Genomic DNA, 144,179 nt, shown 5'->3' with positions numbered 1-144,179 from the left:
ATGAAGCTGTAAGGTAAATATTTTTATTTATTTTGTTAACTTATTTGCTAGATAATGATGGATTATGTAAAATTTTTTATGATATTTTTTTATTTCTTTATGTAATAGATGCATTAAGCTTTACAGTGAGAATACAATTCCAGCTCCATTTTATAATACTGCTCTTTGCTACTTCAAATATTTGTTGCATTGAAGTCCTTATTTTCACACCTTTTCACATTTATCAGATGATGCAAAGTTAGCCTAGAGTTGATCAAGTGAAAGGTTGAGTTATCCCAGATGACTTTCCGGATGCAATTGATCATATTTTAAAGAGCAGAGTAAAGGGTAGTTTTTTTTTCAAACGTGACTAACCTGGTTACTTGTGGTGAAGGCCTCAGCATTGACTCACCGCTGTGCTGTGCTGTGCTGTGCAGACGTGGACGACTCCGTGCTGGAAGCAGCGTCTGCCGCGCTGCGGGCCGTGCTACAGAGGCTGGGTGAGCTGGGGGCCGCCTCCTACTTCTCCCAGCTGGCAGAGTCCGACCTCACGGTAACCCTACTGCACACTACGTCTTCGTGTTTGCTGATCTCACTCCACACGTCTGCCTTCAGCATTCAGTCGGTTACCTCGTCTCCTTCTTGTCTTGTGTCTTACAACTTACAAGCATGAAGTTCATTGTCATCAGTTTTGAATTTCATCAGGGTTTGAACAACTCTTTCATTTCCTCAAAAAGTCCTGAATTTGATTTTTTTTGCTTAAGGGCTCTTAAATTTTCTTGAATTTTACTATAAACCCCTATAAAACTACTTGGTATGCATCGTTTTCCAATTGCGTAAAAACTGTGTTCTGAAACTTGAATTCCGGGATATTTGCTGGATCACAGATGTTTTTTTTGGTGGAATTTTGGTGAATTTTAGGGGTTCTTTATATGGAGTGTTTTTGTATTTTCCTTTATCTGGCAGTGTAAATTTAGAGCAGACTTGTTGACAGCTAGCCACACATTTGAAACAGTATGCTGGGCATAAATGCAATTATTACTCAATTCGGACATTATATAAAGGCTTAGATGCTCTACTGTGTTTGTAAACACATGACCTTCTCACAGACAAATAAGAAGACTCAATCCTTTAACATTGTTTTCTTTTAATTTCATAATTCCTGCCAATTTAATTTATTCAGGTACATGTATTATCACAAGCAAATATAACCAATCAGGTGAAGACACCAAACCCTTTATATAAGAAAATTACTATAATCTGTCAAATGGTTTGTATGTGCTAAATAATGGTAATCTAAGCTCAAACTTGGGCTCTATAATATCTCCAATACTATAAGAAGTATGGTTACATTAAAGTATCACTACATAGATATGTGATTACTAGAGACATGCAGTTTTGGGGTTTATTTTATAGCAAAATTCGTTGTTATTTACCCTTAAAAGTGGTGTTATCATACATCAAAAGCGGTGTTATTTTTTAAATAGTTTTAGCACTATAAATTTAAAAAATTAAGCTAAGCATACCTTGAAATTTTGGACACATTCTTGCATTGTACAGTTGCACTAGCAGCAGTAATTTACAATCGAATTTACACATCACTTTTTACATACAGTAATTGAAAATATTTTAGTACCTAAACCAGCAAGAATAAATATGAAGTCTCTAAAATAGTGACATAAACACATGGAACAAAATCCTCAAACTTTAGCTCTCGAAAGCAAAAGTAGCCATGATACACAAATTAGCCTCACTTAAATTTGTCCTGCGGTCTGTTAAGACTGTGTTATATGAGGACAAAAATCGTTCACAGTCAACGTTTGCAGAAGGCATCCAGATGGCTTCAAGGCAGCTGGAAGCAAACAATGGCTGTGACAGCTTTACTACATTCAATGACTTCACTACGTCCACTGAATTGTCTGTTTCCATTTGTTTTGTAACAATGTCCTGAAGCTGACCAAAACCAGCTGTTAATTCTTCAGTGCTTATGGAGTAGAGACTATGGACAGTTTTCAGTTTCTGCACCATTTCTGGGTTTAATTTAGCAAGCAACAAACTTTCCTGACTAAAAATTTGAATTGCTTCAAATCTCTTTCTACTTGGGTCAGTTGTCATGAGAGAGTTCAGTTTGGAAAGGGCTTGTGTTGCTGTTCTTGTGATGGACACTTTAGCTTCAGCAGCTTTAGCGGGGGGCATGTTAGACAAAGCTCTACTGGTTGCCTCAAAATAAATGCCACGAGTGATGTTTTCAAATTTTTTTTTTATACCTTGCAAGTCCCCATATAGTGAATGGGCAGTTGGATACAAAGAACCTTCAAGTTTCTGTATTAGCTCTACAAGGCTCTTGGCATGCTCTTTCACAAAGACAGCTTGACAAAGAATGAGAGAAATGTCATTTTCTGTGAGTGAACACAGAAACTCAACCCCTGAATTTTGTGTTGCCTTTAGTTCATCTGTTTTGCAGAAATCAACAATGTCATGTATGTAGTCTGCTACATAAAAAACGCTGTTGAACCAGGAATTCCATCTAGTAACAACAGGAAGTGGGAACAATGGACGTTTCTCTCCATGCTTTTCTTCAAGAAAGCTAGCATACAGGTGCCTTCTTTTCCTGGTGTTGTTGAACACATTTTTTATTTTGCTCATAGCATTGTTCAACTCAGGCAACTCTTTCACCCAGACATTGCCAACTAGATTTAACTTATGTGCCCAGCACTGGACATGCGTTAACTGGTCTCCAAGGATTACTTCGAGAGTACTAACAGCCTTGGTCATATAACGAGCAGCATCGGTTACTACTGAGAGCACATCACCATACTGTACATTGTACATTTTGAGTGAATCTAAAATTGCCCTCACACAGTTTGTGGCATTAGCAGCTTCAAGAAAGTGAACTCCTGCAACAAATATTTCTGGTTTATCCTGTTGAAGATTCAGAATTCTAAATAAAACAACAAATACACACCTACCCATTTTATCTGTTGTTTCGTCGCACAGTATGTCAATTTTTTTGTCCTTTAATGCAGTTTTGGCATCTTCAATTCTGCATTTGGCTATGTCCCCTACATATTTCTCACGGACTGTTCTCGCAAGTGGCATGTCTCCAGCACCTTCGATGTATTTGTTCAGCCATGCCCTGATATTAGGATCATCAAGCTTTTCAAGGGGTATATTTGCCTTTATAAAGGTCTCTGCTGTTTCCTTTATAAATTCCAACTTTTTGTCTTTTTGGACATTATTTTTTGCTGTCTGAAACGCTGAAGATATTGACGACTGGCGTTCAGACGCACTAGATGAGCCTTGCAATGAAGAGAGACGCTTCTTGTGTTTTTCACTGCCTACATGTTTTTCACATGAGTCTTTCCTATCCCAAGAGACGGTGACATTACAGTGACGACAAAAAAGTGTGGTTGAATCACTAGCATAAAGTCCGTGTTGAGAAAATTCAGAGGCTCGCTGTTTTGCAGTTACCGGCACTTTAGGCATTTTAATAGGCCTAATGTTTTAGCCGACCTTTAAATTGTACACCTTTAATTTATTTCACAGACGTTGAAAACTATCTGTAACAAAATTCGACCCGTTAAACTTTAACTTGCGCACAACAGAATGTTACGAATCGTCACCGTGTTTGCATTTTAAATTTGGTATTTGGTTAATAAAAATGGACGCAATGGACAAACAACGCTAAAGACTATATAAGAGAACAACGCTTCGAGAAACAACCTGCTGTAAACACCGTGATAATCGACTGTCCAGGCGAGCCGAATATCAAAATACAGCAAAACCCCTTATTTGCACTTTTCATGGGGACAAAGTAAAAAAGTGTAAAAAGCGGGAAAGTGTAAATAAAGGGAAAAGTAAGAAATACGTTAAAGTTAATTAAAATACAGTCGCATCCTGCCGCGTTCAGAACGGGCTACATTACACAGTAAAAATAAATAAAAAAGGGGCGCAAATTGATGAAAATTTACCGTCAATTGCGCGCCTTGCGCGGAGAAAGGTCATTGTACTCGATCATCTGTTGTTACAGTGCGGCCCAGTGCGGCGTCTGTTCTCTGAGCTGCGCATGCGCAGTATAACTCATTCAATGCTCCGCCCAGACTCGTGACCTTCCATCAGCAGCCAGCCAATAGAAGCGAGCCTAGCGGAAAAAAATATAAGCTCCACCTCCCGTGTACCAGTTTTGTCCAGTTCTAATACCAGTTTATTGGTATACGCACCCGCTTACTCGCTGCCGTGACATGTTCAAGTTTACGTTCATCTTGATGTCTTGATACCAATAATTAATAATTTACGATCCCCACAAATAAATGGTTAGTTTAAAAAATATGCGTCAACAGTATAATACTTCCGAAATTATATAATACGTATAAAACAGTTACCAAGATTCCACTCATTTTATCTTGTGAAGTTCATGTCTCGTACCAGTATTTCGGCTAAGTTGTGACATAAATACAGTATCAGCACTTACAATGTTACGATAATATTTCCGACATTTCCGTTACGTTTCTATATTCGTGAGTTTACGTTTTTCCCTAGTACATTTTAGATTGTCTCCTGCTGTAATTACTCGGACTTTTACACGCCTAGGCTTAAATTGTTACATGTTTAGAAATAAAAGCAACTTTTCATGTTATAAAATACACTGTGTGGGTAGTTATCTTTGGTTTTTTGTTGTTTCACGTTTGTTACTGTATTTACAAATTGAATTGCCGTGTTCGAATGAGGAAAATGTTCTGACTGTTCGCCGAAAATTCAAGGATTTCGCGTTATTATCCAAAATGTGAGAAATTCGCGTTATTCTTAAAAATGTACTCAAATTCGCGTAAAAATTCGTTTTATCGCAATCGCGAAATATGCATGTCTCTAGTGATTACATTATTAAGCATAATTCTTGCTTAAAGAGGATGCATTCTTATTATTTGTTATATTTAAGAAGTTGCGCACATCATAAAACGTAATGTTCAAGCGCATTCAAGCAGGTTGTGAAAAAGAGTTGGTAGATTTTACATGTTTTTTAATCATATCACATAAAAATCAACTGACTTTTCACCTCTTTTGCAGTCGAATATAAAAAAATTCTAAAGTTTAAAACATGATATTAAATCATAATTTTATATGTTATTTTGGCTCAGTTTTTTACTTTCATCTTAATTAGCTTGGAAATATTATTTATTACTATAAAAACTGCCTTTGGAGTCGAATATCAAAAAAATATAAAAATACTCAATGAAATTAATTATTTACGTTATTCATGCTAATTTTCTTACATCCAGCTATATGCTGTGGATATAAGGATTGTTTAAGAAAAAACAAACCTTACTCCCTTTTCATAGCGTTATAAGACAAAATTCTGAAAACTGAAAAATACTATTCGTAACTCTATATGATTTTTGTTCATTCTTATTTATTCACCCTTAGACTAGGAGATTCTGAAATATGCATTTTTTTTTTTTTACCAAACTTAACCCCTTTATACCCTTTAGGGGAATAATCTTGAAAATAAGTAAAATAATAGTATTTGGTTTATTATTTTTTCCATTTAATTTACGCCTTACTTGATTAGTTTTGAATATACAATTATTTAAAATAATGAAAACGTACCCCATTTTCACCCCATTAAAATACAAATTTTAATAAACTCAAAAAATAAGCAATATGTACCTTTGGATGCAAGTTTTTTTATCATACTTCTATTTCTAATTGAATTGGAAGTGTTAGTTTTTTGTTTTAATAACACGCCTACCCCTTTTACCAACCTTAGGTATTGAATTTCACAAAATGGTAAAATTGTGGTTGGTAGAGTTTGTTTGTTTATTATTGGTCCATAGTACTTATCTTTCGAGATATTATCTTCAAATCATGTTAACCTCTTTTTCACCCCTTAGTGGTTGAATTTCGCAAAATGCTAAAATTGTGTCCATATTTTTAATATGTTTATTATTGGTACCTAAAATAATATTTTAAGCTTGATTGAATTCAGAGATATAATTATTAACCTTTAAAACATACTGAACCCTTTTTCACCCTTTAGAGGTTAAATTTGGCAAAATATAAATTTTGTGGTGGGTAGTTTTCATATGTTAATTATTGATACAGAATATCTTTTCTTGTAGGGTGCAGAATTTATTTAATTGATTTAATTATTTAATTTTCATTTTGTATTTATAACTTTGTCAAAATTATTCGTTATTTTTAGTTATAAGAGTAATACTATGTAATCAATGTTGATAGTTATAACATGAGAAAGTGCTGCTAAATTTTGTTTATGGATTTTAGTAAAATTACTCAAACTAAAAAGGAATGTTAAAAGACTTGAAGCACAACAAATTTAAGTCTCTGTATTATTTATAATATTTTAATTCTGGCAATAAGCAGCAATACCTAATAACTCAAGAACAATTTATTAATCATTAGAAGATTATACAGTTCAATGAACTGTATTACAAACGATCTTGTAAATGTTGTGTGTAATGAGTGTACTGGTTGTTCAAGATGCTACAAACCATGTTAAGAAGAAGTCATTGGTATCTTATAAAACTCTTTATTAAGATATAAGGTTTGTGTGAATGCAATTGCTACACCGGAACTATTCTAGTGGAACTTCAAGAATCCAGTTTGCTTAGAGAGAAGATACCGTACATCCTGATTCTTCGAACGATGGTATTTGTAAGTTGAGGATGGTAGTTAAGGTACAAATGTGTAATACATTTCAACATTTGTAATTTTTTAATTGTAGGTATGTGACTGCCAATTGTAATTTTTGCTGACTTTTTAAATTAGCTGATATTTACCAATGTATTTACCTAATTTTGAATACCTTAATTCAGTTATATGATTGACTAGCTAACTTGAAGTCCGGTTTAGTAACTTTGTGTTATTATAAGAAATTCTCATCTGTTTTCCTGAACTACCTAGTAGTTTTATGATAATATTTTAGTTTTATGTTTTGAGTCAATAAGTAAATAATGACATTCAAGATCTTTATTACTAATGCCAGGACTACAAACAAATGGATCAGCTACTAAGTAAGAACTATAATTAATGTTGAAAATATATAACTTTTCACTGATGAGTTTTTTTGGCAAAAATGTGGATGTTTTTCGCGAATGTTTATCGCAAAATATTATAGTTAGCCTGAGTAAAATATTGAGACATTTACCAGTATTTATGTGACTAGTCTAGTATTCAAATACGATACATATTGCTAGAGATCTTTGAATACATACATAATAAATTTGTTTTGGGTGGTACCATCCAAATCACAAAATTCCCAAAAAGACATGATGATAAGTTGCTAAGACTCGGTTATAGACAACCCACATTACTGCTCCAGTGAGAGCCAGTCAGTGAATACGTTAGAGTGTCAGGAACTATAGTCCAGGACTGCATCAATGATTTCTTTCTGAGGTTGCAGTTCACATGTTTCTCTGTTTCTCTCTGCGAAGACACGAGACGTGACTGACGCTGTGTATGCTTGTGTCAGATGCTGTTTGAGCGCCAGCAGCACTGCAAAGACGCGAACGTGCGCGCTAACCTCATCCGAAGCGTGGGTATCCTCGGCTCAATCCTGGTGTCTGCACAGACCCCAGCCAGTCACCAGCTCGTTAAGGTGAGGGCAGCTTCGCCTCTGGGCTGAATTGGTACATCCTTCAAGCGATGTGGGAATCTGTAGAAAGATCTAAATAGTATGATATTTACACTCAGCAGAGAAACTGCTGAATGTACATCTAGTTTAATGATGTAGTTCTTAAAGAATTTCTTGTGGTCTATATTTTAAATGCCACCGAATATTCTTGTGAGAGAAGAGGTTGCTGGTGAGAATTTATTTCAAGAAATGGAGAATTTAAACAGATATGATTGAGGCTTTCTGGTGTGCTCTGTATGTATTCATATGATAGGAAAGTTGAACTTTTGCAATTCCCACAGCATTTATCATTTGACTGGAAAGAGAGAGACAGTATAGCTTGCATGGGCTTCTGGAAGATTTTCTGTAGTGAAATGTGTTGTGAGTGGTTGCTTTTTGAGAACTGTGTTGTGATTGGTCGGGAAGATGGTGCACCTGCCTCGCCCCCCTGCGTGTAGGCTGTGGCATCATCTTGCCGTTCTCTGCTCAATGTCGCCTGAATAAGTCGTGTTTGGCGTGGCTCAGTTTTACAGCTGTGGTCCGGACTGTGCCGGACATTTATTTTTAATTTTCTTCGACCACAGTTGTCTGCTCTCGGCCCACGAGGGAGCTGAAGTGATATTTGGCCGCCATGTCAAGGACACTTGTCCTTGGCTTGTACCGTCCGTGCCAAGCGACTTCGGGACTTGTTTACGAGATGTAAAATGTGGAAGTGAGTATTAAGAACTTTTTGGCATCAAAATTAATATTCACGGGTTCTAGCAGGAAAATTCCGTTTGTGTAGTTATGAAAACTGTGTGGTCTTGTAAGTATAGTACGTATAATGGTGGGCAGTGTTTTGTTTTTGTGCAGATCTGACAAAAATAAATCTACATAAAATTTCCACAAACTCTTTTTTCTTCAGTAAAAACTGCCAAACTAAATTCAGTTTTAACCTCTAATTTAAAAACATCAACAAACGTTTCTTGATGAACATTATTTTTATTTATTATTTTTTGGAAGGGTTTCAATAATGTTAAAGTCAGGTCGTCTCTTAGCCGAGCCAATCTGAGTTGTGATGAGGTAAGTATGTACAATATATGTACATACCTAGTTTCCTACTTTAATTAGCAATTCATATTAACATCAGACATTTACGGGTTAAGAATATAAATAAAAAGGCAGTACTTTATCACCACACTGAGCTTATTTCCTTCAACAATTTTGTGATTTTCCATCTCGATCAAATACGTACAGATAAAAATTAAGTTAATTACTCACAGTAAAAGTGAAATATTATGCTTATTGATATTTAAATTTGTTACCAATCATGTAATTTTTGACTGACTTCACAAAGATGAATACCATAAATATAAACTATGTTATACATTATATATAAAGTACTGATTGACAGTCTGAATTTATATAAACTGCAGCTTAGCATCGCGTGCTAAATTTTCTAAAAGTCTGCCATTATTAGGCCAGTTTTGGCAGCCTGTGAATACTGAAATTAATGGAAGAGCACATCGAAAAATTCAGGAGCTACATTGCTAGTTTTTCCAACAGCATTTTGGATTTGGTATTTCACATGAAAGTGTTATCTTCATATGTGTGATGTATGTGACAAAAATGGGAATAATGAATTTACCTATGTAGGTACATATAGCATAAACACACAGCATAAACAGTGGGAATCAAATTGTAGACGCATTGTGTCAGATGAGGTTAAAACAGGACCAAAATCAAATTGTGCTAATAATGGAGAAAAGTAAAAAAGCGGTAAGGTAAAATCAGGGTTCTACTGTATTAGCATAAATCTATGCTGTAAATTATTCCAAGGACTTGATATTAGATTGTTTCCAGGCAAAGTTTTTGTCTATGGTTGAACAATTGATACTTGGTTTGTGCAATAACCAATAAGTTGCTCACATTTTCAACAGATAGCATCCGGTCATTTATGGCATGTTCAAATTCTGTCTCGGCATAATATATAATCACAAAAGGTATATCAAAAAGGTTAATTAAAAATTGGTGCTAAAGGATTACCAGCTTGATAATACATATATTGAAATTATTATTTCAAATTTCTCAGGTTGTTAATATTATTTTAACACACATTTAGCAAGTGTAGTATGATCTAATAACGTCATAAGTCATTCTTTATGATGTGACTGAGCTTTGTTGAGAATGGAAATGAACAGATTGCAGCCTACACAGTCGGTGCAAAGTGTGTACCGCAAGCATGCTAACTGAAACTTCCTGGCGTAGAGTGTGTGCGTGCGTGCGTGCGTGCGTGCGTGTCGGTCTGTCTGTCTGTCTGTCTCTCTATGGTAGCGTCGTTAGCTGTTTGAGCCCAGGCTGGCGAGTGCATTGATCTTTTCCTTCTTGACTCATCTCCACTAGTTTTTATGTATACCTCATTCATGTTTCCCTTTTAAATTAACAAATCTTGTTATAACTTATTTTCTGTATGACTCATTATTCTTGTCGGGATTCTGAAATTGTGAATTTTAATTTATATTATTTTATTAATCTCATTAACAATTAATAATGGCACAATTATTTAGTTAATTGTAATAAAAATAAAATATAACTGGAAAACGTGTCAATACACCTAATAGCAGTGAAATACAAATTAATACCCCAAATGGCCATATAACATCAAAATAAAATAAATCATAAAATTAGGCAGCATTAAAACAAAACTTCATCCTAATCACAAAAATGTAATCATTTAAAGTTGAAATATTCATGAATGTTTATATTTTAGGGCAAAGTTTGTTAGAAAGTGGAAAAATTTATTTATTTTGTTTGTTTGTGCATCTCTTGTCAAAACAATTTTTAACTGACATATGTTTGTACAGTTTTCAAATACAAAAAATATTCTTGATTTGTTGTTATTGTTCTGAATGAATCTTTCTTAGACAACAGACAATTTTATTGCAAACAGAGAGTACAGTGTCTTGAAAGGCAGGGAAAAGTCAAGGATGTTGGACTTGCTCAAAGAAAGTTAGGAATTTACTTTAAGTCCAGGAAAAGTATTGGAAATTTCCCAGTGATAGTAATTTGAGGGAAAAATGTTACATCTGCCATCACTCAGACTATGTTTCTGTGCTTAGTCATACAAGCTCTAAAATAGTAAATGCAAGTTTCTGTATGCATAGTCAATTTTGTTAAATGCTTATTTTTTTTAATTATCTATAATTGTTGTAATAATATGGACGTCTGTGTAATATCTGTTAACATGCATTGCAAGATTTTTGAACACCTTAAGTTAAGATAATGTTTATAGGTGATTCAGTTTTATGTATACAGATATATGGTTAGAAGTTTGATTTTGCAAACAATGTAAATTATTTTTATAAATTAGTTAAGAGATTTAAAATTTTGAACAGTGAATGTTGGGCAAATTTAATTTCAGATTTGTATGGACATACTGTATGTATTATTTAGCAAAAACAGTTAGTGCAAAAATTAAAAACTTGTTCTGTCATATTTGTTCAAAAGTAATGAAAAGCGATGTGAGCTGTGAGGTAGAGCCGTGCGGCTTGCAGGCGGTGGGCACACTCCTGCTGGAGGCAGCGGCGGGCGAGGCGGAGCTGTGGGTGGGGGCGGAGGCCCTGGACACGCTCATGGACGTGTTCGCGGAGGACGAGACGGACCGGGCGGCCGCCGACATAGACCTGGTGCAGCGCCTCAGAGCCCTGCTGCCCGCCGTCCGGCACAAGGTAGCTGCTCCTCACCTTTCACTTCACATGTATCTACTGTCTGTGACTGATGGGGAGATCCCTGGCACGGGTATGGGCAGGTAGGGGTGGTGGCGGTCGGGTTTCCCGGAACACAGGGGGGGGGGGGGGGGGGGACAGCAGTTGTTTGCTTGTCGCCTGAGAAGTGTGAAGTCTTGCGCGCAAACATCGGTCCTCTTCTCTGGAAGCCGAGTTTGATTCGAAATGTGCTGTCAGTTTAACACGTGAATGCCAATGTTTGTATAGACAAGTAGACCTAAACGTTTGTTTCAGTTACAATTATAATTGCTATTACTTGTATTTGTAACCGTGTGAATGTGGCCACTGTAAATTGCAATCTTTATTTCGGCAATGGCTTCTAGCGGAACTAAAAAGAGGAAAGTGATACACAGTGAAGGACGCGGAATTGTAAGTATGGTTATTGAGAAGTATGACAATGAAGCTCAAGAAGGTGTCCTAGCGTTTCCTTTGATTCAAGCAACACGTCAAGCCGCTCATTACGTAGGTGTAAGCGAACCAACGGTGAAACGAATAAGAAAGGAGAACAAAGTACACAGTGCAACTAATACTAACAATTCTTTATCAACACCTGGTAAAATCCGAATTGACTGTCGAAAACACACTACCATGGTTGTGGATGATTTCGATAGATGCGTTATCATTAGAAATACAATACATGGAGTTTTTGTTCGCGAGAAGAAAATTACAGATGTTCCGAAATTGGTGCTTATAATCAAGAACAAAATAGAGTTTCCATGGGGACCAAGATCGCTACATCGCTTGATCAGAAGTGGATTAAGTGCAGTTCCAAGAGTAAAGTACTCGAAAGAGTGGACATAGTGACATGGCGTAATGACTACCTTCGCAAAATACGACACTACCGCGAAGTTGGCAGAGATATTGTCTATCTAGATGAAAGTTAGAAAGATACTGTAATTAAACTGTTTCTAAATACTGGCATAATGAAGATGAATTCAGAGTTCACACAAATGCTAGCGCAGGTAGAAGGCTTATTTTGTTGCATGCAGGTACTGCGAATGGATTCATTCCTAATGCACTGCTTATTTAGAAAGCAGGAACTGCAACGGGAGATTACCACAGCCAAATGAATAATGTGAATTTTTAAAAGTGGATAAATGAAATATTATTGCCTAATCTTCCACCAATTGCTGTAGTTGTGATGGATAATGCTCCATATCATAGTATGGAGATTAATAAAGTTGTGCCGTAAATTAGGGATTTAGGCACGTTTCATTTAAAATTTTATTAACTTAAATATTTTTGGAAATTTATTTTTTTTACTCCTCTTATTTTCTTTACGGCCAGGCCCTCAGCCTCTGTTCTCAGAGGCGAGCTGATTTTCTTTCCCAGCCTAATGCTAGCTTAGCGTTCTGGCTAATATTTCTCCCGCCTCCAGGCACGTCAGGGGCCGGTAACTTTATTTCTCCGCGTGACTACTTTTGCCTACAGCAGCTCGTGGAGCAGTGCTGAGCCCTGCTACCTCTGTCACGAATCGGTATAAGGTTCACTAGCAGCAAGACACGACAGGAGGATCCCGTGGGCCTTGCGTCCCACAGACCATGCGTTTTTTGAAGCCATCCCCCCCCTGCTCCCCACCCTTTCTTCTCAGAAGAGAAGCCAGGAGCGACGACCGCACGGGGACGTTAACCGAATTCAAGGCCATCTCAGGCTTGACAACCGCAGAGATGATTCTGGACTTTAACTACATCTAGCGACGGCTGTGGTCACTAACGCCACTTGTGGGCGTCGGCAGCGCCGACACCAGCGCTCGCGCGGAGGTAACGACAACCTCTCTCCCCCTTATGTCTCAGGCCGCTAGGTGGCACCTCTGGTTACTCCATTACCCCCTAGCTTGACACACTCGTCGGTCACTAGTCGATTTATTAGTACTTCTTCTCACCACCAAAAGATAGCGCCTCAGTCGCGCAGTCACACCAGTAAGATCTAATTTTTTTATGCCAGACACCTTCGGGTGGGCTCGGTAATTTTCGGCTCAGAGCCTACCCCCCTCCCATTCTCTAGAGACCCCGCGCCCTTGATATACTGATGATATCCCGCTCTGAAGGGACTTCGGTGCTCGCCTCCTGACTGACTGGTACCGTTTGTAACTGTGATCTTTGGCGAATCATCGACATCGCATCGTATATTATGTAGTCTTCTCAGACTAGAGGGATGAAGTCCCTATCTAAAATTAAGAGTAACCAGTCAGTAGTTTAGTTAAAAGTAGAGAAACTTAGTATTTTATATATATTTTTTTTTAATTAATCATGATGACTTCCGTGTCTACCGCGCATCGTGGTTCGGGTTTTCGGAGACGAGACGCCCTCTCCTGAGCGCCAGGACCAACACCCTGTTTTGTTAAGTCTTGACGTCATCCCCCCTTTAATTTCCCTCTATTGGCCTTTTGCGCCATTTAAGTATACTGTCTGGAAACAGGTCTAATTCTTTGGAATTTGGACTTCTGTTTCAGACAGGGTTCCAAGTTTGGGTTAACCAAAATCCTCTGCCAGAACATCTAGAGTCGGATCCTGAGCAGAATCCACCATCTTTAGGCCTACTACCTCGATCACCGTCTACCTACAGCCCCGGGTGATACCCGCAACATTCTATCATTTTATTCACGAACTCAAAAATAGTGTAACCCAGTTAAGACAGCGGACAGTTAAAGCAGTTCGAGAAGAGGAAATTTATATAATGTTTTGCAAGGACTATATGTACAACCTTTAAAGTTACCGATATTAATTTCATTCATGTTTTTAAATATTGTAATTTTTGTTATATATTCAGGGCCGGCCCTCTCATAAATAACGTTAAAGAATATAATATAATATAATAAGTGTAATTGTGAGGAATTTAAGTAAGGTCACTTATCCATGAAAAACAGATTTTACAAACAAAAATTTAATCTATAAAAAAAGAAAGAACAATGATTAATAAAATAAGGAAGTCTATAGACGTAACTGTTGTTTTTATTTAGTTAATCTATAATAACGATCCTTTTTCTCCCTAGTGGTCGTAGGGAGTCTCTAAATTTTCTTTGTTTACTCCTAGTGTCGCCTCTGTTGTTGACTTTTATAGTTATTTAATTGTGGGCTCCAGTATTCAGAGTTTCCAAATCTTTTTAACTACTTATTTAATTATTCTTTAAGACACTTAGAGTATTACAAATTCCCGTCCAAAAATGCAGTAAAAAACGACATTATGCTGTGGCTGAAGAACAACGGGGTTGAATACAATGAGAGCATGCGCAAAGCGATTTGTACAAGCTTGTAGAACTGCATAAGCCCAAAGAAAAAGCATACAGAATAGACTGTAAAATTAATCAGTTTGGTCACACAGTACTCAGACTGCCTCCTTACATGTGTGGTCTAAATGCAATCGAGTTAGCATGGGGAAAAATCAAGAGACTAGTTAGAGAGAAGAATGTCACTGGCGATTTATCACTTACGAAACTTAAAAGACTTGACAGAAACTTCAATTTCATCACTGACGAAAGATGACTTGGCGGGATTTTGTAGACACGTGCAGCACGTCGAGGAAGAATATTGGAAGAAGATGGAATTATTACGGACATGATAGGCATTATTATTGTCAACTTGGATAGTAACGCAGCGACTGTGAAACTGATATTGACGAGTCATCATGTGCTGCAGTGCCCAGTGATAATACTGATTCTGAGTCAGAACTGGCACGGCTGTTGGAAAAATATTTATTTATGTCTGAAAAACCATAATTATGTAAACACCGGTATACAATAACAAATATTACAATATAGACATTTCGTCAACAACTGCATATATGATATTCATACTTGCGGCCCTCGACACACGACTTCTACATACTTCTGTCTGTGAAACTGGAATTGAGTATTAATGGTGAGTTCATGTCGTACTATAACTTTCGTAACTGTACTTTCAAGCATGTGAAAAGTATCGAAGCATGCCTTATTTTGTGTTATCGCTTTGTAGAATTGCTTAGGAATTATTTGTTAAGTAAACACACGTAGTGAATACCTTTTCGGATGCTTCTATACATCCATTTCGTGGTGCTAAGCAACACCATTCTATTGTATTCGTTGAGTCGAGTGAATGTTTTCCCTTTGCACAGTATCACACAGTCCGTTGTCTCAGTGTCCCTCGTGACGTCAGTGCTCCGCTTCGCGGCCGCATTCCTGGCAGGGATCTTCCCATCAGTCACGGACAGTAATAACACCAAATATGTATAAGTAAAATAAGTGCAAATGTTGTTAATATCTAATTGTATCTTACTTAAGCTCTAAATTTACCACCATGTGTATAAGAAATGAGAAATGTTTATATTTCATGTGGATATGCAAGGTTGAGATTCTTCTATGCCTGTGACCAAGTTGTTTCATGTCATATATAAAGGAACAGATTTACTGTCCAATGTTCATTTCTAAGATATTTACCTATTTTATATGCTACACTGAGTTATATTATATGAAGCTGTTAGTTAAGTTAAGTTAAGTTAAGTTAAGAAAAAGATTATTTGCTGGAATCGACTTCAATAAATTGTGCTGGCAGGAAACTGTATATTGTTTTATAATATTGGTTTGTAAAATACAAGTAAAAGATGTAGGTACATGTGCAGGACATACTCTGATTTCTCGCATAATCGTTGCACATTTTATACTAAAATCAAGTTTGAAAAGTAGGGGTGTGACAATTATGCGTAAAAAAAAAATTTTTGTTAGGTAAAATGGAAAGTACGTTTATTTAAAAAAAGGTGGAGTATAAAAGAGCGCGCCAAACAATTTATATTAATAATTCATGCAACAAAAACCTTTCTTCAACTTTCAATAGAAAAACAAAATCTGTGACCTGAACGCAAGACACTAACGCGTAACCTATCATTGTAGTACACACCGCGAAAGAGTGCGGGCTATCAAATGCATTTAACTCTGTAAACAACAGAAAGCGCATGTTGTATGCAATTGGCAAGATATCGATATTTGACTACGTGTACGCGCTCTATACGGGAAGCAACATAACCAAACATGAATGATGCCAACTAGCGCTGGCTACATTTTATAAGTGGCGACGCAGACGAACAGATAAAGGTTATAACGTTTAAAAACGTCTTTAAAAGAAAATTTACATGTCGGACAACGTCGTACTTCCGTTAATTAAATAAGTAAGTGGTAATGTCCGAAAAAATATTAGATTTCTACTTTAAAATACATTGTTTTATACGGAACAGATACCTACACAAAGCACTCGGAATCTAATAGCAGGACTAAACACATCATGCCATTCATGCGACATTTACATGAGTTTTTTTTTTTAATCCAAATTTTGACACCCTAAAATATGAGTGTGACGATTATGCGCGTGCGACGATTATGCGATAAAACAGGGTAGTAGGAGGCCGAAATGTCAATTGATATAGTTCTGGTAATGCTTCTGTTTATATTTGTAACCATTACTAGTACAAAAATGCACAAGAGCCGTGCTGTGTGGAAAGTTGTCTTGATAATGTACACAACTAACAGTTCCGAAACCTTTCGTGTGCAAACAGTTTGTTGTCCACACTTCTCACATTACATTAATACTTTATTTTTTCAACAGTGAAGTGGATAAAGTGATTCTCATTAAATTTAAAAAATGTAACATTAGTTAAATTACTAAACACATTTACTAGCTTTCTCACCAATGCTGGTTTGTATTTTTGTTTAGGCTTTAGTAGCAGTTGGTTAGTGTTCTAGTTCAGCGTAACAAGGCTGCGATGACTACATGTTTGTAATGATGGTAGGTGAAGGCTAGAAGGAAGCTGTGTGTACGCGTGCACACAGGTCCGTCAGCAGCGGAAGTGTCTGGGCGACCACCACCTGGTGGTCACGACGGTGAACGCCAACCTGAAGCGCTTCATCGCCTACAAGGGCCGGCGCCTCGCGGCTCGTGCCCCGTCCAACGGCTGCCCTCGCTAGAGCTCCAAGTCTCCTCCACTTGCTCGCGAATATTACACTTTCTGTAGGGATATGTGGTTATTCATTTTTCAGTTTAGTTCACTCCCTGTGGAATTCCTGTCAACTATCTTAAATTGGATTCAATCATGGTTTTCAATCTTCACACTCTGTTGTACAATGAAGAAGATAGAGCAACCTGAATGTTAGGTTTCGTCGCACTATCTGCTAACTATAAACGTGTAGGCAAATATTTGTTATCAAACTTTTTCTTGTCATATAACATTGATTTTGCTGACTATAATTTCATTTTGTGTGTTTCTTTAGCTGGGTAAGGTATACTGCTTGGCTTCTTTTATCCCTTTTTTTTTAAATATTTATTCATAAAATGTGAAATTTTTTAAGAAAAATCCCAAAATCCTACTACATAGACTGTTTTGAATTACCATAAAGCCCTAGCAGGATAGTAGCCTATGTTTTTTTAAGTTGCTAGAACTGTTTAAATCATTGCTGTTAATTAAAGATTTTTGCATGGATCAACATCACTGAATATTTGTTTGGCCAAAAGTAAATACAGTAATATACTCATTTATTTCATTTTTACACGTCATATTCATGTGTTCTGTGATTTTACTATTAATTTGCTGTAAAATACAGTGAATAATTTTATTACGAACAAATAATAAGCTTACATCAAATTTGAATTAGTCTCCAAAATACTCTCGTTGGCTAGCGATGCACTTATCCGAAGGTTGATTCCGTGATTGGAAACATTTCCTGGAGGCCTTCAGCTGCTCCGTCGAGGGCCTCTCTGTGTCAAACATTTTTCTTTTAACACTGTTTTCATTTTTGGGAAGAACCAGAAGTATCATGTTGCTAAATCCAAAGAGTAAGGTCGATAAGGACGGACAGGAACAGATTATTCTGCCCAAAACTCGCAAATCAGAGGTGAGGTGTGACACGGCATGTTGTTGTGATGGAGGAAGCCATTGGCCCATATTTCAGGTATCTTTCTCTGTAAATTGTTATCGCACTATGCCCTCACCAACGAAAAAAACGAGCATGACCTTGACATTTGTCTTTGACTGACGTGACTTCTTAGGACAAGGAGAGCTATTCATTTTCCATTGGGAACACTGAGTTTTCGTCTCAGTGTCATAGCCATACACATAAATTTCATTTCCAATTATAATTTTAGCCATGAAGTCCAGAACTACAAGAAGATTCTTGCAAACTGACTCACGATTTTTCCCTTGTTCATTGCCCAAAAGTCGGGGGACAGAATTTGCACTCACCCATCTCATTTGCAAATTATGTGTTAAAATGCTTCACATAGATTCGTGAGAGATGGAAAGTTCTTCGTTAAGCTCTCAAATAGTTAATTGTTTTGAATTAACCATATTTGCCACTGTTTGCAGGTTTTTGTTTTGTTTTTGAGGTTAAAGGGTGTTCTTACCATTGATTGTATTCAACTGACTCATTTCCACTTTCAAATCGCTCATACCACTAGTAAATTAGCAGTGTTCAAAGTTCACTTTTCTAGGGTGTAAGTCAAAGTCGAATTGTGAATCTTCAAACTTCCGAAGGTTGAAGTCGAAGTTATAACTTTTCAACAGAATAATTGCAGTTTTTTCACAGTCTGATATCTGTATTTTAATTTGAATATATATATATATATATATATATATATATATATTTTTTTCAAATAATATTTAAAAAAAAAAAATTTTTACAAACATCTCTATATTAGTAATACACTGGTTTTGTAAAAATGTATATAACTGGATTATTTTCATTCAAATGTTAACCAAATATATATAATAAATCAAACACACGAGTGTGATATTACTAATTGGAAGGTACTGATTATTTACAGTTTAGCTTAATATGTAGCCATACTTCAGGAGTCATTCCTAGCATATCAGAAATTACTTATATTAATTAATTAATATGCACATCATTGTGTCTGAGTTAATAGTTACCTAATTAAAATAGTACATATTAAAATTAAATCATTTTAAAGAATAAGCATAACTCACGTGAGGGTGTTTTCAGATGCTTTCTGCAAGTTTTGCAGATACAAGTTTTTTATCTTCATTCTTGTCAAAAAATAAATATATTACATTCACCGATGTGCTTTGCGACAGTTTGCTTGTACTGGGGATATGATCATCTTCCTCATGATCACACTTGCAAGCAACCTAGATCGCTCCATTATATCTAGTTAGTTATTCACAGGAACATAATCAGAATAATACTGCGGAACCTGCGGCTTGATATTTTACCTATCAGATACAAAACTATCAATGCCGTGTCTCGTGTACTATGTACATGCTGGAAAAAACTCCTGCCACCCCGTGAGTTTGATATATTGGAACGGTTCATTAGCGCAAACAAATTTGGTGACATTGTATATTTGCCAATTTCAACATCCGCAGCAGAAATCCATACGTTAATCTTAATATGCTGGAAACTACATTTTAAGCTACGGTAAATAATGAAATATTGCCAGCTGCATCTCAGGTGTCACTGGCTGCACCGAGCTGTGTTCGCTTTGTTGGCGACATCGCCAGGTGTTTGGTTCTCGGATATTATTATAAAACATCACTGACTTCGTTCATACACAGAGAAACAAAAACATGTTTTCGTGTGATATTGTGCTGTACTTTTGTGTTTGCTTTCTATGAAGTTTCATTTCTCTCCGTATTGTGTAATTTAATATTGAGGTGCAAATTTGGACACACACACACACACACAATATTATGTTGTTGCTACCAAGATAGCCAATCACTGTTATTAGAAATTCTTAAGATGTAAAATTGTTAAACTGTATATAGACAATAAATAAAGACAGTAAAACCCTGTTAAGATCTTTTTCAAGGGACTGGATGCTAAAAACTTCTTAAAAGGGAAATAAATTTGCTACTGCTACCACAATGGGGGTTGACGAGTCCGTCGATGTTTAGGGTGCCACTACATGTATAACAGGCATGTGGACCCGGCTACTCTGTTTTCAGGACCGTGACGTAGCCCGTGTATCACTAAAATGCTCCGAAAAATGATAACTGCGTGAAGCTCCTTTCTCTAGCAGCAATCGTGACTGACTGCCCGGTTCGTCCTTGCTCGGCTACTCTCGGGAACGGAGCACTGACGTCACACTGGTGGGCGCGGGCGCGGGCCGGCCGGCACGCACGCACACACGCGCGCACACACACACACACACTCCGGCGGGCGGTGGTGGAAGGAGGGGGCTCGCAGCTTGTAAGGGGGAAGGTGGTGGCACCTCGGGCTCAGAAGGATGCAGCTCGGGATGATGTCAGTACATAAAAACAAATTTTACTCAAATTACATATGTACCACTTATCATCGGGAAGCTGGAAAAGTTATACAATTATATCAGTAGATTGAATTACAGTAAACTCCCGGTAATTCGCGCCCCGATTGATCGCGGAATCGGGTATTTCGCGGGTCAAACCATGTCCCCCAGTCAGAAATGAATAATAATGGAATAAATGGTTGATAGCCGATTAGGATAAATTTGCATTGTAACTAACAAACTAAGCATCGGGCAGAAAAAAGCCTAGGCGTAGAAAATGTCCGCAGTGAAATTCTAAACAAGATATCTCCGTACATTATTCCTCTATCTTGTAGGGTTTTCAAATTATGGTCCAATCCAGCCCAGTCATATTTTCTGAAACACTAGTTCTTAACATCGCTTTATCTCACAAATCAAGCATCGGACAGGGGACCTGATAAAGCCCACCATCCAGTGACATTATCCAGCGTGACTCGGCTGGGGATTGATGTTGGATAGGCTTGGTTGTCGGCAAGCGCTGGGTAGGGAGAGGCTAGCCGAGAACATGGAGAGAGGTAGAGATTAGAGCGGGCAGAAACACCAGGGGGAGTGGGGGAGGGAATGTGTTCACGCAGCACACAGGCAGAGCATGAGTCACTTGACTGAGCAGCGTCGCTGCGTACAAGGCAAAATCAGGTAGTCCGGTGTTTAAAATTCCACTCCAGAATCTTAATTGGTACTTTACTGGACATCTGTATATAAATGTTTTGTTACAACTTAAACCTACAGACGTAATATTATTGGGTAATTCATTGTATTATACACGTTCATCTTTTTACTTTGGTATAATGTTTTAACATTAAATAGTAAAGTAAATCAGCTAGCGTTTTTTTAATCTTTCCCCAGGAATTCCCAGTGGTCCAATACTTACGTGAACCATACTGTACCACTTTTGCCGTGAGGTAGTAAACAAGTCTCGGAAATGTTTATGTGTAACGGTCTCCCGACCTTTAACCAGAAGCTAGGGAATATAACACTTGCCGATCCGAGCCACACACACTCAGCAACTCGACACAGCGTTTGGTGAAAGACATAGTTTAACACGGTTTTTAATACGGCGTCACTGATTGCACTAAAATTAAATTGGCACAATTTTTGTTTCCCACACGTGACCATTTATAATTTACTGTAAGCATGGATAATAAAGTTTAACCACTTGACACGATAGACGATTCTTTATTTTTTATTGTACGAATGTTAGAATCGTTTTTTCCTGTATCTGCGGCCTACTTCTGCAAAAGACAAGCTATCTGTAAGTAAATATAGAATTTTTATTTTGTCAATCAAACTCGGTACTTTGCGATTCATATTCGGTTTGAAGTATCACTATGGCCTTTCTTTTTAGAAGACTTCGACCACAGAATCGTGTGTAACCGCACACACTGCACTTACTTTGTTACGGACACTGACGAAGCAGATACTACTGTGGCTGACACCACGAGACTGGCAGCAGCTTGTGTGCCGCACGTGTGTATGGCGGCGTGTGGCACGCTCGTAGGCCGTGCGACAAACTGTGCGCGGCACGCGGACAAATAAAAACAATTCAACGTTTAATATTTATCTTTAAAATTTATTATTTTTATTTTTTCACCCGCGTTTAGTGAAAACTGCGGATGCAAAGTCCGCACAACGGCGGGCCGTCTATACTGTGCGTGCTTGCCGACCTATTAGAACACAGGCGGTGTTTTATGCCTTTTGACCTTGGTCACATCGAAACATCGCGGTTATGAAACAACGCGGGTAAAAGTTATGTCCCCCGACAACCGCGTTAAATAGGGAGTGTACTGTATTTAAAATGAATTTTTTTAATAAACAATAAAAAACAATTATCAATTAGCAAAAAAAGGTTAAACATCCACATTATAATTGTTGCATGTATTTAAGTCATTTAAAGCCTAGGAAAGTATATAAGGTCTAGGTCAACACCACAAGGAGTTGTAACATAGGAGGGTGCAAGATATGCAAGTTCACAGTAAGTGTTGAAAAACTTTCAGGCAGTATCTACTGTAAAGCCCTAGGTTTTAAATACGCCAAGTGCGTCAAAGCAAATTTACTGCATGAAATGTATTGTTAACATTTTTACTGTGTGTAAATAACTGGTTCCTACTGATTTATCAGTTTTTATTACATGTTATGGAAAAGATCAGACTATCACAAATAACTACCAGTTAATAAAATACTTGTTAATAAAACACTTTAACTTTCATCTTTTGTCTGCTTTCTGTTCCCCTTTGTTGTCACACAAGAGCAAGTGAGAGGTCCTCTACCCTCTTTGTGAACCTTCCTATTCCCGCCTACTTCTCTCCCATTACTGTAATTGTGTTATAACCATCCCCTTTCCCAAAAAAGAAAAGGTGTCTAGCTTTTTCTTGTCCTTTCCTTGTATTAAAAACCAGTTGTGCTGAAACTACCAGCGATACGCTGAATGTGACAGGATAGTCGGGAGAGGTTTACAGGCAGCGAAAAATTTGTGCGGGGCTGGAGAAAGAGAAATTTTGCACTTCCGAACCCATTTCTTCGCTGTGTGCTTTTCGCAGACTAACACTAGGAAGTTTTTGCACATCAAAAATGGATTGCTGCAACAGCGGCATGAATTGCAGATAATGGCTGCCATGTATGTAATAAAATATTGCAGTTGAAAGTTAGGTGAAAACAATATTTTTGAGGCACAGTTCAAAACAAGTCATGGGTGGATTATGTTCTACATGTGCTATAAAAACTTTTTAAAGATTGCGTAGACAACTGCGAAAGAGGGAAGAACTATTAGCACTGCTCGAGACATGGCCACCCACAAACTGGCTGGTTTATTTTAAATTCCCCTACTCTAGCCGAATGCCAGCACCGCAAACAGCCTTGGACAGCAGACATGGTGGAACCGATCACAGTGCTTCACACACAACGCCGATACATTTTAATGCACACATTTTCTGCTTACTGAATTTACTATATATTAAAATACCAATTACACTTTTACACACGTGATAGTTATTTACGAAAATATTGAGCCATGCAGTATATTGTTAATTTCTTTCCCACTCAAAAGTGGAATACTTGCACATGTTTTTAAAAACCAAAATTGGTACAAAATGTGTGACACACATGCGGGGACATACTGCACAAATAGTTAAGATGTTTCTAATAAATACTATAACAATACTAATTTAAGACTTAAAACAAATGAAACAATTTTGCGTTATAAGTGTGAAGAGAGGGGCCCAATATGTGAGGGAAGGCTGGCTGCAGCACTGTGATTGGTCGACAACACGGGGAATAAACACGCAGGCACGGCTACATCCAGGTCAGAATCTTTCTGCCGGGACACACGTTGCCGGCTTGGCTTGGATCGCTGCCGGCATTTTGTTCACAATATGATTATGACTCCTTGACTCCTGCCTCATTTATAAAGTTGTTGAACTTAAGTAAATGTTCAGAGAAAATTTTGCTTAAAAAATTTGTTTAACCGAGTTATAAAATAACTGAGTTTTGCATATTTTTTTTAGTGCCTTGACATCAGTGTTGATCCCTTGTGACATGGCTGAAGCTGAATATCAATCAACAAATATCCTTACCTTTTCAGCTGAAATCTGAATATCAGCATATATCGGAAACTAGTGGTGCACCGATGCGGATACCGATGAATCGTAATCGGCGATTATGGGTACTTACCGATTAATCGTAATCGGAGATTATCTTAACGATTACTTTGCTGATTATCTACGTCCCGTCGTAATTAAGTAGGTTTTTACCGTGTAATATTTTGTTACACATTTTAGGACGAAATACGGTAATATTTGTATATATTACAAAATTGATCTAACTCCGTCATATCAAGATTACAGATATTTCGTTAAGTTTAATAAATTTCATTGCCTCGAACAATAAAAAAATACATTTTTCCTACACGTTTATTTACGTTTCGTCTTTTGTTCTGTCTAGTGGCCTTGTACATTGCCTATAGCCAGAGACGTAAAATAGATGGCACGCAATCAAAATACCACAAGCAGTTGCAGTGGATTCTATGAGAATCGATCTTTTCGAGTCGATAGTAGCGGTTCAAAATCGTGGTACCGATACCTTTCAGAGTTTATCACTGCTTTTTACAAACTCGTTATTGGCGTCTTTGGTAACATTATCCGTTGTGTTATTTGTATGTGACGTGAAAAGTGAAAAAGTATTTATAATTTTATAAATTCAGTCAACATTAATAAAATCACATGTGCTAGAATTGGTTTTGAGTCATTTTTATATAATTATAGTGAGATGGCGACTAGGGAGAAAAAAAGTGAAGTGTGGAAACATTTTTCTACAAACTCAAGTGAACAAAATATAGCAACAGGTTAACATTGTTAAACGGTAATTTCTCGATGCAACCTTATGTGATATTCGATAATAATGCTAAGTTTTCCGCAACAAAAACTTATCCACTGTAAATTACAATTATTAGACTGTAGTTCAAGTTGTTTACAATAAAAAAATATAAATAGAATTTAATTTACACTTTGCAATGACTTAATAGTGTATTTTATATATATTTTATACTGTTATTATAACTGTATTCTCAATTTTACCTAATCTTGTTATTAAATTCACATGGGAATAAAAATTTTTGTGTGCATTATTACACTTAAAAAAATTTCTTCATTATAATCGGTAACTGAATCAGTATCTGCCGATTATTGCTCTGATAACCGGTAATCGAATCGGTAATCGGTAAAGTCATATCGGTGCACCACTATCGGAAACCTCGTGGACTCGGCTTAAACCTGAATCTCGACAGATATGGGGAACCTTGCAAATCAGCTGAAAGCTGAATATTGACAAATTCAGAAACAAATTATTTTTTTTTAATAAATTTAAAAACACATTATTTAGTTTACTATTTCATACAAAAGGTTTGTGATTAATTATATGCTGAAATAGAAAAACACTTCATATCTAAACAAAAAAAATCTGAATGAAAAATTAGTTGTGTATATTATGCTCTAGTATACATTTTCTTTATACAAGTACCAAATACTATACAAATTTACATAAAACTTTAGGGACTCAACATTGTTTACAATTTATCATTATAAATTAGAAATAACTAAGAAAATACAAAATAGTCACAATCAATCACACAGAGTAACCATCTCTACACATCCATATACAGACTTACTGCAGGTGATAAACTCAAATACTGCTTTTAAAACCATAAATTGACTAATTGTAGACATACTTGAGAATATGTCATTTCTTTAAAAATATTGACTGAAGTAAGTCACAGGTACAAAGAGTGCATAACAATTCACACACTACAAAACTCATTACAGTGAAATAGCTGCATGATAATCTCTGATAAATGAAACACTTCATAATACAATTTCACACGTGTTACGGAGGGATTTAATAAATGAGAGGGAGACGGTGTCAAACACACCACTGGATAAAATCACATTATAAACATCACAACAATTATTGCTCTTGAGACGCAAGCGCAAATGGCGCTCCAACCCCTGAGTTCAAAGCCGACACATTGCTAAGACCAGGCGGTATGTGATCACAGCTCAAAGAATTTTAAGTATAACCTGAATGTTTTTTACACACTCAATCTAGTCTGGCCTTCGAAACTTAAACATTCTGGGAAGCCAAACACTCTACACCAGCCTAAAAAATAATTACAAACTTACAAGAACCTATCACATGTTAGTAACACAGACCTTTTTTTGGGTTCAAGTTAGGTACAATTGCTTTCAAATGATAAGATCCCAAAATTCTACACTATTTAAATCCACAACCACATCCAGTAAATCTCATTGTCAACCATAATTGGGCATTTGAATGTGGCTAGCTTACTGAGTTGTGCAACCACACCTTTAGGCAGAAGAAACTGAGAAACTTTGCGTGTAAACGTGTAAATGAAATACTGATGTCAAAGATGCCATAAGCACTCAGACTAGCAGTGTGCGAAGCTATGGAATGTCGAAGTCAATTCGAAGATTTTTTCTTAGAGCAGAATACTTTAAAAAATCAGAATTTCACGCCGTTTGAGTCATAAATACCATGCGCTGTTTCCGCTAGCTGTGTTTTTTTACCTGGAGGGAACCACTGAAGCTGAAGCCATTAAAAATGTAAGATATCTGACAGAATGTTTTATGGGTAGTGACAACTGGAAGTTCGCCCATCTGCCCCCCTTTTGCAAAAGCGATTTTTTTTTACTTTAAATACCCACCCTCTGACATTGTGACACACCAGGAGGGGAGGGGAGGAACTGTAGAAACAATGCCGTCACTGCCTAATGCTGCATATGGCAGCAATGAAGCATTTCATATTTTTAAATAATAGTTCAGTATGGGTGCCTCATGTTTTATGCTTGGAATAGTAATTCACACGTCTTAAATGGTTGCAGATGCACAGGCCACGCTGAAAGGGCACACAGTCGGGGGCTAGGCAACTGAACTGTGTTAGGAAGTGGTTGTAGGTACAGGGCACACTGCTGCTGAGCGGGGCTAGGCTGCTCCACAGCGCCTGGAGGCAGCTGTGGTGCCCCGGCCCCGCTACGAGAGCACACAGTTGCCGGAGGAGTCTGCTGTGGGGTCGGAGGGGGCCTGCTGAGCGGGGCTGGGCTGCTCCACCGCGCCTGGAAGCAGTTGCGAGGGCAGCTCCCCCTTGCCGGAGTGCAGGGCTCCGCTGGAAGGCTCGTCGGGGGAAGTGCCGCTGGAGAGGCGGGAGCGGGAGGGGGGTGGGGTGGTGGGGGCCGGGGGCTCGGCGGTCTGCTGCTGCCTCTTGAGAGCGTGGAGCTTGGTCAGCAGCCCCACCTGCGTCTGCACGCCCATCATGAAGGGCTTGTAGCCGAGACTGCAAGCAACCAGCAGTGTCACCGCCATGCTCGGCTCTCTCTGTCTCACTGTCACACTGACTCACTGTCTCACCGTCACACTGTCATTCTGTCTCTCTGTCTCACTATCTCACTGTTATACTGTCACACTGTCACACTGTCACAGGGTCCAGTCTAAATGTTTGCTCACATGGGAAAATATGTTCTAAATTTCTGTTGTTTTCAATTGTGTAGTCGGCAAATACCAAAATTCAAAATGAATCAATGTATTCAAACTCCAATAATTTTGATACCTAATTTGCTACATTCTTTACCGTACGCAGAAGCCATAAAAAATAAAAAAATATTTTTTTATTTTTTTTAATATTAGGCATATAAAAGTATAGGTATTCCATGACAGCTTCAATTAGGTTTCCCTTCGAATATCTTAGCTATTTCTGATTAATTAGAATTTTCTTAAAACAGGGTGTCCAGCGACCTGGAAAACCTGGGAAACTTGAAAAAGTCAGGGAATTTTGGTGGTCAGGGAAAAGTCAGGGAAAATTGTGAAAGTTCAGGAAATGACCAAAACCACTAACCACTTGCTTATCATGAAGGTTTTTCTCAAAGTTTTACAGAATACACTCTTTAGTTTTACTATTTGACAAATCAAATCATATTTAAACTAATGTTTTCCTTTACGTATCTGGACTTGCGACACAAGCGTGCTGCTTTCATGAAGTCTATAAATACCTACCGTATGTTATACATGCATACCGTATTTTGATGATAATACCGCACCCAACATTAGGAAGGGGGCAGATAATACCATAGTTTGTAAACTTGTAAGCTACTGTTCATAGTTAGTCTGCCTAATATATTGCTACTGTACCATATTTTGGGTTACAACATACCATAGTTTTGGCGGTTCTCGAGTGTACCCGAAGGTTACCGAAGCTGGCCGAACCGACCACCGGCGCCATTACTGCAGTTTCCTCCGTTTGTTTAAACGTTTCGTCAGTTCTCTCAGATTGCCAAACATAATTTTCTTTGAAAGATACAAATATTATTTTGGAAATTTTTGTACTCTAATCATAGCCAAAATACTTACGAATTTTAGAGCTGTGACCTTAGGAAGTTATAAAATGTAGCATATTTCTTTACACTGTAGCGATGTGCATACAAACTTACGCTTTGTTTATTGCGAATCTTTCACGGTCTTTCTGCTAGATTTTACTGGAGCTGTGACTAGGCCTCTATAATTTCGGTGAATAATGTCTAAATTCAAGAAAACATTGTTGAATCCTACATGGTTACTTGACCCAGCATTTAGTTGGTGCGTGGAAGTGCCGGGCAATAAATTTAATTTTTTTTGTAAATTATGCAAGACTGTTGTTTCCCTCAGTAATATGGACAAACAAGCTCTTTCAAGCCACATGAAAGGCCAAAAACACCAATGTGCAAATAATGCAGTGAATTCTTCCAAGTCAGTTGGTATTTTTTTCAAATCGGTTACTGCTGTGTCTTAAGTTACCACAAGCAAATTTGATGGACAAGCTTCTAATGAACAATTTCATTCGTCAGGTAACGTCAAATCATCTCAAAGCTCATAATAGTGATTTGCCTAGCAGATCCCAGTCTGTGAGTTCTCGAGGTGTTGAACAATATTTCAGGAAAGACAGTGTTACAAAATCAAAAATTTTGAGGGTGTTTGAATGCCATTATGCAGCATTTTTCTCTTATGTCTGCTGCCAATAGTGTATCTTTATTCAAAATAATGTTTCCAGATAGTGAAATAGCTGCAGGAATGCAATTACAGAAAACCAAATTAGCATACACAATTGTGTCAGGCCTTGCTGCTTACTTTCAAAAGGAAATGTTAAATAATGTTGTTGACTGTCATCATATTGTTGTTGCTTTTGATGAAAGTTTAAACAAAGTTGCTCAAATGCAACAAATGCATATTTACATCAGATTCTGGGACAAGGAAAAGGTAGCTGTTGGTACACAATATTACAACTCTGCATTTCTGGGTCACACAACTGCAAATTATTTGTTACTTTCATTTAAGAAATCTCTGAAAGATATTAATCTGAAAATCTGAATTTTTCTGAAAAAATTTTCATTTTTGTTTGGAAAACCTGGAAAAGTCAGGGAATTTTTCTATCCTGGTTTGCTGGACACCCTGTAAAATAAATTAGGAAATAACCTGGTTTAGTCAAAATATTGTGTAGTTTCATTGAATAGGTGTTTTGATCACATGTTGTTGGTTCTTGGTTGCGGTTTACCGATAAAGAAGCTGAAAAATTAATTAGCCTTTATATCAGTTAGTCACGCATGGGTTATAGTTTAGATTTCCTGAGAGTATTTTTTAATTGATTGATAACTATATAACTATGAACTTACTTTAAATACATTTGATTGAACTCACTAATTCATTATCAATAAATACTAAATTTCTAATGAATTTTTCAAATAACCGTTTTCAGTAGTTTGGGCTAAAATTTGTTTACGTATATAATCATGTATTACATAAAAATTGTGTTCATACAGTGCCATTCAAACAACATTATTTTAATGTAAGTGCCATTACAATAAAATTCAATTTTTTTATTCAGGTAGTGTCAAACTACTTAGTTATAATTATAAAACACAGTGCTGTCCTACTACAAAGTTATAGCTAATTTAATTGGGATACCTTCAATTATTTCTATAAACTGTATTAAAAATGCTCACAAAGGTTTCCATTAAAATGTAACCTTCATACAAAACACAAATTCAAACTGGTGTCTCCGTGGATGTCCTGGCTGGATTGTGGTGAGGTCGCGCTCCCGGTCCGGCTGACAGTTCCTCGACTTCTCCTTGATGAACACGTCAGTGCCGATGACATTCGCTGTTCATCACTGGTGATGCTGGTGTTTGACAGTGACTGGTGTTGCGGCAGAATACCTCGCTTTTAACTATCACGGTTCGGTTGAGGTGGCTAGCAATATTCCTAATGATATGAAGATCTGGTGGCTGTTTTGGCGTCATCGGTGGTTCCTGATCTCGCAACGTTCTTTGGTAATTATTCCTTCTAAACCGCTCGTCATAGTCTCTATCCTGCTCTCGACGTTGTTTTTTCTACCACCTCTTGGATTTTCTTGGCGTGTGGTTGTCATTTGGTTCTTGTCGCTGTCTGTAGGATCGGTTCCCTTCTGTATTTTCCTTAACCTTGTCATTTCCATCTATAAGCATTCACATTGTTCTTGGTTCTGGTTTTGCCATGGTTTGTAGAGTGGTTGGTTTGATTGCTCAATGATTTCTAGCGATAGTGAACTCTTGTTCAGTTGCTCCAAGCGATCACATGACAGGAATTGCTTGCGATACTCATTAACGTTTCTGAAACTTCTTCCCGATAAATGTACCTGATAGCAGTGATAGCATATGGGTGAATGGGATAATATCTTCTCAAATTCATCATCACCCATTTGGAGATCTAGATTTCTCGTAAACTCGAACATGGAGATTAAATGTGATTCTAGCGATTTATTTTTGTGAGGATCATTACGCTCCATATGTAACTGAGCTCTTAGTTCCAGTACTGTTTTAAAAAAAATTCCGGAATAATTTGTACCTGTCAGTGTTGGGTTGCACAACTTCCCACCAGTAAAACAAGCAGTAATGGGATATCTTAATTGATCACTCTTCATGAGACTAATCTTTGAATTATTCTTCTAATCATTTTTAAAATATGTCAGTATAGCTTCAGCCCAATGTCTTGCTAGATGAATCAGTGCAATGTGATCTACAGCTGTATTAGTTTGTATGTCAGCTGGCAAAATGTTTGGTTGTGAAGCTACAGATTCAGAATTGACTATTCGAAACCGTGGCTGTATCTATCAGAGCAGGGTTCTCTGTACTAGATGAGTTATCGACACAATTTTTGGTATGTATTTCTCTGTCTCACGTACTCTTCTATCTACTGAAAACATGTTATGTAGCTCTCATCGCTCAGAACTTTGTGCACTTATTTCTTCCATTTCTCCTCTTACTTCACACAATCTTTCTACTACCATTTCGTAAGAAGCGTATCACAGTAAGATTGAGCTTGAGCTGCCTTTTCCTCGACAGTGTTTACTCTCACAACAAATCATTCATTCTTATAGTTAAAGTAGATTTTGTTTGTTCCGGGTCCCGCCTAAGCTTCTCATTATTTTCACTACATAGCTCACTCACCTCACGAACTTCTGGTTCACCTGTCGTATTTGTGACACTGTTTTAAGTTAGTGTTCATTTAAATGCTTATTTAATGAATTAACATTTTCATTAATTTCTGTTAGAACTTCACTTTGTTCTTGAATTTTTTTTTTTAGTTGTGATTTATTTTCCTCTAACTTTGTGTTGATTGAATCAAACTGACTTTCGAATTGCGTGTTCACTGATTAGAAGTGTTTGTTCATTTGGATTGACAATAATTATATGGATGCCTGTAGATCCATGGAATCAAGGTGTTTCCAGTGGCTTGAGTTGGCAAGAACTGCATCTGTGGTGTGCTTGCAAGTTTACTCCAGGTCTGTTGGCCTACACTTCACTCAATAAGCTCTCCAACACTAGTCACAGATACTGTGTCGATATCTTCATTCGATTCCTGTCCATCGGTCTTACTGCATTCAATAACCAACCATCGAAAATTGTATTTACACCCTCTCCCTGTACACATCTAGATAATATTATCAAAATAATGTTGATTCAGACAATACTGTCCGAATTCTCTTCTGAATGGGTCCTACATTGGTGTGCCACAATAATTTTTTTCTCTTAATTTGGCAGGCCTAGCTCTTTTCAATACAAGCACAATCACTACACCGGACCTCTGAGTGAATAGCCCCAATAATTTTCTGAATCAAATTTTAACATTAACTTTCAATATTCCCACTATAATTGTTTCTGTTAATAGGTACTATTCACCTTCATTTTGTGACAATACGCAATGCACATCTTAAGTCCTGGAGCCGTACCAACGGCTTAAGGCTTTGTATGGTAGACATGATACAAGTAACACAAATATATAAAAGACGAAAACAAAACAATTAAAAACAAACACAAAAAATGAAAATAATTATAAGAAAATTATAATTATTATTTATATATCATAAAAAAGAAATACAGCTACAGATAGCAAACGGTATAGCATGAAAACTTTATGAATGATGCAACTAAAAACATAGTCAAAAAATCTAAGATAGTAGAATTTTTTTTACATTTATTTGATTGTCTAATAGAGGAAAATAATTACCATACTTGTTGAAATTTGAAATAAGTTTTGTTTAAAATATCATTAATTTTGCTGAGTGTGCAAAATAAAGGTTGCTGATGACTGTTGAAAGAAGGTACTTTAATACCTGTATTATGAAGTAAATAAAAACAGTTAATTCTATTATTGCAGCAGTTATATATAATAAGGCTTCTAATACATATCTTCTTAAAGATAAAGATCTAAGACGGGAGTGAACATCTACCTTTTGAATAATATTAGTGTTTTGGTCTATAATTCTTATCAGTTTACTTCGCAATGTATCTAATGTATTACTATCTATTTTAGTAATTTTCTTCCAAATAGAAGTGCATATTCAAGTTTGGATCTCACCAAAGCCATATAAAGATTAAGTATTGAATCTAAAATAGATCCATTAAAAGTAATATACTTAATCAGAGTTAACAATCTATTAGCATTAGAACTAAGTGATTCAATATGATTATGAAAGAAAAGTTCTGAATCAAGCAAGATATCCAAGTCTATGACACAATATGATTTTACAATGGCTTGATTATCTAGTTTGTATTCAAATACAACAGAATATTTTTTTGCCAAAGTTATAGTAGTGGTTTTTGAATAGTACAGTAGAATCCCGCTGATGCGACCCCTCACGGTTCCGGAAAAACAGACTTATAAACGGAATGGTCGCAATAGAGAATTTGGACCAATTTTAATCGCCCCCCCCCCCCCCCTCCCGACAAAAAAAAATCCAAATACATAAAAAATTGCCTTTGTTCGCATAGATTTCATATTCAAATAGTCTATGGTGTAAAAAAGACAACTTTTTAAATTCATATTACACCTCGGACTCGCATACCCCGAACAATGGGTTCCGATAAATACTCGCGCTAAGTGAATTCGCGTCACGCGAGTTCAGCTATGCTAGCCGGCTGGTGGTTATTTTCGTCCCAAACGTGGCGAAGGAACTTGTGTGGATCAGGTAGAAAACATTCGGCTATAAAAGAAAGATATAAGAACAATGCTATCCTGAAATGCTGTGACATGTTTTTGGATTAGATAATCACAGCGTCAGACCGACAGGATGCGCTCCCGCCCTTGCCGTCAGCAATGTTTATTTTGACAGCTCAAGCAATTATCTTTTCCACGTCCCTTCGCAGCGTAAAAAAAAAAGAAGAAGAAGAAACACGTTTGAATGCAGACGGAAAAGTAACTATGCAGTAAAATAAATATATTTACAACCCTGCTAAATGTTTCTATTCAATAAAATTCGAGGTATTAGTGATTTTTAAGCAGAAACTGCTGTGTGACTAATAAACAAATTGTATCATAATAACTTAAACTTAAAAGTATTTATATATTAACGGCGAAGGACAGTCGTATAAGCCCATAAAAATATTTATTTTACCGAGTATGGACTATACAACCTGGCTTTTGTCGCACGCGGTGTGGGAGGGGAGGAGGATGCTGACAGTTACTCACGCGGAAGGTTAAAATAAGGGAGGGAATGTGTTGAATGTTAGTTGGAAAAGGGGGGGAGGGTGTTTTTACATGGTTTGTGGCTCTGGGAGGAATGAGCCTTGAAGAATTAGCAGGGGATGGGAGAGGCAAGCGTCACGTCACGTATGACGTCAAGCCACCGCTACCGCCAGCCTGGCCTGACGAGTTTCTTATGCTCTCGCAGAAGTTACCACAGTGGCTTTTCCTGCGGGCGGGTAAGATAACATGACAGCTGAGACGGCTTTTCGTGCGATAGTGGACGCGCCGAGCTCGGCTAGACACTGCCGCGTGGACAGTCTAGAGGGGTGGTATCTATTTTTAGCCGTCTTTTGTATGCCTGCCTGCTTACAGTACAGCTCTCGCCAAGATAAACGTGAACACATAGCGCCCAACAAAGTGTAACAGACTTGTTTTTCAGCCGATTTTACTCAAATTTTCGACTTTCTCTGCTCAAATTTTTCACGGTTTCTCAAAAAACGGTCGTATACACGGAATGGACGCATCAGAGGGGGGTCGCATCGGCAGGATTCTACTGTAGTTAAGATCAACAACATTAAAATTAAACCATTTGAGAACAGAAGAAATGCCTCAAAGTAGGTGACAGTCCTGTAAAGAGGTAATTTTTATAAATATTTTAAGGTCATCGGCAAAAAGAAGGCAGACAGAAAAATTTAATGCTTTAATTATATCATTAATAAAGATGTTGAAGAGAAGTATGGATGGTGTACCATCTTGAGAGACATCAGAATTTGCAACAAGTAATATTTGATATTATTTATTGAAATAAATAAGTTCATATCTTTCAAATAACCACCAAACCATTCTAGATATTTGTTACTAAATCCTATATAAGACAATTTATATATATACACACACACATATATATATATAAATATATATTATATATATATATATATATATATATATATATATATATATATATATATATATATATATATATATATATAATTTATAGTTAACTGTGTCTAAAGCCTTTGCTAAATCAAAACAGCAAGCATCCACTTGACCTCGAGTGATCACTTCAGAGTAAATTGAATTTATAAAGGTAATTAGATTAGTGGTAGTTGTTTTGACAATTCTGAAAATTTTGACAGTAAGACAGTCTATTTTTAGGTTGGTAGAGGGATAGGCCTATATTTCGTGATATTTTGTTTGATGCCTTTCATTTGTATAGGAATAACCTTAGCAGTTTACCATTTATTGCGGTAAATGCCACTGTTAATACTGCTACTGAAAATAAACTGACGTATAGGAACAAGAGCCAGAGAACATCTTTTTATTATAAAGTTGGGAATTCCATTTGGACCAGTTGACATAGAGGATTTCAAAAATTTGATTCCCCAAAGTACCATAGGAATGGAGTAATCATAAGTATCAGGTATTGTAGGGTTGTGGTTGTTAGCAGGAGTTACATACTCACTAGAAAAAAAGTTTGCAAAATATTTGCAATACAAGTTGGGTCAATGGTAACATTATCATTACCTTGAGAGATAGTTTCTGATTATATCCTTCTTTCATGATTTTTAATAGGGATGGGACGAATCCACATTTTGGTCGAATCCGAATCCTTGTTTGAATCCTCAGTGTTTGTCATCGAATCTCGAATCCCAGTCCCACACTAAATTTCACATGTTATTAAAAAAAAATCACATGTGTATTTATAAAATTATAAAATAAGTGCATAGTGTATACACCTGATATAAAATAGACAAATAACCTCAAAAGCCACACACGTAAGTTTGCATCCGTCTAATTCTCTGTTACATTAATCCTTCCTATGTTTTCAATAAAATACGTTTGTATAACAGACACCATTTAAAAAAAATTAAGTTTTTTTTCTGCAATGTTATATTATTGAAGGTTGGAAATGATCAAGTAGTTATGCTAATTGACAAAATGCAGCGTAGTTAATCTTATGTTTGTGCTATTTCCGTTACCTTTATAATATTATTTAGGTATACAATTTTCTAGAGCTGGACGAACCTCAGTTCTCTAGTTTCGAACTGAATCGAACCATAGCAAAAAAATTTCGAACCGAGACGAACCAAACCTCATACAGAAATAATTGTTTGGAATTAAAATGAACCGACCACCAGCATTTTGGTCTTTAACTGAATGGTGAGAAAGAAAAGTTCTCCACCCATATGTAAAATTAAAACATATGGCTTAGCTTTATTAAATTGCAATACATTTTATAAGTTAAGTTTATGCAATAAATAATTAAGGAAAGAAAACAGTTTAGAGAAAATCATTTTGCATTTAATTTCTTTATATATACTTTTAATTCATGAAGAAGTTCCATCTAAATTTCAAAAGACTAGGTATCTTCCTTTTTCAGTGTACACTAACCTTCATTAAAAAAATATATTATTATAAAGATGACGAACATTCAGCATAAGGCCACATAACATTTTTAATAAGTAACACTTTTTAATAGGACATTAAAAAAAAGTCGAATGTGAATTAAGTTACCTATCTACATTACAAAACCCGCTGACTGCAGTTACTGTTTTCTTGGAAGAATGCTGCTCGTCAGAAGAAACTTTAGACATTTTTTGGGGTGGTTCTGGGTCATCTGGGTAGACATTATCTTTTCTCCATTTAGAAAACTTCAACGACGTAAGCCTGCTCATCGCAAATCACCTCAAGAACAATAATTTTGTTAACGTAACGTAAGAAGTGTGGTTATAGAAATTTGCGTCGGAAAAAAGAAAACACGAGAAATAATGATGGCTGCCGCAACTACGCTAGTCAACTTAGTACCGTACTGTAAAATTTACTGGACCAGTACTTTTAATACACAAGATTAAATTAATATTTTCAGTACCTGACTGTTATAACCAAAAAGGCCAAAGAAAATAAATACATCCCAGTAATTTAAAATAGGTACGTAATTTACGTAATCATTTCCTACCGCATTTGTCTTGTGTTAACTTGATCACGTTAGTTTTGCCGAAATACGAGAGTTCTCGTACATGCGCTTTAGTTTAACGTATGGGTTACGCAATCTTTGGTGATTTTACAACACTTCTCGTACACGCACTATAGTTAAAGGTATAATATACAATACCTTTGGCATTTGTACGATAGTTTATATTACGTAGTACGAAAAATGCATACAAAAATCTCTAAAGTAAATAAAAAACAAAGCGCGCCTATATGAAAAAAATTCTATGCGAGTTATGCGACAATTAATAATTTTTTTTGTCTGCACTTGAAACTGTTGAGGCGACGATTATGCGATAAAAGTAGGATTATTACATGTAATGGAATTTTGTTGTGCTGTTTTGTGAATGGTCTCAAATGGGGGTTAGAAAATTAGAAAAACGTAATTTTTTTTAAACGAACGTTCGGTTTTTCGAATATATTTTATGAGGTTTCGAACCGAACCGAACCGAACCGAACGTAAGGGTTCGGTTCGGTTCTAAATTTTCGAACTTCGCCCAGTACTACAATTTTCAATTACTACCTAAAACTCTTAAAAACCCACCTCGAATCCCACCTCGGATCCTACGAATCCTCGAATCCATAGGATTCGGTATATTCGACGAATCCAAGATTCGAAAATCCCATCCCTAATTTTTAATGTAGTGCCAACATTTTTTTTAGGATTTTGTATGATTTTAATGTTTAAATTTTGAAGCTAAAATTTTTTCATCTCATGCAATGCCAATGAGAGTTTTACCTGCTTTAAGATAGTGTGAAAATAGAGAATGGTAATAAGTATTCAGGTTTCTTTTGTATTTTTAAGTTTGTCCGCTGAGTTACAAATCTACGACATACTGCAGTATATTAAAAAATGGAGTCTTTTAGGGAGGGTACTTTGAAACATAAAAAGCAACAGAAATGTTTTTACGTTTTTCAGGCGGTGCAATTATGTAGAATGAACTGCACTTTAAGAAAACTGCAGTTAACTCTAAAATAATGCTGTGAAGAATTTGTAAAATAATAGTAAGTTATTTCATGCTCGTCGCATACCGTATTTGCTCGCGTAAAGGCCTCTCCCGCGTATACGGCCCCCCTCCTTTTTTTGTAAACATTTTTGAGAAAAATTTTAAAAATGTGTTTTTTCTGGGTTTATCTGAGGGCAGGGCAGCTTGGCATGCATCAAACAGCAAGCCATGTATTGTGAGCGGCGGGAGGTGATTTTGTAAGCGGCAGTGATACAGTGACTGGTATTATAGTTTGTCTGCTCTCAGTAGGACCCGTGAGGCATGCCAGACGTAAGCAGTTAGTCCTATCTCAAACGACATAAAGATAAAGAAACCTGGACCGGTGCGCTTGTGTTGATGTGCAGTGTTGACGGAGTAGAAGAGGGGAGGAAGAGGGGAAGTGAAGGAGGAAGGGAAGTGGGTGGAGCAGGTACCTACACTCCTTTGTCTGGTTGGCTGGCTAGCTGGCAGGAGGGAGGTTAAGCCATGCCTCTGCCTCTCCCCCCTGCGGTATAGCTGCCTCTCTCTCCCTCCTGCGGACTCGCTGCCTCCTCCACCCAAGCCTCATTAGAACAAAGACGCACGACTTGCCAGTCGTTCCGCTGTTTCATTTAATCAAAATTTAGTTGGCGTTTAAATAAGTTGTGGCGGTATTTCATTTTGTTTTTATTAAGTGTTAATTTTTCATATCTGGAAAAAAGAAAAATCTATTTTTTCCTCCAAATTCGCGTATAGGCCCCCTCCCCTTTTTTGGAGTCGCAAGTAAATACGGTATTTCAATAAGGTTACAAAAAAAATCACAGTGTCTTGTCCTGTAGAGTATAATAAACTTGACTTTCGAGTCTAAATGAGCTTTAACTTTGCGCTCGAGTTTTCGAGTCACGGCACATTCCTACTGAAAGGAGGCAGGGTTAGAGCGCTCACCTCTCCGTGCTGCTCCACGCGCAGAGCTGCTGCAGCCCGTCCCTGAGGCGCAGCACGGCCTCCGCGCTCTGGTCGGGAGCACGGGCCGCGCCGGTGGTGCGCAGCACGGCCATGCCGTCCCTCAGCAGCACAGACACCACCAGCGCCCACTCCAGGCACCGCGCCTCCGTGAACAGCTGGAGCAGGTACCTGCCGCACGACACCACTGCATTCCCCCGCCACGTTCCAGTGTGTTCACACACTCACCCACATGAACTATATCACTATATTACACCCACAGCTCAAGATATCTTGCAGAGCCCCTTACCCCCCCTCCCTTTTTTTTAGTTTTTCCTGTATCTGCCCACTAGTTTATTCTATTATTGACATGTGTTCGATAAAAACATAGTTTATATATAGATAAGCAAATTGTAAGCAGCATGGCTACTAAAGTTCAGATGGCAACACAATTTGAAAAATTGGAAATTTCCTGACAAGTTGAAAACATGTTGAATTTGGCAGTTTTCAAACAGTGCACGATAAAAATATAAAAACCCAGAATCATATATATTAATAGTTGTTTAAAATTTGTAACCAATATTAGAATAAATTTTCCATTATGTTGCATTAAAAATTACATATTATTCAAATTCAGTATTCATATTTGAGAATATTTTGATATTCATACTTGAATTCTATTATAATTTAATTAAACTCATATTTGCAGAGGTCAAGTATGTAATACTATTGGTTAATTATATTTTTAATCTCATCCTGAACATAAAATTTGTGATTTATATGTTAATTGGTGTTAATAACTTAAAAAAATTACAATTCAAGAAAACTTGTAACTTAAATTGACTATTTTATTTAACATTACAGTGGGTCTCTAGCAATTAGTTATCTAGTATAGCAAGGAGTATTAGGTATTCATGGTAAAAAAAAATTGATAATATTATTTACAATTTAGCATCTTAAATAACTGAAAGGATAAGTGTATAATTACTTAATAATCTGACTGACCCAAGTGTGTCAAAGTATTAGCTATAGCTGTGTGATTTTTAAACCACAACACAAAAATCTAGAAACTTAATTGTTACCACAAAAATAAAAATGGTAGGGTTGTGCGAATGTTCGGTATACCGATACCGAAACCGAAATTTTGCTACTTTCATTTTCGATTTCGGTAAGAATTTCATCTGTCGAAGTTCGTTTTTAGCGAAATATTTCGAGCCAAACGAAAGTTCAATAGCTTACCGAAGTTCGTTTGTTCTAGTTGAAAAAGAAATCGTAATTTAATAAAAATGTACAGTAGAATACCGGTACAATAACGTACCTTATTATAAAGTATATTTCACTTAACGAATTTTTTTTAAGTCCCCGCCAAAAATAGTATCTTCGCCATGCAAAACGGTTTCAGTTTAAAGTATCATATTTTCACTATAACGTATAAATTCTACTAGTAGCGTGGCATTACTACACCAAAATTTACTTAAACTGGTAAATAAATTTCCAGCTAAATGATTAATGTAGTAGAACAAAGATACAAAAATACGACCGCAACGTATTTTCTAACCTCTAAATTCTCAAAACAAAGTTAACAAACAGTTGCGCGCACAACCATAGATTATACCGTACGTAGTATAAGACGTGAGCAACACAACACAATTCGATACATCGAAAGACGGAGGTTTGAGAGAAGTATTAATTATTTAGACAAAAGTGTTACGCTACGCTAAAAATACTGTTTGATGTCTGTGCCGGGATTGTTTATTGTTATTGTTGAGTTTATTTTCAGGTTACGTTATTTAGACACCGCATTGTATTTGTGCTACAATATGAATGATCCTGGAGATAAAAAGAAACGAAAGCAATTCACGCTTAAGGAAAAAGTGGATATACTCAGAACTAGACAAGGGGAAAAAAGCAAGTCGCAGTTGCGAATACATATGGCATTGCGGCTCTCCTGTAGCTATTTTTTTATAAATATTTTTTTCTCTTTGTAAAGATATGTATGCATGTTTCAGTACTAAGTACAAAAACTTGAGGTACCTGTAAGTACTTAGCACTGGGATTTTACTGTAATGTCTTTATATGATTTGCTTGTTATTACTAATAATGTAATAACATATGCAAATCATATAAAGACATTAATTAGAAAAAAGATTTCCATTAAGATTAATTTACGTGGTGATGAAAAAAACTCACGTTAATGAAAATACGGTAAAATCATAATTCGAACAAACATGGCAGATAAAGTAAACAAAATTCAACCGTGATTACAGTAGGCCTAGGTATCAAAACAAAATCATGCAATATTTGAAAAATTACCTGATTCATTTGCTTTCAAACAGTAGTGTAGGTACTATATTCGTAAAACATACATTCCAGAACTGTTAGTACACTATGTAGTATTTACCGTATACACATAAACAAAGAACGTACGTACCTACTTTTATTCGCGCACAGCCAAACAAAAACATTGTCGTCTGCTTTATTTAAAATTTACATACTCTGACTGGCATATAAAATCCTCATAATATACAGCCAATTAGACAAAAAGGTCAACAAGTCACTGCATGTAATGACCACTTGGCAGCAACCATTTGTTATGTTTTGTTTTGACCATGTCCCTTGCCTGGTTTACAGCTTCCTGAGCTAGCCATGTGTGACAGTGGTGCAAGATGGCGGCCGTTCCACAGTATTCACGTATTTTTTCATCAGTACCATGCACGTGATAAATATATTATCATAGACTGCGACATTACGACTGTAAAGGAAATAGTCTGTGCGCTGAAAGATCTGGATTGATTCTTGAAATTTACGAGTGACATGGGGCTGTGTTGTGTGGTCTAGGGCGGATGTTGATTATATTAAATAGTAATATTCATATATACATCAAAAGGTACCAAAATGATTTATGTAATAGAATTTATTACTGAAGAGCAAATTTTGGGGCACTTTTTTTCTTTGTTAATTAAAAAATTTCGCTTAACTTTCATTAAGAATATATTTATCTCATAGAAAAATTCATTTTCGTTTCACTTTCGCGAAACTTGATAAATTTTCTTTCACTTTCATTTCGTGTGGATAAAGTCACTTTCGCACATCCCTAAAAAATGGTGAAGATAATACAGTGTAAAGGACCAAGTACCTACTGCATTAATAAAAATTGTGAATGGAAATTGTTTTAAAAAAGCATGCTATAAGAAGGTTTATTGTAAAAAAACGAAGTTGAAGTGAAGGAAAAGACAGCATCTGAAGGCTACGTTGGCGCGACGAGGAGCGGAGAGCGCGACGGACCTGAGCTTGACCTCTGCGTCGGGGCTGCCGCGGCTGGACAACTCCTGGGACAGCTGGTCCAGCAGGATGCTGCTGGGGACTTGGTTCCAGCACGTGTCTCCACACTCCGAGGCGTACTGGTCCTTGTCTTCCGCGCCCCAGAACGAGCTCTCCTCGCTCACCACGCTGCTCTCGTCTGCAACCACACCCGTCCCACATTGCCAACAAACATGCCTGGAACAACATTACATCAGAGTGATGATTTATTCTACCAAGCAAATTTACAGTAGTCTCCATTTATATTTTAATATGGTTACTGAACAGATTTTCCATTAAAGTGTAACACAGATGCCAGTAAAAGTAAAAAAAAAAAAAAAAAAGGACAAATATTTCCATTACTAGCACATTAAAAAATGTATTCCCTATCTACATGCTCCTGGCCTCACGACCCCACACGGGATGACACGGGATGACACGGGATGACACGGGATGACACGGGATGACACGGGATGACACGCGAGGCGTCTCCCGAGCTCTCCCGTGCAACAACATGCACTCGCACCACAGCACCCGAGCGGAGTGGCAACGTGTGTTCCTGTGTTTCTGAGGTCAGGGAGAAAACCTTTGCCGTGCGAGTCTAATTTGAAATGAAGGGGTCACTGTGGCTGTGTGGCTGAGTCACTCGTCTCTCCACATGATGATCCAGGTTAAATTCCTGGCAGGGTCTATCCCAGATTCTCGCAAGTGAGAACGAGCGCACATTTGCAGGAGCCGGTGAGTTTCGTCAAACCCTCCTGATGACCTTAATGCCTTGAGACGGACCTGGCAGCAGGTGGGGCAGCAGCTTGGCCTCCACGGCGGGGCTCGTGGGGTACTCGCTGGGCGGCAGCAGGCTGCGGGGGTACACCGGCGCCGCCCCCGGGTGGCTGGTGTAGCCGCTGTCCTCCGCCCCGTCCCCGGCCCCCGCGCGCTGCTCCGCCGTGGCCAGGGCGGGCGACGAGCCTGCAGCTGTCGGCAACACCGCGGTCCTCTATACTCCACAGTCTGTCGGGCTGACACCACGCGCCTCGCAACAGCAAGAGGGACATGTGCTGGGGGAGACGGCCATGCTACAGTGTGAAGATCGAGCCTCTGTCGACATTTTCTATAGTATGTACGTGTCATCCTTAGATCGCATTGTGCATATTCTCTCTCTTTACAATGTATGATTTCTGCTACAAATAGTTTCTCCTGTGAAATAATAATTGGCCTTTAACATTGCAGTATTTTTTTTTTCTGTCAAAATGACTACAACTGTAATAATATTGTCAATAGACACCATTTTAAGGTCTTAGAAAAATGAAAAAATATTAAAATTAAAATTAAATTTTAAAACTTATTGTAATTATTAAGATGATATACAAAATGAAACCCCTCCCTTTGTTTCATAGGTTTTCAGACTTCCGTTCTTGTGCCGCTACACCTGTGCAATGTGCATCGGCATAGGGCATAAATGCACGGTGACCCTCTGTTGCAAGCCGTATTTGTATTTTGAATTTCAGTAGTATAAAGTCTTGTTAGTGATCAGCAAGGTGAACGTGGGGTGAACCATGGTTGAGTAAGTAACTATTATTTTAAATCGCTGGGTAAACAGTGGCCTACCTCTTAAATGTAAATTGTTTGTAAGTTATTCTAAATTGAAATTCCTTTTGGTGCACCACCGTATAAATTTTTGATGGGAATGAATCTTTTGTACAACACTGTTAAGGAAGTTAAGCATTTAGTGATTTTGCAATAAAGCCATGTTGTGTTGTTGCGAATCACGTACACTAGGGCCGTAAACATTTGTAAATGGTACCTTCATTCATTTGTTCTGCCTGAGTCAAGTATCTATGTACAGTTAAATTTGGAACTGGATGTTTAAAGACATTTGTATCTATAACTGAACCTTAACTTTTGTGATGGATTCACACATGCTAGTTTGACTTGCAAGCCTGTTCTCTATTGATTTGAAGTTTGTGTCCGCATGGTGGATCGCCTACCATAGGCTGGAAAATTTTTGCGCTTGACTGACAGCAAATCTCTTTCGGTATCGTTGTTGTACAACCCCTAGTATTAATGTCTATTTATGTTTTTAATATTGTAAATTTAGGTAAAGTTTGTTCTTGGAGAGATATATGTAGAACCTTTTATTGTGTTACTTTATTTGTATTTTCTCATGTAATGAGGTTTTAGATGCAAGTGACCACGCGCGACAACTGGAAAGAACTTGTTACTGAGACTACGAGCGTCGCAAGTTCTAGTCATCCAGCAGCAAGAGCCAACTTGTAGGGCTAATTGAGGTTGTAGAGACAAGTGACCACGTGCGACACCTGGGAAGAACTTGTTAATAATATTATGAGGGTCCCAGGTTCTAGTCATTCAGCAGGAAGTGCCGTGTTGCTTGGCGAGTTAAGTGATCACATGCTATACCTGTTGTGCCTTTAATTAGTTAGTTTTGAGGCACTACATATACCTTTGTGTTAATGACAAATAAATGATGTTACAGTAATGTAATCCCACATTCTTCTTATGAAATTATTAGTCAGTTTTAGTACTACTTGATGTTTCCACCCACTTAAGTGTCAATGATCTTAGTTCCCTGCAGTACCACCAGGCTTCGACAACACTTCATTTCCTGTCACACGCATGGTCAGTCTTCCCTCCAGCTAGCTCACTCCAGTTTCCTCTTCTGCGTACTGCCATAGGGCCTGGTTGCACGGCCGTAATGTCTTGCCTTAGTCTACGGTGTGCCGTTTCTTTTGCACATTGCATGCTCGGATTCCTCGCACAGCACTGATAACTACGCCGGGAAGTACCACGGCACCTCGCTCCCATGCCTGGTAACATACCTAACTACCCATCACACTCCCCACATACGGAACTCGGCTGCACCGCGGGACGGCCCACTCCTAGCCCTCTGCGAACTAATTCTTGCAAAATCTGTCTTCCCCTCCCTTCTGGTCCTTATACCACTAGAATGTACGATCAGCCCTCCTGTACTACTTTCGTCTACCGGCGGACAAATACAATTAAGCCTCCTGACGAGCTCTCAATGAGACGTCGGAGCGAGAAATATATCGACCATAATCGTGTCTAGACGCGAGCTCCTTGTTTCGTCCGGTTCTTTTTGTTGTCAGTGTTTTTAAGTGCCGACCTTTGCACAAGAATGTAGTAGCCTACATTTGGGAGTTTCCCAAAAACTTTCTCCGTATTATGTATTTTTTTGCAGTGTTCTTTCATCTCTTTCTTTTCCGTCTCGTGTACGTGCCATGCATCTGGATTATACATTCTCCAGCACTCCAGCTCCTCCTCGTGATGTCCTAAGGAAATTGTTTGTTCCCACATAATTCGTAAGTGGAACGTTATTTTGTCCACCCCCATGTTTGAAGTAAGAACCTTGCATCACTTTTTGTATCGAAAATTTCAATGTTAATTAAATTACACTGCATTATTTTTAGAGATGGACGAGTTGAGGTTTTTTGGCTTTGAGTCGAGTCGAGCCTAGTTTAGCAATTCATATTTCGAGTCGAGTCGAGTTCGAGTCACAAAATTTTTGAAGAGGTCGAGTCAGTTCGAGTTTAATAATTTTATAATTTTTTGCGTCGAATATGATAAATAAAATATTACAACACCCATTGATATAAAAATTGTGTATCCAAGATGCAACTGCATATTTAAATATTTTAAATGATTAATTAGCAAATCATTATGTTATTTAAATATTTTAAATGATTAATTCAAATCATTATGTTATTTAAATACTAAGCTTTATTTAAACATGATTTCACAGTATCTTTAATGTAGCTATCCTAACCATATCAACCATCCACAATGTTTTAAAGTATTTATAATGTAGCTAACCTAACCTAATTTACCATAGTTATCATGAGTTGTCCAAAATAAACATTCACGGATACACTGCAAACGAAAAATATGGCGGCGTACAAATAAATACCGTTGCCTTGTTTATGGTATTTCCTTTTATCAACACCGCCATATTTATTTACAATTAACAAAAAAAAAAAAGAAGATGTACGATTGGAGTTTGGCTCTTTCGTCTGTGGAAAGAAGACTTCCCGAGGTACGTAACTTTTTTTTTCCGATCCACCGGCAGATCCCCACATGAACAAACAGCTCAATGGATATAGGCCTTGTCACATTGTCATATTCTCAATGTAAATACACTTTCCGCGGCAAGATTATTCGCCCGGAACTTGTTACAACTACAAGAATATCAATATGTTTTTAAATAAATATTTCATGCATTTGATTTGGCGATCAGTAACTGATTGCCAAATAAAATGCATGAGCGTTGTTATTATTATATTTTATTCAAACAAAAAGAAAGTATTTTATCCTAAACGTTATTGTAACGCAGCGCTGCGTAGCGGAGCACAGCTAAATTTAGTTCCAAAATGCAAGTCTGGCTGGCCTAACACGCAGCCATTTTCACACATCACGGTTTGGTGTTATTGACTAAATATTACAATATAAGTAATTATTTTATGTTTTTATTTTTAGGTTACGGAAATCTCTTGTTTATACGAGTTATTATAAACGGGGCACGATAAACGTGATGATTATTAATATATGTGCGTTTTGCAACAAATTTTTCTTCAGTGAAAATCCATTGACGTATTTTGTAAACAAATGCGGTAGGTACCGTATTTGAAGTAAACACAGGATGAAAAACAAAATGAAAACAGTGCACGCTGTTTTCCAAGCATTTTTTTTATATAAAATGGTCATGTGACATAATTTTGTCCTATAAACTGTCGCCACTATCGACAAAATCACGTTACGACATCACGTTCATAAATGAAGGTAGGCCTAGGTTTGGTTGCACTTGTACCTATTATAGCGCCGTAGCACGGTAGCGGGCAAGGTTAGGTTTGCACGGGATTTGTTTTGTTTAAAGGTCATTATCATTTCTTGCTGTATTAATGACTTGGCGAAAACGTCAAGACAACCTATGATAAAGTGCTATAATGTCACGATGCTGGTACTTAACTCGAAACGTGTTTCGAGTCTCGAACTTGATAAAATATGTGACTCGGTTTTCGAGTCGAGTCAATCTGACCCAACTCGGCTCGGCTCGACTCGATAAACCAAGACTCGACCCATCTCTAATTATTTTGTGCAGTGGGTCCCAGATTCCTCATGTTTCCACACCCTCTCCGGTCTATTTGCTTCCCCTGATTGACTGCACCTTCCCATCGTCGGGGCTGAGGATGTGTCTCAGTCACACAGTCTCCAGAACATCCACCCAGCTACTGGTTTGAAGGGACACATCTAAATTTCTTTGATAATATTAACTGCAATTAAAAATTCTGATCTTATATCTGTTTCAAAGTCTATGATCTAGTAACCAATTTTTTTTTTACAATAAACAAATGATGTACAAAGTACCTTTTTTGTTTTTCAGTTTGGGTTCGCATTATGTATATTCAGAGTCGCAGTAAATACGTTTTGTGTCTATATAACCTGAACAGCAAGTAATAATTTGTACAACACAATTCATCCTTAACCTTTATTCACAGCCTGTATTGAGGGCACAAGGCCTAAGAAGGAAAGAAGTTCATGGAAGCAAATAGACAGATATCGTGAGGATGATGCATTGATGTTCCTTTGTTTACACTAAAAGAGTTCAGTTAATGTTGTAATAAACTAATAATCAATATCTTGTGTGTCCGCCATCAGCCCACCTGCATTTCCCAAACCTGTTTTGTTTACATACACAACAGAACCGAGATAGTCTTGCAGGCCCATCATGCGAGGTTTTAAGCCTTACAATCACTCCAGGTCCTATGAAAAATGTATACTTTTCTATTGAGACACATTTAAAACATTCGGGATGCTGAGAAGATAACGAACACTTACAACTGAAAGAAAGGGTCACTGCAGAAATTAAAACTGTACTACATAGTAGACACGATTCAGAAGACAAGGCAAAAGATGAAGACGACGATGACGACATCCTGGAAGTCACACTTGTTTCACTCCAGAAGTAAGTACATCCAGTCATGTGAAACAAAAAGAACAAACACTCCACGAGCGACAAGCTGTAAGACGGAGGGGAAAAGGTTTCCACTCTTTCAGTTGGTAGACGTCATATGCTTAACTGTGGATACTGCAAGAACTCTGTAAGACTACATTAAATCTTCCATCCTTGAATTTTTTTTCATAGCATGATATGTGGATTTTTAAATATAAGTATATGCACCAAACTGCCTACAGCCCATACTTTTGGAAGAACATGCCTCTTACTAATGGGAATGAGGCTAGCATAGATCAAGAACTAAGGAATGGGAAAAGAAGGCAGTACAGTGATAAAATACCTATACATTATTGTGCCTTCCAGACAGTAATGTTAAATAGTTCCACAACATGCTTGTCTCACTAGATCCCTTTTGGCAGCTAATGAGTTCTATAGTGTTCTGCACACTGTTACTGGACTAAGATCTTTCAGACAAGAGCCACTGGGGGCAGTGAATATTACGGTATCATGCTCTAGTTGAAGAAGTATCCACGTGGTTCAAAGTCCGGAATAATCTAGCAAGTTTTGCCGGCTTTAGTTTCTATGCATTATTACGCAATGTAAGACATCTAAGTTCACCTTAAATCTCTTGAAGTCAATTTAACAAAATATAATATGACTATGAAAAAGTCAGGAGTGGTTCGCTTTTAATACAAGATGAAAACACCTGAAAGAAGACGCATGCACAGAATTCAGAGCTGAAAATGTTAACCATTAACTTACAGAGCCCAATAACAATTAGTAAAACGTAACTAGAAAGAAAAAAAAACAGAGGCAGAAAAAATGATTTGAAAGTTGTTTCTTACTGTGCCACTTGTATTATTGACATCAGTTGTATTAGCATGAGCAAAAGGTACAAAGACAACTACCACGCAGTAACACAGGAGACAGTCGCGGAACTGACCGGAGGCGGAGGAGCGGCGCAGGTAGTAGCTGACGGGGTGGAGAAGCGTGGGGCACGGCCAGCTGAAGTCCTGGTGCAGCCGGCGCAGGGCTCCCACGAAGTCGTCGACGCGAGCGGCGCGGTCCCGCTCACGGCCCAGCCACGACACCAGGTGGAAGTCCAGCTGCGCGGCGAAGTGGCCCAGGTCGGTGAGGCGGTGTGCCGTGAGCAGGCGCCGTGCGTGTCGCTGCAGGATCACGTCGATGAAGAACTCCTCCGCGGAGCCCGACGCCTCCCTGCACGGTCCACGCTCCGCTCACCACCAACACCAACACTCTGTACGCCGTGTGCTTCTATACGTTTAACGTACAAAGAAGAAGAGCTAACTTCAAAGAAAAAGACTAAGATGTAAAGGAAGAAAGAGAATGCTATTTCTGGCACGCGACTTGTTGGTCTACAAACTTGGTAACCTGGGATCTCACCAAGATTTTCTATAAATAGTACGAATGCAACCTTGCAAGGTATTACGTTACAAGTATTTCAAAAAAGTTGTAATATGTACTAAAATAAAGTACAAATAAATGTGACTAAACACAAGGATTAACCAACAATAAAATGCTACAGTCATATCCTGAGAAACACACAGCCGTGTTCTTTCTTTTCCCTCCTCGCTGCCCGCACCTCTTCCAATCACGAAGCTGCTTCTACTTTGTTACTGCCTCCTCTACTGGTGAGCTAACATGAAAAATACTTAACTTAAAACTATGCGAGAGAAGTGTTAGCTATCTGCAAAGCTGAGTCTGAAGACCATCTTGTGCAAAGAGAATGGAAAACGGCTAAATGCTTGCAGTTGAGAGCAAACCATTCACGACACTGAGGGTCCGTACCATCCTCGCAGTACTGAGTTTCACAGAGCCCTCACAAGTGCTCGGTGCTGCCCTTGAGGGGTTGGCCGGCCAAGCAGAGGCACGCTAAGAGTCACACTGGCTCCTGCTTATCTTCTAAGTGCTAGCCAATGAGCTGATGTGCAGTCTACGAGCCAGTAACATGCCTATAAGAGACTTTGGGCTGTAACCCTAAATTTTTATGATAATATATTAAAAATACAGGCTCTTTGCACATCCTGTGGCCTGTCAGGCCACTTTTATTCGGTAAAAAGAATTTGTTTTTTAATTTTAATTTTATTTATTTATTTATTTAAAATTGTAACAGTGGTAACTTTTTTGTTTTCCTTTAGCTTGGTAATTTTCTTTCCCTTTTTGCATTCCGATTTTACTGTTTATTTAACTTTATTGGTTGTATTTAATATTTATTTTTCTGTATTAATTTATACTTTAAATTTTGACAATTTGTAACCTACATCAGTTGGATGGTAACACTTTCAGAAACGAAAGTCATCTATAGACAACAAACTATTTATGAAATTGAGACATTTATAATTAAGGTATAAAAAGTTTTCCTGGAGTAGTTTGTAAACCTGCGAGACAGTCAACGAAAGGACTTTTGTGTAAAGATATTTTATTTCAATTCAAGCAGAACTGAGGGATGTCCTACATAGAGATAGCTGGGCTTATCCATTTTAATGAAAAGAACGGTAGAGCATGCAATGTGCTGCGTTCCCTCTGCCTTACCCCCAATGACAGTGAAGTACTTTCACGACTCTTATGTGGGCAGTCGACCAGACCTTCAAGAGGATTTCAGCCCGGTTCATGTGGCTGGGGTTGAAGGAAGGCGTGTACCTTGTGCGATGAATTCCAAGCGTCGAAACCACCAGAGACCACTACAGTAGGACTATATGACACCAATCTGCCTGTATCTACATGGCATGCGGTGCATATAGATATTTTTGGACTACTGATGAAGTCCTGTAAGGGCGACAACTTAATCCTGGTCATACTAGATATTTTCACTGAATTTGTTATTGATATTCCATTAAAGATGAAAGCGCAGTGATTCTGAAAGCCTTACATGATCATGTGTGGAAACTTTTTTGAGCATTAGCAATCATTGTTTGGACAGCAGAAAATGTTTCCAATCAGAAATACATAGGAACATGTGTTTTGAGTGGGCGATCAAGCCAGTGTACAGTATTGTCTTCTTTCCCCGGGAAATCAGTCATAAAGGGTCGTACTCAAAGGTGTGTTTGCTTTTTTAGACAGGATGAAGCTGCTTGGAACAAACGACTGAACTTGGCTGTCGACTCTGGTGCAGGGTTACCTTCCTCCCTTCCTTGGAAGAGAACTAAGACCTGCCCTCAAAACCACATGCCTGCTGCCAAGTGCTGTACAGCTGGATGCAGCTTCCCCACATGGGCACTAACCTCGAACATGCTTGTACAGCAGTATGAGCCATGACCTCATGGTGTGTCAGTACTTCACCTTGCCTTCTCCAAGAAATCTAGTAAATGTAAAGCTTATACCTCCTTTCAAGGGGCTGTATAAAATAGTTTTCGTGACACAACGTTTGGCAAATTAAAATTCTAAATAAAAAATTTAGAAAGAGCAATGCAGTGAACTTGAAGTACATAATTGCAGTATGTAGCCAATGTATATGTTTAGTGATCTCCCCAGAAAAATCTTCCCTGTAGTTTTGCTATCTGATGGTTTGTTTGCACTGCATGCACCGTCGAGGCAGCGCGCACGTCACCCCAGACCCCCAGCCCGGGGAGCCGCGCTGCCAGACTGCGACGACTGAGGACTGTGAATACCTGAGGGCCGCGGGACGTGGTTGGCAGCCAGCCTTGCTGCTGTGTGACTGGCTGCTGCCTGTCAGGCGCCGCCCTGTTCTCCACGAGCGGAGTGCCACCACCGGACCTTAACGTTCCGTCTGCATCGACTATCTTAGAAGAGGCCCTGATGAGTCGTCATACTCAGGCTGTGATTTAACTTATTAGGACACTGTGTTTTTCACCCACTTATCATCAGGGTGTACTATTTAAAAAGGAGTGGGGTATGAACCAACCTACCTGATTTCAGCTTTGACAGTGGCACTCTGCGATCAACGCACCCCCGGGTGCGTGTAGTTTCCCTACTCCGTGTAATCCTATCCTTCATTCGGTGGCCTGCCTCCTAGGTACCACCCCTCCCTCCTGACTCTCTGCACATGATTCAACTCCAGCAGATATTTAAGCCAACGAGGCCTTGTGCTCATTCGTGTTCTGTGGGCAGCATTTTGTTAGGTTATCGTCATTAGTCTCTGGGGAATCAAACTAGTCATGTGACAAGCTCAAAAGAACATTCCTTGATTTTGTGGTGGCTGATGTGGGCAGCACCGAGGTAGTAAAGATGTAACTTTGCAGAATTATTCTCAATTAAATTTTGACTCCCACTTAGGAATTGTGGTTTCTGTTTAGTAGGCAACGTCGTGCAGTTCAACAGGTTCTTGATATTCCGAACACATCCCCGGGTAACAATGTGGTCTGCGTTCCCCATGTCGTATATCTCGTGCTGCATGGTTACACCAGGAAACATTCCTTGCCACCAAAACACACTTGTTAGCCAGTTATCATAATACCGAGCTTTGTGAGTTGGTATTTATATAGTTGCAGCTAGTGTCTATGATTAAAGTTGTTACATCCAGGTTACAATGTGAAGGTACAAAAAGGACTAAGTCACGCATCTTCTTTGTAAGTCTTAATTCATTTATTATTTTTCATTATGTGCAGACACATAGCTGACTTTTGATTCTAATAAATTTGTAAAGAAACTATTGTTGTGACCTATTATGTAACTGTAATTAGTATTTTATAATACGCCGAACTTCAAGTGCATAACTCTTCAGCCTCTAACTGTATGTACCTAAGTTGGCATTCCAAAGCCTGAACTCGTGTTCGTCTGTTTGTAATGCTATTCTGCCATTGCCATCAGTGTGTAATGTTATTGTTGTAATTGAAATCATCATAAAAATATAGATCTGGACAAAAACTGTTACTGTGTCTATAATCATCACCCATTTTGGACAGAGGCCGTCCACTCCGGTGCAAGAACTGACCGGGCGTCGGCGCGGCCGGTGGGCACGGACTTCTTGCGGCGCAGCGGCACGGACTTGCTGCTGTCGCCGGCGCCGCTGCTGGAGCGCAGCACCTCGCGGTGATGCGTGGGGCCTGCCACCTCCATCTTGGGCGTGGTGGTGGTGCTGAAGCTGCGGCCCCGTGCCAGCTGCAACACGACACTCGCTCTGTCGCCGCGCCAGGCCCGCAGCATCGCAGGCACCGGGCAGCAGCACGGACACGTACCTGCATCGTGCCCAGCACCAGGGACAGGTCCTCCTCGTTGGGGCTGACCGGCGGCGTCTGGGGGTTCACGCCGTACTTGGACGGCAAAATGAACGAGGCACGAGGGGACTCCACGTCGTTGGGATCTGCAACACGACCAGACCAGCTGCACGTCATATTTGCACTTGTTCAGGAATCACTTACTTCATGTACAGTTAGGTCTTAGATCTGAAACATTCAAGATTACAGTCATGTCACATTAGCGATTTTGCTGGATTATCGAATTTCTATATAGTTTTAATGGGAATACCAAAGAAAAATTAATATATGGTAAAATGGTATTTAAAATAAGTTTTCATAAGCTGTTACATTAAAAAAAAAAATAGAGTTGAGTACTGGTCTTATTCAAAAAAATTGTAATGGAAATGTACTGGTGAAATGTGAAATCTGAAAGGTAACCTCCTAAAAAAGAGGCAAAACAGTATGGAAATGAACACCCAACAGTAACATTAAAGTTATCTTTAAAAGATTTGTGCAATGGGAGTGCATGACTTGATGTAAGTTTTTGGACATACGCCATTGCTAAGAACTTTTTCTGTTGAAGAAAAACTAATAAATAAAATAAATAAATAAAAATAAAAATAAAAATACTCAAAAAAAGATACAAAAAACACACAAAATTAAGCAAACAATTGCTGTTGTCAACAAGGATATGAACACCACAAAATATTCCGAAACAGGAATATGGTCAGCAAACAAAGAAAAAACAAAGAAAAATGTACTAAGAGAACGAAAAAATCCCCACAAATGATGACAACACAAAAATATTGAAACCCAAAATAATTCAGCACAACAGTTGAAGCGAGACAAAAAAACATGACAAAACAAAAAAAAAAAAAAAAACAAATACAATAGTTTTACCTAAACAGAAACAAGCGACGTTTCGGGAACTGCTATCTGCTCCCGTCCTCAGGCAGAGACGCACATGGTACGGAGTCGCACCTGTGTTTCCGTACCATGTGCGTCTCTGCCTGAGGACGGGAGCAGATAGCAGTTCCCGAAACGTCGCTTGTTTCTGTTTAGGTAAAACTATTGTATTTGTTTGTTTTTTTTGTTTTGTCATGTTTTTTTGTCTCGCTTCAACTGTTGTGCTGAATTATTTTGGGTTTCAATATTTTTGTGTTGTCATCATTTGTGGGGATTTTTTCGTTCTCTTAGTACATTTTTCTTTGTTTTTTCTTTGTTTGCTGACCATATTCCTGTTTCGGAATATTTTGTGGTGTTCATATCCTTGTTGACAACAGCAATTGTTTGCTTAATTTTGTGTGTTTTTTGTATCTTTTTTTGAGTATTTTTATTTTTATTTATTTATTTTATTTATTAGTTTTTCTTCAACAGAAAAAGTTCTTAGCAATGGCGTATGTCCAAAAACTTACATCAAGTCAGTAACATTAAACTCTGAGTGAACTACAGAAGCCCACAGCACAGTACTGCAGCCTGGCAGCCAAGGTAACAGCCGGAGTTCCTCTCAAAAAACCTGAATGGAAGTGGCACAATTGCAGATTGCTGCTGGTTAAAGAATTTTCCAAAACATATAATTCCTAATTAAAGGCCTTTCACATTAATATGCATTATGTATTGGAGGCACATTCAGAATATACTCAGCTCGCAAGGTTGTTTCTATTGGGTGCCGTCACTAGTGCCTAGTGAGACTCCCCCTCAAGATGTGCCATGGTAGAAGTGGGGATGAGAATCAAAAATTACCTCCTGATTAAGAAACACTCCTTCATCGAGAAGACCAGGTCCGCTCATTGCGTCGGACACGCGTACTTGGTGATTTATCCAGTGGGGTGTTGGAGGCATCCCACACGCCAGCCTGACACCTGATAGCCGCGTGGTTGGGAGCCAACACCAGTTCACGATGTAACAAGCTTAGTTCCATACTGCTGGTTACATGCCCTTGCTAAAATTAAAACTTATATTAGCTTAAAAAATATACTTACATTACAGATAAAACTCCCTGCAGCAAGAATCGGTATACCGGTAATTGGTCACCCTTATGGCCAAACAGAAATGACTCCATTAGTTTCAAAGTCTAGTAAAGTCAGGGGTAATTATTTATTCAAGCATTCTTCTGCCTGAGACATGTACCAAAGATAGTAAGAATATGTTTTAACTGATAAAAATTAAATAAACAGAATTACGGACCAAAGATGCTAAGCCAAGATCCTCGGGTGTGGTAAGTGTATCGTGTCTCCGGGGATTTCAGCGTCAAACTGGGGTGGAAAGAGCACTTTGTGGCGACTGGTCAGTGCCTCCACGCCCACGCTGATGGCATTTTATCATACTGCAATTATATTCCAATCGTGCCACATACATTACTAGAGTAAAACATCATTACGTTAACAATAATATCCGTGTTATTTTAAGTCACAAACATGTTACAATATAAAATAGTGATTAAGATATTAGTGGTGAACAATGCAACGGACTTGAAGAAGTCACGATGCCCCTCATCACGTCTCATCCCTTCTTGCTCCCCACCCCTCCTTCCCCCGCCTTGCTCTGCTTCCACTCCCTATCCCTCCCTCCCCCGCTCCTGGTTTCATGTGCGCACCCTCAGGGTGTTTAAGGAATTGTTTCCAGGGAGCTTCACCACTCATACAACATAGTTCGTGTCCCAGCGAGCTCTTCCGAGGTGAGTCATGGCATCTGTCGACTGGTGTAAGGAGACACCACCCTTCAAGTAGCTTTTCGTACTTTAATGTTTTTGTCAAAATTATGCGTTTTGGCCATTGCCGTCTCAGTTCTTGCTTGGATTAAATTGTGTTGGTTGCCTTTGGGCATGTTATATATTATTTTCGTTGCTATTTCTATTACGACATAATAACTCCCAATGTGCCTCTTGGTTCCACGTTATTCGGTCAAGCTTCTGGGTTTTGTGTCCTTAGGGGTCTTTCAGGCTCGTTGACATTTCTGAGATGACACTTACATCTTTTGATTATGTCACTGTAGTAGACAAGAGTATTTCTGGTATAGTGTGAATTCCCCTGAACGCTGGTGCCATTACATTTATTTATTTTTCTTTAAAATGCCCTGAATCTTTTAATATAATTTACTGTATACCTTTGTACATGTCTTTCAGCTATGACTGTCAGATTATACTCAAATTTAACAGACATTATTTCTAATGGGATATTTAATATCATATATCTCGCTTGTAAATGATCCCCTTGTTATCTTGCCTGTCTTTGTAACATAACAAGTAATCTTTATCAGTTACAAGTTGTAGATTTCCAATAATGTAAATTATGTTTGATTGCTATAGATCTTATACCCCTGTGAGCTTTTGCCTTGCTGCCCTTAAGGCGGTTTATTTATTCCTAGCTAATTGTCAATGGCATTTTGTGCCATGATGATTGTGATATATTCTTGTCATGAACTCAGTGTGGCTTACCCGCTGACTGGCTATCTCTGAATCTTTTTTCACCAATTAATTTTCTTGTTGCCTCCTGGTACATAACTGGGGTTATTGTTTATTTTTTAATGTTTACCCATTGAGCAGTTCAATGGGTACTGAGATGAAGTGAGTCCCAGGACACTTCAGTAACAAGCCGGGAGGTGCATTCTGAAATGTAATAGTCCACCTGGTGGTTAACAAACAACACACATACAAAGTACGTAAACATTCACTGAAAAGAAAGAGCCAGTGGAGTTGAAATAAAAAGAGAGTTACTTTAATAATTTAACGAGACTGTGGCACCGAGGCTACTGTGCTCCCCCCTGTCCCCTTAGGGGCACACGCCCACATCACTCGTGGCACTCGCTAGTGATGACAGAGCTGGGAGCACATCGGGCTCAATGGGGCGTAGCCCCTGGACCAAGTGTTCATACACAGCTTAGTCCCCAGTTCAAAGTCAACAACTCCATGAACATCGTGGTGTTTGCTATATTTCCCTGCGGCATTCTTACAGTACGATTTCCTTTATAACTGTCAAAAGTGTCAACTCACATTTACTTAATAAGTGAATTTTTTCTAAAATGCCAATAATGCCAATTTATTATTTATATTTAATCTATTATATTAATCTAAACATGTGCGATGGCTAATTCGAGGCAATTCGCACACTAAAACCCACAAACTCACTGTATGAGCCCAACTCACTTCAGTGAATATCAAAATAATTGACAATAAAAATTATAACTTGCAAAAAATTTAAATGATTGTTTCAAACTACATATAAAAGGGAACAAAAAAGACAAATAAAAAGCAGCAATTGTCAGTACGTTTAATTTACTTTACTGCAGTAATAACTCTAAAGCAATACTTAGTACGATTGCACATCCTCTGACACACACATTGTCAGGTTCAGTATCATCTACAAACATTTATATTAGAGGATAAACTGAATAAGTGCAATAGGAAACATCCCTGATCGTTGGTACTCGAAACATGAAGTATTGAGGAAAAATAAGTGTCTTAAAGAATAAGTAAATAATAAGGTAAAAAGATTTGAAAACTCTGATTACTGGGGCCCTCAATTAATAACTATAAAAGTCAACAACAGAGGCGACACTAGAAGTAAACAAAGAAAATTTAGAGACTCCCTACGAACACTTGGGAGAAAAAGGATCGTTATTATATATTAAATAAATAAAAACAACTGTTACGTCTATAGACTTCCTTATTTTATTAATCATTGTTCTTTCTTTTTTATAGATTAAATTTTCCTTAGTAACATCTGTTTTATTCATTGATAAGTGATCTTACTTAAATTCCTCACAATTACACTTATTATATTATATTCTTTGAACTTATTTACTATCGGGCCGGCCCTGAATGTTTAACAAAAATAACAATATTTAAAAACCATGAATGAAATTAACATTGGTAACTTTACAGGTTGTACATATAATCCTTGCAAAACATTATATAAATTTCGTCTCCTCGAACTGCTTTTACTGTCCGCTGTCTTAACTGGGTTACACTATTTTTGAGTTCGTGAATAAAATGATAGAATTATGCAGGTATCACCCGGGGCTGTAGGTGGACGGTGATCGAGGTAGTAGGCCTAAAGATGGTGGATTCTGCTCAGGAACCGATTACAGAGGTTCTAGCAGAGGAATTTGGCTGCCCCAAACTTGGAACCCTGTCTGAAACAGAAGTCCAAATTCCAAAGAATCAGACCTGTTTCCAGACAGTATACTTAAATGGCGCAAAAGGCCAATAGAGGGAAATTAAAGGGGGGGATGACGTCAAGACTTAACAAAACAGGGTGTTGGTCCTGGCGCTCAGGAGAGGGCGTCTCGTCTCCGAAAACCCGAACCACGATGCGCGGTAGACACGGAAGTCATCATGATTAATTAAAAAAAAATATATATAAAATACTAAGTTTCTCTACTTTTAACTAAACTACTGACTGGTTACTCTTAATTTTAGATAGGGACTTCATCCCTCTAGTCTGAGAAGACTACATAATATACGTTGCGATGTTGATGATTCGCCGAAGATCGCAGTTACAAACGGTACCAGTCAGTCAGGAGGCGAGCACCGAAGTCCCTTCAGAGCGGGATATCACCAGTATATCATAAGCGCGGGGTCTCTAGAGAATGGGAGGGGGGTAGGCTCTGAGCCGAAAATTACCGAGCCCACCCGAAGGGGTCCGGCATAAAAAAAATTAGATCTTACTGGCGTGACTGCGCGACTGAGGCGCTATCTTTTGGTGGCGAGAAGTACTAATAAATCGACTTGTGACCGACGAGTGTGTCAAGCTAGGGGGTAATGGAGTAACCAGAGGTGCCACCTAGCGGCCTGAGACATAAGGGGGAGAGAGGTTGTCGTTACCTCCGCGCGAGCGCGGTAGTGTCGGCGCTGCCGACGCCCTCAAGTGGCGTTAGTGACCACAGCTGTCCAGAATCGTAACTGCGGCTGTCAAGCCTGAGATGGCCTTGAATTCAGTTAACGTCCCCGTGCGGTCGTCGCTGTATAATAAAAGGTCAAATTTTATCCCTACATTATGGTCCCTCATTGACTTATAAACATTCAGTTCATAAAATATGCCTGAAAGCACATTAGTTTTGAAAGTCGATGGTTTACTGTATACAGTCAGGATGTCGGAGTGACGCTCACCTATGGCCCTGAGAAAGCGCACAAGCTCCTTAGACAACTCCCACTTGGACTGGTCCAGCGCAGCATCCAGCAGCAAGGTGGCATACTGCCTGCTCACCGTGGACGGCTCCAGATTCTGGACACAGCAATCATACAGTAACATAATATACTTTAGGAAGTACACAAATATTAAAACCTAAACACTAATATGAAATGTGTTTAACTATACATGAGACTAATCTAACACAACATTTCCCTCAGCAGCTACTACCATGCAGTGCTTCACACCACGAACAAGACGTTACAGTCCCCTCTCCGCTCCTTCAGAGGTACCTGCTACCAGTGTTTCCTTCAGCAGCTGCTACCATGCAGTGCTTCACACCACGAACAAGACGTTACAGTCCCAGCTCTGCTCCTTCAGAGGTACCTGCTACCAGTGTTTCCTTCAGCAGCTGCTACCATGCAGTGCTTCACACCACGAACAAGACGTTACAGTCCCCTCTCCGCTCCTTCAGAGGTACCTGCTACCAGTGTTTCCTTCAGCAGCTGCTACCATGCAGTGCTTCACACCACGAACAAGACGTTACAGTCCCCTCTCCGCTCCTTCAGAGGTACCTGCTACCAGTGTTTCCTTCAGCAGCTGCTACCATGCAGTGCTTCACACCACGAACAAGACGTTACAGTCCCAGCTTTGCTCCTTCAGAGGTACCTGCTACCAGTGTTTCCTTCAGCAGCTGCTACCATGCAGTGCTTCACACCACGAACAAGACGTTACAGTCCCCTCTCCGCTCCTTCAGAGGTACCTGCTACCAGTGTTTCCTTCAGCAGCTGCTACCATGCAGTGCTTCACACCACGAACAAGACGTTACAGTCCCCTCTCCGCTCCTTCAGAGGTACCTGCTACCAGTGTTTCCTTCAGCAGCTGCTACCATGCAGTGCTCAACACCACGAACAAGACGTTACAGTCCCAGCTCTGCTCCTTCAGAGGTACCTGCTACCAGTGTTTCCTTCAGCAGCTGCTACCATGCAGTGCTTCACACCACGAACAAGACGTTACAGTCCCCTCTCCGCTCCTTCAGAGGTACCTGCTACCAGTGTTTCCTTCAGCAGCTGCTACCATGCAGTGCTTCACACCACGAACAAGACGTTACAGTCCCAGCTCTGCTCCTTCAGAGGTACCTGCTACCAGTGTTTCCTTCAGCAGCTGCTATCATGCAGTGCTTCACACCACGAACAAGACGTTACAGTCCCAGCTCTGCTCCTTCAGAGGTACCTGCTACCAGTGTTTCCTTCAGCAGCTGCTACCATGCAGTGCTTCACACCACGAACAAGACATTACAGTCCCCGCTCCGCTCCTTCAGAGGTACCTGCTACCAGTGTTTCGTTCAGCAGCTGCTACCATGCAGTGCTTCACACCACGAACAAGACGTTACAGTCCACGCTCCGCTCCTTCAGAGGTACCTGCTACCAGTGATTCCTTCAGCAGCTGCTACCATGCAGTGCTTCACACCACGAACAAGACGTTACAGTCCCCGCTCCGCTCCTTCAGAGGTACCTCATACCAGTGTTTCCTTCAGCAGCTGCTACCATGCAGTGCTTCACACCACGAACAAGACGTTACAGTCCCCGCTCCGCTCCTTCAGAGGTACCTGCTACCAGTGTTTCCTTCAGCAGCTGCTACCATGCAGTGCTTCACACCACGAACAAGACGTTACAGTCCCCGCTCCGCTCCTTCAGAGGTACCTGCTAGCAGTGTTTCGTTCAGCAGCTGCTACCATGCAGTGCTTCACACCACGAACAAGACGTTACAGTCCCCTCTCCGCTCCTTCAGAGGTACCTGCTACCAGTGTTTCCTTCAGCAGCTGCTACCATGCAGTGCTTCACACCACGAACAAGACGTTACAGTCCCCGCTCCGCTCCTTCAGAGGTACCTCATACCAGTGTTTCCTTCAGCAGCTGCTACCATGCAGTGCTTCACACCACGAACAAGACGTTACAGTCCACGCTCCGCTCCTTCAGAGGTACCTGCTACCAGTGTTTCGTTCAGCAGCTGCTACCATGCAGTGCTTCACACCACGAACAAGACGTTACAGTCCCCGCTCCGCTCCTTCAGAGGTACCTCATACCAGTGTTTCAATACTCATGTAACAAAGAAAGAATTACAAGACAGCAGAATTTTTGTGTGTTTGTGGCAAAACTATTTCATTTAGCCACTACAACTTTTCGAACAGTACATTATGCAGAGAGAGTTGTATATATTAAGATGCTGTTTAATTATGGTTACATAATGATGTGCATTGTACATGAAAGTAATTATGTGAAAAATATTTTTATTAAAATGCAAGAGACTATTCAGTAAATGTTTTTGTTAGATATAATTTTGTGATTAAACAAATCAAAAACCAACTTGAAGGTGTTTTCCTTAGAGCTAATATTTCGGTTTGTTTTGATACCATGAAAGGACATGCCCTTCTAGACCAGGTCCTTGGACATGCATGGTAACATGGTCACACCCACCTGCAGGATGATGAGGTAGGAGGCGGCAGTGTCCAGGAGCTTGGTGGACGGGCACTGCTGGAACAGGTCCTTGGACATGCAGGGTAACATGGTCACACACACCTGCAGGATGATGAGGTAGGAGGTGGCAGTGTCCAGGAGCTTGGTGGACAGGCACTGCTGGAACAGGTCCTTGGATAAGCAGGGTAACATGTTCACACACACCTGCAGGATGATTAGGTAGGAGGCGGCAGTGTCCAGGAACTTGGTGGACAGGCACTGCTGGAACAGGTCCTTGGACATGCATGGTAACATGGTCACACTCACCTGCAGGATGATGAGGTAGGAGGCGGCAGTGTCCAGGAGCTTGGTGGACAGGCACTGCTGGAACAGGTCCTTGGACATGCAGGGTAACATGGTCACACCCACCTGCGAGATGATGAGGTAGGAGGCTGCAGTGTCCAGGAGCATGGAGGACAGGCACTGCTGGAACAGGTCCTTGGACATGCAGCGTAACATGGTCACACCCACCTGCAGGATGATGAGGTAGGAGGCGGCAGTGTCCAGGAGCTTGGTGGACAGGCACTGCTGGAACAGGTCCTTGGACATGCAGGGTAACATGGTCACACCCACCTGCAGGATGATGAGGTAGGAGGCGGCAGTGTCCAGGAGCTTGGTGGACAGGCACTGCTGGAACAGGTCCCTGGACATGCAGGGTAACATGGTCACACTAACCTGCAGGATGATGAGGTAGGAGGCGGCAGTGTCCAGGAGCATGGAGGACAGGCACTGCTGGAACAGGTCCTTGGACATGCAGGGTAACATGGTCACACTCACCTGCAGGATGTTGAGGTAGGAGGCTGCAGTGTCCAGGAGCTTGGTGGACAGGCACTGCTGGAACAGGTCCTTGGATATGCAGCGTAACATGGTCACACCCACCTGCAGGATGATGAGGTAGGAGGCTGCAGTGTCCAGGAGCTTGGTGGACAGGCACTGCTGGAACAGGTCCTTGGATATGCAGCGTAACATGGTCACACCCACCTGCAGGATGATGAGGTAGGAGGCGGCAGTGTCCAGGAGCATGGAGGACAGGCACTGCTGGAACAGTTCCTTGGACATGCAGCGTAACATGGTCACACCCACCTGCAGGATGATGAGGTAGGAGGCGGCAGTGTCCAGGAGCTTGGTGGACAGGCACTGCTGGAACAGGTCCTTGGATATGCAGCGTAACATGGTCACACCCACCTGCAGGATGATGAGGTAGGAGGCGGCAGTGTCCAGGAGCTTGGTGGACAGGCACTGCTGGAACAGGTCCTTGGACATGCAGGGTAACATGGTCACACCCACCTGCAGGATGTTGAGGTAGGAGGCGGCAGTGTCCAGGAGCTTGGTGGACAGGCACTGCTGGAACAGGTCCTTGGACATGCAGGGTAACATGGTCACACTCACCTGCAGGATGATGAGGTAGGAGGCGGCAGTGTCCAGGAGCTTGGTGGACAGGCACTGCTGGAACAGGTCCTTGGACATGCAGGGTAACATGGTCACACTCACCTGCAGGATGATGAGGTAGGAGGTGGCAGTGTCCAGGAGCTTGGTGGACAGGCACTGCTGGAACAGGTCCTTGGATATGCAGCGTAACATGGTCACACCCACCTGCAGGATGATGAGGTAGGAGGCGGCAGTGTCCAGGAGCTTGGTGGACAGGCACTGCTGGAACAGGTCCTTGGACATGCAGGGTAACATGGTCACACCCACCTGCAGGATGATGAGGTAGGAGGCGGCAGTGTCCAGGAGCATGGAGGACAGGCACTGCTGGAACAGGTCCTTGGACATGCAGGGTAACATGGTCACACTCACCTGCAGGATGATGAGGTAGGAGGCTGCAGTGTCCAGGAGCTTGGTGGACAGGCACTGCTGGAACAGGTCCTTGGATATGCAGCGTAACATGGTCACACCCACCTGCAGGATGATGAGGTAGGAGGCTGCAGTGTCCAGGAACTTGGTGGACAGGCACTGCTGGAACAGGTCCTTGGACATGCAGGGTAACATGGTCACACTCACCTGCAGGATGATGAGGTAGGAGGCTGCAGTGTCCACGAGCTTGGTGGACAGGCACTGCTGGAACAGGTCCTTGGACATGCAGGGTAACATGGTCACACCCACCTGCAGGATGATGAGGTAGGAGGCTGCAGTGTCCAGGAGCTTGGTGGACAGGCACTGCTGGAACAGGTCCTTGGACATGCAGGGTAACATGGTCACACTCACCTGCAGGATGATGAGGTAGGAGGCTGCAGTGTCCAGGAACTTGGTGGACAGGCACTGCTGGAACAGGTCCTTGGACATGCAGGGTAACATGGTCACACCCACCTGCAGGATGATGAGGTAGGAGGCTGCAGTGTCCAGGAACTTGGTGGACAGGCACTGCTGGAACAGGTCCTTGGACATGCAGGGTAACATGGTCACACTCACCTGCAGGATGATGAGGTAGGAGGCTGCAGTGTCCAGGAGCTTGGTGGACAGGCACTGCTGGAACAGGTCCTTGGACATGCAGGGTAACATGGTCACACTCACCTGCAGGATGATGAGGTAGGAGGCTGCAGTGTCCAGGAACTTGGTGGACAGGCACTGCTGGAACAGGTCCTTGGACATGCAGGGTAACATGGTCACACTCACCTGCAGGATGATGAGGTAGGAGGCTGCAGTGTCCAGGAGCTTGGTGGACAGGCACTGCTGGAACAGGTCCTTGGACATGCAGGGTAACATGGTCACACTCACCTGCAGGATGATGAGGTAGGAGGCTGCAGTGTCCAGGAACTTGGTGGACAGGCACTGCTGGAACAGGTCCTTGGACATGCATGGTAACATGGTCACACCCACCTGCAGGATGATGAGGTAGGAGGCTGCAGTGTCCAGGAGCTTGGTGGACAGGCACTGCTGGAACAGGTCCTTGGACATGCAGGGTAACATGGTCACACTCACCTGCAGGATGATGAGGTAGGAGGCTGCAGTGTCCAGGAGCTTGGTGGACAGGCACTGCTGGAACAGGTCCTTGGACATGCAGGGTAACATGGTCACACTCACCTGCAGGATGATGAGGTAGGAGGCTGCAGTGTCCAGGAGCTTGGTGGACAGGCACTGCTGGAACAGGTCCTTGGATATGCAGCGTAACATGGTCACACCCACCTGCAGGATGATGAGGTAGGAGGCTGCAGTGTCCAGGAGCTTGGTGGACAGGCACTGCTGGAACAGGTCCTTGGACATGCAGGGTAACATGGTCACACTCACCTGCAGGATGATGAGGTAGGAGGCTGCAGTGTCCAGGAGCTTGGTGGACAGGCACTGCTGGAACAGGTCCTTGGACATGCAGGGTAACATGGTCACACTCACCTGCAGGATGATGAGGTAGGAGGCTGCAGTGTCCAGGAGCTTGGTGGACAGGCACTGCTGGAACAGGTCCTTGGATATGCAGCGTAACATGGTCACACCCACCTGCAGGATGATGAGGTAGGATGCTGCAGTGTCCAGGAGCTTGGTGGACAGGCACTGCTGGAACAGGTCCTTGGACATGCAGGGTAACATGGTCACACTCACCTGCAGGATGATGAGGTAGGAGGCTGCAGTGTCCAGGAACTTGGTGGACAGGCACTGCTGGAACAGGTCCTTGGACATGCATGGTAACATGGTCACACCCACCTGCAGGATGATGAGGTAGGAGGCTGCAGTGTCCAGGAACTTGGTGGACAGGCACTGCTGGAACAGGTCCTTGGACATGCAGGGTAACATGGTCACACTCACCTGCAGGATGATGAGGTAGGAGGCGGCAGTGTCCAGGAGCTTGGTGGACAGGCACTGCTGGAACAGGTCCTTGGGCTTGCCAGCCGCCGAGAACAGGTAGGGCCACAGGGCTATCTCTGTCTTGCGGGCACACTGCACCACTGTCTGCAGGTACACTGGGAACTCCTGGATGAACTCCACCACGCTCGGGAGCAGGGCATCCGGGATGGGCTCCTTGCTGGTTGCCTCCTCCTCGAGAACCTGCACCCATCCACAGTGCTGTGATAGTGTTTTGGTGGAACAAGAGATAGTCACTCATATGCACACATGTTATAGACGGCTCACTGCATGCCCATAGTCCTCTACACTAGAGTGTCTGAACATTCACAAGGTATTTCATCCAGCACCTTTGAGACTCAGGCAGGGATGTCAGATTAGCAAGATGGATGGATTTTTTAAATTTTATTTATTGAGATTCATGACATGCCTACCAACGCTATGACACTTTCATGATGGACATGGAAAAACTAAATACAAAAAACAAAAATTACAAAACCACAATGTACAAATACACAAGAGATATAGTCACTGAATGTGGCACTACTGCACAACGCAAGGTGGGATCCATGTACAGGACACATGCATGCAGGTAGGCACCACCCGCAAGCAGTTACAAACCACCCAGACTGCACTTCACACAACCATGGTGGCACAAAACAAGCAGTTATAAAATAAAACATTATAATACAAACACAATAATGGTGAGGAGAAATATCTACACAGAAAAATTACAAATTTTGATTTCTTTATTTAACTGAAACCTTACGGTGGAAATACTTTACTCTTAAGGTAGTTTTTCCTTGCAAAATGATAATTCTTGGTAGTGTAATGTATTGGAAAGTGTTGTGTGTAATTTTGAGTAATGATATAAATTCATTAGTTAACATTCAAGTGAAGCATTCTTTTAACTTCTATTTTAATTTTTCATATTAGATTCTCATTTGCTTTACAGCCTATTTAGGTGCTTTAATTCAACCTTGCATGTTCCCCCATATACTCTAGTAGAGGATACCAGAGATAACTATTTTTGTAACGTAACGTTATTATTCAATAACGTCTTTTTCGACTTTGCTAAGCCGAGTAACTTTTGAAATGTTGATATTCAAGTGTTTGAAGTAGAGGATTTTGTAGACTCTAACTGATATTTAATGTAAAGATTTCAAAATTCATGTATTGGTAACTGTCTCATCAATTGCACTACTACAACAGTATTGCATTTCAATGTTAGCTATATTTAACTAGTACATAATCCCATATTCTAAATAAGTAATTTATAACTAAATCTTCTTTTGCATACATTAATGTCAAGTTCTATGCAGATTGAGATAGAAAATCATAAAGCTCTTGTTTACTTAACGAATTATGTTAACTTCATTTTCTTCTGAGTAAAGTAATTTTCTTAATATTAAATATTTTCAAGAGTCTGCAATGGCGCCCAATTTCCGATAATGCTTACTACTTTCAATTACTGACCGATTAACATTTTTCTGTGTGTTTAACGGGTATCAGTACATCTTAATCCGAGACGTAGTTTACTTACGAAGCTATTTCTCTCTTGTGAAGTTTAAATGCACACTTACATGGGTGAGATGCTACACTATGTATTATGTAATTACATAATAACAAAAAAACTCAAACAGAGGATTATATATTAAGATTAAGCATAGCTATTATAGTATACCAATAATAAAAAAAGGAAATAAAAGTTAAAGAATAATAAAGTTTACATTAAAATAGGGCAGAGGATGAAACTTTTTTAACATATTTATCACTAGTTGGTGTAAATAATTCACATATTAATTGTGACGTCGATCGGGGCTTTGCCCCTTTAAGCCTGGCCAGACCTCGCTTCCTTTGCGGTCCAGGGCATCCCTAACCTCTCCTTCCTGGAATCTGCACCGTCGACTTGTATGCATGCGTGTGTTTGAGTGGCGCGCCACAGACTCCCGCGAGAGGGCGCCGTAACCTCAGTACTCCGTCCCCTTACATAATTATAAATTAAATTGATAACCGTTATTTTTTATCCAAAGTTCTTCTGTGGCACGGCAGATAGGCCAGAATGGTTTTGTTTGATAAATCTTATATTAAATTTTGCATAAAATAAAGACGGCACTGGACATTCCCAGGCAGACCCGCGTCCGGCCGAAGCTAGACTCTGTTTGAATATTAATTTTTAAATTACTACATGTTTTAATCATTCTAGCTGCGAAAAAGTGTGCAATAATAATTTTACGAGTGTTTTGTGTGTCTAGTTTTAAACAGCCCTTAGCTCGCAATCAAAACGTTAACGGTAGTTAGGTTCGGCACGAGAGATGCCACGTGACCCATGCAGAGCATTCGCTCGCCCCAGTTCTTCGTCATTACCAGCCGAGAGCAGCCGCGTCAGCACCCCGGGGACCTCACCGCTTGTATGCACTGTTGAGTAGTTTCCCGTTCATGTTCCATAGCCTTTAGATCTTTTTACGTTTCTCCTTGGGGCTACTCTCGGCCGGCCAGCTGTTTAAATCATTATTCTTATTACTCTCTGTGAGTATTCAATCACCCTTACGTAATTCTTGTGTGGTCAAATGTGTGGACCACATTGTTACATAAACTGATTCGTGTCTCGGGTTTTTCAACTGTTTAAAGGATGATGTATACGGGAGCGTGTACCTTCTTAATAAACCTATATGTGTGATTTAAATGGTGTTCCTTTCATCTTGTGCCCACGTGTACATCTACTGCATGGCTGCGTGTGGGACGCCCTGAGAGCGGGCCAGGTGTGCGAGATGCAGAGGGGCTGAATCTCGCTCGAGAGGAGTCTGTGTACCCTTTCACACGGCGGCGCCCGTACAGTAGTTCTGGTATCAATGTAAGTCAAGCCCTCTAGCCCAGACCACAATCGTAAAGCGTAATGAGTCTATAGATATGTCGTTAGAGTTATTAAGGGTACATAGAAAGGTGGGTTGAGACTATTAAATTGATGAATTTTAATAGCTGAGACTTCAATTATAAAATGACATTTATAACAAGTACATACAAATATATAATATTAGATATTTCTTCTAGTAGAAAGAGAACCTACATAAAAATTTAGACCAATAATATTGCCATTGTTTATTTTTTGTTTATGAAATTATAAATTTTTAATTGACCTCTGTTGAGTTTTTCACTATCAGTGTTGTTGATACTGTTCCAAATTATTGAACCATATTCAAGTTTAGATATTACTAAAACTGTGTAGAGAGAGAGAGGATGGAATCAAGATTTCTGGTGTTGAAGGTAATAAACTTGATGAGACCAAGTATTTTGTTAGAATGAGACAGAAGGGATTCAATAAGACGATGGAAAAATAGCTTTTGATCTTTAACATGTTGTGATTTTAAAATAGGTGTATTGTCTAGTTTGTATTCATACACAATATGATAAAGTTTACTAGCGAAGGAAATGTTAGTATATTTTTCATTATTAATATGTACCAATATAGAGTTGCAACAGTTACAGTAATGTCACAATGAAGAAGATAACTGTCATGATAAAGATGAAATTTTCTTGTAAACTATTAGATCATCAGCAAAAAGAGTGCCAGTTCAGTTCTTTAATCCTAATATTATATCATCAATGTAGATGTTGAAAAGTAGATTAGATTTTACATTCTGTATTATAATATAAAATTTCTGTTATTAAGATAACTAGATAACCAGGATAAGTATTTATCACTTAGGCCAAATTTAAAGCATTTAATAAACATAATTTTCTGAATGACAGAGATGAAAGCTTGAGCTAAATCCAAATAACAAGCATTGTATTGACCTCGTGTAATTACTTCAGAATATACACGGTTGAGAGAAGAAACTAAGTTTGTCATGTTAAGTAGTTTTACCAGTTCTAAAACTGTGTTGTAAGACCTTTAATCATGTTTTTAAGTTAAATTCAAGATGTTTAAATACAATTTTATCAAAAACTGTAGCAAAACCACTTAGAAGTGAAATGGGCCTGTAGTCTGAAACATTTAACTTGCTACCTTTTTTATGGATAGGAATACCTTGGCGATCGTCCATTTACAATGGCGTACTGCAACACTCTTCTCTTGTTAACAGCACATCAAGTTGTATAGAATTATATTACCTATTTTTATATGTATATATTTATGAATAACATACTAAACTAACTTTAAAAATTTAAATATGATTTCTATTGGCATATTCAAATAATTACACACAACTATAACACACTTTATACTTGTATTCCTACATACCATATAAAATGAAACAAATGACAATTTTAATGTATTACACAAAATATAATTTGATGTAAATTAAAAACTACTGCAGTTAGATATACACCATCCAGACTGCATCAACTCTGTGTAGTTGATATCCTGGGGTAAAGTTGGACACATATGTTACAATAGCCCTTAAGATCATGTATCAGGCTTCGATTAAGTCATAACTTTAGTAACAAATACAAAAGAATACCAAGATTTAAAAGTCCGGCAGCTAACTCAAAAATGGGGCTTGAATTCTTTGTCAAAAAAAACTCTGGTTTAGCGAAACTACTCAATTATTATTAGTGTTGGTTTCCACGAAATATGCCCATTAGGAAATCAAAATGTCCAGCAATGAATAACAAAATTTCTGTAGTATGTTACATTTTTTTCATTTAAATCAATAATTTATATAGCATTAAAGTTACACGCTTAAATTCTCTTAAGAAGTGTGCTATGCTTAGCAATCATAATGACATACAGAAACTTACTGCAATAACACTTATTTGGCAAACAGTACAGACTGTACTGAAATGAAAGCCGATAGTAACCATGAACTGTGAGCAAACTGGAAACCCTGGTAGTGCAGTGATTCAACCTGTGGCACAGATCAACAACAAGACGAGCGGCAAAAGGAAACGAGGAAGATGAAACAGATGACATGGGACGTTAAGAGTGGAAAGAGCTCAACCCAACCGTGGCACAGCTCGAAACACGCTGGCTGTTGCCACTCACCTCGTGCAGCAGCAGCTCAAGGGAGTGGGGGAAGTAAGGCAGAGCGGCACAGCTGCGGGCTATCTCCCAGGCGTGGTACCACAGGCTGCCACTCACCTCGTGCAGCAGCAGCTACAGGGAGTGGGGGAAGTAGGGCAGAGAGGCACAGCTGCGGGCTATCTCCCAGGCGTGGTACCACAGGCTGCCACTCACCTCGTGCAGCAGCAGCTACAGGGAGTGGGGGAAGTAGGGCAGAGAGGCACAGCTGCGGGCTATCTCCCAGACGTGGTACCACAGGCTGCCACTCACCTCGTGCAGCAGCAGCTCAAGGGAGTGGGGGAAGTAAGGCAGAGCGGCATAGCTGCGGGCTATCTCCCAGGCGTGGTACCACAGGCTGCCACTCACCTCGTGCAGCAGCAGCTCAAGGGAGTGGGGGAAGTAGGGCAGAGAGGCACAGCTGCGGGCTATCTCCCAGACGTGGTACCACAGGCTGCCACTCACCTCGTGCAGCAGCAGCTCAAGGGAGTGGGGGAAGTAAGGCAGAGCGGCACAGCTGCGGGCTATCTCCCAGGCGTGAAACCACAGGCTGCCACTCACCTCGTGCAGCAGAGGCTCAAGGGAGTGGGGGAAGTAGGGCAGAGAGGCACAGCTGCGGGCTATCTCCCAGACGTGGTACCACAGGCTGCCACTCACCTCGTGCAGCAGCAGCTCAAGGGAGTGGGGGAAGTAAGGCAGAGCGGCACAGCTGCGGGCTATCTCCCAGGCGTGGTACCACAGGCTGCCACTCACCTCGTGCAGCAGCAGCTCCAGGGAGTGGGGGAAGTAAGGCAGAGCGGCACAGCTGCGGGCTATCTCCCAGGCGTGGTACCACAGGCTGCCACTCACCTCGTGCAGCAGCAGCTCAAGGGAGTGGGGGAAGTAAGGCAGAGCGGCACAGCTGCGGGCTATCTCCCAGGCGTGGTACGCCACACTGCCACTCACCTCGTGCAGCAGCAGCTCCAGGGAGTGGGGGAAGTAGGGCAGAGCGGCACAGCTGCAGGCTATCTCCCAGGCGTGGTACCACAGGCTGCCACTCACCTCGTGCAGCAGCAGCTCAAGGGAGTGGGGGAAGTAGGGCAGAGAGGCACAGCTGCGGGCTATCTCCCAGACGTGGTACCACAGGCTGCCACTCACCTCGTGCAGCAGCAGCTCCAGGGAGTGGGGGAAGTAGGGCAGAGCGGCACAGCTGCGGGCTATCTCCCAGGCGTGGTACCACAGGCTGCCACTCACCTCGTGCAGCAGCAGCTCAAGGGAGTGGGGGAAGTAGGGCAGAGAGGCACAGCTGCGGGCTATCTCCCAGACGTGGTACCACAGGCTGCCACTCACCTCGTGCAGCAGCAGCTACAGGGAGTAGGGGAAGTAGGGCAGAGAGGCACAGCTGCGGGCTATCTCCCAGGCGTGTTACCCCAGGCTGCCACTCACCTCGTGCAGCAGCAGCTCCAGGGAGTGGGGGAAGTAGGGCAGAGTGGCACAGCTGCGGGCTATCTCCCAGACGTGGTACCACAGGCTGCCACTCACCTCGTGCAGCAGCAGCTACAGGGAGTGGGGGAAGTAGGGCAGAGAGGCACAGCTGCGGGCTATCTCCCAGGCGTGGTACCCCAGGCTGCCACTCACCTCGTGCAGCAGCAGCTCCAGGGAGTGGGGGAAGTAGGGCAGAGTGGCACAGCTGCGGGCTATCTCCCAGACGTGGTACCACAGGCTGCCACTCACCTCGTGCAGCAGCAGCTCCAGGGAGTGGGGGAAGTAGGGCAGAGCGGCACAGCTGCGGGCTATCTCCCAGGCGTGGTACGCCACGCTGCCACTCACCTCGTGCAGCAGCAGCTCCAGAGAGTGGGGGAAGTAGGGCAGAGTGGCACAGCTGCGGGCTATCTCCCAGACGTGGTACCACAGGCTGCCACTCACCTCGTGCAGCAGCAGCTCCAGGGAGTGGGGGAAGTAGGGCAGAGCGGCACAGCTGCGGGCTATCTCCCAGACGTGGTACCACAGGCTGCCACTCACCTCGTGCAGCAGCAGCTCCAGGGAGTGGGGGAAGTAGGGCAGAGCGGCACAGCTGCGGGCTATCTCCCAGACGTGGTACCACAGGCTGCCACTCACCTCGTGCAGCAGCAGCTACAGGGAGTGGGGGAAGTAGGGCAGAGTGGCACAGCTGCGGGCTATCTCCCAGACGTGGTACCACAGGCTGCCACTCACCTCGTGCAGCAGCAGCTCCAGGGAGTGGGGGAAGTAGGGCAGAGCGGCACAGCTGCGGGCTATCTCCCAGGCGTGGTACGCCACGCTGCCACTCACCTCGTGCAGCAGCAGCTCCAGGGAGTGGGGGAAGTAGGGCAGAGCGGCACAGCTGCGGGCTATCTCCCAGACGTGGTACCACAGGCTGCCACTCACCTCGTGCAGCAGCAGCTACAGGGAGTGGGGGAAGTAGGGCAGAGAGGCACAGCTGCGGGCTATCTCCCAGGCGTGGTACCACAGGCTGCCACTCACCTCGTGCAGCAGCAGCTACAGGGAGTGGGGGAAGTAGGGCAGAGAGGCTCAGCTGCGGGCTATCTCCCAGGCGTGGTACCACAGGCTGCCACTCACCTCGTGCAGCAGCAGCTACAGGGAGTGGGGGAAGTAGGGCAGAGAGGCACAGCTGCGGGCTATCTCCCAGGCGTGGTACGCCACGCTGCCACTCACCTCGTGCAGCAGCAGCTACAGGGAGTGGGGGAAGTAGGGCAGAGCGGCACAGCTGCGGGCTATCTCCCAGACGTGGTACCACAGGCTGCCACTCACCTCGTGCAGCAGCAGCTACAGGGAGTGGGGGAAGTAGGGCAGAGAGGCACAGCTGCGGGCTATCTCCCAGGCGTGGTACGCCACGCTGCCACTCACCTCGTGCAGCAGCAGCTCCAGGGAGTGGGGGAAGTAGGGCAGAGCGGCACAGCTGCGGGCTATCTCCCAGACGTCGTACCACAGGCTGCCACTCACCTCGTGCAGCAGCAGCTACAGGGAGTGGGGGAAGTAGGGCAGAGCGGCACAGCTGCGGGCTATCTCCCAGGCGTGGTACCCCAGGCTGCCACTCACCTCGTGCAGCAGCAGCTCCAGGGAGTGGGGGAAGTAGGGCAGAGCGGCACAGCTGCGGGCTATCTCCCAGGCGTGGTACCCCAGGTTACGTCGGATCAGCTGGCGTAGTACCTGGTGCAGGTACACCTGGCTCTGCAGCAACAAGCATCAGCCAAAATCATTCTTTTCTACCTTCATTTCTCTTCAAGAAAACATTACCTGAAGATACAGCATTATTTTCTAACTTAAGCACACTGTAATTTGTAAAAGACAAATGATAAGTAGGCCTACTGCTTTATTATTTTGCTAACTTTTCAGTACTGCCCAGCAAGATTTGTGTAAAGACTGTATTGATCGAGTTGTGATATACATAAACAATCCCACGTATGGTAATTTAATAATGTGGATTCTTCTGAAGCTAAAAAAGTTACAATTATTAAATGCCAATACAGCAATCCAAATTCAAGTCAATCTTAATTTGTGAGTCACAATATGAAACATTTATGTACTGAAATAATGGTGTTTGTAATTTTTTTAATAATAATTATGATCATCAATTTTTATTTATTAATCCATGATAAATATAAACATAACTATTATATTAGATACAATGAATTAAAATTTAGGTACAAAATTAATTACTTTTAATTTGATATAACTAAATTAACAATGACTCCATTAGTCTGATTAATGGGTCAAACAAGTAATTAATCATTTAACAAACTGCATAACCCAATTGCATGTTTAAAGCTTGATCAAATGCATAAGACTCTTTAGATTATCTGTATATTTATGGCAAAACAAATTAACTTTCAAATATTTACCATCAATTATTTAAAAAAAAAAAAGAGAGAGAAAAATTCTTCTGTGAACACCAACAAATCCAACAACATCACGCACAGTATGCCCATGGACACAGCCAATCACTATTGCTTCTTTTTGCCACTCTGTCACGTCCTTAGATCCACCCATGTAGCATGTACACTATACATACACTGTCCACTTGGAACAACAGTGTCTCACTGATGCTACTGCCTTGTGCTCACGCAGAGGCAGTGTGCATGTGGTTGAGCACGGGACTCGTTCACTGCGCCATCGGTACAGGCTCAGCGATCCATCTGTGCGTGCACACTGGGGTGACTGATTTTTTGTTCGGTGAGCTTATTTGTGTCAGTTGTTAGCACGCAATTTGGTTAGGAGCTAGTTGAACAATTAATTACTTGTTTGATCCACTGGCTAGTCTAATTGGAAAAATTAAATGTAAATAATTTTGTACATAAGATAGCATTCACAGTGTCTAATATGTGTGTTTGCATTTATCACGTATGAATGTATAAATGATGATGACCATAATTCTAATTAAATTAAATTTTAGGGATGTGCGAATCCTTGATTTTCAGTTCGGTTCGAATCCGATTTGAATCCCTGGCAATATTTGAGATATGAATCCGATTCCGAATATTAAGCACAGAATAATTAAAAATAACTGATTAATTTAAAAATAATGTGTGTTCTCTTTTTTCTAACTGTAACTACTGGCAATTATTTATTACACTGAGATTGAAATGTTTATAATTATGTAAACTTAATTAATAATAAACACTTTAAAATATGAAAACCAAAACATATTCGATTCTCCAACTCCAACGTAATAAACTGCACGCCACAGAGAAATCTCAGTTTTATAAACGTTTCAGCAAACGAAACCATTTTTTCTCCAATAAATATCCCAGACATTTTTTTCTTGTAGGTATGTAATTGTTTTTGGTTTATAGTTTGCTATACGACGAAATTAGTAATTATAGTTTAAGCTCTCAAAATCTCAAAATTCTTTTAATGTCACTGTGTTAATTATTTAATTTACATATCTTTCTTTGATACATCATATTATAAATACTTACGTAATAGTAGCCTTATTTTATTTTTCACTGCTAGTATTTTTGAGCCGTATTAAGTTAATTTATAACTTTTGTGAATATTCGTAATAGTGTACGAATCCATGTACGTACAACTCCGGGTTCGGTTAATTGTGGATTCGAACCGTACCCGAAAATATCGGGTACTCGCACCTCCCTATTAAATTTCAAGGACCGTTCTTTCATTACACTACCTTGACCACTGACGTACTGTCATATCAGCGGAAATCGCATCATCATGAGCTCGAACAAAACAACCAGGACACTGACAGCGAGGGTTCCACCTTGGAGCAACACGTGCGCAAGACTAAACCCAACGGGAACTCAGTTTCAAAGCATAAACTAAAATCAAGAGTAAGTGCCACAAAAGTGGGTCTTAGAAATACCCCAACACTCAAAACGGTTACCAAAAAAAACTTACAAAAAAAAAGTGTTATTTGTCACTGGGTTTGATCCAACCATATAAGAACCTGAGATTGATTATATGTTTAACAAACTCAATTCATCACAACTCAAAATGTTCAAACTTCAGACAAAGTCTAATTCTTAATTCACTGTTTTGAAAGAGAACTATATTAGAATTAATAATATTGTTTTCCAGCCGAGTGGGCATCCAATTAGTCCATTTTAAGGAGAGCGTCATCCAGAACAAATGGCCTCTGACTTCTGCCACAGATGAGCAGGCCTATGCAAGCACCGACTGCTGGATGTCCACAGTGGTGCCGGGGAAGTGGTGACCTCCCCCGCCCCACATCCACACTATTAAAGACGAGACCCAACAGCATGAACTGAGAGCCACCAATCCTGGTATGGGAGTGCTTGCTGGGCAGAAATGATTTTAAACTTTTTCAAAGAACACTATGTTAAATTATTTACCTTTTATGAAATAAAATTGCAATGTATTTCATAGTCTTTAAATTAATTTAATCATGTAATTAAAATTTAGGCTTTCTTGAGTAATATAGTTGGTTAAGTTGGTAATCAAATTCAGTTTTGGTAATTGGTGATGTTAGTTTTAAATAGTATGTATTTTAATTTGGTTTTAAAGATTAGGTATTAATAAATATAATTCAGTTTAAAGGTTACGTAAAAGGTCAGCAAGTATGGAACTGATTTGTAAGACTTTGTGTTGTTTAAGGGCCGCTTGTCATTCCAGCAGTACATAAAAATAAAAGTCCATCGTTTTGGTATTAAATTTTCTGTTTTGTGTGATGTGAGACCGGTTACATTCTGGCTTTTGTCATTTATTGCAGAGCTCAAACAAATGTAGCCAATCCAGAGAATTTTGCCATATCGGGAGCTATTGTAAATTAACTTATTTCACCATATCTCAGCAAGACCACTCTCTCTTTGTTGACAACTGGTACACAAGTCTGTTATTAATTGGTTTTTTGCTTGCAAATAAAACAAATGCATGCGGCACTGTGCGAAAAAATAGAAAAGTAATGCCAGAGCCAAGGTTGAAACTGTAGCCAAACACACACACACACTGACAGTACTGAAGTGGCATGACAGGCGTGATGTCGACATGCTTACAACAATACATGATGACAGTATGACAGAAAATGGAAAAACTCATCACAAGACAAAAAGACAAGTTGTAAAGCCCTCTTGTGTGAATGATTACAAAATATGGGAGAAGTGGAAAAAAACTGACATGTAACTCAATTTTTAGCAGGTGTGAAAAAAACTGTGAAGTGGTAGAAATTTTTTTTATTTTATTTAGTTAACATGATTCTGAATGCACATGCTTTGTGCGTGACTAAAAATGGAAAACATGTTAAATTAGCTGATTTCCAGTTGCACGTGGTACAGTAATTGCTGGACAAGTATCAAGAGAAGAAAACCTCTCCTCAGAGCCACAGACCAACTTCCGACTCCACACACCACTGCGCCTCACCCCGCCCCTCTTAGCTGCAGAGACACTGCCACGACTGCAGCAATGCCAAGACAAGGACAGATGATTCGTGCTGTGCCGTGTTTCAGTGATTAGCACACACTGAAAAACTAATGGTCTGTGAAAAAAATTATAGTAATGTGTAAATGAAGTGCAAACTTATAAAGAATTGAATATGAACAAACAAAACCAAAATTTAGCAACTATCTAGTGTAATTATGATGTACGCAGCAGTCAAAGTGTTAATCCCGACCGAGACAGGGAGGGGGTGAAGTGGCCCGGCTAGCCGGGAGAAGGCCCTGCCACCGCCGAGCCAGCTCTGAGGCAGGGCAGCACTCTCGCGCCTCGAGAGGGGGGCGTAAGCTGCGCCGAGACAGCAGCAGTACCCACCGTCCTCTCCAGCACGCAGAACGGCAGTGAGAACGGAGAGCTGGAGTCTGAAGAGTAGAGCATCGTGTCGTTCTCCGCGCCCAGCAGGATTGCATCCTCAAACAGAATAGCTGTGGACAATGCATTACTTAATACGTTTGACATTACAACACAATATATATCTTAAAGCCGATGAAAATATTTCTTTAGGTAACACTAGAATACAACACTAGAGTGCTATTTGCACTTCCTTACTTTCTTTAGTTTTATTTATCAGCTTCTTTAGTGACAAACAAAAATCTCTGGGGAATGTCTTGTGCTGCTGTTTGTGAAATATTTATGTTCAAGATTGTATTAAATTTGATATAATATTAAATAGGAAATTGCCCTAAATTAAGTTAAATTTTATGTTTGAGTTTGTATTGCATAAAAGAATTTTAATTATTTAAGGTCGTCATTTCCAAAGTGGTTACAAGTTGCTTGGCTGCAGTGCTTGGATACTGGACTGTAACTGATGGGTAGGGACTCCACAACACGAATAAAACTGACCAAATGAGTTAAACGCGGTGCAAACATTTTGATTTAAAAATGCACAAAAACTGTGCAAAAAAAAAGTAAAAACCTAAAAGCTATGTACAATAATAAGTGTAAAACAGTTAACCAAATTTGGAAATGTTAATACTAACGTTGATTTTTTCCTTTATTCCTTAAAATTTGTATTATACAGTTTATAAGTAGCAAGTTTTAAGAAACAGAAATCATCTCCAACAATGTCTGAAACAATTAGGCCTACATCTCTTTACGCCATCATAAAACTGAACCAACAAACTAGCATAGTTACTGTTGAATAAAGCAGCATATCAACTCCTACCATCTGACCAGCAAAATATACCCAATGTTCCTGTTTTTAGAGGTTATAAAATAAACTAAATTAAAGGTAAACAAAAGAACAGGGCGAAACGCATATACTTCGAACAGTTGTATATTGACCACCTAAAATATAGAATAACTAAAATACAAAATATAAACAAATAATAACATATTTATATCAGTACTCATATCCACATTTTTAGGATGTTTTCAGGAAAGCAAAAATTTTCTCCACTTCAAAAACAAACACAATTTCAATGTCACGTCATGTACCAAAAGAAATATAGCATGGAACCTGATATAAATATAAATGTGTAGTCGTTACACTTGTAAACAAATGTTAATTCAGTATTAATTTCCTTTTTATTTGGATGCTTCCCAGGAAGCTAAAATTATCTTCACTTGAAAAGACAGCATTTTTTTTAGTTTCTCAATATATGTCAAAAAAGGTAGCATGACCACACTGTAGTAGATTTAATTGTAAACAAACCCATCCCGCCTTTACACAAATCACCTAAATATATTAAGATATAAAATGTGTTGTTACACACAGTAAAGTATCATGTTTGTGCCATCCATATTTAGTATCGATTGGTGCTGTTGTAGAAAAAATCCCTACATTCGAGATATTGAAATACTTTGGTATCACAATAATTGTCTTACGTTGTAAATCTATGTCATATCATGTGAGGCTCACAGAAATGGCATCGATCAGCACACACAATTGCCATATTTAGTAGAAAACTTTGTGAGTGTTCACAATAAAGTTGATATTTTCATGAATTACGTTAAAAACTATCGAATCTCGCTGAACTGTGCGACTTCGGCCCTTGAAGATGTGCTCGCGGGCGCTCACCGAGGGGGTATATGCTGAGCTGGAAGGGCAGCATGATGCGCTTGCTCATGAAGGACAGGGGCTTGTCTGCATCGCGGGGGAACAGGGGCAGCCACACACGCATGCCGTGCGCGCCACAGAACAGCCACAGGGCCTCCGTGAGGTGGGGCTTGTCCCTGCGCGACCGGCGCGGCAGCCACACGTTCTCCACGCACGAGGCCAGCACCGTGGGCGGTGCGCACGTGTACGACTGGAACTACACCACGCAGTTCTGGGCACACACGTCATTCAAGTACCTACACAGTCAACAACACAAGTCTTGCTTTTTCTTACACAACTAAAGTAATAAATAAATAACACACTTTCATTTTCCTCCATTCATCTACGTTTTTGAGCAAAAAAGTAATATTTTAAAACACTGGTGCACTGCCTTTTCACAAGGATTGGATAACTGCTACATGCCATTATGGTTATGTAGTTGTCAAACCTCACTAAATATTATCCCACAGTATATTTTCTAATGAAAATAAAAAAATTAACCATCATAAGTTGCATGCAGTATCACAAATTGAAAGTGCAAAGAAATAATGTACTATTACACAATGGGCAATGGTATAATGGTGACAACCAGGCAACTGGCTTAAGTTCGCAAGCCTGATTACCAAAGTTCCTCTTGTATGTATGCATGTGTGTGTGTGTGTGTGCAAAGATGATTGTTCGACGCACGTTGGTGAGTGTAACAGCCACTTAGCAGGAAAAGGTATACAGAAAATAGTAAATAAATATATACTTCATACTACTTCTTTAAAAGGTTCTCTATGTATTATGTTAGCCGCGAGGCGATTCACAGCTATACTTTTGTAATGGTAATTATTGTTTGAGGTACGTGTCACGTAGAGCCGTGCAATAAATACCAGCTTCGCATATCTTGTGTTCTTCCCTAATAACCCAACCACGTGAGAGACTCTACAAGAGCCCACGTGAGTATTATTATAGCGTGCCTGACAGGGTGAGGTACAAGGGGGAAACAAGTCACATCCCCAAGCACACGCAGACAATGTCAGCATTGGGGTTAGAGTCTCGGAGGGGTCCGAGCCCCCTGGACACTGTCGGCTGTTCCCTTAACTGGAGCGACAACCAACAACCCTGGCGACCTCGCAGGAGCTTGCTCTACCGCGCGCACCGTGTGGCAGACATCAAAACAAACAAATATTTTAAATTTATAGTGAGCTTAACTGAGTTTACATCCCAAAAACTGAAAAAAACATCAAATTTAGCAAAGTCAATAAAAAATTAAGAACTTGAAAATTAACGAAGTGGCTGTAAGAACTACAAGTAAAAAAAAATTATTAAACTAAAAACGGCAACTTTGTTTTGTAAGTTACGTAAATATTATGTAAACAGTACATTGACCCGACTGTTTTTTTTTAGGTGGCACACAAGTCATAAATCCTTTCACCTTAAAGAAAATACCAAACTAATATTTCTATTAAATACAAGCACAAGCTTAAAAATTATATCGGCAGTGTACGAAAACAAATAACTTACAATAAACACCCTGAATGCTACCTTTTAAATTTAAATTACATTTTATATGCCTGGACTTCTTTTACCTTCAATTTATCAAAAAAAAAAAGTTCAAGTCTTTGTGGACGGGGCAGCAGTTTGCATTTGACGCATTTACACTCATGAAAACAGTGACGTCGGTGAGAAATTAAGTCAGTTATAGGCCTATTCATATTACTTCGCCAAAAACAATTATGTGGAAAGTTAGTTCACTGTCCATCTTTATACAGTCTGTACAAAATAAGTCAACTGCTTATAACAGCTGTTGTGATGCATTTCCAACACTGGGTTCACTGCCAAATTGAATCAGCTGCGCAGGACATACTGTTATTTCAGCGACTATGATCATACCTCCCAAAATGGCATGCTTGTTCCGCATGCATTAACTTTTGCCTCGCTGACACGAGACAGCAGTGCAGGCGCGAGACAGCCGTGCAGGCGCGAGACAGCCGTGCTGGCTTGCACAAGCGTGAGCACCAGTCGCGCACGGGCTTCAACGATGAGTCTATTCCAGTTACAATCACAAACTAGCTTTATGTAACGCCTGTTATTACGCATCTTGTAACGTAAATGTTAAATAAACAAATGTGTGCGTGGAGTCCATGCGAGACAGAAGTGAAACTTCTTGCTTATTAGTTATACACAGAGATAAATTACTAATATTTTTTAAAAGAACAAGAGATAATAATTGAGTACATATAGTAAAGACGCAGGTATGATTTCAAATGAAATAACTCTTTTCCACACGAATTAATACATTGTAGATACTTTGAATAAAAAAATGTACTAAAATTGTTTTCTCGTACATTTACAACAAACTTTGATTTTAAATAATTCTTAAAATTGAAGCTTGCCGATAGTAAGTAGTTTAATCTGCTTAACTAATTGTCCCAATGGACGTGTGTAGTCTGAGGTAGGTATCTGGCATGCGAAAGTGACACGGCATACGAATAAGACCTAGCTCAATGCTACTTTGTTGAACCACAGTCACCCACAGCTACACTCCGATCGAGAAATATTCATGCCTCTTAATTGAACTTAACATATTTACATACTCATGGGCTCGTAACTATAATGCGGTGTGTGATTTAGTTAATCAAATAATAATTTGTAACAAATAATTATGCATGTCAAACCAAGGTGTGAAAAGCATGATACCAGCAGAAATATTTACTTACACAGCTAAAACAATACTCACATAACATTGTGTAACAATAACTATTTACACAAGTAATTAAATTAATAATACATATGTGAAAGAACAATATTTTCTTTTGAATATGGCCCGTGGCACAGTGCACAACAATAAGCTCAAACCCCGTTGTGATGCCCTCTGCCTCTGTCGGGGTGGCATCAGGTGTAGGCGGGTCCCTACCGCCGCGACCCGCCTATCCCTGCAGCATGGCGGGGTTCAACCTGAGCCACACGCCGCCACGTGGAGCCCGCTCAAGGCTGCTCTAGCGATCACCGACCACACCAGCGGCCCCGGAGTGAAGATAGCGTGACATACACCCTCAAGATACAACCGCGTACATGAAAGTGCTTGAGAGCGCAAGAAAGCAAGAGTGCAAGAGCAGTGTGTTGCATCATTTCAACATTTCCCTGCCGTCTCCTCTATCACTTCCCCCACCACGTACATAACTATTAGACTATTACCCTCCTCTCCTGGTTCCCCCACCACATACCTAGCTATTTCTCCTCATTCGATCGGTTTTTCGTAACGCTTGAGAATTGTTACCCCCTCAGCAAAGAAGTTTCACTTCAAAAGCACAGCATACGTCCATACTACTGAGAGGTGGCCTTAACTCGCCCTGCGGTCGCCACCTCGCACCGTGGCATGTTCTCACAACTGTCTCCCTGCTTACCCCCACTCCACAGTGCTGCCACGCCCACTAGCTCCATGTGCATCACAAGTCCACTGGCAAACTTCATAATGTCCACACATACACTTAAATAAAAATCTTTAAAGTTAAGAAAGCTATAATAAAAAGGTAGCCACTTCTATAAAAATAACATTTAAAATTAAAATATAAACATATATACTAAAATACAATACACTTCATTCACATTCGGCCGAATGTTATTAGTTTCTGGAATAGTGTTTACAACTTAATACTAGAATCACTTAAAATTATAGCGCACAATATAAGTTCTATCCTAGAACGAAATAAAAAAATATTTAAGAATTTACAAACTGAAATAATATTTGCAAAAAAGGCTTAGCAATTAGCGGGCATGCCACAACACGATGGCACCCAGTAACTACATGAAAACGACAGATAACGAGTCCCCCGGCCGCAACAGAATAAATGATTCAGAAGAGACACATGTGGGTGAGAACAACCTTGCCGAATAAAGTTAGTAGGTATTCCATCGGGACCAGAGGACATGGAAGATTTACCCCCAAAGCACAAGAAATAGATATTGTACCACAACACCAGTCTGAGTAATAGTTTGGATGTTATCATTAGAGCAGTAGTGATCTCACGTCGTCACCGTCGCCCTGGCGAGGGGCCTGCTCCCGGGGAACCACCAGCAACCGGCCGCTGATGTTCAGCATGATGCTCTCCGCCTCGCGCGCCGAGTGGCGGCTGGACTCGGTGCGCAGAGCCGTGAGCGTGACGGACACCACGCACGCAGGGTGCACGCACAGCGCGCTGATGTCCACGCTCTGCAGGCGGCTCACCTCCGCTGCGACAGCACGCCCCGGGCACGGCTCAAAGTGAGCTCCAATCACACAGCACGCCCCAGGCACGGCTCAAAGTGAGCTCCCATCACACAGCACGCCCCAGGCATGGCAACCACCCACCCGCTTACGACCCCATCACACACTCATAGTGTGCTGCTCAGTTGTGTCCAACGTAACAAATATAAAGGCAGGACGTAGGTAACTGCTCCCTGATGATGCCAAGGACACGGCTACAACCCAGAAGCCAAGCTACTTCAGACAATAGCCGTGAAAGCCTGCGAACATTATTCAACGTAACAAATGTATACCAAATACATCATAAGGACATAGGATTTATAAAGGAACTGTATTTTCTTGAGAATTTTGAAATTTGATATACATTTGTAGCGTAAGTTGCAAGATATATATGCTATTTGTGTAGTTACAAGAAAGTCACTTAGACAGGAATGTATTTTCACATTTCTAGTACCTACAAGCCAGAACTTCTTGATACAAACTAAATTTTGATTTGGTAGCTCCTTTTTTTCACATGCTGGTTCTTCAATGAAGCAAACATCAGCACGAACATGTCATATAACAATTATAACTGTTATAACAATTATTTATGGTCTGGAAGTTAATGACCTGTTTTGACTTAAAAAAAAAAAATTAATGACGAGAGATGTGTACAGTACTGTATTTTTCAAATTCTGTGTCTGGATCAAATCCTTGCACTGAAGGGGAAAATCAGATGGACCAGGACTTAGTATTAATTAAAATTATCATCACAGTACAATCTTGCTAAATTTTGCTCACAATTAAAAATAGCATTGTTCTATGAAATAAATATTAAATATATTATAATTTTTAAGTCTGACAAGATTTAAAAAAAAAAAAAATTTACTGAAATCATTGGCTTTATTGGGCAATACAAAAAAACATTAAATAATAAATCACATAAAGTTTTACCACAGGTGAGAAGGTGCCTCCAGAAATGTTAATTGGTAGGGACAAGACTATATGTATGGTGAATTGTATGTGAAAAGTATGTAAATACATCATAAAACACTGAAATTCAATTTAATACACTAAAAAACAATTAATTAAATTCAAGGCACTTATCAGCATTTTCAATTACAACTTTACTCTAAGGACAAATGTGTAAACTTTTAAAAATCAAATTGAAAGAAAATAATTTATTTTGCATGAAAATTTGTACCACAATTTATAAAAAAAATTTTTCGAAAAGTTTACTCATTTTTAATCTTGCAACTGTTACTGGTTACTAGTTTTTACATTTCGATGTTGAAACTTTTTCAAACACAAAAATACTATATTTATTAAATTTGTTCCAAATCATTATATTGTAAAAGTGCATCACGTATCAATCAAAATGAGACTGTTTTGGAGAAATTAGTATTATGGAACATTTAAATGTCATATTTGTTCAGTAATATGCTGTATTTTTTAATGATTTCATAAAAAATAAAACAAATTACACAGTAATCTCCTGCTTAAAAAATGAAATTGTGTGACGTGTTGCCAATGTGGCACAGGCCATGCTACACAGGTGGCAGGCAAGCCCTAGAGTAGAGCCTTCAGTGAACTGGCGGCCACTGGCAGCGTGCATCGTGGGCAACACGGGATTTACCAACCAACAGCTTTTAATATCGTGCGTAAGTAATGAAGCGAGTTGTTTGCACAAGTGGAGTTGTTTGGCTTCTGTGAGTTTTTCCTCCCCTTCATGTACTTTATTTTGTGATCGGAAGATAGTCGCCATTGTGACCCGTGAGTTTTTCATGAAGGACTTATAAAAAGCAGTAAAAATCAGTCTGTATCCGAGAGATATTACTTCTGTAATTGATCAACAGTAAAATACTTTCTTTTCAAATGTTTATGTATGTGCAATTCAGACTACATTTGAACTACCCTTGAACTACCCAGAGGTCTGGATTGTCACAGCTGTGACTCGCTGCATCGCATCCCATTGCTAGAATCGCGCTATTGTGAATCACTGTTAGCATCCCACAGACGTCGGGTCGCTGGGGAAGACGCCAGAGAAGATCAACACACCGGGCATCAAACCCTGAATGGTGATACGGTGATACATATTCCACAGCGGATAATTCCACTCGCTTCTCGTGCCTGAATGACTGGAAGTAACCGTACGAAAGGATACGCATAGGGTTCAGGTATAATTATTTCATATTAAGGTTAAAATTAATAAATTAATATATGTAACTATCTAGGTAGGAATTAAAAATAGATAATTTTATGTGTTTACTTAAAATAAGAGAAAATCCAGTTTCTGATATAAATTAATCTTACAAATAATGTTAATATAATGTTATGACTAATGATGTGTTGGTTCTCCGGACCAAGATTCATAACATAATCAAAATAACCATGGAAATATAAAGAGCCAAACCTTACCCCGGGCACATTTCGTTCTAAAATTCCTTCAACTAAATGAATGATTGAGTTCCTGCGGAGGGCTGCCCTCCCACAGGGCAGCTGCGGACAGGTTCCGGGGCTCTGGCGCGGACCAGGCACGGGCCACCGACCCTGCAGCAGATGATGGGTCACGCCTCCAGGGGCATCGGTGCTAGGGATGTGACGACTACCGGCTCCCGAGCGAGTCCTCTCCAGCAAGACTCCGGGTTCTTCTCAGTCAAGGCAGGAGGGGATAGCTTCTCCCTGGTCTTGCCCTCTGAGCTTGTGCCACGGACCGGACAGGGTTTCCCCCTGGCTCGACAGGCACAAGGCCGGGCGGGGCAGGAGCAAGGAGCAGAGGTCTGATCAGGCCTGCGGTGGTGCGGTGTACAGGGGTGGTCGATCTGACCAACCCACAGGTCCTCAGGCGTGACTGTTTTCCCGGCGGACCAGTTTCACAGGGAACTCCAGCCACTGAGAGCTCACCCAACTGCTGTGTCAGCGAGGAACGAGGCAGGTCACTTTCCCTTGAGGTCAGCCCCAGAGGTTTATTGCAATATGATAAATCACACCTGCCTCCTGGCTGACATAAGAAGTACGTATACCCAACCGTGTCGGTGCCTAGAGGTGGGGTCTGAACGACCGGAGGCGGCTGCTGGCGCACTAGTACGGACAGCCAGAGCGCAGGAGGCGTCCTGGTTGGGAGGAGGTGTAGGGCGAGCAGAGGGGAATGAAGGGCTTCAGTGGAGGTCAGCAGGGATGGCAAGCAGGTGGTCCTGTGCGCATGTAGGGCATGTTGGCGTGGGCACGAATTACAAAACAAACTTACAAACTGAGTGGCCACTTAAACTAGTACACATTAATGCTAGCATTCTTATATCTAGTACGATGGTTTTGTATAACTTAAAAAATTACTACCCAGGTTTTTGGAGAAATGACATCTTAACGATGCTAGGCATGCCGAAGTTTAGTAAGGCTCCTTAGATAGGAGTAAAAGAAAAACTCTCCTTTTGTATGGGGTCCAGAACAGGAAAAATATTTTCAAGTGTTAAAACAGGCGATAGCCAGCCCACCTGTCCTCCGTATGGCGGATTTCACAAAACCTTTTATTTTGCAAACAGATGCATCCAGTGTCGCTATTGGCGCCGTACTATCACAAGAGTTTGAAGGTCACCGACAGCAGATTGCATTTGCTTCGCGCACACTCACACATCAAGAGAAGAAATCCTCACCAGTATACGAATTGGAATGCTTGGCAGTAGTTTTTGGAATAGATAAATTTCGCCAATTTTTGGAACACCGAGAATTTTTCCTAGAAACAGAAAACCAAGCCTTGGCATGGTTGTTGACACACCGTAAACAACTAGGTAAACTTGGGCGCAGGATATGTGGGACTCCAATTTGGTATGGCTGCAGATGGCGTTTAATTAAGCACGCCACGAAGAACACAAAACAAACCCATTTGAGCTGATGTTTACATATAAACCAGATACACCTCTTTCCAATCTTACCCGATGATCCGAAGGACATTCGGGAGATCTCGAGAAGAGCACACCGAAACCTAAACCTTTCTCATGAGGCAAGTAAAGTCAAGTACAACAAAAATCGTTCACCTAATCCTTACAAGGTACTAGGTGATATAGTGCTATGTAAGGCACACCCACAGAGTAGAGCGATCGACAAGCGATCAGCCAAACTCTCGTATCGTTGGTTCGGTCCCTTGCAGATCCAGTGATTTTCATCGCCGGTGACAACTAGCCTAGCTGATCCCAGTTCCGGAGAATTTGTGACCAGAGCTCACATCTCCCATTTAAAGAAAACACAGATAAACCTACAGTAGGTTTGTTTTTCTTTTACTCCTATCAAAGGAGGCTTACTAAACTTCGGCATGCCTAGCATCGTTAAGATGTAATTTCTCCAAAAACCCGGGAGGAATTTTTTAAGTTATACAAAACCATGGTACTAGATATAAGAATGCTAGCATTAATGTGTACTAGTTTAAGTGGCCACTTAGTTTGTAAGTTTGTTTTGTAATAGGTTAAGTGCAAGCGGGAGGTATCTACATACCGCGCGCCTGTTTAGAAAGTAAGTAGTAGGATACAATCGAACCTGGTAACGCGCCTAACAAAAGAGTGTAAGTGTTGTATTATTTTTCCTCTACGCTCCGCATTCAAGCGGGGGAGTATGTGCCGGAAATTAGGGATTTCGGCACGTTTTTTTAAATTGTTATTATAATTTTAAATTATTTTTTTTTTTTGGAAATTTTTATTTTCTATATCATTTAGATACAAAAAGGGTGATTTACACTTTGTTAGGCTGGTGTACTCCACGTAGTTAAACTTTGTGCCAGTGGATCGAGGCACCTTTTCTCAGGGACCAATCTGATATTTTGCTAGTCTAATGTAGATGTTAGCAGCCAGTATGACATTTCTCCCGCTTACAGTCACGTTCCCGGCCTGTAACAATATTTCCCTGCATGACCAAAACTGCATACAGCAGCTCTGGACCAGTTGTTACCATTTCTCAGAGACGAGCTTACCATAGCCTTTCCTGTCACGCATACGTCTTAGGTTCTCTCCTCGGCCAGGACGCTCGTTCCCAGCCTGGTGGCGTTTTTTGCAACCCCCCCCCCCCCCCCCCCCTTAATTCTAAGAATTTAGCCCAGGATCATTTTCCTGCCGTGAACCTACCAAGCATTGGCCGATTTCAAGGTCGATTTGCCATAAGAAAAAAAATATGCAAGGATGGACCACCCACGACATCTAGCGGCAGAAACAGTAACTTCTTCTCTTGTCGCCAGCTCGTGGAGCTGACGCCCACGACAACTGTTGGCGATCTTGTTAACCAACCCCCCCCCCTCCTTCTGTACCTTTAGGCCGCCAGAGTGTAGCACCGGCTACGCCATAAGGCCCTATGCTTCCTCCTCGCGGCCTGTAAAAGTCAATTGTATGTTGCTTTCGGTGCCTGCCGGTAGAGACCGCAGCAGTCGCCCTTCGGCGCAAGCAACTGAAGTCGTGGCTACGAACACCTCGGTCACCTTCGGAAGTATCCAGCCCAGAGCCGAACCTTTCCCCTCTTTTTCCCTAGGGCCGACCGCTCGTTTTAATTAGGAGTTTTGTCCGCCACCGCGGCACTCAGTACTCTGACTTCAGCTACTTACCGCGTCTTCTCGGCGTCACCTCGGTTAAGAGGCTTTTCGCGGCAATGACAAACTCGTGGGAATAAGGAATGCAGTCAGCTGTGTTAAGGGATGTGATCCCAGCTTCAAAATTTCCGTAGTAGCCAGTCAGTAGTAGTAATTAGAAAACAAGTCATGTTTTAGTTTAAATTTTATTAATTCTTTTATTCTACTAAAGAATGTTTTCTGCCGCGTCATCCCCGCATTTCTCGGTCCGCGCCATTCTGATGTCGGCGCGAGACATCTCCTGAGCCCTGGAGCTGCACCCTGTTTGGTGAGTTACTTCGGCAGATTTTTCCTCCCCGAATTCCCGTTTGTTAGCCTTTTCGTGCCGACTGTGTTTGACTGTCTGGAAGCAGGTCTAATTCGTTTGGAATTTGGCTTGTGTTTCAGACAGGGTCCAACATTTGGGCAACGAAATTGCACCCATCATGTTGTCCAGGACCTCCCGCTTCATTTCTCTCTAAGAAGAGCTTCCTCCCAGCCAGATGTCCAACTTGAAGCCCCGGGTGATATTCTAAAATATAACTTCTCCCTATCGCCCATGAAACAAATTATTTAAACGAAGACCAGCGAGCAGTGCCATAGAGAAATTATCAAATAAAAAAAATGTGAAATTGTTACTGAAATGTGTGGACGAACCTAATCTGCTATAAAATGTCATTTTTTTGTTGTTAACAGTACAGTATAACGTGTTTTAATAATATATACATAACTCGCAATGGCTTTGGTGTGTTGATACTGCCATATTAGTTTTATTAGTTTTTTTTTGCTTGTGAACAGATATTTACTAATACTTAATTTTTTATATGCACGTAAATTAAATATTCATCTACCAAAAAATAGGTAGTATATATTATTATATTTTGCAGTGTGGCAGTTCTTGGGTGCTGTGCTGCTCTAGCCATCTAGTGAGTGCTAATTAGTGCTAAGTTACTTGTTTGTTGTTAAATTGAGGTAAAATGCATTGCTGATAAGTTATTTAGAACAAATATGTAAGTTGAGCAGATTAACTGAGAACTAAGAACCACGACTCGATTATTAAGAGCCGGAACCAAACTGAGAACCGATACTATGAACCGGAACTCAACCGAGAACTGAGAAAAAAGTACAACGAACACATCACCAGTTAAGACTGATTAAAAATATCAAATTAACAGGTGTCTAATAGCGAGGTAATATATTATAATACAAACTAGACAGTCACAGGGATTTCCCCCCCTTTTCATTGTTGACCCAGCGCTCTTAGCCGTTAGGCACTACCGCCCTGGGGCCCCCACGGGCATGGATGCGGATACGCCGCATACGCAACCAGGAAGAGCGTTAGAGCTTTTGGCTATGCCAAGAAGCTGAGGCTACCCATCCCAGCTTATGCAGCACCTCCGGCCCCCTACTCCACTCAGCTCACCAGCAAGTTGGATGCTCCCTTAGACCACCAGTTAAGACTGATTAGAAATATGAAACGAACAGATGTCCGATAGCGAGGTGATACGGAACTCACGCGGCCGGCCGTCCCGAGGCACCAGGGCGTGCACGGACACCTGGCCGCTGGCGCAGAACGTGATGAGCCGGTCGCGCAGCGCGCTCAGCAGCAGCACCTGGGCCGGCACGCACACCGCGCTCATGGAGGCGTCGTCCAGGCGGGAGTCGCGCGGGTACAGGCGCAGCTCGTCTCGGTCGCCCGCGATGCTGTAGCAGCCCAGCATCACGTGGTCGCGCCACCACAGCAGCCCGCCCGTCACCACGAAGTCCTTCTCCTGCGTCTCGTTGCCGAACAGCGTCCACTTGCGCGTGCCCAGGGAGTAGTGTGCCAGCCCCGTGCGGCCCGCCACGGCTATGTTCTGCCCGTCGCAGTCGATGGCCGTGTACTGTGGACACATCACGTCGCTGTGCTACAGTTACTTTCGTTCAAATATTTACATTTATCGAACATTTCTTCCGTGTATTTTCAAAAGTTTATCTCTATGAATTTGTTAAAGTCACGTTTATGTTTCAATTTGATTTCGGTTGTTATTTTTTGGTTCTTTGATTTTCTAGTTTTTGCTTGGAAACCAATCACAAGTAAGCTTTTTAATTAGTATAATTTTATATTTTGCTGACCTGGCCAGAGGATGAAGTTACTTGGAGCACGCACACTCGGCAGTACTTATAGAATGAACTAACCATCTTGAGCCTTTTGTTTACCTTTAATCCACCGCAGCAGTCCCCAGGATGCTAGAACTGACCTCCCTTGTGTTTATAAACCTGCTGGTCCCCTCCCCTAACACCAAGAGCAGAGCCCTCCCGGTCCTTCTGGGCTGTCTCGCCCACTGAGAGCAGGCCCAGCGAAAACATATATTTTACGGCTTCTCTATTCACACAATTTACTCAAATGCCATCCAAAAATGTCAGATTGCACATGGATAAGTAATGTGCTACATTCATGCTCGATACCAAATGGCTGAACACATATGTACGTACAATTTAATTTGCCATGTCATAAACTATGGTGCGAACCACAGCACTTGCACTCTTGGTCCTGTCTTCTGGCTGACTCACACAATCAAACTGGCTGAGCATTCCAAAAATAACCCAGCAAGTTGTGTGTAGTGAGAAAAACTCATTGGTTAGTCCAGCCAAACATTTTAACTGCAGAACATTCTGAAAGCACAGCAATGCTCCAGAAAAAAAAAATTCAGCACAATATTACCAAAATTTAATGAGAGTTACATTAAACAAAAACTGTGAAAGTTAATTTTCACACATACTCTAACCTAGCTAACAAGCTTAATTTAAACTATTATTGATTTTAAATGTTTAAAAAAAATTAATGATTACCAAACACCTTAAAAAACCGAAATACTTGAAAACTGCTCAAGAATAACTGTACATGGCTGGGCTTCTACCCACCCTGATGGGCCAGTTGGAGGCGGCGTAGGCCGAGGGGATGGGCACCACGATCCACTGCTTGCTGCCGACCAGGCAGTTGGACACCGTGAGGCTGGACACGTCCAGGAAGGCATCGTCGGAGCCGTGCGCGCACGAGCGCTCGTGGTACACGCGCACCAGGTTGTCTCCCAGGTTCACATACAGGCAGCTCTCTCCCTGCAGGCACAGGTGCCCCTGCTGGCTCTGCAACCCACCACGCAGCCTTCACTCCTGTGCAACGTGCCTCGCGCTTGGACTGTTGCCAGGTTCATACTGTACTCAACACGCATTTGGGTTGCACAGTTTATGCCAATATTGAGTTTCGAAAAATGTAAAGCGACCCTTACACAAATTTTTAACATTCGGTTAAAAAATTTTTTTTTTTTCATATACACCCTGTGGTTGAATACGTACATAAATGTCACTAGCCTACTGTGTGAAGCACCATGAACGAAGCCTGTATGTTGTCAAGTCTGCCGTCTGCTGCATGCCTCATCCAGCCGACATCAGGCAAGTGACAGCTGACAAGGGTCTTCTGTGTTGGCATTCCACAGGAGGAGGGGTAAATCTATAAATATACCATTTTGATTGCATGCTGATGGTTCTCCGTGTCCTTATCGCTTCTTTTTAAAAGTCCATAACTGGTAATGTATGCATTATTGATGTGTGTATCACAACTTTGTGTCACCATAAGAGAAGAAGGGAAATTTTTAAGGTCAATACTACATGAAGAAGCATCACTGGTTGGGGAGTTTATGGTGAGACCCTTAAGATGAAATAGTTTTATTTCAATGCCCGAAATTCTAGGTGTGACCCATACACAGGGGCAACCCTTCTACAGTAAATACGGTTCTACCCCGCTTATTAACATTAAAAACTATTTTGTATGTCATCTTTAGTGAAAGTAAGTTTAAATATATACATATATTTAATTTTACTCTTTCTTAGTTTTCCCAAGACCATAACTAAGTGAATTTTGACAGTTTTATTACAGTTTTCATTATGATGAAGAATAATATTTCTATGCTTAACATTAGTTATTTAATTCACAGGAGAAACTATTTATAGCAGTATCATTCCATAAAATTATGTGCTTTGCTAAAAAGAGCAAAAATATTTCATATTAAATAATATAAAAAATATAAGGACTAAGATGGTGTCTTTCAAATACGACTCCTTAGAAATAAAAATTGAATATTATCAGATGATGCTCTTGATGAATAAACAACAGGAAAATTTATTACAAAAATGTTATTCCAAATTTTACTTCACAAAATATGTTTCATGTTCATTGAAAAAAAAAAACTTCATAACACGCAAAGTTGGGTCTACCTGGCAACAGAGCACACACAGACGAGGGCAGGTGAGAGAGGTGGAACGAGAGCACTCACCATGCAGGGGTTCACGGTGAGCGCACTCTTCACGAAGTCCAGCTGAGCCACAGAGTCGGTGACCTCGCCGCCCATGGACTGCCTGCGCACCATCCACAGCTGGTAGCCCTCCGCCGACCATTCCTTCACAATCGCAAACACCATCGTCACCGAAGGTAATACGCATGTACGCATGTTGTCGTCGGGGGCTGGAAGGGCGTGTACCATGCTGGTGACGAGCAGGGGGTTCTCCCGGGACAGGTCCGCGTGCAGGCCGTAGTCCCAGCCCAGCGAGCACAGCAGCAGCGCCCCGAAGGTGCTCCACAGGGACAGGCCCCCGTGTCGCCACGCCACGGCCACGGCACAGCCGTCGGGCGTCCAGCGCACGCACGTCACCGCGCCCGGCGCCCCCGGGTAGTCCCGGGACGACAGCACCATGTGGTGCGACACCTCCAGCCCGCCCGTGCTCTCGTCGATGCAGTACGCGATCGCCTGCGAGCTGTCGGCCAACCACACACGTGGAATACAAGAGTGCACAGTCAAGTTATCATAACATAAAGGTTTCTTACATTTTTGTTTTACTTCAAGATTTTTATTCAACTTAAAAATTTTCTAAATAACATTTTAAAAGACTTGAGGTATATTATCAATTGAAAAACCTTACTAAAGTAAATATTATACATTACTAAAAAATAAATACCACTTATCCAAGTTCTGACTCTTAATGACTGGGAACCCATGAACTCCTGAAATAAGTACAAGTGCTGCTACAAGACGCTTACAAAAAACTAACTTGTTGGGGGTTAACTTTGTTTGCTCAATCACATGATGTAGCTTAATTGAACACACTGAGTTAACTATTTAGTTACCAAACAAGTAGACTTTCTTAAGAACTCACATAATATTGCAGTTCAAAAATGAAAACACTTTTTTTTTGTTTCATCTGTTCAATTAAACACAACAGTGATTTAAAAGAGTGTGTCTGCAGATTAATTTACGATATGTTGTATTCAAAATCATAGGTAACTAGCAAATTTTTATTTTCATCAAAATAATATCTTTATTACATAAGTACCTTTAAGCCTAATTTCCTCTTCTGCTAAATTTTGTCATACCCATGGGTTTAAAAGTGGGCATAAACGTTTGTACAGCAGAAGAGAAGAAAGGATTTGTTCCTCCATACACATGATACCTAGAATGATATAGTGCGACAAGAAACAAAAGAACCTGCGCAGATCCCAAGGTCTCTGGTGATCACGTGACAAGAGCATCAAGTAGGGGAGGGGATGAGTAGCACAGTCGAGTAGGGGAGGGGATTAGTAGGCAACTGCTTCCTGGCTGATAAAACCAATCGCGCTCGGCTGTCCGGCAGTCCTAACTACACGAACCAATCTACGCTATGACTTCTATGCAGGGCTAGATTTTAAGGAATATTTTAACCTGCCCAACGGACAGGTGTCATCGAAAATTTGCCTGTCCGCTGTTTTACCCAAATAAAAAAAATTTCAAAGTCGTTGAAAAAGTGAGAAAAAAGGATTTTTGCTATATTTTGCACCTATTTTTATCACACACTTAACATCCTTATTTAATCATCATTTTCAGACGAGTCACTGTCTGATTCACTACACGAATTATACTTGGCTGATTCTGTCTTGAACATTTTCGATAAGGAGGCTGAAAGGGTCAACGTTTTCTCTGAACATTATGATACCAGAGATTTATTGCTGGTGCTGGATCAAACTCATTTCAGCCATTATTGTTTATTTATAGATATTGTCAAAGACGTTTTATTTGCGGTCGTGGTCGCATAAATGTTATTAATCACCTCTGCTGCATTAGTGCGTGTGAGTAACCTCAGCGTCACAAGTTGCACCTGTCCACCGGACAGTTGCCTTTTTTATTTTGCCTGCCCGGACGAGATTTTGCCTGTCCCGGGCAGGCGGACAGGTGCTAAAATCGAGCCCTGCTTCTATGTGAAGATTTAAATTGTGTATTAAATCTGGCATGCCACTGCAGGGACAAGCTCAGGAGATAGTCTACAATATTGCAACATATTACAGAGAACAAAAAAAAACTTTTTTTAAATTGACGTACAATGTCTGAAAGAACAAGTGCTACAACAGGTGTCTAAATATCAACAGTTAAACTAATTCTAGCAGAGGGTAAGGAAAATAATTGAAGTAGACAATTTTACATGTGATGCTATGAGGCGATAAATTCATGAGATTTATGCTGTAAGAAAATTGGTTCCCACATTAAATAATTTGAATAACGCTTTGCAAGAAGACAGAGTTTTGAAGTGTAGCAGGGAATACATATACTTGGAAAACTTGTTGAAGAAGCTAAGATTCCGCTAGAAAAAGGGTCAATCAAAGAGAGATATTCTGACTGAAAAGCCAGAAATAGCTGCTTGAAGAGTACGCTATCTTGAACAAATATGTGAGTTCCGTAAGGCTGGCAGAATCGTAGTTTATGTTGAATGATGCTACACACAGCAAAGTTCTTGGCAGACAGATACAGAAATAGACGTCACAGAATCCATTGAGAAATGTCCAAGATTTATTATTATGCATGCAGATGGAGGAGAAGGTTTTGATCCAAATGCTTTACTTATTTTTAAGTCAAAACAGAAATCTGGAGACTACCAAGATGACATGGATTTTGAAAACTTTTCAATGTGGGTAAAAAGTAAATTACTGCCAAATTTACCTGAATAATGTACACTAGTACTGGACAACACCAGTTATCTTTATGTATAGCTGAACAAAAAAATCTACATCATCATTCCTAAAACAAGACATCCAAAACTGGCTGACAGACAATATTTCAATCTATTCAACAATGACGAAAGTGATTCTTTTGCTTTTAGCAAAAAGTGTGCCAGTAACAAAATAATTTAAAATAGATGTGTTAATCACATAATGTGGCCATGATGTCATTCACCTGCCTCCGTACTATGCGGACTTGAACCGATTCATCTGGTATGGACAGATATCAAAAACTAAATCCGGGAAGGAATCTATTCATCGCTAGATGAGAAAAGGAACTAGTGCAAGGAGATGTTCAGCAGCTATTCTCTGGACAAATGGAAAGAGTGATGCAAGCACACAAAAAATATTTAAGGGGACTATGTAAAAAGTGACAAGAGAATTGACATTGAAATTTTAAAAAATAATAATAAATTTCTAATGTTCAAGTGACAGGAACATTACAAAGCGATACAGACAGCGGGAAAAGCAGTCTTTGTGATTCGGAATAGGTGAGTATTTTGATTGTTTGCTAGCTTCCCCCCCCCCCCCCTCGTTTACGTACAGTGGTAATTTTCTATGCCTGTTTTAATTTTTTGAAGTGGGACATTCATTTATAATTGATTCTAAACCATTTTGGTATAATCTTGCAGCAAATATAATTTTTTTTAGCTATCTATGCCGTAAATTAGACTCGGTGCACATAACTTTCTTCAGCAATGCATTGGTACAAGCCTTGAATTGAGATATATAATAAAAATTTTATATTTGTGGTATAAACAACAAATTGATACATAAATTTTCAATCAAAACATAATCATAATATTAAACAAAACATCATGATATTAAACAAAAAATTAAAATAAAAGTGCACTATGCCATGAGGGCCACAGACTGTTTCGACTGCCCCATCCGATCTGGAAAAATAACATTTTTTGTTAATTACTTGAAAACATATAATTTTATTTTAAGTATAAATAAAGGATATATGTCTACCTTGTATGAAGTAATAAAAACCAATGGATTGAGCTTTGTACTTAATATTATTCTAAGGTCTAAGCAATTAAATAAGCAGATAAAATATATTGATACATATTTGTTTAAAGCACAATTTGTAAAATCCAAAAATTTGTTATTAAATAGGAAGAAAAAGGTTTTTTAGTGAGAAAGTTTGAACCACTTCCAAATATCTACCCTGAACTCTTCAACCATGCACTTTGCCACTGAGCTGTCAAAACAACTACAGCTTTAGTCAGGCACTATGTGTTATTTATTATCAATGTAATGCCAGTTTTTTTACATATTTTAAAACTTGCAAGTACTTCTTTCTAAGATTATTTTAGTTTACCAAACATATTTCAGGGTAGTTTTACTATCATAAAGTTTAATTTGGCATACCACTACCTTTGTTACACCCCCTAATATTTACAAAAAGGACTATATAAGGGTTTACAGTTTACATCGCTACACATGGATTTGCCATCTGAACAACTTCCGCTCGTGGGTATAGCAGTAAAGTAAAACATTCTATTGTGGTTTTGGTTAAGACTTTGGGTATGAAAACTTTTATACCCAGAGCCAGACCTTTCAGAAGGGTGCCACGAGAGCAGATGTGCTAACAGATAACAGGTATGAAAACTGCTAAGGAAATGGGTATCTCGTGGGCTGGCTTTACCAGCTGATAAATTTTATTTTGTCAATACAACTCTCAGTCAGTATTTTAAACAGTCTTCTCAAACAAATTAACTACTTTTATTTTTATTTATTTTTTATTTATTTATTTATTTGTATTTGTGACATGCCCACCGACAGCTAAAACACTTTTATGGTGGGCAATATATTATGTTATAATTATGTTATAATATATTATGTTTGTTTATGTATTCTTCTACTCTTATTAATTTGTCTGCTCTACTTTACTTAACTACGATCATGCAGGATTTAACCTGAGGTGATTTGAGTGCAGGTTTGGGTTAACCCAATCAATATTTTTCCTGGGTGAGCTACTTGGGGTTCTATTTCCGAATGGGTAAAATCAACTTTTACTCTGATTGAATCAACCTGGTAAGGTTTTGTAAATGCCTGAAATGAATGAAATAAATTTGCTACTCTAATTATAACAAAATAGACTATAAAAAAAAAACAAGCAACTTATCAAAAACAAGAATTATCACTTGCGCGCTTGCAACAACAAGCTGTGGGTTGAACTCACTTCTTCCTCCCGAACACTATGAGTCGGTACTTGTGATTCACGGAAGCACACGATGCATCGTCGATGTTCTGAGCCCAGATGCCCTGCACTTGCTGGAACATGAACACCTGCGTGCTACTCTGGCTCTGCAACTACCAAGTGGCAGTCATGCACTGCTCAAATATTAATATAAAACTATTAACAAGGACAAAACAAAACATTCCTTTTAGGTACCTATGACATCGTCCGGGGCTACGCCCAGCTCGATATGCTATCACACCCCACCACTCCACTCCTTCCCTGGCGTTTGAATCTCCCGCCGACATGCGTGTGTGTGTGTGCGTGTGAGAGCGCTGCGAACCACAGGAAGAGGGCGCAGTAGAATCAGTGCTTCGTACCCCTAAATTATTAGTAATTGGATGTTTGTAATTCGCTTTTCTTTTTCACCCCTGTTATTTTTATAATATTTGTCATTTCAATAATTAACGTAAATTTTAAGTGTATTGATGAAATATCCTGCAGGCCGCCAGAGACGTAGACTTGCCGAGGCCATAATGCAAAACCGATCTTCATCTTTTATTGAGAACTGCATAATAAACTTCTAATGTAATTCTTATATTTTATAATTATATGTAAGAAATTAAAGAATAGCTTTTAGGGTTTTCTTGAGTAAGCCTCGGCGCAATACGGCCCGAATAACGGTACCCTCCGTTTGGCGCGCTGCGTCATTGTCTAGCCACCCCGACGGCCATTGCTCGCCCCAGTCGATCTCTAGCGCTCACCGAGGTAGGAAGCACGCCGCACTCCGGGGACTTCAACTTTGATATTCAACTGATACGGTAATTCTGTCGACTCGTAAGTAATCTAAAACGTTTTCGTATATCCCCGGGGCCTACCTCGGGAGCCGACTGCTTGATTAATAGCTGTTAACTCCGGTAACGGGACTTGAAACCTTCGCGAACATTCTAGCACGGCCACGTGGTGGCCGGCCTCACCTAAGCCTATTGCGCCGTAAGGCTTTTGACTGTTAAACGACGAGACTAGGAGTGTGTAAGGAGTTATCGTGTCTATGTGTATGCAGGGCCAATAAAAACCCGGATCCGTACCTTGTGTTGTGATTGGCCACGTGTGTGTTACCCGAGTACCTAGGGGCGTGTGGGACGCCCTAAGAGCCCACGGTAGGGATTAAAGCGTGCCCGACGCTGAGAGCGGGCTATAGGTCTGGTTATTGCATAGGCAGTATTAGGGGGAAACGAGTCACGTCTCCACACGGGCGACGTCACGCCCTGGGATCGGAGTCTTGCCGGGTCCACGTGCCCCTACACGTGGTGGCGCCCATTAAATTACCGCCTAACATCGTAACAACAACCCCCGGCCACGTCACCTACTACAAAAACCACTTTACTTACGAATGATTCATACCAAAAAGTAACAAACATAATCTGCACTGTATTCAGGATAACAGCATATTTTTGAAAGTTCTATATTTGTTATTGTTACAGTCAGGTTATATATTTTGAACAATTTTAATGTGAATAATTGAAGGTTATGGTCTGAATATTTATATGTTTAATAAATATTGTACATAAGTCACTATGACTACACTGTATGACATGGTAATAATCCTAAACATGTAATGGAAGTTACTAACCTATACACTTTATAGAAATTTGTACCATACAAATATGGTACTTTCCTAACCAAAGTGGTAACTTATATCCTATATATAACTTATATCCTAGAGTGGTAACTTATATTCACGGGAAATAAATTCCACTTTATGTATAAAGTGAAAAATTTGTTGGATCCAGTATCTACTTAATAAAATTCCTAACACTGCCTGACAAGACAACGCACTGTGGGTCTAGGAGCAAGACACTTTACGTAGGAGTTCCTTCTATGACATAGGTGAGCACTAAAAATGATTTTTGATGATCATCCCTTAAGGGGGTTGGATAAGAGATTCAAGTTTTTAGGATAACTAATTATACCTCAAAATCTAATAAAGCATAAGAATAGATATTGGGTTCCAAGAATAAACATACAAAACCTACCAACCACAATTTTACCATTTTGCGAAATTCAACGCCTAAGGGGTGAAAAGGAGTAAATATGGTTTTAATATAATTAATTACATCTCTAAATCAAATCAAACCTAAGAAAAGGTATTGGGTAAGGTACCAATAATGATAAGATGAATACTACCAACCACTTATTTACAATTTTTTTTTAAATTCAACCCCTAAAGGGGTTAACAAGGGGTGAATATAGTTTTTAGATAATTAATTATATCTCTGAATATAATATTGCATAAGAATCAAAATTAGTAACTAAGTATAAGAATACGAAAGCTACCAACCACAATCTCACCATTTTATGAAATTCAACCCCAAAAGGGTGAGAAGAAGGGAAATATGGTTATACCTAGAGTCCCGTAAAAATGGTTTTATTTTTCCTTAAATTTCGTTTTGAAAAAATCAAATTTCGGTTTTATTTCGCTGTTTTGATTTTTCATGTTTACTTTAACTTTTGAGAATGGTTTTATGACCTACAAGTTTTGCTTGGCTAAATAATAGTGGCACGGCGTATACTCGTATACTGCACTCTAAAGTCAACACTATTGGCAAATAAAAATTGTAGGCTTGAAACAGCTCGGCACGGCCCGGTGTCGCCTAGCGCGCTGCCTCGGCACGGCCCGGTGTCGCCTAGCGCGCTGCCTCGGCACAAAATGTCTCAACTTAGTATTCTTTTAATATTTCTTGCTGCTGTTCTTTGTCCCGTTGACGCCGTATTCACTTGCTCTGCGGTCATATTGCATTTGCTGAGAAGTGTAGTTACGGCAGTTAAAGGTCACTGATTTTGCTTATCAATCGGCGTAGTGCCATGTGTTCATGTTTACGAGTGGTAGAGGTGTAAAAGTAACGAAAAAAAGTGTACCCGTATGTATTCGTTACTATAACAATTAGTACTCGTTACTATCGTGTCGCTACGTTACTCGTTACTTCTGATACCGCATAACATGCAATGTTATGTTGCAGCAACGAATCGAGTCGTATTGCGTACGCGTACAGTATGACGTCACGTAAATAATAATAAATAGAATATAAACAATTAACAATATTTGATAATTAACAGTTTTTGTTAACCAAGAAACAATTAAATCTCATTAGAGCGGTTTTATTATATTATCTCTTTTAAGATAAAAACCAAAAAAACACGTTAAAATACGCGATAATAAAGAACAAAAACATACATATTTCTAATTTGTAAAAAATACTTTCTTATAAACAGTAAAAAACTTGGACGACAAATTTCCATATTATACTTTAACAAACATCGTTCTTTGTAACGTAAATTCATCGAATATGCGCGCGCATGCGTAAAACATACGAAAAATGCGAGTAACGAAATCCAGCCGTGTGTAACGTTTCGTTACTCGATACTAGATGGCGCACCCGTTACTCAGTCAGTACCGAATACATACGGTTTGCTACACCTACAGCTCTAACGAGTAGGTTGCCAAGCCAGTCAAACGTAGTTGAAAGCATGAGGTTGTTAACTGTTCAACATGAAAGGAAGAATTAAAATTTTATATTTCTCTACAAGATTAATGTGTAAATACAGCGGGTTGAAAATCATGGCAGCTATATTGTGTTGAAAACATCGCCGGTATTTTTTATTAACTTTGTGTTGATGCTCAGGTACATTTTTCTCTTTTTAATTAGTTTATGATTGCAATTACTGCTTTCGTTTCAAATTGTCATGATTACGTGACGGGAATACTGTAAATCATTATTTACTTTCATTACTACAAAGCGGCCATGTTGGAACTTAGAAAAATGGCGATGTGCCGTCAACGTCGTGTTTACTTGTTTTTCGCGATGTCTTGCATGGGTGGTCTAATTCATTATTATCAGTTTTATTTCTCGATGCTGTGCGATTTCTGTGTTTTGTCGCGAATTAAGGTAAATTGCGGTGTTATTTCACGATATCGCGATTCGCGAAATTTCAGTGTCTCTAGTTATACCTCCAAATCTAATAAAGCTTTAGTAAAGATCATGGGTACAAATAATAAAGATACAAACAAATACTACCCACTACAATTTTACCATTTTGTGAAAGTCAAACCCTAAAGTGTTTAAAAAGGGGTGAATATGGTTTTAAGATAAATAATTATATCTCAGAATCTAATAAAGAATAAGAAAATATATTTACTACCATAAAAAAATACACAATAACTACTAACATGGTTGTTCTCCCTTTGTACATAATATTACATTTCCTGGAAATATACATATTTTTTTCTTAATTGTTTTAAGCATAAGGTTTACTTTTAGCTTTTTGTTTTTAGGTTTTTGGCTTGTCAGCTTTCCTGCAGATCTAAGTGACCCCCTCCCCTAAATCTATGTATTCATATATTGGTCTCCTACACCACCCTCCTTATAATATTCTTTGCTTGATCCATGCATGAAGTTCATTACAATGACTAAACTATCAAAATACAAATAAACTTACAACAATGGCATTAGGCTGAAAACATAAAATACACCTACCTAAATATCTACAGAACAGTAATTAAAATTATAAATTTAATAAGGAGACAAATTTATCTGGCAACTAATATCCCTTCAATACTACATTAAGACATTCAAAGTTCAAATTATACTTTGTTGATAAGCTTGTGACATAACATCCAATAGGAAGTTGAAAGTTTTAATACATTCATTTTGATGGAGAAAAAAACTTTGTATTGTTCAGAAGCAGTTAACTAACTATGGAACATGTGTTCAGCATGTGATGTGTACTAGGAGCTGGAGTCAGAAGCAAAGTATCTCGTGGCTAGTCACTGTTCACAGCTGAAGCTGCCCGGCACGCCGACAGAGTGAGAGCTGTGCCCTGCAGAGAGAACAGACGCGCACCGAGCCAAAACCAGCATGTGACAAGTATCTTATGCATGTTCGTAGATTTTAAGAAGAAGTTAACTCATCTTGTAGCAAGCAATACAGGCCCTTACCGTTCCAACTTATAAAACAATCATATTTAATAATTATAATGTTTATGATCAGATTCAATACCCGATTAGATTTCTTTGCATCATGTAAATACCGTAACTATTTTTTTGTTTATTGGTTTTTGAGGGATTCATTGTTTAGCATGTATTGTTTAACTCAAATTTAAATTAGTTCTTGTTTTTAACTATTTCTAATGATTTAGTTCATTTAATTTGGTAAAGCAACTGAAAGTTATTTTCAATTATTTTTTGCCCTTTTTCCAAGTTCAAATGTATGTATATTCATGTATTTTATAAGCATAATTTGAGCCGGGAGCCAGGAGAGGCTTCATTATTTCTGAAGTGCTTCCACTTCCGTTCAGCGTTATTTCCCCCTCCCTGCCCCTCCTGATGTGGTTCTTTACCCTGCACGCATGCGTACGAGTGATATCATACATTTGGTTTTGAGGGCAGTACGATACATTGCTTCTTCATCATCAAGCTCTTGAAGCGACAGGTATTAGGAAGCTAAGCTTAAAGTGAGGTTGATTATTTTCTCTTGTAACCTTTTTGAGTGGGATGATAAGCTCTATTCGCCTTAATCCTTTAGTGTTTGAATTGTAATTGCTTGCTTATGATGGTTCAGAAGTCTTTTAGTTTATGTTGTTACTACGCTGTGTTCATGTCAGTCCGGGGTTCACCATAGAGTACTGGTGTGCTTGATGATAATATGGCCTGTATGCTAGTCCTTTGTGTCTCGATGTTGGTAATGTTGGGTTTAGCATTCGCAATCCTGTAATGTTTAAGTACTAAGACAATTGATTAGAGGATTTGATGTTAGTCATTGCATCGACATGCTTGTCAACAGCCATTTGATGTCAAAATTTATTTGTGCAATTTAGCTAGGTTTGGGATTGTAGTGAATTATGTCCGATGTACGATGCACACGGCTGATCATACTTTAGTCTTGACCTTGAACTTGTGTTCAGCTATGCAAAACTGGTAGCTACTCTTTTTGTTGCACTTCGTGAGACATCTTGTAACGACAATTTCAATGTTAAACTTGATTGTAGATACGTCAGTTTAAGAACCATGTGTGGCCAACTAGTCGTCAGAGTTTGTACATGGCGTACGTATGAACCGTAATCATTTCAATAATTAATTGTATTTCATGGTACTTGTGGCATTAGTTGATTGTATTTTACAGCGTTGTCAATCAGGTCTTGTAACAAAGAAAAGATTATGTCTAAAATTTGATAGTTCTTTAAATGCCACAAGCAAATTTCCAATCTTTCGCATGCATGGGGTATGAACTACTTGCATTTATTTCAGCTTAATTCAAATAAGTAACCATGGTAACGTGCTTATGGTTACAATTTGACAGTGTTCTTTGTCTGGAAGTATGCTGATGCAGTATGTCTGTAAATTGCATTGGCATCATAATTATAATAACAATAGCATGGGAACAGGACTTGTGATGTGCCTTGTGGAAAAGGTTGTGGGTGGGTGGACGTCACGAGGAATCATGATCTGCTTATGGCTTATGGTTAAGGCATGCAAATGAACATATTTTACCGCACACAGCAGAGCAGGCCCGAGCGGACCCTCTCAGCCAGTCGTCCTGAGTCACGGCCAGAGGCAGCATCGTGCCATCAACCAAGCTTCTTTCAGAGCAACTGGCTGTTTGGTTGGAGCCAGTGAAGATGTTTTTTGATGTGATAACGTCTCATAAATCGATGAACGCCGGCTGCACGCACGAAAAAGCATGACTTATTGTCACGTTCCGCCTGAGCCGGCCAACAATCGTGCGAGAAAATATTCTATAATATCAAACAGGTTAAGGCGGGCTTTTTAAAAGCAGCAATTTAAACATTTGATTTATTTGTCCAATTTCGTCATTTCAAATTAACAATTTATTTACATTGTTTGATTTCAGTTTATTTCTATAACTAATTGTGATTATATTTAAACAAATTATTTAAATTAAATTTGCAAAAATTGTAAATAATATTCGAAAATTAAAAAGTATGCAATTTTTCATCAAAGTTTTCTTATGACGTTTGTATAATAGTTTGTATAATAGTTGTTATCGTCCGTAAACCAACTTTACAGACAATCCCCTTTTTGCTAGAGTTTTCGTTGTGTAAATTATTTGGTTTGGAAGATAGCCGCCATTGTGCTGTGTTAAGTTTCCGTAAGGAAGAATAAACATCAGATAAAACCAGTAAATTATCTCGAGAGGCTTTATTGCATTTAACAGATCATCTTTAATAAAATCAAACAATATTTACAGTGCCCTGCCACTTCATTCTAGTGTCTGCATGCTTGTAACAGTCAGAACAATTTGAGCCAGTCAGTGGTCTGACATGTTACAATCAGTATGACACATGTGATGGTACTTATGTCATTGTTGCATAGCTCCCTCTCATCTGTCTGCCAGGTGCAGAGCTCTCTCAGTCCATCACGGAGATCAGTTGCACATTACTATTCGAGAGTGAGCAAACACAGATCATTGTTTTAAATAACTTCAATACTAATAAAAAGCTACACAAACCTTTTTAGTTGGAGTACGGATAAGCAGCAGATTTACTATCCAGATTTCATTACTGAGAAGCTGGTACTACAGAACGTCAATGTGTCGGAAAAATACTGGTTCAAGGCAATAGTCAAATCAAGCCTAAGTAGGAAATATAAAGGTATTTTCCAAGTTTGAAAACTTTTTTGACGCGACAATGTCTAATAAATCGATGAACACCGGCTGCACGCACGAAAAAGTGTCCCGTAATGCACATTGTCCCACTACGGATGTTCCACTACGGATGTGTCCTGTTATGCTCATTGTACGCATGCGTGGCATCTCTCTTCCACTCGATTGGAACAACCATCGATTTGACTTTTCAATCAGATTTTCGTCATTTGAATTATTAGTATTATGTAATTTAATGATCGTCCACCGATTTTCAGCACAATCGGTACGGTTATTTAAAACTAAGGTTGAATATTCAAATACGTTTTTAACGAACAATGGTGTTTTACAGTTACACATAATAATTCAAATTACACCTGAGATCTTTTGCATAATGTTTTAAAAATTATTGTAACACATTATATATAAGTTTGGTGTATTTGGGATAAGTATTTGTTATAAAATTGTATTATAAAAACGAAATAATATTATTTCCCTACAGTGCTGCCCTCTACGGAGACGGACGCGAACCGAACGAATCGCACTATCTATCCACGACACGTGAACTGTTTCATCGACTGTTTATAAAGTGAAGTGAAAAGTTAATGTGGTTTTCATTGCTTATTACAACAACAATTTCGGCAATAATGGTTAATTATTCTTGCATTTTAAAAATCTGATTACTAGTATAATTTAAGTATTTATTCTTTTATTATTAAAAAAAGTAGCATCTGTCGGCAAGTGCAGTAATAATAGGTTATCTTACAATTGACTAAAAAATTAAGGTGATTCATATAATTGATGATAGATATTTGATTACAGTTTATTTATATAAAACTTGTTCATAATTATATTTAAACTTTATAGCTAAATGCCAGTTTTTAAAATTAATTACACGTCATCTACACGTGAACTGTTTCGTCGACTCTTTATAAAGTGAAGTGAAAAGTTAATGTGGTTTTCATTGCTTATTACAACAACAATTTCGGCAATAAAGGTTAATTATTCTTGCATTTTAAAAATCTGATTACTAGTATAATTTCAAGTATTTATTCTTTTATTATTAGAATAAAAATGATTCAATTTAATTCATAAAAGTATGTAATCATTTCATCAATGTTTTGTTATGACGTCACGTTAAACTATCGTCCGTAAACCGACTTTACAGACAACCAATTTTTTTTATTCAAGTTAAGTGTTAGTAGATATTTTCTGATGATTGAACACCAATATAGGACAAAATAATGAGTTATAAAAAGAAATCAGTTTTAATGTATGTATTGAGTTGTGTCACTATGCTTATGTTTACATAAATAAATGTGTGCGTAGAGTCCACGCGCAATATAAGTTAAACTTCTTGCTTGTTATATTATTAGGTATAGGAAACATAATTCTGTTTAGCTGAGGTCGCAGATCAAAAAATATACATGCCAGTTTGTAAGTGGTGCTAAATTATGATATTGCACAAGTATGAAAGTATGCAAATGTTCAAGTGTAAAATATGCAAGTGTGTAAGTATGCAAGTGTGCAAGTAAGTAAGTATGCAAGTGTACAAGTATGCAAGTGTGTAAATATGTAAGAGATAAAGTATGCAAGTATGCAAGTATGCAAGAATGTAAGTATGCAAGTATGCAAGTATGCAAGAGTGTCATTAAGCAAGTGAGACGATATGCAAGTATGCAAGTGTGCCAAAATGCTTAGTCATTTCTACCTCTTCCCTGCCATCTCTGCTCTCAGTTCCCCCACCGCGTACCTAACTATTACCCTCATGCAATCGTCATTTTCTTGAAGCTAGAAAATTGTAGCCTCCTCAGCAAAGAAGTATCACTTCAAAAGTGTTATTTCATCTTGGCATGAAACCTTGATACTAACTGGTGAAGCCATTGTACCTCATGTCTGTATGCACAGTAGACGCTAGGCGGGCCACTCCTGCTGCACCTCCTCTACACTCCGTACCTAAGCAGCGCAGGGATTACGTTCAACTAGCTGGACAGCCAACAACCGTAGCCACATCACTTAGTACAAACACACAGTTGTCATAGACCTGGGAACGACACTAGCGAAGAGCAGACGGCAGCTACACGTCTACAACACTGGGTCGGCCGGCAGCTGGGACCTTGCCTCGATGACGCACGGGCACAGTTCGGGTTCGCACGTCTGAACAAGATGGGGACATGGCATAAAGCACATGGAAAGTGTTGGGGTTTACTGGCAGGACTTCGAGGCCACACGAGAGAGCCTTACCGTGCCGTCATCTGTAGGCGTCTCGGTCCACTGTGTTCGAAACAAGGAACCTGCTACAGAACTTGCACACATGCAACAAGAACAACACATGCCATGTTCTCCCTCGACATCAAACAAGCAAGCTGGTGTGCAGGCTAATGTAGAGTTTTTATTTCCAGTTAAATAATTGTTTCCCCATTTTTTTAATAAAGTGCATAAACACAAACTTAATATCTCAAAAATCAATGCATAAAAGATCTAACAAAACCTGTATTTTTGTTAGGCTAAACATAGTACGTAGTGCATTGGTAGTGATTGTAAGGTTAGTCCTATAGAGAAAAAACTAATCTAAAATAAATTAAATTTGTATTTTTAGCTATTAAACAAATTAAGTTTCTTTAACATTTGACTTTTATTTAGGTTCCAAAAACAATTTCTAGCAACAACAAAAAAATTCACTACATTTTGTAATGAAATATTAAAATAAGGTTCACACTGTAATAAACAAAAACTTTATTCCTTGTGTCTGCATGTTCAGGCCATGTTAGAAGCCAACAATGACAGTCCCAAAATCAACAGCTCCAAAATAAATAGTATGTAGAAATATAGATTTTTAATGTTAGCACAATTATTAAATGATAAAATATTTATAATTATTAATTATTTTAAACTTATTTTTTACTATTTAGTTTTAAATTTTCTATATATATAAAAACTCACATTTCGGTGTTGCATTAAGTATTAAATTCCATTTCAATTTTAATTGAAGCATTAACTTGATGTCACACAGATGAAAGCCCCTCCTACGAGCTCGAGGTGACAGGCAAACACATCTAATTGACGGCACATTTCAAAAATCCCGTCAGCAGCATGCGCGTGTGTGTGTGTGTGTGTGTGTGTGTGTGTGTGTGTGTGTGTAGAGTCAGTGACACGCACCCTTAATCTGCCATAATAATATTGGTAAACCTTTTGAATTTTTTGCCCCTACAGTTTTTTCTTAAGTTACATTTATAAAAATATTTAGCTGACCTCAACACTTCCGAGACAACCTGAAAATTTCCGGAGCCAGCCTAATTTGAATAAGGAAATCTGTTTTGTAAGAATTATTAAGAATTATTATGCTCTATAGTAATTTTTCTAACTTAAAAAAGTATAAATCGGATAAACATTTTATTGCCGCTGGTAAAAATTTGAAAAATTAACAGTCTTTAAATTAGATGGACGGACTCCTTTCTGCGACCATCACGGTCCAGGCCAGTCTCTCCTAGCTGTCGCTTCCCGCAACCTGTGGTCTGCCACCGGCCCAATCTTTATTAGCCGTAGTCCTGGGAACGACTTCTACACACCCAATGGTTACCCACCTGCCCAGTCAATCTTAACTATCACACAGGCTTCAAATCTCACCTAACCCTAAAATCAGCCACCGGCCCAGTCAATCTTAGCTGTCGCACGGGGTTGAACGCTCCCCTAACCCTGCAGTCGGTTCCTGAGCCAGTCAATCTTAGCCATCGCAAGGGGTTGAAAGCTCCCATAACACTAAAATCAACCACCGGCCCAGTCACTCTAACCCCAAACCGCAAGGGGATGAATGCTCCCCTAACCCTTCAACCAGGCTCCTTTAGTCATCGCAGCTGGTAGAAAGATTCCTTAACCCCGCAGATAACCACTAACCCATTCTACTTTAGTTATTGCACAGGTACAAATGTTACTTAACCAAGCATTCAGCTACTAACCAAGGAGTTATTGCCCCATGAAGGAAACATTTCACCAGGCAGTCAGCCGGAAACATACTCTCTTAGTCACTGGTTGGGAAAGAGAGCTTCCTTAACCTTAAGTTCAGTCACAAGCCCAGTCTATATTCGTCATCTCCCTCGGTAGATGCTTTATAAACCCTCCATCACCCACCAGCCAGGTCTCCCTTGGTCCACGCTCCGAGTAGGATTCTTTCACCCGCACATTCTCACTCACGTCACCGCTCAGGGTAGGACAATTCCTAGCTCCGCCATCAGCCACCAGTTCAGTCTCTTGCAAACATCACCCTGGGTGGATGCTATCTAACAACGCCAACAGTCACTACCCCAGTCACGCTTAGTCACTGCCCCAGGTAGGACAGTTTCTAACCCCACAATCAACCACCAGCCCAGTTTCTCTTAGTCACCGCTCGGGGTACTACATTTATTTAACCTCGCAGTCATCCACTAGCCCAGTCTCTTTCAGTCTCACTCGGAGTCTCGCAGTGAGCCACCAGCCCACTCTTATCCCGTGTTAGGACGCTCCCCGCATCCAGAACACTTCAACTCTTGCTGCATTGGTCTTGTTTAATATCTTGTAATGCGTAATGTCTAAATTTCCATAGTTTATCTTCGAGGCCTACCTCTATTGATATACCGTATTTACTCGTGTATAGCGCGCCCTCGTGTATAGCGCGCACCACGATTTTTGCAACAAATTCCAAAGAAAAAAACCTTTTTTCCCGTAAATAAATTTTACTAACATTTTGTGGTACCTGTTAAGTAATTACGTATGAAAGAAATGATAATTTAAATTGATGTGTGGTGATGCGTCAGGAAAATACTTAAACTCTGCTGTGTAGACGGAAGATAATGAAGCGCTGTATCGTCACAACTGGTACGTGGGCGGGAGGGAAGGAGACAGGCAGAAACGGGACGCGGAGGACTAGTTGACTCACCGGTAGCAGCTGCGACAAGGAAGCGAAGGAAGTGGGAGGGGGAATGGCGACAACATTCTCTCTCTCTCTCTCTTTTATTTTTGTAGCTGCGCTGGCTTTCTGTAGAGGGGGAGGTCTAAAAATAAACAAGAGACGTGCGAGCTTGCGCGCACGTGTGTGTGTGTGTGTGTGTGTGTGTGCGAGAGACCAGGTTGCGTGCGTGCGTGCGGGGGGGTGTGTGTGCGTGTGTGTGTGAAAGAGTGGCCTTGTTGCTTGTGTGTATGTGTGGGGGGCTGGCCAGAAACGTCACCCGTCACCCGGCAGTTAACGACTTCCACTCCTCCTCCCAGCCTCACCCCATCACTTTTTTTTTTCCGTGTATAGCGCGCATCCTTATTTTTTTCCTTTACTTGAGGGGGAAAAAGGGCGCGCTATACACGAGTATATACGGTACTGTAATAACTGAACAATATATTCAATTGCTAGTCAAATTATTTTTGAAATGAAGATTTAATTTGATTGCTTAGCTACACAGTCAATTGACAGTCATTTAATGCTATTTTTAACAATTGGCTTTTAAATTGCTTGATTGATGTGACTTACTTCAATCACGTGTTTTTGAATTACGTAATCACAGGACAAGTTTAAATTTTGAGATAGAGGCGTATGGGATGGCTTTAAGAGCCCACTTGTGTTTTGTTAATATAAGAAGCGTGTTCTCTGAGTGGTTAACGATATCTGGGTTTTTGTCCAGCTTCATCTGGGCGATGTCGCACCATAGTTTGATTGTACTAGCTCTGACTACTCAAACCTACAATCATCAATCATTATACATGTAATGATTATCTTTTAAAATTAATGCTTAAAATTTAATCACTAAAATAACTTTTAACTGGAAAAGTACATCAGTCATGGTATTTCAATACATTTTGTTGTGTAACTTTTATCACCTTTTATATATTTACATTTATTTTTAAGATACACACAGAAATAAAGACATAGAGCCATTTTTTTGTAGGAAATGCTACAAATGCATGAAGACGTGAAGAAGCCTGCGGACCAGACAGGAACCGGCAAGCGAGCTAGCCGAGAGTCGAGACTTACGTTGGGGTCGAACCTCAGCGAGGTGGCCGTGAGGAAGGCAGCTCGTCCGTCGTTGAGGACGATGGCAAATCCCCCCACCAGGGGAGAATACTCTATGTCCGTAACGAACGTGTTGGCTTCCACGATCGGGATGGCTGCAAAACACACCACACTCCCTGAAGCCTCGACTACCGCCGGGCATTCCGCGTATCGGCTATGACTACTGGCTCCGCTCGTTTCAAAATGAAACACAGATGGTTGAAAAATACCTGTGGTTGTTAGGAGAATGTGGTGTTCGGACAAAATATGTAAACCTCTGATTGTGAAAAAAGAAGTTAAGGGATTGGTTCAAGTTAGTGATGGGTCATTCTCATTTTCAATTCTCAGTTCCACCGGTTCTCAGCAAATTAACCAGCACCGAGAAATGTACATATATTCCCAGTACCAGTACCATGGAATGCATGACAGATAATTAATTCTTTCCCCGTTACAAGTACAATATACTTCCGGTAAGTGCCATGGTATACTGCCGGTGACCAACACACACACGTTTTTTAACTTCACTTTAAGTGCCATGTGGATCGTTCATAAATCTTTGAAAATTGCAGGCTACAACAACAAAGGGTAGTCTCCCCTTCCCTTTCTTCACCCCTTTTAACTTGGTTGCGACCTTTGGTTAGGCTCATACTAGAGTCCCTAACTTTGCTGCGAGTATTACAAATACTGATTGTATATTTATTCTCCTTTGTAAGCACTCTTACATATATAAATGTTTCTAAATGTATCTTCTTAAAGCACGCTTTCATGAATTTTTTGTGAAATTTTGTGATTAGTAACGTAATTCCTAAAAGGCATAATTGTCAAAATTAGATGTTAAAATTTGGTACACCAGACTGTCGTAGTATTTATATCTATTTATTCTGTTGCATTTGGTTGGCATATAACTATTCATATGGTGCTAATATCCCGTTTAAGGGTGTGTGAAAATGTATTTCTTATACCTGAACTTGCGAATATTGTCTTTATAATCTAAGAGAAATCATAGATAACAATGTGTAAAATTAAATTAAATTGTGGATACCGATTTTGTGTTGTTCACACTGGCTTTAATTATGCTGAGACACAAGAGGCTTAGGACTCATATACTCTGGTCATTGGAATTTAATCAGAACATCTACATATCTCTGCTCTCTGTAGAATAACAAAGGATATATTCTTAATTGTTTTTATTATTTTGTTTGCTGCGCTTGCTCCCCAATTACAGTGCACATTGGATGTTGTTGGGTTGGTTCTAGACTCCAGTTGAACCCAGCACACTTCAGTGTAGAAATAAATTTTTAAAACTAACATTTTTTACTGATTCTATTATACACTTATTCCTGCATTAAATAAGACAAATAATTTCTAATAATCTTTCAGCCCTATTCATGGAATCATTCTGGACAATCTACCTGGACGCATGTTGTTACAGAAATATTAAGTGACTTCGCATTACTAACACATGCAGAGTTTTTGTAATATGTCTGTTCCTCCTCATTCAATAGTCTGAAAGCTAAGTTCTTAAACAGTTACTATAATTTCGTAAAATTTTTGTAATTACATTTCTACACTTGTCTAGCAGTACTGAACGTTCCACTATACTAAAAAATAATTATGTGTTTACAGTCACGTTACACTCCAATACTGTTTTACGATTGCAATATTTGACATAAAAGGACATGGAATATCAGCAAAGGAATCTAAGAGGCAGATACAGGATATTTTAGATCTGTCTTAGGAAATATTTATGTAACTTATTCACATCCTCTAAGAATAATTTTACTTTACAGCCCTAGTCGAACATGGTTTCCCCATGTTTGTAGGATGTCGTTTTTTGAAAAATGTTAATTGTTAACACAGTAAAGAACTGCAGCAACATGTTTACGGCAGTTTCAGAGTGCTGCCAGGCTAAGACATTATCTACTTATAATATTTCTTCTGCTGTCAATTTACAAAAACAAAATAATGTATTAATTCAGGATAAAATTTAAAAAAAAAAAAACATAAAATATAAATGCAGGAAGATAATTACTCAAAGATACTTGGTAGGGTGGAAGTGTAACAGACATTAGCCGAATAACTTCTGCTTTTGATACATTACAGTCACTTCTCTTTACTTTCTTGACATTATTCAAATGACCACTAAGGCACATATTTTTTTTTTTTCCTTTCAATCTTACTAATGATGATATATTTAACGAGTAGGGAACTGCAAGTAATTTCTATATCACACGTAATTACAGAAATACTCCGTGTCCCGGAGAGAGGTGAATCGCGAAGGTCCTGCAAGTAGTTAGGAAGTAAAACACTACGCAGTGTCACCGGTACGATTTTCACACCCATGCATGGTGCCTATTCTAGTTGGCTTTTATTACAGAACATATTTACATCTGCACTTCTGAGATATCATGTTATCCACAACTTTAACATTCATTCAAAGCTTTGGCTTTGCAGAATTTACTACACGCACTCCCTAACCCTTGCGAACCAGCATGTACCCCTTAAGGGGCAGAGTCTGACAGGAAATGACTTGGCCCCTTATGGAGAGGGAAACAGATACGCCGTTTCATTGCGTCGGTGAACAGCTATGTTGATGCTATGTGTAGGCAACCCAACCCAGCATCGACACCGTCCAACACCTAGCCCTTCAGCAACCAATAACTTTAACAGTAGAAATATTACTGTGCCATAACCACACAGTCTATTTTTTGCATCAGCGGTGAAAACATTCTAGCAACACATTTTCACGCATCGCCAATGATTTTTGTTACTTGTGACTTATGGTGCTTAATGGTCATGCATATGGGTGAATCTCAGATTACAGGCCATTTTACTGTGCTGTTTTTTTATTTTCACAATGAGTTTTAAAAATTAAAAAAAAATTATGAGCTACTACTCAAAGGTAGATGAAGAGATGTATCCTGTCAGCAGAGCTGAAAATGTAAAATTTCAACTTTTTTTAAAACTTCAAAATTCAGGCAACCATGCTAATGACAAAAGCATCCATGCTAATGACATATGACACCATGCAAATGATTAAGCATACAAAAAGTGTAGATAGTCAGTAGGCAATTCTGTCCAGATAAAATACATAGATAAATGAAATTAAAAAAGGAACCTGTTAATTTATTCTTTTAATATTAAATAACAATTAGGCTTATTTAGAAGGAAAACAGTGTTTTTAATAATAGAACTGTATAATTTGGTATTGAAATATAAAAAAAATTACAAAGTCTACTTCTTATCTTAAAAAACTAACATGCATATTTAAACATTAAAATTATAGGCCTAGTTCACTTTGCCATAGTTATTTGAAAACAAGTAAAAATTTAAGTGCACCAATATGGTAAGGTTAAACATCACACACAATGTCATTTGGCTCATGAGATCTTTAAAAACAAAGAAAGCAGCTCTTGAGCCAGATGGTGTTGGACTGTCTATCTTCTTCACAATGTCACTCAGTCCATATGTGTGCTGGTCCTTATGCACAGGCCATCTGTACTTCCTTCCAATTGTTGGGTACATCACAGTCACTTCTATTGCATGCTGAAGAATACCGATTATTTCACCTGGATACTGTTTTCCATCATAAGTAACCAGTACCCAATCTCCAATTTTAAAATCTGTGAGGTGTACAGGATCTATAAAGTTAAAACAAAACTAAATTAGTACTATTCATAGATGTTAGATGTATGCTTGTATGAGGATTAACAGTTGAGGCAATAAGGTGACAAATGAGATAGAGAGTAAAAAAATGTGTCTCACCTTTTGTCATTGTGCTTGTAGTAAGAACTCCCATATGATAATGTGAACAAATGTCAGTATGACAGATGAAACAGCTAAGTTTCCGGAAATGAACTTTACAAGAGTTTCTGCTCCACTTCAATTGGTGAACTTTCATGGACCCAGGGAAGGACATTATCTCAACATCTTCCATTACTAATTCAACGTCTTTGATACTTTCTTCTAGCACTACCTGAACATGTACTCCAGAAATATGTTCTCCTAAACTCGCAACCAGGGTGTCAATGTCACTGATATCAATTCCTTCTGCTACATTACGGTCAGCAGTTCGTTTCAAAACAGCGCCAACACCATCGGGTGCTCCCTTCCCATGCCCTGCCTCGGAATAGTTCCAAGTAATAGAGTCTATTTGCAGAAATGTTTTGGGGATGTAGTAGCTTATCAGAGCATACATGGTCTTATTTCTATATTGAGTGCTTGGACTGTCTGAAAGGAAATGAATTCTGGAAACAGTTGGAAATTGTTTCAAGTACTTATCAAGAATGGGTGTAAGATGAGCTGCAATGGCATATGGGTCGTGTCTCAATGACTTGGATAGAGTGCAAAATGATTCCTTGATACCACCAGCAGTATACATAACACCTGTATGTAATGTTATTTGTTCCTTCGAAGCACCAAAGTGAACAGATTGGGTTTCTGAAGCATATTTGCATGCATAGTTTTCTGAGAAGTCAACGTGCATTACAAGTTGTGAATCATCTAAATGAGTTTTTAGATTTCGCATAACTTCGAGCTGGTGTTTGATATTCAAAATGTGCTCCATAAAAGGTACTATTCTGTTTTCTAGCATTTGAATTAATTCACCGACTGTGCAGGAAATTTCTTCTTTAGTAGTTTTCTGAATGGTAATCATTTGTTTTGTTTTGTTGCTTAGTACTTTTTCCTTTTTGTGACACCATTGTTTTACATTGGTTTGTTCGTCAAAGTCAAATTCCTTCTCTGTGAATGTGATATGCTTGTTTGTACAAAGCGGGCACCTTCTGGCTAGACATTCTTCACTAGTTTTCTCACATGTAAGAGCTTTTAAAAAATCATCAATATTTCTTTCCTTAATAATTTCTAAGAAATGTAGTTTTTGAACAAGAAGCTTCATGTTTTCGTGCTTAGCACAGAGGCACGTATCTCTTTCATGTACTTTCCTGGGAACAATCCAAGAAGGCTTGTATCTACAGAATGAACTATAGCTGATCCTGAAGTTCTCTGCCTGTAGAAACTTTGCATGCAGATTTTTTAATGTGTTGTTCAAATAGCGTTTCTGCTGTTGCTTCCCATTTCTTGAAACCACATCTTTTTTACCTGGGCATAAAGTAGAATTACCCTCATGTTCTAAAAAATCACTTACCTTCCTCTTCATAAATTCAATACTTGCTTTCTTTTGCCTTTCATAAATTAATTCATGTGAACGCCTTTTGTTTGCAAGATGCAGTTTTAAGGGGAGAAAATGCTTAGTGTGAGTCAGCATTCTATACTTTTTTAAAATTCTTCCAGAGATCACCTTTGTAAAAATTTGTTTCTCTCTTTCACTTTTTTTAATGCTATCAAATTTGCTTTCCAGTTCCTTTGTAATTACTTCTGCAAACACCAGTTTACGGCGAACATCATCAGGCACTTTTCTTCCGCGGAGATTTTTCTTCACTTTTGTATTTGGAGTCAATGTTGGAGTCTTTTCTTTCCCTTTCAGCAATCTCTGATACCTTTTCTTGTATTTGTGGTACTTTTTCATAAGGGCACTGTTTACTGCTTCCAATTTTTTAATTTGCCGGTAAGATTTTGTTTTGTTTCGTCGAATTTGTTTTCTTCCCTTTTTTTTTTGTGTGCTGACTCTTTCTCTTTCAGAATATGTCGATGTGCATGGTATGTTTTCATTACCTTCTTGATTGACTCTTTCTGAATCACACACATTTTGTAAATTTTCTTGTAAATACGCCTGCATTTCTTCTTCCTCTTTCTTCTTATTTCTGTATTTTTTAGTTGCTTGCCTCCATTCTTTTCGTTTCTGTCTTTTTTGTCTTTCATTAAAATCAGCAACAAGTTTCACCTTGCCGGTAACTTTTGCTTTCAAGTATATTTTGTGTTTCTTTTCTTGGAGAGCTTTGAGTTTTTCAGGGTCTTTTTTGAGCCTCTCTCTTCTTCTTTTTTCACATTCTTTTTTTTTCTTCAATCTTTCTGCTGTACTCATTGCAGCTTTCTTTCTAGCCATACTACCAGTTAATCTGTAACCATATAAACATAACAAATGTACTCCGTATCATTCAAAACTTAGTTTGGATTTTCAAATTGAAATGAACAAATCTAAATTTTAAGCATATACATATATATACAAACACACAAACATATACAAAAACCTCAAAGCAAAAAATTTAACTTGATGTTTATAACTCGAGTTTTAGTGAAATTATGTATCCTATCCAACTGTAAAAGAAAAATATTTCATTAGCATGGACTGGTGTCATTAGCATGGTCAGCAATTTCAGAAATGCCCATGCCAATGACAATGAATTTGTCCATGCTAATGAAAATTTTTACTTTAACCTAACCTCACATTAATATTTGAAGACCCATTAAACTTTCACTAAGCCATGAAGAAGTAAACATAGATAACAATCATACTGAACAAAAATATTTTTTAATAATTACTACTTATAGCAATTACAACATCCATGCTAATGACAATCAATTTTCATACTCACCATAAAAAGTCCACACAATATATGATAACATCAACTTAGGCTTGTAGTTCCCTCCAAAACCAAGTTAGTTCTGCCAACCTAATGGAAACTAAATATCCTTGTCAGTAAAAGAATAACAACAAAACCTTTTTTTATCTTCCAGGAGCTTACAAACTTTGACCATGCTAATGACACAAAACACTAGGGACCAACTTTGATCCAAAGTACTCTGAGCATTTTCAAAACTGAAATAAAACTTATATTCAGAAATCAGTCAATAAAGTATACATTTTTCAAAAATCTGTAGATAAGTTTCAAACTTAAGCAATTTGGTTCACAAGTCAACCTACAGCTTTGTATACTGTGTTTTGGGACAGCCATGCTAATGACATTTTACAATGTTTTTAATTTTTATATTTTTATATTTTGAAATAAATCTTGGAACACACACACGACTCATTTAGAGGTCATCTGTAGCTGTAAGGAAATTGATTAAAAGTAGTAGAACTGTCCCTGGACTCTTAGCAATTCACTAGAGACCAATTATTTCCCGTAATCTGAGATTCACCCATATATGCATAGCTAGTTATCATTTTACTTTCATATGCTAAACTATAAAAAATGACTTAGTATAAGTAAAATTTGTTATACATAAATCTTTAAAACATGGCTTTTGTTCAATCCGAGAGATAAAATAAGAACAACTCAAAGCAAGTCTTGTAGTTTCCACAGGCCACAATCTCACACCTATGTGAACACAGAGAGGGAATGGTAGAGACGAACCCTTGGCCACCTGCTGGTCGGTGCAGAAGGGCACGCGCCGCAGGTCCAGACAGTAGTCGCGGTTGAGGGAGCCGTCCCAGCGGTAGCGCAACACGTGGCCGCGAGTAGTGGCTAGCATCAGCTCGTCCCTGATGCACACCAGGCTCGTGATGCAGCCCTCCACACCCACGGTCTTCTCCTGCACGGCACGACACACAACCTGCAAGCCTGCACTCCGACACTGCTGCATCGTGAGAAGGGAGAGAAGGGAGTTGTTGAGACACGAAAGACAGAACATTCTCTAACTTAGCTTGTGACAACCAAGGAACAAGGGCGTTATGAGAAATACTACAGCCTGAAACTAATAAAACCTTGGAAAAAGAGAAAAAAAAACTTAAGTTGTGGCTTTGGTGAATTGATGTTCTAAAACGGAATAACAACTCAAAGAAATATTTACTTGAAAAACAGAAATAAATATTACCAACGTCAAACTCTAAGTGGAATGAAATGGCTCCTACCCAGGTTGATCTCTTCACCATTACAACATAATTCCAAACATTAAGTATTTACTAAAAATATTAATTAATTAAAAAAAAACAATAGTTATGACAAGAAAATAAATACTGTAAACAGACTGACTGTTTACAGCATATTTTGATAACTGTAATTGGAATGTTGGACCAGGTGGTGTGTGCCCTGCAGCGCTCGGCGATGCTGTGGGCTCACCAGGGTGAGGGAGAGGGGCGGGATGACCTCCTTGATGAAGAGCTCGTCACTGTCGCGCCGCAGGTTGGCGTGGGGGGAGTCTAGCTGCTCGTAGAGGCCCCTCTGCTCTGCCACGACGCCCAGCTTGTAGAGCAGCAGGTAGCCGCCGGCCGTCTGCCCACACACCACACACGGCCGCTGCAGTCCTCCACGCTCCACTGCTCTGACGTGTGTGCACGGGTCTAGAGGCAGCTCCGTCACCCGGTCATACCCCAGAGGTGCCTGCCCCCCACGGTTAACTCTCGAGCACGTCTGAATGAATTAGGAGGTGCTCCTCGCTTACCGATGCCAGTGAAGCCATGTCTCGTAAGCGCCTGCACAGGATACCTCCTGTGACTTACCTTACACCGCTACATCTTCGTGTTTCACATATCTGCAACTGTGTTTGGCACAGAACTACAACTCAACACAAATTTTATTTTTTGTTACACTATTTTACTAAAGCTCTTTTTAACTTGCAAAGTTAATACATACCTCCTCTCCATCCAGCTTGTGGTTCTAGGCAAAGGCAAAAATGACTCTACTATTAAAAAAAACACAGCTTTAGACTTCAAATTAAATCTCTTTTGGTTTACTAGAATACCAATATGTTTAAAATGTAAAAACCCTTAGGACGCCAGACATCACTTGCATGCAAGTATAAGTCCCAAAGTATCACTAAGTCACGACCAAAGAAGGTACATGACATGAGTAAAATCAAAAATATTACATGATTCTAAAAATTGTTAATAGTAATCTCTAATAATAAAATGAAACCATATTAGTTTGAAAATAACTATGTTATAATTTTAAGTTAAGTTTTGTATCAGTAAAAGCAATCAAAATATAATCACAATCTAAATGTTTTGATTAAAACAAATTAATGATCCAATTAGCTCTTAGCAATTTTCACACACTGGACTACTGAATGTATCAAAAAAAATCTATTCCCCTAGCTATAGGTAGTTACAATTTAAATATTTATGAAATCGGACTGTTGAAATGACTTAAATGTTAAAACCTATCTACAATAAATAAAAACACACAAATTTAAGCATATAAGATTAAGCAAAGACACAAATTCTAAAATTCTATATATATATTCTCCTCACTTATTATGGTGAGCACTGAAGTGTATAGAAACATGTATTGAAAGTTCACAATATACTCCCGTTGAGTGTATAATCTCTGCAGTCTCCTTACAGACGTCGGATAACAAAGTCTCATAGATAATCGTCTTGTTTCAGCTTGCTGCTAATACCAGCTAACAAACAGCAATCCCTCATAGTTTCGCTCTCTATGGGCAAGAGTGGTGCCTCGATGCGGACCGACCCTCTGGTTTTGCGCGCTGATGTTCTTGTTCAAACGTCGTGGTTTCTCGTAGTATCGGGAATAGCTAGATTAAGACCATCTACTTGAAGTTTGACGATAGAAGCACCAACCATTAAATCACCAACAATTTGCATACATGTACCACAACATTTTCTACACAAATGTTTAACCTTCCATGAAGATTAAAGCCATGTTCGAAAGAATACAAGCCAGATGATTAGGTTTAAGTTGTTACGGAAGGTGATTTAGTGCTCATGCACAGATTCAGACTAAGCGGTCCTATTGATGAAATATATGAATGTTTTCCTATTATGTTTTATAACTCCATGTGTATATATAAAATGTACATATAAAACTCATGTGGAGGTTTGGGGGTGCAGCCCCCAATGAGAGAGAGAAAAATCGGTTTGTTTGTTTGGGAGCTGCAATGCCACAGACAGATACACACGTTAAACTTATAACACCTCTCTGTTTGTGGCGGGGGTTAAAAATAGGAAGCATTAAAAGTGTAACATACCTACCTAATGACCGTAAATGGTGGGTGGCAAATGAAAAGTGGAAACAAAGGTACACTGATACGTGTAAGAAATAGCAAACATTGTGACGAAATGTTATTTCAGAATGTATTGTGATTCAGTTGTGGTGTAATTCTGCTTATATCTTTATTATATTTATAGGTTTTGGTTCAATAAAGTACAAGTTAATGATTGTTCGATTCATATGCACCACAATACGATAGAAATATTGATGAAGTCGCTAACATTACCTTCCTTACACTCTTACAGGACAGGCGGGGAACATGGGAGTTTTGGGCGGGGAAAACTCACAGGCTTGATCTGCACAAATTTTTTTCTTAAGGCACCGCCTTCCTGGACACACACACGGTGCGTGGAGCTTCAGGAAAAATGTGATTTGAAAACTACTCAGGAAATCTGAGTGGGGCCTGTTTACGAAAAGCATTTACGAATCCGCTGAGGCCGAAAAGTAGTTTTGTTTCTGGTTTAAGTTTTTAACCTTTTTTTTTTTATTTTTATTTTTTTAAGCAGAATGAAAAATGGCTAAAAGGCATGTTTTCAGAGTAATTTTTAGGCATAAAACAACCATTACAGATTCCTAAAGCACTTAAGGGACTTCCATTACATCTTTATCTTCATTTCTTCGCCATATAATGTTATGGTCACGGTCATATTTCATAGTTGTCCTAAGTATGACGAGACAACTGCGCGCCAGTTAAGAGCCTTGTGCTTAGCGATACCACACTAGAAGCACCAGCGAGCATCACGCTTATCATCCGGCCTCATTAACACATGTACACCCCTGACTAAACAGGCCCCTTAAGGACAATACATTATCGTACCTTAAATAAAATATCTTCAATACAGTGTTAGGATACTACTAGTATATTTTCGATGCCCGGAATTTTAAAGTGACGATGATACATAAAAATATATATGTAAATAGCTTTGAAAGATAAAACAGAATGATTGAGATTTAAATTTACAATACATATAGTAATATACTTTCAATATTGTGTTGTATAGTAGAATAGGTAGAATTCTAGAATACTTTACGATACACTGAGATGTAATTTATAAAGAAATGAAGTGAAAAATAAGCAAATGCCTAAACCCCAATATTCTTACACTTGTCCTGTATTAATAAAGGGGTGACAATGAAGCAAAGAAATATTGATAACAATAGTCATGGGACTGGGATGCATACTAGTCCTGAACTTGTAGAATTACCTGTGAATTCTAGGACTACCAAACTTTTTACGCCTTCAAACATACCGTGACAACAAGCATGCTGGAATCTGGGCGCCATTCCACCAGTTCGCTGACACCACACTCTTCGATGGATTTATCTGACCGGCAGTGGAGAATGATTTGAACACATGGCTGCAACATGGATCACGAAAACTAAACATTACTCACGGTCAGTTTTACTATTTGTTGATCACATTCAATACCTAAAACTAGCTTGAGAATAACCTACATGTTAGATATACATATATACGTTGTTTATTGTATATACAATTAGGACTATGACAAAATTTACAAACTTAAACAAGTACATTATGTAACGCTTAAGCACACACACTTAAAAAGTACATTAAATACATTCGAGTCAAACCTAACCTTGCAAAACCAAACTGACAAGCAATTATCTGTCAGAATGGCGAAGAGTATTTTATCTCTATTGCAAATGACTTGACGGAAGGAGCATTTGTGAGACTGTGGAATACTAAGAACTTTGGGCCAACCAATCGGGAAGTACATTTTTGACTAATAATTAAATAAAAAAATAGTAACACGTAAATAACAACATACACACACAGCACAGTGCCATTTTACTTTTTTTCTTGTTTATGTTTTCTTTGGTAAATTCCGTAGTGTTGAATTTTAAACGCGACCACTCTGGTTTAGCTTTATCAGGCAACATAAAGATACTTCAGTTTACTAATTTTAAAAGATGGTAAATCGCTTTTTACGAAAATTATATGAACATTTTTAGCTTCAATGTGTTTTTACGCAAAAAAAAAAACTTTAGTGATAAAATTTAGGAATCAAATGTTTACAGCAATGATTAGCTTTTAATATCTTCATTAGTTCTAATATTCTAATGTCACAAGGAAGGTTCATAATCAGAAGAATAAATTTATTATATGTTAGAAATAACAGCCAGAACTAATTACTTTCTAATCTTTTTTTTTTTTTTTTTTTACATTTAGAAAGTGTAATCAATTTAATACCTTCCCCACCCGTATTTGGATTCGACCTGGCTAGCCCTGAACCAGTTCAGCTGAATTGGATTTCAATGCGGATTAGCTCTTTCGATTACGATTCTCAAAGCTTTGGATAGTTCGTTCATGTTTAATGCATAGCATTACCGTTTCCTTCGCATTGGGAATCTGCATCTGGATTATCTCTTTAGTGGCTACTTAGAATGCTGCCTCAAGTTATGCAGTCGAACGAGCAAAAATACATGTGGAATCATGCCGGAACCACTTTACTTATTTCCATTTGGTCCGACAGTTCTGTGCAGAAACAGTTGACAGCAACGCTTAGAAATCAACCAGTATGGGACGCGATAGGTCGGTATCTAACCAAAAAAGGATTTCGCGTTAGTGGAAAACAATGTCGCACAAGAATTAAAAACCTGCTGGTCCGATACAGAGAGATAAAAAAGAAGTCTTCCCATCTACTTGGAAGCGGCATTGAAGCGTTTTACGACGCTATTGACAGAGTAATGAAAAATAAAACTCTCAGTACTGTAGTTTCGACTGTGTCCCAAAGTATTCAAAAAGGTGAGTTTGGTATGGGTACGCCGTAAGGTCGTAAATACATTATCCAGATTTACACAGCCAAAAAACTATAGAGTACAATTTATTTTTATTTTTTTACAATTTTTCTTGTGGATTAGAAAAACACTGAGAATAGGCTTTTCATAAGTTATTAGTAGTATGAAATAAGCGTATAAATTATATTACACACGTGTACAAAAATAAGTAAATTTATTATGTCAGCGTTATTTGTTTGCTGTTTTTAAGATCTTGCGTTTTAGCTATTATAGACATTTAATTCATCTGTTACCAACTAGAACGTCTTAATTTAAGATATTTGTTTAGCTGCGGCCGAAAATTTGACAAAACAAGTTCAGGTTTCATTGTTGCTTGAAGTATGGTATTTCATACCAATAGGTATGCTGTTAATTTTTTATTACGGCCTGTAGAATATATTTTTGTTTCAATTTAATGAATTTGTAATTTTTTTTTGTCACGAGTAATATAGTTGCGTTTTGACGTGACGTCTAATAAATCGATGAACGCGGGCTGCACGCACGAAAAAGTGTCACGTTACGCACATTGTTCCGTTACGCTCATTGTTCCGTTAGGTACGCTGTCGGCGAGTGCAGTAATAATAGGTTATGTTACAATTGACTAAAAAATTATGGTGATTCATATAATTGATGATAGACATTTGATTATAGTTTATTTATATGAAAACTTGTTCATAATTATATTTAAACTTTATATTTAAACTTTATATATAAACGCCAGTTTTTAAAATTAATTACAAGTCATCTACACGTGAACTGTTTCGTCGACTGTTTATAAAGTGAAGTGAAAAGTTAATGTGGTTTTCATTGCTTATTACAACAACAATAAATTATGCAATAAAGGTTAATTATTATTGCATTTTAAAAATCTCATTACTAATATATTTTCAAGTATTTATTATTTTATTATTAAAGTAAAAATGATTCAATTTTATTCATAAAAGTATGCAATCTTTTCATCAATGTTTTGTTATGACGTCACGTTAAACTATCGTCCGTGAACCGACTTTACAACCGACTTTACAACCAATTTTTTTTAATAAACCTAATAGTCTGCCTGCTCAAACAGTACAATTAGAAAAACCGAAATACTTTTCAAGTTAATTAAATAAGTAATATTAATGTTTGCATTTATCCGGTAAATCTGTATTGTACGGATTAGCGCCAAAAAAAATCGTACAAGTATGAAATAACTTTCATTATATGCTATCTTACGTCCTCTTTTCAGAACCGCCTGCGGAGATAAAAAATTCCAATTACTTTTGGAGATATCGAATTTTTTAATATTCATTTTTTGGCGATTTTTTTAAAAAAAAATTTAAAAATCCGAAAATACCTTTATTCTGTGCTCTTTAACTTCCTCTTTTCATTAAACCCGGCGGAGATCAGAAATTCCAAATACTTTAGGAGATATTGAATTTTTTAATTTCCTTTTGTGCACTGCTGCGGCGTTGAGCGGGAAGCCTACGATTCACACATCTTTCTGGACATACCCGAATACTCACGTTGGCAAGCCTTCTTTCTTAAAATTAGCAAGAAGTAATTAAAAATACTTTGAAACATTGTAGATGGTTGGTTATATTAGGTAAGTATAGCTACATTAAAAAAACTGTAAAATCATTTTATGGTTGCTTAGCAAATAACATTTTAATATGTAGCTATCCAGCGCTAGGAAACCGTTTACATGATTTCACAGTATTTTTAATGTAGCTATCCTAACCAAATCAACCATCCACAATGTTTTGAAGTATTTATAATGTAGCTAACAACCTAATTGACCATTAGTTTTCATGAGTTGCATATTTATTTACAATAAACAAAAAAAAAAAACCGAAGATGCACGATCGGGCGTTTGCCTCTCGTCTGTTGAAAGGCTTGCCAACGTGAGTATTCGGGTATGTCCAGAAGGATGAGTGAATCGTAGGCTTCCCGCGTTTCACCATTGTTGCTTGTTTACAAGAATGATTTTTTTTTTTTTTTTTTTTTCGCGACGTAGTTGAACGACTACATCACGTAAAAAGAAAATTACGTGAGTTCCTACTAGAGGTGGGTTGGGACAGCAATTTTCGGTATCAGTCCCAACCTGATACTGATACAGTAATGTACCTAGGTACAAGTCTCTGATACTTCTGTATCAGACGGTCCCAGGAGGAAATAAAGCTCCGCGTACGCAGACCGTGCGACCGGAAGGAGAATCTGATACATTATTTATCACGCCTGGTAATTCTCTACCTCTGTTACTCTCATGCCCGCCTGATACAACCAGTATCAATCAGTTCAACATTCACTGCAGTTCGTCCTGGCCGTGTATCACCATGTTGCGGGCTGTCATGCTTTGTAGTTAGTATTTTTATAGTGAAATAAGGAATGGATAAGTGCACGAAAAAGACTTCATTTGTGTGGAATTTTTTCACGGAAAATAATGAGTTTGCTAATTGTAATTTGTGTAAACAAAAACTGAGTTATAAATCATCGACTAATCTGAAGAAACATTTGAAACGTAAACACTGATATAGTATGCTTACTAATGTACCTATCTGTTTTTTTATTTTTTTATTTTTGATAAAATCGTGAATTTTTAATGTATAAAAACACTAGTTACTAATTGTTATCGAAAAAAAAAGTCCATATGTTGATTACATCTGTTATTAGTGTCAACTGAGAATTTATTTGCATTTTCATAGCTGTTAGGTGCACAAATATAAATATTATATCTTGTATTAATGTACTTTTTAATATTAAAATTTCATTAGTTTTATTATTGAACGAGACGGTGCACGCACTGCGCACTGAGTGTACTAAAGTAGGACAATAAACAAAACGACTTGTAACCAGGGCTGCCACTCTGATATTCATGAAAAACCTAGATAACCTAAAAAAAAAACCCAGACACATGGGTAAAAAACCCAGATACGTCTAAAATGCTATCGTTGAAAATGTTTGCGTACTAATTCAAAAATATAAACATAACTGGTTTTAATATAAAACAATTAATTACCTTACAAGACTGAAAACGGTTAAATACAACCAATACAAGAAAATTACACTGCAGCAAAATGGCTGTATAAGTAATTCTTGGACCAGCACATATCATAAAAAAAACCTACAAATATATACATGACAAAACAAACACCATCACTGCATACTTTAAACCGGTAAATGTTTTTATAAAACTGCATCATGTACGTTAGTCTTTATTCAGAGTCTGATTCTACAAGATTGGTTTGAAGGTTAATTGTTGCATTGGTTTTGTGTTCTGCAAGCCTCTTTGAAGAATGTGTCTAATTTAATATTCGACTTAGCTTCTTGAAAACTAGTTTTGTGTTTATATGTATTTTTGTGTGTGAAACACATAGACTTGTTTGCATTTATCAAACAGATATTGCAACAGATACAGTAGCTACTACCTTTATTATTGTTTTAGGTATAAAAATAATTAAAATTATAAAAATCCTAGAATTGTTGGAATTCATTATTTAAAAACCCAGAAACCCAAACACCATTGGAAAAACCCAGATCTGGGTGGAAAAACCCATGAGTGGCAGCCCTGCTTGTAACAATATCGCTTTGCGCCTCTCCTTCAAGGCTTCAACGCCTTCCCCTGCGCTTCCTCCCCTACATTCTTTCCCTTCTTTATCCCTTATTCGTCGTTCCTGCTCCCTCCCCTTTCACAAGCTCCGCCCAAGTGACAGTCATCTGCGATCGGGTACTGCGCTCATTGGCCGTGGTGTTGTTCCAGGCGAATTCTGAACTGATACTAAAGTCTCTGATACTTTTCAAGTGTACTCGTTTGCCGTTCCTGATACAGGCGCGTATCAGTGACAAAGTATCAGGTGGATACTTTTCGACCCACCTCTAGTTCCTACTGTTCATCCTTTTTCCCGGTTTGTTAGGTCAGGTCAGCTACATTATAAATACTTTAAAACTAAACAACCATTAAAATTAATTTTTATTATTTTTAATGACCGTTCAGTTTCAAAGTATTTATACTGTAGCTGACCTGACCTAATCTACCTTTGTCCCGTTTTGTTAGGTCAGGGCCCTATTTCATAAAACTTATTAGTCTCATAATTAGGAGTCAGGAGTCATAGAAGTAGCTGCTAATTATAAGTTTTGTTTCATAAAACTAGTAGTGTAAAAAAGTAGCTAGTAGTGTAGGACTCCTAATAATGAGTGATAAAATGAGTTCAAAATCAGGAGTGTTTCATAAACTTCAAACACAAATATATTGCACTGATTATTAGCACTGAAATTTATCAATCTTGGCTCTATAATAAATCATTTTAAGAGTCATCAATTTTTTAGAGAACAGCAGTGGTATCTGTTTGTGAAGTACAAAAATTTAACAAAGAAAATGGAATCTTCAGATTCTAGTGGAAGTGAAGATGATGATGTAATAGTAAGACGTCCGAGACATTTTCAAGAAAGGAAAACCTATATGTTGTTAGAGGAAACATATGAGTACAATGAACGTGTTAGGTTAACACGTGGTGTTTTTAATTATGTGCTCACAAGCATTGAACCTTTTTATTCCATCCAACAGCACGGAACCAGGCACTTCCACCTAAGCAACCACTCCAAATAGCACTTCACTGGCTTGGCAGTGGTGTGCAATACCACTGCATAGCAGACATGCACAATGTTTCTAAAGCTACTGTCTGTGGGGCAATTGGCATAGTCTTTGTCGTTTATTACTAAACCGATTGCTACTGCATAATCACGTATTTCTGTCCAACACAACTTCTTCACATCTTTTGTTAAAGTGCCAGAAAATGCACCAAACAGAACATCTTTATTCTGGAAAATTTTAATATTTCCTTTTTTTAAGTTCTCTTTTAGCCATTTTTACACAATGTTCAAAAATGTAAACATCAAAATATTACCCACCAACATCAGCTGACTATTAAACTAATAAAATTAGTGAACTATTTCAGCAGTCCTTCAACTTTGTTTATGAAACACAAATTTCTACACTAATAGCTACTTTTTATTTCACTACTATTTAGGAACTAATATTATTACTGTGTTTATGAAATAGGGCCCAGGTCAGTTACATTATAAATACTTAAAACTATACAAGTAAAATTAATTCATATTATTTTTAATTTCCGTTTATTTTGAAGTATTTATCATGTAACTAACCTTACCTAATGGAAAATTTCTGTTATTTAGGCATTCACGCACACACGGCAAAATATAAAATGGCGTCTGTTGAATGATTACATAGGGCTTGTATTGCAAAATAAGAACGGCGATATCTCCAAAAGTAATTGGAATTTTTAATCTCCGCAGGCAGTTTTGAAAATAGGACGTAAAAGAGCATATAATGAAAGTTATTTCATATTTGTACGATTTTTTTTGGCGCTAATCCGTACAATACAGATTTACCGTTAAATTTTTTGTTAAATCTTTTGTTTAGAATTTTTGTAATTTTCTCATATCGTGGCTTTTCTGTAAATCAAATAATACAGTTAGGAAAATACAGTTTTCGAACACAAAAGGCATTCCTCTATTTACCATATTAACAGCAATAATAAATTTCTACTATGTTTAGTATGTTAGTTCAAAAACTAATCCATTCATATGTGTTTGCATTCCAAAATGTTTGCGCATGGTGCTGCTCCATCCTTATTCTAATGTCCTGAAAACATGGGGCGTGAAATTTATTAGGCAGTTAAATATTATAAGGTATGCAGCCTCTGGCAGTGGGCGTTCAGACAGGGTACTGGCCGGCATGAGGGGGGGCATAGCCCCGGTCGACGTCAGTCGGTTGCTCATCGACCTCTCATGGTCTCCAGCGACCGCGGTGACGAGGTGTAGACCGTCCTTGCGTGAACAAGTGCTTGTTGATACGTTGCCACTTGCAGATGCACTGAGCCCCTTAAAACAAGCCACTGTGCTGGTGCATGGCATGGCAAGAATTGTCTGAGCCACTGCGAACACACCACTCTGCCTCATTCTCAATTGCTCGTGTGAAAATTAATTAGGAGGAAGCTAGTGCATTGCTTGTGTTTTTGCTGCAGAGAAGGAAATGTCATAGAAACAGAATATATTGTATTTGGTTGAGCAGTAATATAACAATATCTCTAACCAATACTTTTTTTTTTATACTCTGGTCCGAATAGTTTGTTTCAGTCGTGTCCCAGGATGTGATTTTCTCCTGCACTTGTTAAGTAAACCTTTCAGTGTGGAAACTTGTCTGCGCCATCGCTCGAGGAAACAGCTGCAGTGCAGGAGGTGGCTTGAACAAGACCGTGCCAGTCGCATGCTGGCGTCAAGGTGCCACTGGGTGCGAACAGTTGTTTGGTTTCATGTTACTGATGTGGTGCATTCGCAGTGGCCCAGTGTGAACAGAGCCTTAATATGTTTTTTATTTTCAACTGCATCCGTTGTTTGTACGATAGCCCGTCCAGACGTCGTCTTGGTTCTGTTCTTGCTTCATCAACTTGCTTATAAATGTATTTGTTACAAGTGAGAGCATAAAGAGTGCTTGCACTCTCCACCCGAGAATGGAAGGGCTTAACGGCCTTCGTTGTACCTCCAAGCACGTCTGTTCCATTATCAATGCACACCCCTCAAAATTGTGCTTACCTGTAGTTTATTAAACAATAATATATTTTGAAGTGAAATAAGTTTTTTTATGCATGTTTTTGGTGTTATGATTGGAACACTCAATAATATGCGATAAACGGGACTGGTGTAATTATGTAAAGTTTTTTATAATGTTTGTCTGAGAGCAGCACGCTGGCACGTTATAGACTCTCGGCAGCTCGTACTGCCGGTGGGACAGTCTTACTGCTGCTGTTGCATGAATGAAGCATATTAACGGTAAAATTAATTGCTTTTAATTTTTATTTTAATTTTTGGTCTTGCATTGTTGTATCACATTTTTACTGCATATTCTCTCATCAACTTAAAGAGAGAAAAAAAATCATTGACTTTTTGTAAGTTTCCTTAATGAGATGGAGCAAACATGATTTTGGAGCAAGGTTGTTTCTCTCTTCAGATGCTTGTATTCTTTCTTTCAGGTTTGGATTGTTAAGTACTGTCACTTGGTCATCAAGTTAACCGCGGGTAGAAGTTAGTGTTCCACAATGTTTTGATGCTGAATTTGAACCCGAGGCTTGCATATACCTTAATTACAAGTCTACATTACAGACATGCTTTTCCTACGCCATGTAGTTGCAAAATCAATGCAACTCAGAATGCCAGTTCAGTTCTTTTACTGCTATAAAAAAACTGTGCTAGTAATGGAAATACCTAATAGTAATTTTCTATAAATAAATTGCATTTGCTCTCTGTGTTCTGTATGGCGATACACTGATTAAGTTAAGCACTACTTAAACTTTACTTGTATTTTAATTGTATTTTCAGCTGTTTGTATTAGCTCTGGTCTTTTGTTTGGATGAATGTGTAATGTTGTATATTACATTGTGAATAGTTGAGAGTGTCAGGTTGTGGTGCGCTGCGGTGCTTCCAGCCGTGAGCGCGGGCTGGCCCGGGGTTAGTGCGGTCACGTCGCACTTGTGAGCTGTAATGTTTCAAACTTATTCTGGGGTCTTTAGCAAACTTCCTGAGTAAAATATGTTTATTGAAGGTCACAATTCATTATTTTGGAAATGTAAATGAGTAGTATTATCAGGGTGGCCACCCGGCCAGGAAGATCAGGAAACCTTGAATGAGCCATGAATATTTTTGGTGTCGGGGAAATTCAGTCCGTAAGAAACCCGTGAATATTTGAAAGCTATTGAAAATCATCTGTTTGTCTATAAAGTTGAAAGCTTAGTTGAAAAACTTCTTGCCACACCTACAAAGTGCGTTACTTATTCCTGTGCAGCGGATGTGACATGTGGCGTGCGGGTTGTCTGAATGTCCGAAGGAAGCTGAATATTTTCTTCCATCGTGTTTCTTTTTTACTTTCTTTTCTCAAGATTTTCATTGATGGTAATAGTAAGCAGCATTCAAGACTGAAAACTAGTACGGTAATTTGACACATGAAAGACTAGCGGATCTCAATTGCAGAATAAAGCCAAAAAAAAAAATAGAATTAGTGTGAACATGAAAGAAACTGTGGTGCTTGTAGGTTGGCAGCAAGTTGATGGACAGATGAAAGTGGAAGGACAAGATCATTTCTGGGTTCTTTATTCAATAACCTCTCATCTTGTCCTTCCACTTGCTGCCACCCTCAGACACCACAGTCCCATCCTTTCTCACGAGCTTGAGGTCAAGTGATCTCAAGAATACAAATGCAGCACAGACAGTGGAGAACATATTCATGTTTATAAAGATTCTGCCATTACATTAGTTTTCAGATATATTTGTTCTACAGCAAGTACTAAAGTGGTAGTAAATAGTTAAGAAATAGGATGAATTAGTAGGGAGATACTTTTACAACTCAAAATTTATAATGTGCATAGTAGTGTGATTGAAAGGCTCTCTATGAAGAATTTGAAGCTAGAAGCATGTTTTATTATCAAGCTCAACTAACAAAAATACTGGTGAGAATTAAAATGATAGACTTAATTTTTATTGTCATTTGCAAACTGTTTTTATGCCTAGCAGCTGCCAAAGTAATTTTAGTTGTGCCCTTATTATTTGCTGCATTTATACCAGTAAGTATAGTGTTTTCCTAAAAGTGTGCTGTTGATTACTACTGTAATGTAGTTCAAGGAACTACAAGACCTGCTAAATTATGTTCAGGTAAAATACTTTTATTACAGAATTGTTACAGTCTTACAAGAATATTTTTTTAATATAATATCAAAGTGTTGGTTTGACTTTATTATCTTTGATGTAACCAAAATGGTTAGCTTTATTTTATAAATGTAGTAAAATTTCAGGAAAATTCTTATAAAACCTTAAAATTTAATGAAATAAACCAGGAAATTGGTTTTGCCAAAATAATGGCTACCCTTATAAATAATTATTGAATGAAAAATTCTTCCTTTTAAAAGAATACTAAAAAATGTTGTCCAACTATGTTCCTATGTTTACTCCTGGCACGATAAAGGAGCCCTTTGTCGCACTTGCTCTCTCCCTGTCCCACGTGGTGCTGTGTCGCAGTGTCCGCAGACTCGGAGCTGGCGGAGCTGGTCTCGCGAGACTGCCGCACCCCGGCTGGCCCCGGCGACAGGCTCGCGATCAAGACAGAGGTCGGCTCTCCTCGGTCAGGTACGCAGCTCGTTGCCCCGGGAGACTCGGAAAGTGCCGGTCGTTACGCCATGTTTGGCATGACACGGTGAAGTAAATAACTGCGACACTCGTAAGTCTCGCCGGGCTGCACGTGGCTGCACAGTCATCTGGCCCACATAGTGGAGATGGAACCAGGTCAGGGTGGTCCCGCTGCAGCCGGCGGCTGAAGGAGTCAGGAACAGCTTATAGGATGGCTTGGTATGGTAGTTAACTTAGGGGTAGAGGAGAGACTTGAAGGGTTGGAATTGTGGTAACCTCTTGAAGCGTGGCTGGCCAGCGGTGGATGAGAGCTTTTAGCACTCACAGGCGTGTTTGAAAGAGCCCTTGTTGGACATTCCAGGCTTGTTCCGGCAGCAGTTAGGGTACCGTCCGCATTCCATTTGTTGGGGGTCGGCCGAACTGGTGTGGAGACATGCGGTATCCGGAGAATGTCTAATGTCTCTGGATCTGGCTGAAGTAGATACTTTTGGCTCATATGAGCATAGTAGTTAAGGTCTGGGCTAGGTGGGTAAAGTCCTGGCATGGAGGGTAAGGTCTGGGCATAGTGGATAAGGTCTTGGTATGGTGAGTAAGGTCTTGGTATGGTGGGTAAGTCTCTGAGCATGGTGGGTTAAGTCTTGACATGGTGGGTAAAGTCTGGGCTAGGTGGGTAAAGTCCTGGCATGGAGGGTAAGGTCTGAACATGGTGGGTAAGGTATCTGAACATGGTAGGTAAGGTATGAGCATGGTGGGTAAAGTCTGAGCATTGTGGGTAAGGTTGACAGAGGATAGTGAGGGAGGAATGAAGCAGTATTTGGAAAGTGGCTAACCCAGCGCTGACTGCCTGTGGGGAGCGCCAGCTGTGTGAGAGATAGGAAGCTTCTTGCAGTTGCCTTGCAGAGCCATCTGAGTGCTCAAGACTTTGGATTCGTTGCTTCGTAGTAGCCAGCCATGGAAAGGAGGGCAGCTGCCTCATGGTCAACTAGATGTCATTTCTGTGGTAATTATTCAATGGGGAATCCCTTTTTTAATTCTCTCTTCTTATACACAAATATCTTATTTACAGTACACAAGCCACAGACAGTGATCTGCAAGTCCTCTGTCCCATCAAACAGGCCAGTGAGGCCCCCGCAATGTTGGAAAGTTAGGCAGTTCACACTACCTTATTTTCACTGTAAAACTGTTAAACCCTGCATATCAGCAAAATAAAACATTTTCTTAGAAATGAAGTAGAAATTTCTTGTTATTTTACATTAGTATATAATGATAGTTCAGAAGTAGGCCTACAGGTGTGGGTCAGTGTTAATGAAAATAAATTAAAACTGTTAACCATTTGGTACATTTGAAGAAAGTACACTACTAACATTTAAATTTTATTTTAATTGGTAATAAGCTCTTCAAAATTTTAACAGGTGCTCTGTTACTGTTAGATTAGACGTAAGGTGTGCAGATATAAAATAAATATAATATAATAAGAGTATCTTTAAAACTACCTAAAAAAATTACCAAGCGACACTTTTCTAGGTCAGAGTACCTACATGTGTCCCGGTCAATAAGTTGGAGTATGTACTGTATTATGTTTCATTGTTCAATGATGTTTGTGATGTTGTGCCCAGAAGAATGCAGCATCCCGCCGATGCAGGAGGCTTCAAGTGATGTGTCGCGCTTCCAGAACTTCTTGAAGGAGGTTGACATGGGAGCAGCGGAGCAGACTGCGTCCCCCGGGTCGTCCGCCGCCAGCCACGTGCCTCCGAGTCACCACGGTAGGAGCCCGTTTACTGCGTAACCACGTGAATTAGTGAAGTTACACTGGCCATCTACAAACTCGATACAGATAATATCGGAAGTGATATTTTTGCGCTGTGTTTTCTGTACCACAGCTCTGATTTTGATGAAAAACTATGTGTTAATAATCTTTTGTTCGAACATTGTTCGAGGTACAGACAGATCAGCTTTCCTTTTCGTGTACTGAAATTTATTTCTTGTTCATTGATGTACTGTACCTAAAAACTTAATGTTAATGACTGTGTCAAAATGTGAACATGACATCAAGGATAACTGTGCACTGATCAGGTGAGGAATGGTATTGGATGGATGCCGACACGTGCTGGCTTGGAGTAGGTCCCACGGTGCTTCAGCGGTGCATGTGGTTGGGGTCAGAACATCAAAACCTCTTATTCACACTTTTCAAGAGGAACAAAGAAAAAAATGTAAATTGTGAGACAGTGTAATTTGAGGGAAAACCTTAAAACACATCTAATACATATATAACTTATTTTGGTATGTAATCTAGCCTACTCAAGCCATGCCCAAAATGCATCATATAAAAAAAATGTTTAAATTTATTATTGAATAAATTAATTCTTTCTGGTTTTCTAACGTTGAATAAAAACGTACGAAAAATTGAGGTATTTAAAAAGTTCCCGCAAGAGAATTTACCCATCAAACAAATATTTTAACTATGCATTTAATCTCAATTCTAGTTGACCCCATATAATTAGCAAATAAATATTATGAAACAATATTAAATTGTATTAACTTAAAATAAACTGACACGCTAACCACAAAAGAGTGTGGACTATCAAATGTAGTGTACTCGGCACAGAACAGAGATCGTGGGCTGAATGCAATCTGCGAGCTAGCAGTATTGATACTCCACTGTGTGCATGCACTTTACACTGGCATCAACCTACCAACAGCGCTGGCTACGTCTTCATACGCACAACACTTTGGTGTTGGAACAGATCATTGAAAGAGAGTGTCAAAGAGAGTTTACACATTGGACAACTTTGTTTTCCTGTTAAACGAGTTAACAGTAATGGATTCCAATGTTTAAAAAAAGTTTCTTTTTCGGAGGGGGAGGGGGGGAATTTTTTGGGAAACTTTAAGATGACAAATAATAAACACATTGTAGATCTTATAGAGAACTGGCTGGACCGGAAACATTTTATCGTATTTGATAGGAAATTGTACTGTCGGAGAACGTCTTAAACAAATTTTAAGTAAATTTTATATCATGTACAAGAGTGAATAGCGGGAAGAAAATAATTTCTACTATGTAATGTGAGGGAAAGTATTGCATTACATTTAAGACATGTAAATGGGACGTAAAGAAAATGTTAATAATTGTGGGAAAACATTAATACATTGAACGCAAATACGGGGTTTCAGTTTATCAGTAGGCGATGCTATGTCCAATTGCAGCATTGGGGTGCTTCATGGGGCCTTGCGGCTTATGAATAGGCATAGCAGTTGTGTCCTGTGTGCTGGAAGGATGTCAGCTCGCGTGTGGCACAGAGCACAAGGCAAATGCGGTCAAGAGTTGCCTAAATCCACCTAGATGCACATCACTGTTCACTGTCTGGATATCTTTGTTCACTCGTCACGTCGATCATCACAAAACACTACCCGCGTGTTGCTGTCCTGCCGTGGTGGGGCTGACGGTCGTTTACGAGATCTAGCGAGACACAACAGAGGGTAGGGTGAGTGTAGGGTGCCAGCAACACAGCACTTACCTGCTAGTATGCGCAGGGCAGGTTTGTCTTGGTCGTGAGTGTGGTGCAGTGCTTTGGGGAAGGCCTGGCATTGCTCGTGTGCGTTAATCGTAGAAGTCCATTGTCTCACAGTGTTCGGTGTCTCTCTTTATTAATGCTGTTTTGGTTGGGCAGTCAACCTGCAACTAGCTTCGCGACACTGACGCAACCATCGAGAGCGATGCACAAACACCCAAAAAATTATATTTTGTTCATTGAAAAAAGAATTTGTGCTTTGAAAATAATAAAATTGGCACAATGTGCACGCAGTTGCACACACAAGACGCACCTAAAAGGTTAAGTGACCTTGAGAATATCAAGGAAAAGGAAAAGGAAAAAAAAAAGTCTGCAAACTGGAGGAATGGTGTCAGAAGTCATAATAAACAGTACAAGTGCTGGAAGTCTCAAAAATGTATTTCCATTAACCTATTTTTCTTACTTTGTATTTTGTTTTATACCTCACTTCAGTTTATAAAAGCATATTAAATGTTTTACTCAAATCGTGAGGACATTATCTCAGAAATGTTTTTAGCTTTTTATCTTTAAATTGGTTCATTCCTGCTGATAGTGGCTCTGCTATATATTACATTTTATAATGTTTACTTTTGCTTATTATTTATATTAAATATAATAATCTGTGATATAGAAAGAGTTGCAAAAAAAAAATTAATGTCTTGGAATACTCCTAAAATTATTTCTCCAGATTTTTGTAGACATCCTTAAAATGTAAATTTGTTAATTTAAATTTAACATCATATACATGACTACAACCAAAGCAACTCAAAACCTTTGCTGCATTTTGGGTTCACATAACAAATAAATGAATCTCAGCGTAAAATCACCGTACCTCTTCCGGGGTTGCAATTTATAAATAAATATAGTCGTGATTATGTAGGTATTACAGACTAAATATCTCAACAAACTATAATAGTCTTAATAGAAGAAAATATTTTTAAATATTAGTGTTACTGCAACAATTTTAACTATGAAAAAGACCAGTCAGTAAAGACAAGCTTGAAACGGCCACCTGTTTGGACGGTTTATTCAATGAAAGAACACAGTCTGAGTCGGTCGTCTCGCAAGCTGTTAACCTCACGGCACACAACGGCGCGGCGTGGCAAAGTGAAATCTGCTAGGGGAAGTTGAGCTCCCGACCTATAATGTCATGGCACTCAAGAGGATAAAAAAAAATATTAAATAAATTTGCTGATTGAATATTTAAAAACTTTTTTTTTGTTATATTCTTATGGGACAGCATCCATATCTGACCGCAGCCTGTATCAGACCTGCCTTTGGTAACATTTTCGCCCATGAATCCGAAACAACATTAATATAATCACTAGTTAAAAAAATACAAGTTGTAAAATATTAAAATAACACTTTAACTAGGCAACAAAACACCATCTATTGTTCAAGGTCTAGAAACTAGGCTTTTAATTCTGCCAGAGAAGATACAACGTCAGCGTGGATCTGAAAATGTTTCTGTTTAGCGCTAGAGTGGTTATTGTTGACAAGTAGATAGTTTGCCACTCTTAAACCAGGAATACTTGAGTTCAGCGTCTGTATTCTGGCACCAATTGAGCTGCTCACATTCTGTTTCCTAGAGGGTTACATATTAGATATCACACTTGTACTATATTACCTGTGAATACATGCAGTGTCCTGCCTCAGAGCAGCTTACCTGTGTTAGGATGCATTTGAATTACCATTGTAGGATACAATAACTCTTTTGGTATTCCTATAAAACAATATTGACGCTCAATAATCCGGAGTAATCGACAATCCGTTATGTCCGTGGTCTTCAACATGCTCGTAGCAACTTGTTCTGTACACTGGATGCCTGTTTGTGTCGTGTGGAACACTATTCCTACAAGGGACACAGCTAACCGTACCTACGACATGTTATGTACAGTGCACGTAATGGCGAGGTTGCATGTAGTAAAGCAAGCCTATGTTGTAGACAGATTTTGTATTAAAGAGAGTTTTTATATTTGGATATTGTAAAACTAGGTTGTTTGTTGTAGAGCAAGTTTCCATGTTGAAGAATGAAGTTGCATGTTGTAGAACAAGGTAATGAGTAGTAGAATGAGGTGGCATTTTTAAGAGCCAGGTTGCGTGAAGTAAAATGAGGTTGCATTTTGAGGAGCAGGGTTGAATTTTTTAGAGTGAAAGTACATGTAGCAAGTAGTTGCATGTTGCAGAATGAGGTTGCATTTTGTAGAGCAATGTTGCATGTTGTAGAACATGGTTGTGTGTTGTAGAGTGGGGTTGCATTTTGTAGAGCAATGTTGTGTTGTAGAGTGGGGTTGCATGTTGTAGAATGTGGTTGTGTGTTGTAGAGTGGGGTTGCATGTTGTAGAACGTGGTTGTGTGTTGTAGAGTGGGGTTGCATGTTTTAGAACATGGTTGTGTGTTGTAGAGTGGGGTTGCATGTTGTAGAACGTGGTTGTGTGTTGTAGAGTGGGGTTGCATGTTTTAGAACATGGTTGTGTGTTGTAGAGTGGGGTTGCATGTTGTAGAACGTGGTTGTGTGTTGTAGAACATGGTTGCATGTTGTAGAACATGGTTGTGTGTTGTAGAGTGGGGTTGCATGTTGTAGAACATGGTTGTGTGTTGTAGAGTGGGGTTGCATGTTGTAGAACATGGTTGTGTGTTGTAGAGTGGGGTTGCATGATGTAGAACATGTTTGTGTGTTGTAGAGTTTGGTTGCATGTTGTAGAACGTGGTTGTGTGTTGTAGAGTGGGGTTGCAAGTTGTAGAACGTGGTTGCATGTTGTACAACATGGTTGTGTGTTGTAGAGTGGGGTTGCATGTTGTAGAACATGGTTGTGTGTTGTAGAGTGGGGTTGCATGTTCTGGAACGTGGTTGTGTGTTGTAGAGTGGGGTTGCATGTTGTAGAACATGGTTGTGTGTTGTAGAGTGGGGTTGCATGATGTAGAACATGGTTGTGTGTTGTAGAGTGGGGTTGCATGTTGTAAAACGTGGTTGTGTGTTGTAGAACATGGTTGTGTGTTGTAGAGTGGGGTTGCATGTTGTAGAACGTGGTTGTGTGTTGTAGAGTGGGGTTGCATGTTGTAGAACGTGGTTGTGTGTTGTAGAACATGGTTGTGTGTTGTAGAGTGGGGTTGCATGTTGTAGAACATGGTTGTGTGTTGTAGAGTGGGGTTGCATGTTGTAGAACGTGGTTGTGTGTTGTAGAGTGGGGTTGCATGTTGTAGAACATGGTTGTGTGTTGTAGAGTGGGGTTGCATGTTGTAGAACATGGTTGTGTGTTGTAGAGTGGGGTTGCATGTTGTATAACATGGTTGTGTGTTGTAGAGTGGGGTTGCATGTTGTAGAACATGGTTGTGTGTTGTAGAGTGGGGTTGCATGTTGTAAAGAAGGGCTTGTGTTTGGAAGCCGGGCTGCCTGCTTGCAGACACGGCTGCCAGCTACCAGCTGCTAGAGCGCACGGTGCTGCGGCTGCTGGAGGCACAGAGCACGGCCGTGTCCAGCGTGCTGGCTGCGCAGAACGACTTCCTGCTGAAGGTGCTGGAGGCAGACCGGGAGCGCCACGCTCGCCTGGAGTCGAAGCTGGACCGGATCCTGGAGCGACTGGAACGGGTGCCCGGCACGGCCCAGGAGACACGGCTGGCACGCCTGCTGGACCGCCTGGAGTGGCTGCTGCCCGCCGCGCTCCCCAGGACGCACAGCTGCAGCTAGGTGCCCGGCACGGCTGTCCTGCTGTTCGTGTGCAAGGTCACATCCATAAATACTGATCTGAATGTTAAGTTTTACAACCACAGCTCTTTTATATGGTTTGACAATTACCATATGTGGCGAAATTGCTTATAGTTAATTATGTCGGATTATACAAGTTTTTTGATGCCAAATGAACAACAATTCAATTGTTTAAAATATTAGCAGTGCGCCAAGCACTCAAGCTAGATGTTTGTCAAACTAGACATAGATTATTGTCTTTACTTTGTGTCAGTTACTGAAAATGACGAACACCTAGGTGGAAGACATGAACGAAAGGAATAATGTGCCACAATATTGAAACTTCTCGAGTGCCTGTGGGAGAAGTCACTGCGAGTAAGACGATGGCGCGCAGCCAGAGCACAAGTTCACCAAAGACAGTAGTCTATTGACCGTGGCAGGTGAATCAAGAACTCAGAGAACTGCATACTTAGTGTGCCATCATTACACACAAGCAACCAAGCACTATGGCCGTGAACCTTCCTGGGACTCGCTGGCGTGTTAGTCCTCAGTAGACCAAGTCCAGATGCAGGTCGAGGGTCGTGGCTGAGGGGTTGGGGGAAGGGTGATAAGAGGAGATGAAGTGGCAAAGGCAGTGTTTTTTGAAAGGTGCTGAGCAGTCCACGTGCCTGCTCTCCTGAGGATCATCAGCCATCAGCAGTGCAGTGATACATCTCCCGGCTCAGCATCCTGCATTTACATGGAGCAGCCTCTCCAGCATCCGACGCAGTCAGTGGGTCTACCTCTGTCGGCACTGCAAGCACCGTTCCTGTTTCAAGAAGAACGAGGTTCTTACTGGCAACACTATTTACATACAGGTGCACCATCCATTATCCGAAATTCCAAAATCCGAACAGCTCTAAAATCCGAAATTTTTTTCGAAACTTCAACGTCCGCGATATTGTTCGCAGTTGTGTGGCAAACTCAAGTCGCGATCGCGTGACTAGTGCGAGCGAGTGACTTGGCAGCACTGCGTCAGCAAGGCAGCATGCAATTTGGCAACGCCGAGGCGCTGTGTTTACCGTTTGTCCGGCAAACTAGCGCCAGTTACAGCTTGCTGCTTGGCTACGATAGGAGTTGTTTTATCGCGTTTAGTAGTTAACCCTGTTGTTATGCGAACGTGTTGCCATATTTGAAGACGGCAATGGCAAAAAGGCATTCCGATATGAAGATGGGTGGTAGCGAAAAAAAACGAAAACACTTAACATTATCAATAACTCAGAAGGTGGAATTATTGCGGAAACTTGATCGCGGCGTGCCTGTACGACAACTAACAGAAGAATACGGTGTTGGAACTACAACTGTGTACGATTTGAAGAAACAAAAAGACAAATTATTTACGTTTTTTAGTGAAAGTGACGACAGAAAAGCAATGGAGTCCTCAGCCCTGAACAGATTTACAATGCTGATGAAACGGCTTTGTACTGGCGCTATGTACCCAGGAAAACACTGGTGCCAGCTGATGAGAATGCGCCGTCTGGATATAAAGATGCTAAGGATAGATCAACTATTCTTGCTTGTGCTAATGCAGCAGGTACACACAAGGTGAAGTTGGCAGTTATAGGAAAAAGCCAGCATCCTAGGTGCTTACAATGTGTGCATAATTTACCAGTGAATTACTACGCGAACAAAAAAGCGTGGGTCACTCGTGAGATGTTCACTGACTGGTTTAACAACCATTTTGTCCCATCAGCACGAGCTCATTGCAGTGAAGTAGGATTGGATGATAACTGTCCTGCACATCCACCGGCAGAACTTCTAGTTAAAAACAATGTTTCTTGTGTGTACCTACCGCCCAATGTGACGTCTTTATTACAGCCTTGTGATCAAGGAATTTTGCGCTCCATGAAATGCAAGTATAAAAACAACTTCATGACGTGCATGCTAGCTGCTGTAAATAGAGAGGGAATTAAAGAATTCCTGAAGCATTTCAGTATCAAAGACGTGCTGTATGCTATCGCGAATGCGTGGAATCTAATTGAAAAATCAACATTAACAAATGCTTGGAATAGGCTTTGGCCTAAAACGGTTTTTGACTGCAAAGAAGACGATGACGATGACTTTGTTGGATTTTCAACCTGTACTGATGAGCGATTTATTGTGACAAGCCTCATTTCCTATGCAAAAAACGTACCAGACAGTAGCATCAGTCAACTTGAGGCAGCAGACATTGAAGAAATGTTAAATGTTGACGAGGATGTACCTGTTGTGCATTCATTGAGCGACTCCGAAATTGCAGGAATGGTTTTAAACCCTGACAAGAATGCAGATGACAGTGACGACGACGTAGAAGAAAAATGTGAAAATATCTCAACTGACGACATGGTTACACTGTGCGATAAGTTAATTGCAGGACTCGAGCAACGTTCATTTGTAAGTGCGCAAGAAGTAATGTCTGTGTATGCGATTAAAGAAAAATTGCTTAGTCAGAAGCCTAAACCAAAACAAGTGACACTTCAAGAGGCATTTAAAAATGCCATCATTCGTGCTGCTTCATCTCAGAA

At 39.6% G+C, this 144,179-nt stretch overlaps 4 protein-coding genes across 9 annotated transcripts in view; 2 read left to right on the top strand and 2 right to left on the bottom strand.

Moving 5' to 3' along the window:
* The window catches only part of LOC134540111 (HEAT repeat-containing protein 3), an 82,999-nt gene extending 64,064 nt beyond the window's left edge, over nucleotides 1–18,935 (top strand). Inside the window, exons 10-13 of the mRNA XM_063382606.1 lie at nucleotides 417–532; nucleotides 7,466–7,591; nucleotides 11,140–11,313; nucleotides 17,165–18,935. Coding sequence (XP_063238676.1) covers nucleotides 417–532; nucleotides 7,466–7,591; nucleotides 11,140–11,313; nucleotides 17,165–17,299 — 551 coding nt within the window. The 3' untranslated portion in view covers nucleotides 17,300–18,935. The remainder of the gene's footprint in view (nucleotides 1–416; nucleotides 533–7,465; nucleotides 7,592–11,139; nucleotides 11,314–17,164) is intronic.
* A 6,650-nt stretch (nucleotides 18,936–25,585) lies between these two features.
* Nucleotides 25,586–124,356, bottom strand: LOC134540113 (guanine nucleotide exchange factor subunit Rich). The gene is made up of 23 exons (XM_063382614.1): nucleotides 124,032–124,356; nucleotides 123,684–123,791; nucleotides 120,544–120,696; nucleotides 119,839–120,016; nucleotides 112,565–112,698; nucleotides 98,915–99,006; nucleotides 94,181–94,454; nucleotides 93,977–94,099; nucleotides 92,568–92,789; nucleotides 91,180–91,546; nucleotides 83,888–84,090; nucleotides 79,855–80,089; nucleotides 78,150–78,259; nucleotides 73,968–74,099; nucleotides 65,876–66,115; nucleotides 59,606–59,720; nucleotides 53,497–53,621; nucleotides 53,253–53,419; nucleotides 49,284–49,558; nucleotides 43,144–43,329; nucleotides 42,343–42,517; nucleotides 39,061–39,249; nucleotides 25,586–27,467 (listed from the first exon to the last, which is right to left on the bottom strand). Exons 1-23 carry the CDS (start codon nucleotides 124,170–124,172, stop codon nucleotides 27,167–27,169), a joined length of 4,245 nt encoding a protein of 1,414 aa, XP_063238684.1. The 5' UTR covers nucleotides 124,173–124,356; the 3' UTR covers nucleotides 25,586–27,166.
* Nucleotides 115,827–119,666, bottom strand: LOC134540110 (uncharacterized). The gene is made up of 2 exons (XM_063382605.1): nucleotides 116,348–119,666; nucleotides 115,827–116,223 (listed from the first exon to the last, which is right to left on the bottom strand). Exons 1-2 carry the CDS (start codon nucleotides 118,584–118,586, stop codon nucleotides 115,871–115,873), a joined length of 2,592 nt encoding a protein of 863 aa, XP_063238675.1. The 5' UTR covers nucleotides 118,587–119,666; the 3' UTR covers nucleotides 115,827–115,870.
* A 315-nt stretch (nucleotides 124,357–124,671) lies between the features above and the next one.
* LOC134540112 (uncharacterized) lies at nucleotides 124,672–143,054 on the top strand. Of its 6 annotated transcripts, none has more exons than XM_063382608.1 (4): nucleotides 124,672–125,200; nucleotides 134,296–134,403; nucleotides 136,023–136,166; nucleotides 141,356–143,054. In XM_063382608.1, exons 1-4 carry the CDS (start codon nucleotides 124,840–124,842, stop codon nucleotides 141,637–141,639), a joined length of 897 nt encoding a protein of 298 aa, XP_063238678.1. In that variant the 5' UTR covers nucleotides 124,672–124,839; the 3' UTR covers nucleotides 141,640–143,054. The 6 variants fall into 6 exon arrangements, with proteins under 6 accessions (XP_063238678.1, XP_063238677.1, XP_063238680.1 ...); XM_063382607.1 differs by having other exon boundaries at nucleotides 136,020–136,166; XM_063382612.1 differs by lacking the exon at nucleotides 124,672–125,200 and adding an exon at nucleotides 127,301–127,572.
* The last annotated feature ends 1,125 nt before the right edge of the window (nucleotides 143,055–144,179 follow it).

Source organism: Bacillus rossius, chromosome 16, assembly GCF_032445375.1.
Source record: "Bacillus rossius redtenbacheri isolate Brsri chromosome 16, Brsri_v3, whole genome shotgun sequence".
Classification (NCBI taxonomy): Eukaryota; Metazoa; Arthropoda; class Insecta; order Phasmatodea; family Bacillidae; genus Bacillus; species Bacillus rossius.
This window is presented reverse-complemented; position numbering and strand designations above follow the sequence as displayed.

What these genes read in the sequence shown, in the direction of transcription:
- LOC134540110 (XM_063382605.1), bottom strand. Translation starts at nt 118,586, where the DNA reads ATGGCTAGAAAGAAAGCTGCAATGAGTACAGCAGAAAGATTGAAGAAA. An exon ending in TACAAGCACAATGACAAAAG is followed by an intron (nt 116,224 to 116,347) that starts GTGAGACACATT and finishes TTAACTTTATAG; the next exon opens with ATCCTGTACACCTCACAGAT.
- LOC134540113 (XM_063382614.1), bottom strand. Translation starts at nt 124,172, where the DNA reads ATGTACTTCCCGATTGGTTGGCCCAAAGTTCTTAGTATTCCACAGTCT. An exon ending in TCTGCGTGCTGGAGAGGACG is followed by an intron (nt 74,100 to 78,149) that starts GTGGGTACTGCT and finishes TTGTTGCTGCAG; the next exon opens with AGCCAGGTGTACCTGCACCA. An exon ending in GCTGCCCCACCTGCTGCCAG is followed by an intron (nt 42,518 to 43,143) that starts GTCCGTCTCAAG and finishes GTGTGGTTGCAG; the next exon opens with ACGAGAGCAGCGTGGTGAGC.
- LOC134540112 (XM_063382607.1), top strand. Translation starts at nt 124,840, where the DNA reads ATGCTGCCTCAAGTTATGCAGTCGAACGAGCAAAAATACATGTGGAAT. An exon ending in GTCCCAAAGTATTCAAAAAG is followed by an intron (nt 125,201 to 134,295) that starts GTGAGTTTGGTA and finishes GCTGTGTCGCAG; the next exon opens with TGTCCGCAGACTCGGAGCTG. An exon ending in GGTCGGCTCTCCTCGGTCAG is followed by an intron (nt 134,404 to 136,019) that starts GTACGCAGCTCG and finishes TGTTGTGCCCAG; the next exon opens with AAGAATGCAGCATCCCGCCG.